Source organism: Salmo salar, chromosome ssa01 (assembly GCF_905237065.1).
Source record: "Salmo salar chromosome ssa01, Ssal_v3.1, whole genome shotgun sequence".
Classification (NCBI taxonomy): Eukaryota; Metazoa; Chordata; class Actinopteri; order Salmoniformes; family Salmonidae; genus Salmo; species Salmo salar.
The window spans coordinates 102,345,549-102,489,727 of record NC_059442.1 but is presented as its reverse complement, the minus strand read 5'-3'; the positions used below and the strand labels follow the sequence as shown (position 1 = coordinate 102,489,727).

The following is a 144,179-nucleotide window of genomic DNA, read 5'->3' as shown; positions in this document are numbered from 1 at the left end:
AGAGGAGACCATGTAACCCCACACTACAGAGGAGACCATGTAACCCCACACTACAGAGGAGAGGAGACCATGTAACCCCACACTAGAGAGGAGAGGAGACCATGTAACCCCACACTATAGAGGAGAGGAGACCATGTAACCCCACACTAAAGAGGAGAGACCATGTAACCCCACACTACAGAGGAGAGGAGACCATGTAACCCCACACTAGAGAGGAGAGGAGACCATGTAACCCCACACTATAGAGGAGAGGAGACCATGTAACCCCACACTAGAGAGGAGAGGAGACCATGTAACCCCACACTAGAGAGAAGAGGAGACCATGTAACCCCACACTATAGAGGAGAGGAGACCATGTAACCCCACACTAAAGAGGAGAGACCATGTAACCCCACACTACAGAGGAGAGGAGACCATGTAACCCCACACTAAAGAGGAGAGGAGACCATGTAACCCCACACTAAAGAGGAGAGACCATGTAACCCCACACTACAGAGGAGAGGAGACCATGTAACCCCACACTAAAGAGGAGAGGAGACCGTATAACCCCACACTACAGAGGAGAGGAGACCATGTAACCCCACACTAAAGAGGAGACCATGTAACCCCACACTAGAGAGGAGAGGAGACCATGTAACCCCACACTAAAGAGGAGACCATGTAACCCCACACTACAGAAGAGAGGAGACCATGTAACCCCACACTAGAGAGGAGAGGAGACCATGGAACCCCACACTAAAGAGGAGAGACCATGTAACCCCACACTATAGAGGAGAGGAGACCATGTAACCCCACACTATACAGGAGAGGAGACCATGTAACCCCACACTAGAGAGGAGAGGAGACCATGTAACCCCACACTATAGAGGAGAGGAGACCATGTAACCCCACACTATAGAGGAGAGGAGACCATGTAACCCCACACTAGAGAGAAGAGGAGACCATGTAACCCCACACTATAGAGGAGAGGAGACCATGTAACCCCACACTAAAGAGGAGAGACCATGTAACCCCACACTACAGAGGAGAGGAGACCATGTAACCCCACACTAAAGAGGAGAGGAGACCATGTAACCCCACACTAAAGAGGAGAGACCATGTAACCCCACACTACAGAGGAGAGGAGACCATGTAACCCCACACTAAAGAGGAGAGGAGACCATATAACCCCACACTAGAGAGGAGAGGAGACCATGTAACCCCACACTAAAGAGGAGACCATGTAACCCCACACTAGAGAGGAGAGGAGACCATGTAACCCCACACTAAAGAGGAGACCATGTAACCCCACACTACAGAAGAGAGGAGACCATGTAACCCCACACTAGAGAGGAGAGGAGACCATGTAACCCCACACTAAAGAGGAGAGACCATGTAACCCCACACTATAGAGGAGAGGAGACCATGTAACCCCACACTAGAGAGGAGAGGAGACCATGTAACCCCACACTATAGAGGAGAGGAGACCATGTAACCCCACACTAGAGAGGAGAGGAGACCATGTAACCCCACACTATAGAGGAGAGGAGACCATGTAACCCCACACTACAGAAGAGAGGAGACCATGTAACCCCACACTACAGAGGAGACCATGTAACCCCACACTAAAGAGGAGAGACCATGTAACCCCACACTAGAGAGGAGAGGAGACCATGTAACCCCACACTAGAGATGAGAGGAGACCATGTAACCCCACACTACAGAGGAGAGGAGACCATGTAACCCCACACTACAGAGGAGAGGAGACAATGTAACCCCACACTACAGAGGAGACCATGTAAGCCCACACTACAGAGGAGAGGAGACCATGTAACCCCACACTAAAGAGGAGAGGAGACCATGTAACCACACACTACGGAGGAGAGGAGACCATGTAACCCCACACTAGAGAGGAGAGGAGACCATGTAACCCCACACTATAGAGGAGAGGAGACCATGTAACCCCACACTACAGAGGAGAGACCATGTAACCCCACACTAGAGAGGAGAGGAGACCATGTAACCCCACACTATAGAAGAGAGGAGACCATGTAACCCCACACTAGAGAGGAGAGGAGACCATGTAACCCCACACTATAGAGGAGAGGAGACCATGTAACCCCACACTAGAGAGGAGAGGAGACCATGTAACCCCACACTACAGAGGAGACCATGTAACCCCACACTACAGAGGAGAGGAGACCATGTAACCCCACACTATAGAGGAGAGGAGACCATGTAACCCCACACTATAGAGGAGAGGAGACCATGTAACCCCACACTATAGAGTAGAGGAGACCATGTAACCCCACACTATAGAGGAGATGAGCCCATGTAACCCCACACTAGAGAGGAGAGGAGACCATGTAACCCCAAACTACAGAGGAGAGGAGACCATGTAACCCCACACTAGAGAGGAGAGGAGACCATGTAACCCCACACTAGAGAGGAGAGGAGACCATGTAACCCCACACTATAGAGGAGAGGAGACCATGTAACCCCACACTATAGAGGAGAGGAGACCATGTAACCCCACACTAGAGAGGAGAGGAGACCATGTAACCCCAAACTACAGAGGAGAGGAGACCATGTAACCCCACACTATAGAGGAGAGGAGACCATGTAACCCCACACTATAGAGGAGAGGAGACCATGTAACCCCACACTAGAGAGGAGAGGAGACCATGTAACCCCACACTAGAGAGGAGAGGAGACCATGTAACCCCAAACTATAGAGGAGAGGAGACCATGTAACCCCACACTATAGAGGAGAGGAGACCATGTAACCCCACACTAGAGAGGAGAGGAGACCATGTAACCCCACACTAGAGAGGAGAGGAGACCATGTAACCCCACACTACAGAGGAGAGGAGACCATGTAACCCCACACAACAGAGGAGAGACCATGTAACCCCACACTAAAGAGGAGAGACCATGTAACCCCACACTATAGAGGAGAGGAGACCATGTAACCCCACACTAGAGAGGAGAGGAGACCATGTAACCCCACACTAGAGAGGAGAGGAGACCATGTAACCCCACACTAGAGAGGAGAGGAGACCATGTAACCCCACACTATAGAGGAGATGAGACCATGTAACCCCACACTACAGAGGAGAGGAGACCATGTAACCCCACACTAAAGAGGAGAGAGACCATGTAACCCCACACTATAGAGGAGAGGAGACCATGTAACCCCACACTAAAGAGGAGAGACCATGTAACCCCACACTACAGAGGAAAGGAGACCATGTAACCCCACACTAAAGAGGAGAGGAGACCATATAACCCCACACTAGAGAGGAGAGGAGACCATGTAACCCCACACTAAAGAGGAGACCATGTAACCCCACACTAGAGAGGAGAGGAGACCATGTAACCCCAAACTACAGAGGAGAGGAGACCATGTAACCCCACACTATAGAGGAGAGGAGACCATGTAACCCCACACTATAGAGGAGAGGAGACCATGTAACCCCACACTAGAGAGGAGAGGAGACCATGTAACCCCACACTAGAGAGGAGAGGAGACCATGTAACCCCAAACTATAGAGGAGAGGAGACCATGTAACCCCACACTAGAGAGGAGAGGAGACCATGTAACCCCACACTAGAGAGGAGAGGAGACCATGTAACCCCACACTACAGAGGAGAGGAGACCATGTAACCCCACACTACAGAGGAGAGAGACCATGTAACCCCACACTAAAGAGGAGAGACCATGTAACCCCACACTATAGAGGAGAGGAGACCATGTAACCCCACACTAGAGAGGAGAGGAGACCATGTAACCCCACACTAGAGAGGAGAGGAGACCATGTAACCCCACACTAGAGAGGAGAGGAGACCATGTAACCCCACACTATAGAGGAGAGGAGACCATGTAACCCCACACTAAAGAGGAGAGACCATGTAACCCCACACTACAGAGGAGAGGAGACCATGTAACCCCACACTAGAGAGGAGAGGAGACCATGTAACCCCACACTAAAGAGGAGAACATGTAACCCCACACTAAAATTATTATAATAATTTTTTTATTCTACCTTTTTTTAACTAGGCAAGTCAGTTAAGAGCAAATTCTTATTTACAATGACAACCCACTGTTCCCCAGTAGGCTAACTGCCTTGTTCAGGGTCAGAACAAGATTTTTACCTTGTCAGCTCGGGTAATCGATTCAGCAACCTTTCGGGTTCCCAATGCTCTAACCACACTAGAGGAGATCATGTAACCCCACACTAAAGAGGAAAAGTCCATGTAACCCCACACTTAAGAAAAACATTGTGGTCTGTGGCTGGTCAGATGGCAAGGCATACACATGCCACACAACCAACTGGGAGCACTGGGTTTGATCCAAGCCTAGGCTGAATTTTCCCCTGGTTTAATGCTGCATATGTACATCACACTGTGGAAGCCAGGGAACTAAAGCCATCTCACACTGTAGAAAAAACAACACAGGTTGGCCCAGGAGAGGAGAGAGGAGAGGAAGGAGAGGATTGGGGGAGAAGAGGAGAGCATTGGGGGAGGATGGAGAGGAGAAACAGCAGAGGAGAATAGAGGAGAGCTGAGTGGAGGTCTGGCTGCTCCTCGGTGATTCACTAACACCAGGCTACAGCACAGAACCACCACCTCAGCACATTCATTAAATCACACCAGCACAGCTAAGCTACAATCTGAAACCAGTAGCAATGTACCCAAAGGACCCTGTCTCCACAGCAGATCTTCAACCCAAAATGATCACGAGCTTCTCTCCCTGTCTCCACTGCAGATCTTCAACCCAAAATGATCACGAGCTTCTCTCCCTGTCTCCACAGCAGATCTTCAACCGAAAATGATCACGAGCTTCTCTCCCTGTCTCCACAGCAGATCTTCAACCCAAAATGATCACGAGCTTCTCTCCCTGTCTCCACAGCAGATCTTCAAACCAAAATGATCACGAGCTTCTCTCCCTGTCTCCACAGCAGATCTTCAACCCAAAATGATCACTTCCAACATAAACTCAACAGTTGACTGTCGTGAAATTTTTCCCTTGCCTCAACAGAGGAAAATATTGTACTGTAGTTGGAAATAACGAACCACGATTGACTAGGCCTAGAAGCCTGTGATACAAGTTGTGTCTCTATAACTGCTGTGACCGTTACTTTCAAAAACTGATTTAAGGCCTGGTCCCAGATCTGGTTTTGCCATCTCCTATGGTCCTTGTCATGCCTTCATGAGCTAGCTGTACAGCTGCTTATGCATACAGACATGAGTTGGCTATAAAGCACAAACACATGTGGGACCAGACTTCTATTGTGGCACACTGCATAACTTTAAGGCCAACTCAAAGATTCCTTTTGATGGTCATATTCAAGTCAGAAACGTTCGCCCTGAGAATCCTGACCTTTCTATACTAATCAGTCAGTCATCCTGTGGCTTACAGTACGCTGCATGTGCACCCCTTGTGCCTGCCCCAGCTCAGCAGAGTGCCTATAGGACTTCACCATGGCAAAAGTTGCTGTTTGGACAGCCTGAGAAAGTTAACGCCACTTTAACTAGCCTTTAATAGGACGTTTTTTGCTATGGCCGTGGAAACACCACTCTAACACTCCTACAGAACAAAATGCACATGAGGGGGGTACTTCAGGAGTACTCCGGGGAGAGCAAAATTCAGTTGGTGGTACAGTAAGCAAAAAAGGTTTAGAACCACTGATATACAGTGCATTCGGAAAGTATTCAGGGCCCTTGACTTTTTCCACATTGTTACGTTACAGCCTTATTCTAAAATGTATTAAATCGATTTTTCCCTTATCAATCTACACACAATACTCCATAAAGACAAAGAAAAAAACGTCTTTTAGACATTTTGCAAATGTATTGAAAGTAAAAAACTGAAATAGCATATTTGCATAAGTATTCAGACCCGTTACTCAATTCTTTGTTGAAGCACCTTTGGTAGCAATTACAGCCTTGAGTCTCTTGGGTATGACGCTACAAGCTAAGCACACATGTATTTGGGGAGTTTCTCCCATTCCTCTCTGCCGATCCTCTCAAGCTCTGTCAGGTTGAAAGGGGAGCTTCCCTTCACAGCTATTTTCAGGTCTCTCCAAAGTATTTAGATCGGGTTCAAGTCCGGACTCTGGCTGGGCCACTCAAGGACATTCAGAGACTTGTCCTGAAGCCACTCCTGTGTTGTCTTGGCTGTGTGCTTAGCGTCATTGTCTTGTTGGAAGGTGAACCTTCACCCCAGTCTGAGGTCCTGAGTGCTCTGGAGCAGGTTTTTAATCAAGGATCTCTCTGTACTTTGCTTCATTCATCTTTCCCTCGATCCTGACTAGTCTCCCAGTCACTGCCGCTGAAAAGCATCCCCACTGCATGATGCTGCCACCACGCTTCACTATAGGGATGGTGCCAGGTTTCCTCCAGGCGTGACGATTGGCATTCAGGCCAAAGAGTTCAATCTTGGTTTCATCAGACCAGAGAATCTTTTTTCTCATGATCTGAGAGTCCTTTAGGTGCCTTTTGGCAAACTCCAAGCAGGCTGTCGTGCTTTTTACTGAGGAATGGCTTCCGTCTGGCCACTCTACCATGAAGGCCTGATTGGTGGAGTGCTGCAGAGATGGTTGTCCTTCTGGAAGGTTCTCCCATCTCCACAGAGGAACTCTGGAGCTCTGTCAGAGTGACCATCGGCTTCTTGGTCACCTCCCTGACCAAGCCCCTTCTCCCCCGATTGCTATGTTTGGCCGGGCAGCCAGCTCAAGGAAGAGTCTTGGTGGTTCCAAACTTCTTCCATTTAAGAATTATGGAGGCCACTGTATTCTTGGGAACCTTCAATGCTGCAGAAATGTTTTGGTATCCTTCCCCAGATCTGAGCCTCGACACAATCCTGTCTCCGAGCTCTACTAACAATTCCTTCCACCTCATGGCTTGGTTTTTGCTCAGACATGCACTGTCAACTGTGGGACCTTACATAAAAAGTGTGTGCCTTTCCAAATCATGTCCAATCAATTGAATTTACCACAGGTGGACTCCAATCAAGTTGTAAACTCAGCAAAAAAAAAAGAAACATCCCCTTTTCACCCTATCTTTCAAAGATAATTAGTAAAAATCTAAATAACTTCACAGATCTTCATTGTAAAGGGTTTAAACACTGTTTCCCATGCTTGTTCAATGAACCATGAACAATTAATGAACATGCACCTGTGGAACGGTCTTTAAGACACTAACAGCTTACAGACGGTAGTTAATTAAGGTCACAGTTATGGAAACTTAGAACACTAAAGAGGCCTTTCTACAGACTCTGAAAAACACCAAAAGAAAGATGCCCAGGGTCCCTGCTCATCTGCGTGAACATGCCTTAGGCATGCTGCAAGGAGGCATGAGGACTGCAGATGTGGCCAGGGCAATAAATTGCAATGTCCATACTGTGAGACGCCTAAGACTGCGCTACAGGGAGACAGGACGGACAGCTGATCGTCCTCGCAATGGCAGACCACGTGTAACAACACCTGCACAGGATCGGTACATCCGAACATCACACCTGCGGGACAGGTACAGGATGGCAACAACAACTGCCCGAGTTTCACCAGGAATGCACAATCCCTCCATCAGTGCTCAGACTGTCCGCAATAGGCTGAGAGAGAGATCTCAATCCCATTGAGCACGTCTGGGACCTGTTGGATCGGAAGGTGAGGGTTAGGGCCATTCCCCCCAGAAATGTCTGGGAACTTGCAGATGCCTTGGTGGAAGAGTAGGGTAACATCTCACAGCAAGAACTGGCAGTCCATGAGGAGGAGATGCAGCTGGTGGCCACACCAGATACTGACTGTTTATTTTGATTTTGACCCCCCCTCCACTTTGTTCAGGGACACATTATTCCATTTCTGTTAGTCACATGTCTGTGGAACTTGTTCAGTTTATGTCTCATTTGTTGAATCTTGTTATGTTCATACAAATATTTACATGTTAAGTTAGCTGAAAATAACCACAATTGATAGTGAGAGGACATTTCTTTATTTGCTGAGTTTAGAAACATCTCAAGGATGATCAATGGAAACAAGACACTCCTCAGCTCAATTTCGAATCTCATAGCAAAGGTTCTGAATACCTATGTAAATAAGGTATTTCTGTTTAATCTATTTGTAAAAATGTCTAAAAACCTGTTTTCACTTTGTCATTACAAGGTATTGTGTGTAGATGGTGAGGGATTTTTTTTATTTAATCCATTTTAGAATAAGGCTGTAACAACAAAATGTGGAAAAAGTCAAGGTGTCTAAATACTTTCCGAATGCACTGTAGACTACAAATGCATAAAACATCTACACAAGTAAAATAGACTGTAATAAGCAAACAATGGGTTAAACAAGTGATGTATCAAGGGATTAATAAGGAAATGTGTTGCATTAAGAACTTTTATCTATAGTACATGGGCCCTGCAAGGAAACCCCATTTGGAACCCCACTTTACCTCTGCTGCCAGGTAGCCTCCTGTGATGAGCATATATTCTGAGAACTGGCTTTGCTGTCTCTACTGGGTCTGGAGTGGTTCCTGGAACGAAACACAAGAGGGTGCATCGGGGCCTCCCAAGTGGCGCAGCGGTCTAACACACTGCGCCGCAGTGCTATAGGCGTCACTACAGACCCCGGTTCGATCCCGGACTGTGTCACAGCCAGCCGCGACCGGGAGATGCATGAGACGGCACATAATTGACCCAGTGTCGTCCGTGTTAGCGGAGGGTTTGGCCGGCAGGGATGTCCTTGTCTCATTGCGCTCTCCCAATTGGATATCACGAATTTGGGTAGAAAATAATTACATGTGCTTGGGATAAGGAATATGACATATGGCTATTGAGTAATTGGGTGCACAGTCAGACACAGCATATTACTATATAACCCAAACCTCCTACAGTCAGACACAGCATATTACTATATAACCCCAAACCTCCTACAGTCAGACAGAGCATATTACTATATACCCCCAAACCTCCTACAGTCAGACACAGCATATTACTATATACCCCCAAACCTCCTACAGTCAGACACAGCATATTACTATATACCCCCAAACCTCCTACAGTCAGACACAGCATATTACTATATACCCCCAAACCTCCTACAGTCAGACACAGCATATTACTATATACCCCAAAACCTCCTACAGTCAGACACAGCATATTACTATATAACCCCAAACCTCCTACAGTCAGACACAGCATATTACTATATACCCCCAAACCTCCTACAGTCAGACACAGCATATTACTATATACCCCCAAACCTCCTACAGAACATAATTCAAAGTGTTCTGATTCCATCTAGTGCTAAAATGTAAGGAAAAACACTTTCATATTTAAGCCTTTTGTCTGATACTCATGAAGGGAGAGAAAATATGGGAAATAAGTTCAAGTTCTAAACGTTATGTGAAAATGGAAATGTGTATTTGGCTTGCAGGCTAAAACACATCACAGGAAACCAACAAATCCCCTCCATAACTACTGTACTATCTTGCCTACCCTACTACACCACCAGTCTGTGGGGCCACTGTGTCCAAATGCCTTTGGTGTCGTTGATGCAGTCAAGGTCCAGTCTGGTCACCAAATGACATATGTGGTCCACAGGAAGAGAATGTGTGTGTGTGTGTCAAAGAAGGCTGGTGGGAGGAGCTACAGGAGGATGGGCTCATTGTATTGGCTGGAAGGGAATTGATGGAAGGGAGTCAAACATGTGGTTTCCATATATTTGACGTGTTTGATACCATTCCATTTATTCCATTGCAGCCATTACAATGAGCCCATCCTCCAATAGCTCATCCCACCAGCCTCCTCTGGTGTGTGTGTGTCCCACCAACCTGTCCATCAGCAGAACAAATGACCAGCTGCCTGCTCTTCTCCAAGAGGAACACACTGAGTAATGGAGAGGAACACACTGAGTAATGGAGATGAACACACTGAGTAATGGAGAGGAACACACTGAGTAATGGAGAGGAAGAGAGGAAGAGACATACAGTTAACATGCCACTAAGTATTATTTACTAAATATTCAACCAAATGTCCCTCAAACTGGTGTCTCCACATAGCCTACCTGACCATACAGCACACTGACAGAGAACTACCTGACCATACAGCACACTGACAGAGAACTACCTGACCATACAGCACACTGACAGAGAACTACCTGACCATACAGCACACTGATAGAGAACTACCTGACCATACAGCACACTGATAGAGAACTACCTGACCATACAGCACACTGATAGAGAACTACCTGACCATACAGCACACTGATAGCACACTGGTAGTCATATCATTTGTAGTAGACAGCTACAGCTGACTGACTGGTAGTCATATAATTTATAGTAGACAGCTACAGCTGACTGACTGGTTGTTATATCATTTGTAGTAGACAGCTACAGCTGACTGACTGGTTGTTCTATCATTTGTAGTAGACAGCTACAGCTGACTGATTGGTTGTCATATCATCTGTAGTAGACAGCTAGAGCTGACTGACTGGTAGTCCTATCATTTGTAGTAGAAAGCTACAGCTGACTGACTGGTAGTCCTATCATTTGTAGTAGAAAGCTACAGCTGACTGACTGGTAGTCCTATCATTTGTAGTAGAAAGCTACAGCTGACTGAAAGCTAGTCCTATCATTTGTAGTATTTGCATTTATTATGGATCCCCATTAGCTGCTGCCAAAGCAGAAAGCTACAGCTGACTGACTGGTAGTCCTATCATTTGTAGTAGACAGCTACAGCTGTCTGACTGGTAGTCCTATCATTTGTAGTAGACAGCTACAACTGACTGACTGGTAGTCCTATCATTTGTAGTAGAAAGCTACAGCTGACTGAAAGGTAGTCCTATCATTTGTAGTAGACAGCTACAGCTGTCTGACTGGTAGTCATATCATTTGTAGTATTTGCATTTATTATGGATCCCCATTAGCTGCTGCCAAAGCAGAAAACTACAGCTGACTGACTGGTAGTCCTATCATTTGTAGTAGACAGCTACAGCTGACTGAAAGGTAGTTCTATAATTTGTAGTTGACAGCTACAGCTGACTGACTGGTAGTCCTATCATTTGTAGTAGAAAGCTACAGCTGACTGAAAGGTAGTCCTATCATTTGTAGTAGACAGCTACAGCTGACTGACTGGTAGTCCTATCATTTGTAGTAGACAGCTACAGCTGTCTGACTGGTAGTCCTATCATTTGTAGTAGACAGCTACAGCTGTCTGACTGGTAGTCCTATCATTTGTAGTACCTATATTTGTAGTAGACAGCTACAGCTGTCTGACTGGTAGTCCTATCATTTGTAGTAGACAGCTACAGCTGACTGAATGGTAGTCCTATCATTTGTAGTAGACAGCTACAGCTGACTGACTGGTAGTCCTATCATTTGTAGTAGACAGCTACAGCTGACTGACTGGTAGTCCTATCATTTGTAGTAGACAGCTACAGCTGACTGACTGGTAGTCCTATCATTTGTAGTAGACAGCTACAGCTGACTGACTGGTAGTCCTATCATTTGTAGTAGAAAGCTACAGTGTAGCCTTCATAAGGGATGCAAAAAAAACGAGTTAAAACAACTGAAGCTGGGTTATTTTACTGGTGAGTGAATAACATGGCTGTACCTTAAATGTGCGGTACTCTGATATGCACACCAGGATGTCTTTATCCCATGGACAGAAGTCTGCTGCTGCCAACGGTCCCACGTGGCTAGCCAGCCAACACTTCCTCTATCTGGAGGTCAGAGTCAAACAGACAATGTATGAAAGAAGAGAAAGAAGATAACTTTATTGTCCATTCCTTTGTCATCATCTTACAAAAAGTTATAAAAACATCACACAAACACTAAGGGTTGAATTTGACTGGAAGAGTACACATTCAGCATCCTGTACCTAACTTGGAGTTGAGTATGTATACTTTGTCCCCTGAGCATGCAGCCACTCGTTCATCACAGGGACAAAATGACAGATAGACTACATTGCCCTGTAGTCCCAATAACTGTATCAAACGCAACAACATCTGAAAACAAACTAACTGAGCTGTATTTTTTAAATGTTATTATATTTTATTATACTGCATTTCCATACAGCTACGTAGCAGAGATCCTCACCCTCCCTGGTTCTCCTTTAGCAGCGCTGGATGTCTCAGACTATGACATAATCTGCAGAGGTAGAGCAGAGCAGGACTCTACCTGTCCCAAACTCCATGGCAGACATGTCTCCATGGTGACCTGTCAGTCAAAGGGCCTGCAGGCAGGAGGAAACGCATTGGAGTGTGGTGGAATCAGGTGATGCAATGATTGAAGAAGCCGACTTCTTTACACACAAAAGTGGGAAGCCACTGAGGAGCGCTTAAAGGGTATTTGCTGGTATCAAATCCTAGTGTGTGTCTGTGTAAGGGTGAGGCACAGTGACAGCAGGCATCCATGGGGATGGCTTTACATGTAGCTACTCTCTGAACAGAGCAACAAATAAGAAATCATCAGCCATTGAATTAACTGCATAGCTAGGGCTAATAACCCAATACAAACTGTATTGGTAACCCAAATAGGAACAGGTAATATATTATTGTTGCAGTAGCTGCACTTTGTGTAGTAAACCTAGCCTCTCTAGGGTAAGCTACTAGCTAGAGTTAGTTACCTTGCTAGCTCGTTGGGCAACCCTCCGCACAGACCACTTGCCCTGTAAACTAATAATTTGTGCTACAGTCGCATTCTACCCGAAGAAGTTATTCTGCAACATAGTCACCCACCTTAAAACAACTTCATGTTCATTTTATCTCTAGCAAGCTAGCTACCTAGCTATAGCTGATTGCTCAGAACACCTACTGGCAACCAGCCTACTACCAATCTGTGCTACTACGATGTGTCAAAAAAAATAGTATTGAGGAGGGTTGCCTGGACGCAAGGGAGAACATATTAGCGTCTGACCATATTAGAGACACATATTTCCCTCAGATTACACAGATCCACAAAGAATTCGAAAACGAACCCGATTTTGATAAACTCCCATATCTACTAGCTGAAATACCACAGCTGGCCATCACATCAGCAAGATTTGTGACCTGTTGCCACAAGGGCAACCAGTGAAGAACACCATTGTAAATACAACCCATATTTATGTTTATTTTCTCTTATATACTTTAACCATTTGCACATCGTTGCAACACTGTATATATACATAACATGATGTTTGCAATGTCTTTATTCTTTTGGAACTTCTGTGAGTGTAATGTTTACTGTTCATTTTTATTGTTTATTTCACTTTTGTATATTATCTACTTCACTTGCTTTGGCAATGTTAACATATGTTTCCCATGCCAATAAAGCCCCTTGAATTGAATTGTACAACAGCAGATGGTTGTCTTGACTTGTAAAAGAGTAGTTCTTGCATCTACCACCAGGTGGTAATGTTGTCACATGCATGGTTTTTAGTGCGCTTGCTTTCTTCTTCTTCTTCTTAGGTGCATAAACCGCCACCTACTGTATTGAAGTGTCACAGCCTACCTACATTCAATTCAGGTACTACAAAATTACCCTGCCAACTATTTGTCCTCACAACAACAAAACACCCCATTCCACTAATTTATCCTATCTAATCCTACTCCAGGCTAACAGTCTGGGAGGACAGAACACTACCACTCAACACCCCCCTCAACACTTCTGCAGTAAAACCTTGCAATCCCAAATACTTCTCTGCAGCTGCCACCACAACCTCAAATTTTAAGTGACTTACTGTACGTTCCATTTCTGCAGTACAGTTGACAACCATGGCTATGAATACTAAGAAACCCACCTTACTGAAGCACATATTCTTCCCATCACTCTCTATTAGTCTCTGCCTACTCACAGGAATCCTGTCAGGATCCCTCACCCTGTACACATCTTCCTCTACCACTCTCCTCACTGCTTCAGCATACAACACTTTCTGTACTAATCTGAGCCTCTTCAACATTTAATGCCACCAATGTTATCACTCCTTTGAATGGAACCCTGCTCCAGAGGTGCTCTTGCCTTGAATGGGTCAGGTATGCTTTATACCAGTGGTCACCAACCAGTCATCGTGATCTCCAAGGCATTCCTAGTCAATCACCAAACATTTCTGTAGAAAATCCATTGATTAAGGCTTGAGCTCCTTTTATTTTTGCTATGTTTGTGTGTTGCGCTGTTGACGGTAGGTGCTTCTGATTCAGAAGCCCTGCTGCACCTGGTAGGCAAAGTGTTCCCATTTTCAACCATTTAATTTGTCTGAAAAGACAAACTCCGTCTACCCGGCGGACCTGGAGATCTGTGGCTAAATCAAGTGTGCCTACTGCTCTGGCCAATCGAATAGCTCAAATGCCGACCTACAGCTTCCACGACCCCGGCTACAGCACTGTTTGATATTAGCCTACATGAGATTTAATAACCTTTAAAACTATGACCAGAGGGAGACTGTCAAAAAGCTGCTGTTTTTATGAGTGAGTTCATGTCAAACTTTTATTCAGCACTGTTAACACTATTACAAAACAAAAAACGCGCTTCTCTCTACTTCTACTCGCACTGCAGCTGCAATTAATTAGTAGCCAAGTGTATCGATAGCCCTGCGTTTTAATTATTATTAGCACCTCGTTTGGTCTATTTTAATGCCAAGGAATATTTGGATTTATTAGGGATCCCCATTAGTTCCTGCCAACACATTAAGGCACTTACATTAAACATAAAACAAAAGATAAAACAGTGCATCATATAACATTATTACACCACTACATATCTACAATACAAAATGTATAATACCACCATACAACGTTGTTTCAATGTACGTGTGGGTAGAGTGCTAGCGTTTGTGTGCGTATGTGTGTGCCTGTACCTGTGTGTCTCTTCAAAGTCCCCCCTGTTCCATAAGGTGTATTTTTATCAGGGGTTTTCAAATCTGATTCTACTGCTTGCATCAGTTACCTGATGTAGAATAGAGTTCCATATAGTCATGGCTCTATTTGTAGTACTGCCTCCCATTGTCTGTTCTGGACTTGGGGATTGTGAAGAGACCTCTGGTGACATGTCTTGTGGGGTATGTACAGTATTGGTGTCTGAGCTGTGTGCTAGTAGTTTAAACAGTTTGTACATTTAAGGGTCAGCCGTGCTGCCCTGTTCTATTTTACTTTCTCTGGTCATAGGAACAACATGCATTTGTGCATAAGGCAGATGCGTTTCAACTCGAGTTTCGCCATCAGATGGAAGACTGTCCCCTTGCTCTGGTCAGACCCTCTGCTGCTCTCTCTCTCCCCAAGCTGAGACGAATACAGTGTTCTGACTTCAGTGCGTTCAAGACAACTGGGACCTCGAAAAAAAAAACGAGATCCAACTGGGAAAAATTGTTTTGAACAGTCATCCAACTTGGAAACAACATTGTGATTTGACCTAGTTTTATCCGAATTCCGAGTTCCCAGTCTTGAAAGCACAATGACCATCAGTTGCAGGTACCATCAGTCCTGTAAAATAAAAAAGCTAACTATTTCAATTTATGCTCAGCTGTACCTTGCAAGTGCTACACCAACAGATCTCTTTTGTTATCAAAGCTTGAGTGTTGAAATATAATATGGCCTGAAAAGAACAATATTGGCAGGCCAGGCATATAGCCAATATGTTGTGATAATGTATAAGGCCTACTGCACAAACCTCATTCATACAGAACTGTTTTTATTAGGTTAATGTGTATAAGAAAATCAGTGGTGGAAAAAGTACCATACTTGAGTAAAAGTAAAAATACCTTAATAGAAAATGACTCAAGTAAAAGTGGAAGTCACCCAGTAAAATATTACTTGAGTAAAAGTCTAAAAGTATTTGGTTTTAAAAATATTTAAGTATCAAAAGTAAATGTAATTGCTAAAATATACTTAAGTATCAAAAGTAAAAGTATAAATCATTTCAAATTACTTATTAAGAAGACCAGACAGCACCATTTTCATTTTTTTTTACATTTACGGATAGCCAGGGGTACACTCCAACATTCAGACCTCATTTACAAATGAAGCATGTGTGTTTAGTGAGTCCGCCAGATCAGAGGCAGTAGGTAAGGTCAGGGTTGTTCTCTTGATAAGGGTGTGAATTTGACAATTTTCCTGTCCTGTTAAGTATTCAAAATGTGACATACTTTTGGGTTTCAGGGAAAAAGTATGGAGTAAAAAGTACATTATTTTCTTTACGAATGTAGTGAAGTAAAAGTTGTCAAAAATAAAAATAGTAAAGCATGGGTATAAAAAAAACTACTTAAGTAGTACTTTAAAGTATTTTTACGTAAGTACTTTTCACCAACGCATTTTTTAAGACATGTTTAAAAAGAATTCTGATCAGTAGATCTCGTCTTGCTTTCTGACTATGAAAGTGATCTTGACTCATAAAATATTGGTGACCACTGCTTTAAATTAATCTCGTTAACCCAGAACTAAAATCTTGCATAATTTGGTCAGCTGTGCGATTAAGTTCTGGGCAAAGATGGTGGATAAATGAAGATATTCCATGAAGGCCGTTTACCTGTTCTGACCTAGGAACATACTGCAGTGCATTAATATCTAACAATACACCACAATCCATGTATTCAATGTATTCCATTTCAACATCACATCACATACAGTGCCCTCGGAAAGTATAAAGACCACTTGACTTTTTCCACATTTTGTTACATTAACTTTTAAGGCATTATTCTAAAATTGATTAAATAATTGGTTTCCCTCATTAATCTACACACAATACCCCATAATGACAAAGTGAAAACAGGTTTTTCGTAGTTTTTTTTGCAAAATTATAAAAATACAATATACAAAAAAAATACAAAAATACAAAATACCTTATTATATAAATATTCAGACACTTTGCTATGAGACTCGAAATTGAGCTCAGGTGCATCTTGTTTCCATTGGTCATTCTTGAGATGTTTCTACAACTTGATTGGAGTACACCTGTGGTAAATTCTATTGATTGGACATGATTTGGAAAAGCACACACCTGTCTATATAAGGTCCCACAGTTGACAGTGCATGTCAGAGCAAAAACCAAGCCATGAGGTCGAAGGAATCGTTGGTAGAGCGCAAAAACAGAATTGTGTAGAGGGGGAAGGGTACCAAAAAATGTCTGCAGCATTGAAGGTTCCCAAGAAAACAGTGGCCTGCATCATTCTTAAATGGAAGAAGTATGTAACCACCAAGACTCTTCAGCAGGTAACCTAGTGGTTAGAGCGTTAGGTCAGTAACTGAAAGGTTGCTGGATCGAATCCCCGAGCTGACAAGGTAAAAATCACTTGTTCTGCTCCTGAACAAGGCAGTTCCCCGGTAGACTGTCATTGTAAATAAGAATTTGTTCTTAACTGACTTGCCCAGTTAAATAAAGGTTCAACTTATTTATTTATTTTTTCCTAGAGCTGGCCGCCCAGCCAAACTGAACAATCGGTGAAGAAGGGCCTTGGTCAGGGCGGTGACAAAGAACCCAATGGTCACTCTGACAGAGCTCCAGAGTTCCTCTGTGGAGATGGGAGAACCTTCCAGAAGGACAAACATCTCTGCAGCATTCCACCAATCAGGCCTTTATGGTAGAGTGGCCAGACGGAAGCCACTCCTCACTAAAAGACACATGACAGCCTGCTTGGACTTTGCCAAAAGACAGCTAAAGGACTCTCAGACCATGACAAACAAGAATCTCTGGTCTGATGAAACCAAGATTGAACTCTTGGGCCTGAATGCCAATCGTCACATTTGGAGGAAACCTGGCACCATTCCTACCCGTGAAGCATGGTGGTGGCAGCATCATGCTGTGGGGATGGGACTGGGAGACCAGTCAGGATTGAAGGAAAGATTAATGGAGCAAAGTACAGAGAGATCCTTGAAAAGGAGTCTCTTCTTCTTATTGGTGTCCTTTAGCAGTGGTATCTTTGCAGTAAATCGACCATGAAGGCCTGATCACGCAGTCTCCTCTGAACAGTTACTGTTGATGTCTGTTACTTTAACTCTGTGAAGCATATAGTTTGGCTGCAATCTGAGGTGCAGTTAACTCTAATGAACTTATTCTCTCCAGCAGAGAGAACTCTAGGTCTTCCTTTCCTGTGGCGGTCCTCATGAGAGCCAGTTTCATCATAGCACATGTTTTTTGCGACTGCACTTGAAGAAACTTTCAAAGTTCTTGAAATGTTCCATATTGACTGACCTTTATGTCTTAAACTAATGATGGACTATTTTCTCTTTACTTATTTGAGCTGTTCTTGCCATAATATGGACTTGGTATTTTTACCAAATGGGGCTATTGTCTGTATACCACCCCTACCTTGTCACAACACAACTTATTTGAAGGATAGAAATTCCACAAATGAACTTTTAACAAGACACACCCGTTAAATGAAATGCATTGCAGGTGACTACCTCATGAAGGTAGTTGACAGAATGCCAAGAGTGCAAAGCTGTCATCAAGGCAAAAGGTGGCTACTTTGAAGAATCTAAAATATATTTTGATTTGTTTAACACTTTTTTGGTTACTGTGTTATTTCATAGTTTTGATGTCTTCACTATTATACTACAATGTAAAAATAAAGAAAAACCCCTGAGTAGGTAGATGTGTCCAAACTTTAGACTGGTACTGTATATAATAAAACACCCTTACAACTTAACCGTACACTCATAAAAAAAACAGTAACAAATTCCGCTACTTTGACACTATCTGCTCCTGCACCATGCCAACAGCTTGGGAGGACGGGACACCAATGCTCAACATGCGCTGTAACTCAACATGCGCTGTAACCTAAATACTTCTCTGCAGCTGCCACTACAACATCAATTTTCTGTGATTTATGTTCCATTTCTGCGGTACAGTTGATAACCATTGCTATGAACGCTAAGAAGCCAACCTTACTGAAGCATGATGCACTATTGTAAAGTGGTTGTTCCACTGGATATCATAAGGTGAATGCACCATTTTGTAAGTCGCTCTGGATAAGAGTGTCTGCTAAATGACTTAAATGTAAATGTAAATGTAAAATGTAAGTTTGAGCAAAATTGAGTTTTCTAGAAACAATTGATCTGACAGTTTCCTGGGGACCAGACTGGTGAATTTGGAACCCAGGCAAGTCTAACGTGTCATCGGCCTCCCCTTTGCTTGCAGGAACAATAGAGGACATGGAGGACACACCCACCAGCCTAGTTGTGCCATGTAATAAGGATACCTGGACCACCTATTCAGATGTGCCTTTTGTTAAGTAAACCAGGTGATACATGATGCTAGGGAGGCTGGAGAGGGTTTTTATTAACCATTAATGGGGGAAGTACAAATCTGACCCAAGATCAACTCTCAGGGTAACATCAACCTACTCCAAATGGCTCTCTCTGGGTATTGCCTCTGTTCATCATACATGTTTCCAGAGGGACCATGTTATAGTATTATGTACTAGCTAGGTACTGTATGTTCATGAAAACATTAACAAATGAATGATTTTATAGCTACTGCGATTGTAAACGTATTTTTTCAAAACATCACAATCTAACATGACCATTTTGTACTTGTTAAAGGGGTGAGGCTCCACTCAGACAGTGGTGAGAACTGAGGTCAGTACGGGGGTCCCATGTGGCTCAGAGTGTTTTAGTTGTGATAATTGCATTGTTTGCTCTATAACCCGTTAGTTCATATGCCTTGCCACCGTGATATATAGGCCTAAGGCAGAGACAATAATTAGACACAGTGGCAGAATAAATTCAATCGACCTTTGTTTTATCGGATAGCAACCTCTGTCCAGTGAAGTCCACAAAGCATATTGCATGTACAGTAACAGACTTACATGACCTACAGCATGGTCAAGTAAGTTCATGTTTTTGTCATTTTCGGACCACTATACTAACTATTGATTTAGAACCACAGAGCGTTACCTGCCTCCACTATTCCAGCACTATTCCAATGTCAACATCATCTAATCACCTCTGCTCAGTCTAATACAACTAAAATATATATATTTTTAATTGTCCAATCAATGTAAGCAAAAAATGATGTCTGTCCATGGTTCTGATTTCTGTATGTGTGTGTGCGTGCATGCAAGTAGACTCACCCTACTTGTAGAAAATGCCAATGCCATCCTCTTCTCTTTCATGTTGACGAAATGGTCTATCACTCTGTCATACAGTACACACGTTACATTTTTGTTGTTCTAGGCTACCTGGCTAAAATGCTTGCTCGCTAGCCTAACTTCCATTCATGGGCAACGTTAGCTAGGTAACGTTATCTTCCTACATCTGGCTACACAACTTTCATCCTTTCAGGCCAGGGGCACAACAATGCATGAATTAGTGGTTGGATCCAAATTGCCATTATAATCATTGGCCAGTATGGAGAATTAAGTAAAACCACAAGTCCAAATCCCTATCTCCATCCATGGCTAATTCAGGAAAGGGACAATTTTAGTTAGCTGGCTAGCTAGACACCGGAGGACAATAACACAACGAGATGCAACAATTCAAGTTTTTCTGTCAATAATGTATGCTCTCAATGGGATTTGATTGGAGTGACGCCAATTTCAAACTGGCTCCCCTTCACACTTTCTTTTGGTGGACCATTCACAGTTGAGCTCGCTCAGTTTGGCTCAACGCTGATTGGCTAATTTGTTATATTTTTTTGTCAAGGGAGGCCAGATGCTCGCTGGCTTCCCTTGCCTTCAATGCTCCGGGCGGCAACAATGTCATACTCGTTTGGACCAGACAGCATCAGATAGATGACCTACACGTAGAGAGACAGAGGGGCTCTGTTTCACTCGCATGCTTTCTCCTGTGAGATACATTCAGCCTCTTGCGAATTGAAGGAAAATTATGAAACACAGAGACGAAAGATAAATTATTTTATATAGAGACAACGTTGCACACAGAATGGAACCATATTGTTGAAAATGTTTATTTTTTGTTACATTGTCTTCAGAAAGAGACAACATTGCACACAGAATGAGTTGGAGTTTCATTCTTCCACAGATACAACTGACGAAATGCAGAATTTACATTACTAATAATTGCAAAACACTCATTTAAAGTACATAACACATAATATGTGACACAAATAGAATACAGAACACTTGAAACATTATAGGACATATATCATGATGGAAATGTAAATATTAAAATGTGATATCCTTCACCAGGTGCACTGCAGCCTGCTCTGCAGTGGCGGGAGCTGTGGTTGGACTGCTCCACCTCTGGAGATGATCCTCAAGGCCCTCCTCTGCATCCAACTAACAGCACTCCACCATATTCCAGAGAAGGGCTGACCAGTGTAGTATAGACTTTGACCAGATCTTCAGTGGGTAGGCCATTTCTGGCAAGAATAGTCAAAGTGCAGGCGTTTTGAGGCCTTCCTCACTGACTGCTCCACATGGGACCATATTGCTGAAAACATTATTTTTTTTGTTACATTGTCTTCAGAAAGAGACAACACTGCACACAGAATGGGACCATATTGTTGAAAACGTTTATTTATTTTTACATTGTATTCAGAAAGAGACAAGGTCAAGGGTTGAAGGCAAGTGTGCCTATGGTGCAATGGACCTTACCATTGAAGAGGTAGTGAAGTCGAGGGATTTCTACATCGAGGGAAGGTCTTACAGCCTCCGTGAAGACCATTTTCATGCAGTGCAACACATCTCCTTCACATAGAGTTGATCAGGCTGTTGATTGTTGTCCCACTCCTTTTCAATGGCTGAACACGTTGTTGCACACGTCAACCCAGAGCATCCCAAACATGCTCAATGGCTGACGTGTTTTGTGAGTATGCAGGCCATGGAAGAACTGGGACATTTTCAGCATCCAGGAACTGTGTACAGATCCTTGCGACATGGGGCAGTGAATTATCATAGTGAAACATGAAGTGATGGGGCGGATGAATGGCACGACAATGGGCCTCAGGGTCTCGTCACAATCTCTGTCCATTCAAATTGCCATCAATAAAATGCGATTGTGTTTGTTGTCCGTAGCTCATGCCTGCCCATACCATAACTCCACCGCCACCAATGGGAACTCTGCTCACAACCACGCCATACAAGCTGTCTGCCATCTGCACGCTACAGTTGAAACCGGGATTCATCCTGGAAGAGCACACTTCTCCAGCGGGCCAGTGGCCATCGAATGTGAGCATTTGCCCACTGAAGTCTGTTACGACGCCTCATTGCAGTCAGTTCAAGATCCTGGTGAGGATGACGAGACGGTTTCTGAAAGTTTGTGCAGAAATATTTTGGTTGTGCAAACCCACAGTTTCATCAGCTGTTCAGCTGAATGGTAGAGAAATTATCATTCAATTATCTGGCAACAGCTCTGGTGGACATTCCTGCAGTCAGCATGCCAATTACACACTCCCTCAAAACTTGAGACATCTGAGACATTGTGTTGTGTGACAAAACTGCACATTTTAGAGTGGCCTTCTATTGTCCCCAGCACAAGGTGCACATGTGTAATGATCATGCTGTTTAATCAGCTTCTTGATATGCCACACCTGTCAGGTGGAAGGTTATCTTGGCAAAGGAGAAACGCTCACTAACAGGGACGTAAACAAATTTGTGCACAACATTTGAGAGAAATTAGCTTTTTGTGCATATGACATTTCTGGGATCTTTTATTTCAGGTCATGAAACATGGGAACAACACTTTGTTGCATTTATATTTTTGTTCAGTGTAGTAAACTTTATGAGGAATTGATATCTGTTGATTTATTCTGGGTACTAACTCCTAAACTTGGGATAGGGTTAATTATCAGATCTCCTATTGAAATATTGAGTGCTTAGGTTTAGAAGGTCTACACCAGAAGTTAATGGTTATCTGTTGGAGGAAGGTATATAGTGTGTGCAATTAAGCTTGGAATGTGTAGAGTGCAGGGAAAACGATCATGTGGCAGGCATTGATAAGGGGAGAGAGCCATGGATTAGTGATGAAGGGGGTCGAGGTCAGGTCACGTTAAGAGAGAAAGAAAAGTTTATGGCCGTATCACTTAGTTTCCTGCCTAGCAGTTAAGATACAATGTTTGTTCAGATGTGTAGGAGGAGACTCAGCCTATGAGAAAGGGTTAAATATCAGTGCTTGTTTATTTATTTTTATTTTACCTTTATTTAACTTGGCAAGTCAGTTAAGAACAAATTCTTATTTTCAATGATGGCCTAGGAACAGTGGGTTAACTGCCTTGTTCAGGGGCAGAACGACTGATTTTTAACTTGTCATCTCGGGGATTCGTGTGAACAATGTCTTTGTCTAATGCAGCTGTATTGATCCTCTTGGAAGAATAAACTTGGTTTGAGCTTTAATAGTGTCCGTAGAGTTTTTACTCTGAGAATTAGAACCTAACACTGGTGTTGAAATTATTTATTTCCCCGTGTTTTACTTGCTGAAGGCCCCAGTCATCCCTGCCTGTACCTGACATTGTTGAAAAACAAGTGCTTCATGTCTAAAACATGGGGAAAAGTGGACATAAAATCAAAATTTACAAATTCTATGTTTTACATAATATTGTAGCATATTTGATGAGTTTCTGACCTTTCAGCCCACAGGCTCGATGTGCTGTAGTCTCCAAAACTGGACGCTCGCGCTCGGATCACACTGGCACAGGATATCCATGCACCGGATGGTCTGAAGGATGCACTCCTGTTGGACTGGAAAACAAAGAGACATTTAGTCAGTGGTAGGTCTTTTCAATGCTGTATCAGCGTCTTTATCTGGACAGAAAATCCATTGTTTATCATAACACAAACCCACCTTGGACAATGGGACAAGTGTTCCCTCAACACCCAATCCTTATGTCTCATTGTTTGTTCTTCCCAATCAATAGTCTGGATTTTTGTCTTCTGTCATGGTGGATGAGCTACCTTTTTAGGTAAATACAGGGCCATTTCTCTTTCCCAACGGAAAATGGCAGCTGCAGACCCCAGTGTTGTCACTCGGTTTCCGGGCCGCCCGTCAGAAAGACAAGAAAAAAGTACATTTTACTAGCTAGCTAGATTACTAAAATGGTAACATTGATATGTAAATACCATAACCTACAGACTTGACTATAGTAACAATAAAATAGACTGTGCTTTGGTCTATCTGCACATCTAAAATCCTACTATGTGGATGGGACATTTCTGCTGGGATGGACTTTCCTCTTGAGAATTAGTCATAAGTATAGCCATATAGTTTATCGCAATACTTAATCTCTTCGGGCAAATAGTACCCTAGACTGTCCTAATCCTTTAGTTGAGCATTCCAGATTTAAAAAAAAACAGCCGTGAGGTCACTGAGGAGGACCAACAGTGGTAGGGGGGTCGTCTGAAAGAGACTGACATGCAGGGAGGGAACATAAGGATTTGGACACTGTCCAGCAGACCACGATTTCTACTAGCCCAGGTAGCATTCAGGTCCTAAATCTGTGGCATGTGATGTTTGTAAAGGCAAAATATCACTGCTGTGTCAGGCTAGTTTGGCACATTGTCTACTAGCAGTCTGAAAAGTACTAGCCTTGGGCTAGAGCCCACAAGTCATTTGTGAGCTAACTAGCCAACCAAGGTGCCTACCTAGCTAGCCCACCAGGTGATATTTAGCTAGGTAGCTAGTTAGCTCACCGTTCATGTAGTCAGACTTTTCGAAGTGGTGACATGTTAACTAACCAATTATCCTTGCCATGGTGCCGGCCTAACATTAGCTAACAAGTCTGACTACACGAACGGTGAGTTAACATTAACTAGCTAGCATACTATCCCTTCCCAGGTGGGCTAATGCTAGTTAGCATGATCCCATGTGAAAAAGTATGACTACACAAACCATGAGCTAATGTTAACTAGCTGGCTAGCTCACTAAAAACATTTCAATAAAAAGGTCAAAACAGTCATTATACTAGCCTATGCTGGTTTACTTTTTACTTGTAAGGAAGGTGATGTGTGTTGTGCACGTAACTACAGTCGGTGGTTATCTAGCTAATTTTCATAAGCACCTAGCTAACTACAGATCTTTGACCTAACCAAAATAGCTTGTTAGCAGCTAACAAACACTGCTTACCTTATCACACGGCTCCAGCATTGCCTCTCGATTAGTCAGAAAACGATAAAATGCATGTGTGCTGATCGTATAAATGGTTACAATCTGGTAAATAGCACAGAATTATTTACGGGGGATACAAATAAAAGTAATATGTGAGACCTCTCTAACCATTGAATTGTACACGTTATTTTTTTAGTTTGTGAGTGTGTAATGAGGGTATGGACAAGTTTATTTTGACATTAATTTTTGAAAACTTTTATAAACATCAGCATCTATGTTAACACTGCCATGTTGATCTGAGCCTTTCTGTTGGAAAACAACCAAATTGTATGTCTTTCGACTGACTTCACTCGCCAACTTTCGACTACAGTCGGCTTCGTTAGCCTTACTGCTTGAACACCCAACCGTACTGCCCTTGCTTGGGAAGCATGATGACAAGCACATGCGAAAGGAATGACCACCGGTGTTGTATTGAAGAGCTACTCAGTAGACTACTTTTTCTGGAAATCACTGCAAATGTACAACTATGGCATTCACATCAACAAATAAAAAATAAAAAAGTAAAACAAATGTACTCTAATCACTGATCCTAACACTCTCCCAACCAACTTTGGGCAGACAGTTTGAAAAACTCATGGGAGTTTGACATCAATTTTGGGGAAAAACTATTTTCATGGCACTTGGATACCGAAGTGACATTTTCATAGCTGGTTAGGAGATCTTACACAGCAGATTAGGATAATTCACGTAGCAGGTTAGGAAACTGATCTTAAGGTTAGGAAAAGGGTTAGGGTTAGCGAAAATGCTCTCTGAACCTGCTACAGAAATCACTTTGTATCAAATTGCCTTGAAACGAGTGTGTTGTCGGGCATGTTCCAGCAGATCACTTTGTTGGTCACCGCCAGGGGTAGACTGAAATGCCAGATGGGCTGGTTAATTTTTTGCCTAGTGGGCCTGTCTTACTTTTTTTTGTTGTTGCACAAAATTAGAATTTTCTGGCTAATAATTAGGGGGCCTCAAGGAAAACATGTGGTCTGGTGTGGGGGCCTCGAGGGGAAGAAAAATGGGACAGCGGAATAAAATGGGCCGGTATGTTAGAAATACCAGGGCCGATTTTTAGTCTCAGTCCGCCCCTGGTCACCGCCTTTCAAAGTGTGTTGCATTCAAAGAGATAGAGGACTAATCTTTGTATCTGTGCCATTATAGAGTCTGTGACAGCATGGGCAGCACCATTTGAGGAATTCTCTATTTTGAAGTAATCAATTTTCTTCTTCACGATTGGCTGATCCTTCCTGATGACCCGGTTGGACATGACTCTAACAGGGTCACCAGGAGGGATCAACCAATGAAGTTGGAAGTCCCACCCAGTTGACTACAACCCCCCCAAAGCGCGTGTCAAACTCATTCCACGGAGGGCTGAGTGTCTGCGGGGTTTCGCTCCTACCTTGTACTTGAGTGATGAATTAAGGTCACTAATTAGTAAAGAATCCCACTCACCTGGTTGTCTAGGTCTTAAACAAAAACCTGCAGATGCTAGGCCCTCCATGGAATGAGTTTGACACCCCTGCCTCACAGTGTAAGCATGGGATGTTCTACTAAGCTAACATATGGAATTGTTTTAAGATGGTCATACTAATGATCATTTACACATATTTAACCAATTTCTTGGGGCACTAAACTACTTCCATATACACTGAGTGTACCAAACTAACCAGGTGAATCCAGGTGAAAGCTATGATCCCTTATTGATGTCATCTGTTATATACACTTCAGTCAGCATAGATGAAGGGGAGGAGACAGGTTAAAGAAGGATGTTTAAGCCTTGAAAGTGGGCCCTTGCCTTTTGGTGGATTCAGTTGTGGTTTCAGGGTAACCTGTAGTGGACTTGTGATATTTGTTTGTCTCTTCTGATAAGAGGGAAGAGGTGTTCTGTGTCACGCAACTTGGGTCAAGATCTGTTTCTTGCTTTGCTCTTAGGCGCAGGGCACCATTGAAAGGAGTGATTTCCGTTGGTGCATCGCAGACCTGGTGGGAAGCGTCAGTCGTTTTGAGTCTGTCTCAACCTAAAGTCATGTTAGGCTATATCAGTTATACTGTTTAGTTTTTGTACTGAATACACTGCATTGTTTCAGGTGCAACATTGATGGTCATGCTGCAGCAGCTTGTAGGAGGGAGATTCCAAGATAATGGAAGTGTGCAGGAGGGCATTTGAAAGTGTCTGGTGCAAGAGAGGCAGCTTGAAGTGGTCAGAGTAGTGCAGAAGGTGTTGTATGCTGAGGCAGTTTAGAAATGGAGGATGGGTGAGGAATCCTGAGAGGATTCCAGTGAGTAGTAGATTTGTACCAGAACAGAGGGCCAATGAGAGATTTATGGTTCAGTAAGGTTGGCTTCTTAGCGTTCATATCAATGGTTATCAACTGTACTGAGCAATGCAATGTAAATCACAGAAAATGGATGTGGTAGCAGTTGCAGCGATGTATATGAGATTTGACTTCAGAAGAATTACAGGGTGTGTTGCGGGGTGGTGTCCTGTCCTCCCAGGCCATTGGCATGGTGCAGATAGGGTCAAAGTAGTGGTATTGGGTTTTTATACTGGAGTGTAGGTGGTGTCTAGGGCTATATTTAACTTTCTTAGAAGAACGGGTCTAATGAAGAGCATTTCATGTAGGTAGGCTGTGACTGGCCTCACGCTCCAGAAAGTAGTTGGCGGTGTATGCACCTAAAAGTTGGATGTGATCCGCCAACCTTAAAGACATGGGTTGTGTATGTATGCAATTCAGAGGGTGAATGAGCAAGACATTTTTCAGTGCCTTTGAATAGGGTATGGTATTAGGTGAAAGGCACACTGGTTTGAGATCTCATATGTTGTGGTGGTAGGTTGGGTGGAGAAGAGGTTGAGTTGGTGACAGTAACTAGGAGTGGACTAGTGGTGGTTTTGTTTCTTCAGCCCAGAGGAAGTGGGCGCTCCGGATCACGCGATTAGGTAGAAGAAATGTGACTTGCTTCGCTCTCTGGAGCAGGGCACTGTTGAAAGGAGTGATAACAGGCTTGGTATTAAATGCTGAAGATCAGTTGAAAATGAAGACTCCCCGTGTCTGATACTTGCCGTTTAGTTCAACGCAGATCCGGTGGCGAGCATGGGGAAATGGAGAAGACGTTGTCTGTTTTGATGTAGTCTTTGCCAGATAAGGTCATGGTAAGAAGTGTAAGTTACCCTGTGGGAGTGTTTGTTCCTAAATTTGGTGTCAAGTTTATGGGCAGCAGTATGTAGGAGGGTGAAGCCTAAATGTGGGAAGTGTGCAGGAGGGCTTGAAATGAAGGAATGTGTAGTTTCGGGGGAGGAAGTTAGTTGTGGGGCTAGAGAAAGGTGTTATGTGAAAGGCACCTTTGATCCCCTGCTGATTTTGTACGTTTGCCCACTGACAAAGAAATGATCAGCCTATAATTTTAATGGTAGGTTTTTTGAACAGTGAGAGACAGAATAACAACAACAAAAAAATCCAGAAAAACGCATGTCAAATGTTATAAATTGATTTGCATTTTAATGAGGGGAAATAAGTATTTGACCCCCTCTCAATCAGAAAGATTTCTTGCTCCCAGGTGTCTTTTATACAGGTAACGAGCTGAAATTAGGAGCACACTCTTAAAGGGAGTGCTCCTAATCTCAGTTTGTTACCTGTATAAAAGACACCTGTCCACAGAACATTATGCTTTGGGGGTGTTTTTCTGCTAAGGGGACAGGACAACTTCACCACATCAAAGGGACGATGGACGGAGCCATGTACCGTCAAATCTTGGGTGAGAACCTCTTTCCCTCAGCCAGGGCATTGAAAATGGGTCGTGGAGGGGCGTGGAGGGAGCTGAAGGTTCGAGTTGCCAAACGTCAGCCTCGAAACCTTAATGACTTGGAGAAGATCTGCAAAGAGGAGTGGGACAAAATCCCTCCTGAGATGTGTGCAACCTGGTGGCCAACTACAAGAAACATCTGACCTCTGATTGCCAACAAGGGTTTTGCCCCCCAAGTACTAAGTCATGTTTTGCAGAGGGGTCAAATACTTATTAAAATGCTAATCATTTTATAACATTTTTGACATGTGTTTTTCTGGATTTTTGTTGTTATTCTGTCTCTCACTGTTCAAATAAACCTACCATTAAAATTATAGACTGGTAATTTCTTTGTCAGTGGGCAAACGTACAAAATCAGCAGGGGGACCAAATATTTTTTTTCCCTGGCTGTATATCACAAATAATTTAATTTAGGTTTGCAGTGAATGGCCTCCATTACAGTAGGTGGCGGTGTACGCTCCTTAAATTGAATGCTATCCGCCGAAGAAGTAGTTTTTTGACTTGCGGAAATGACTGTAGGGGTCGGGGAGGAGCGGTTAGCGTGAAAAGTCAGATGAATTTAGCTTCGGTAGTTGGCTAAGAAGAAATACATTTCAAGTGCCAATGCACTTTCAAAAAACCATCTTCAACTGAATCGGATATAGTCATATCACTGCAAAATTGTGATATATAGCTAGCTAGGATGTTACAAAGGAAACATTAACTTGTTGTAGCTAGCTATAGAAGGATACAAACTAGCTACTTCGCGCTGACTTGACAAGCAAAGAAGATAACAAAGACATTTTGGGAAATTGTAATATGAAAAAAGACGTGTCTGGGACATTAGGATTTGTCTCTCAAAAAGACATCGTCTACAACAAACTTCTGCCATATGCGGATATATTAGACGACGAGTCCAATGACATTTTAGGTCAAATCAAAGGGAACTTGGGACGGGCTGTCCAGCTTCGAGAGATATGGCCGGGTGTCTTGTTTTGGACAAGGAAACTTTCCACGTAAGTGTGAATTTACCCAAGTGTCTGACTTTCTAGCTAGCTGGTTGCCATTCACCTGCCCTGAAAACTAGCTTCAGATAGTAACGTGGCTAACAAGTAACGAACTACATTTGCTTGGCCAAATAACTTTATTTACCGATGTAGTTAGAAGCTAGCCGACTCAACTCCATCGCAAATGGTGGAGTTTAGTCACAGACAGTAAGTTATACATATATTTGGTTTTGTCGGCTAGCCAGTGGATGCTAGGCTAGCTAAAGTTAGATTTCCGTTGGAAAGTGGGCTAACGGTACCGGTAGTAGCTTGCTAACAATCGCAATTTGACCGGTGTATTTTGAGATCAGTGAATGCATCACTGTCACTGACTCGGCCTTGTGGATTTTGCTCCCAGGATTAAGGTTAGCCAGGCAAGAAACCCCGAGGTAGTTGGCTAGCTAACTTCGTTAACTTTAGCCAACATTAGCCAGCCAGAACAGTAGCCAGCTACTCAACTTTAACATTTCAAGACAGATTGCAAGCGAAATGGCTGTCTTAAATCACGATATGAGTAACGTTAACCATGGACACGGATAGTAACGCCGCGCAAACTATCAATTGCTGTGTCATTAAGACAGACTAAGCACGCTAGTTGGTTAATGTTAGCTAACTCAGCTAGTGGCTAGGGAAACACTAGCTACATAACGGGCAAGCCCTTTAACCTTAGTTGCATCTTGTTTGTAAGCATGCTTAACTCTATAGGCCGAACGTTAGTTGGTTCTACTACCAACTATATCTTTCTAACATCCGTTTCCCTGCGAACCTATCTATCCAGCTTGCTAGCTGATTGAGACATGTTACTGACATGTAACCTATTGTCCCTTTTACCTAATCATACCTTTACTTAGCTAGCTAAGTTAGCCAGCCATTGCTTAGTCACTGTGACGGTGTGGTTGGTACCATCTCACGGGAATTGTTTGCCCTTAGGGAGGAATCAAGACTTGTGAAAGTCTGTTGTGTTCACTTTCAAAGACTTCTGTGTTGAGGGTTTTACATTAGTCCCATGATTTAGCTAGCTGAGTAGATAGACAACATTGTGAGAATCTTAAGGCAAACATTACTTCATATTCCCAAATAAATAACAACAATATTATTTTCCAGAAGGGAGTTAAGTTTTACTGTCACATGGCAATAAACTACACTGAACAAAAATATAAACACAACATGTAATGTGTTGGTCCCATGTTTCATGAGCTGAAATAAAAGATCCCAGACACACAAACACATATTTGTTTACATCCCTCTTAGTGAGCATTTCTCCTTTGCCAAGATAATCCATCCACCTGACAGATGTGGCATATCAAGAAGCTAATTAAACAGCATGATCATTACACATGTGCAGCATGTACTGAGGACAAAAGGCCACTCTAAAATGGGTAGTCTGGTCGCACAATGCCACAGATGTCTCAATATTTGAGGGAGTGTGCAATTGGCATGCTGACTGCAGGAATGCCCACCAGAGCTGTTGCCAGAGAAATGAATGTGAATTTCTATACCATAAGCTAATTCAACGTCATTTTTGAGAATTTGGCAGTATGTTCAAATGGCCTTACGACCACAGACTACGTATGGCATTGTGTGGGCAAGCGGTTTGCTGATGTGAACGGAGTGTCCCGTGGTGGTGGAGTTATGGTATGGGCAGGCGAAAGCTACGGACAATGAACACAATTGCATTTTATCGATGGCACTTTGAATACACAGCGATAGTGTGATGAGATCCTGAGGCCCACTGTTGTGCCATTAATCTGCCACCATCACGATGATAATGATAATGCACAGGCCCGTGTTGCAAGGAACTGTACACAATTCCTGGAAGCTGAAAATGTCCCATGTCTTCCATGGCCAGTGTACTCACCAGACATGCCACCCATTGAGCATGTTTGATGCTCTGGATCGACAGTGTGTTCCAGTTCCCGCCAATATCTAGCAACTCCACACAGCCATTGAAGAAGAGTGGGACAACGCGCCACAATCAAAAGCCTGATCAACTGTGTGCGAAGGAGATGTGTTGCGGTGCATGAGGAAAATGGTGGTTACACCAGATACTGACTGGTTTTCTGATCCATAACCCTACCTTTAAGGTATCTGTGATCAACAACTGCATATCTGTATTCCCAGTCATGTAAAGTCCATAGATGAGTGCCTAGTGAATTTATGTTAATTCACTGATTTCCTTCTGATCTGTAACTCAGTCAATTTTTTTAAATTGTTGCATATTGTGTTAATTTTTGTTTAGTAAAGCTACTGCTCATAACTACACAACACAAGTACTCCGTCTGCTTCAACATGCACTATTTACATTCTCATATGGCCTAATCACTGCCAGTGTTGCTTCATATGATGTGCTGTCCCAGGTAAATGCTTCCACAACGTGACGTGCCGTTTTCCAACGCTTTTGGTGTTGCTTGAGTGTGACCACGTGTGGGATTGGTGACACACCGGTGATCCCATTCTATAGCTGACTGTAATTAAGAATGTAAACATGATACAGCACCATAATAATTAAGGCCTTACAGAAGGTTGATACAATGATTGACTGTATATTAATTGTACCACATCCCTGTTGTACGCAGACCTTCAGGAAAGAGCAAACTATACTTTATAAACTGTCAGGCTACAGAAGATGGAAGCACAGTTATCTGTGAGCCTGTTTCAGAAGTTCTGAATTCAAGGCACTCTTCAGAGCTCCTCACAAAGTCAGAAGAGTTCTGTTCCAAACATATAGACTGTGTACCGCTTTATAGGAATAGTTACACGTAGACAGTGTTTTCACACCTTGCCAATGTTGTTATATCAGGTTACTCTCTGTCTGTTTGTTTGCCATGTTTTATTTGGTTGTACTAGCTACTAGGCTCATTAGGCTCTTTCACCTTAAGCTGTGTCGTAACTGTGTCCCAAATGGCACCCTATTCCCTATGGGCCCTCGTCCAAAGGAGTGACCTACTGAGGGAATAGGGTGCCTTTTGGGACTCAGAAAACATGCCAACAGAGCCTGGACGTAATCCTAATGCCATGACCGAGTCACTGCTCTCAACAGTTGATCTAGATTCTGGTGCTACACAAGTATTTTGGCTCCTTGGCAAGAACAAGAAGCATTCAATGCAGGCATAGCAGGCCTATTTATGTACTGTTGTTGCTTGGCCCTAAGCACTGGGCTTTGGTGGTATCCAGATTGTCATTCACTATATACAAGTATGTGGACAGCCATTCAAATTAGTGGTTTCGGCTATTTCAGCCACACCTGTTGCTGACAGGTGTATAAAACCACACAGCCATGCAATCTCCATAGACAAACATTGTCAGATGAATGGCCTTACTGAAGAGCTCAGTGACTTTTAACGTGGCACTGTTAGGGTTGCACATTTTGGGGAATATTCAGCGTTGGAAACTTTCCATGGGAATTAATGGCAATATATGCACATTAATATTAATACCATTTAAATGTAGATTTTTGCATTGGATATATTTACTATTTCATATAGAGACAGAAACAAACCTTTTTGCCTTATCATAAGTAGAGATAATTACAAATTAAATCCTTCCAATAAAAATAACAATTTAGTTACGAATTGAACTTTAAATGAGTTGACTCTTCACGTGGGATGATTTCACTGAACAACAAAAGAAAGGGATATTGAATGATTCCCAATGATCCATCGCATCTCCCAAAAAAACAGTTTTCAACATACATCTGTAAAATAATAGTCTGGAAACTAGAGTTTTGGTTGTCCTCTTCTCACGCTTCCATGTCTTCTCTCTGGACTTACTCAATGTCCACCTCTTTAACATCCGACTCTGAGGCCTCATCATATTCTCTGTCACTTTCAAATGTTGTTGAGGATGGCTCGTTGTCAGGCTCAAAAAGCTTCAAATTTGCCCAGATGGTCACCAATTTTTCAACCCTTGTATTGGTCAGCCTGTTGCGTGCTTTGGTGTGTGTGTTCCCAAACAAGGACCAGTTGCGCTCTGAGGCGGCTGATGTTGGTGGGATTTGGAGGATGATGGAGGCAATGGGGGAAAGAGCCTCAGATCCACAAAGTCCCTTCCACCAGGTGGCTGATGAGATATGTTGGCACGACTGCCATATTGCATCTCCATCCCAAAGCCCTTCCTTGGAGGTGTACTTTGCCAGACTGCCAAGAACCTGTCCCTCATCCATGCCAAGGTGGCGAGACATGGTAGTGATGACACCATAGGCTTTGTTGATCTCTGCACCAGACAGGATGCTCTTGCCAGCATACTTGGGGTCCAACACATACACTGCGGCGTGTATGGGCTTCAGGCAGAAGTTTTCACGCTTTTTGATGTATTTCAGAACTGGAGTTTACTCTGCTTGGAGCAACAGTGAAGTGGGCAGGGCAGTACAGATTTCTTCTCTTACATCTGCAAGCAGAGTCTGAACATCAGACAGGATGGCATTGTCTCCCTCAATCCATGCAATGGCTACTGCTACAGGTTTCATGCTGCTTACCACTCTCACAAAATACGTTATCCTCTTGATGGGGCTGTCCGTATCGGCAGACTGTGATATGGCCATTTCTTGGAGAGACACCTTCCCCTCCAGGAGACTGTCAAACATGATGATAACACCACCCCAACAGGAGTTGCTGGGCAGTTTCAATGTGGGGATCGTATATTGGAGACGTGTGTGTGTGTGTGTTGTCCCTTGTGTCTGTTCTCTTGTAGAATACTGGTTGAGTGGTGGAGGTGATGTAGTTAATGTTCGTGGGCAAGGAATAATTCAACCACCCATCAGGTATGATTGCAGTACAGTCTGCTTTCTCTATGATTTGCTTGACCTTCACTTGAACTCTGCATCCAGAAAATGAGTAGATAAAGCATGTCTGGTTGGAGGGTGTATGCTGGGTGATAGAACATTCAGAAATATCTTCCAATACACATTGCCAGTGAGCATCAGATGTGAACCAGTTGCATACACAGCTCGAGCAAGACATTCATCAGCATTTCTCTGACTACATTCCTCCATTGAGTCATCAAAACTTCTGATTCCAGGAGGACCATGAGCTGTTGCTATCAATTAAGGTGTCTGCTTCATCATTTTCACCTTGAATAGAAGTAGAGGGACTTTTGTCAGAGGCTGCTTGTTGTGAGCGCTGAGGGAACTTTATGCACTTGGCCAGATGATTCTGCATCTTTGTTGCATTCTTCACATGATTTGGCACAGTATTTGCAAATGTACACAGCTTTTCCTTCTACATTAGCTGCATTGAAATGTCTCCACACATCAGATAGTGCCCGTGGAATCTTCCTGGAAATATTTGAAAAAAAATGAGTAAAATAAAACAAGTCTGTTCAGCAAATTTCTGCCCTGCTGGAGCTGCCCCATAATAAAAAAAGTTTTAAAAAAGCATTTTTTTGGTCCTCCAATAATCGGTATCGGTGTTGAAAAATCATAATCGGTCGACCTCTAGCCTGTTTATTTATCATCAAATCACAGCCCACTTTGTCAAACGGGTGATTTAACAAAAGCACATTCGCGAAAAAAGCACAATTGTTGCACAAATGTACCTAACCATAAACAACAATGCCTTAATTAAAATCTGTATATCTTTTAAAACCTGCATATTTAATTAAAAGATTCATGTTTGCAGGCAATATTAACTAGGGAAATTGTCACTTCTTTTGCGTTCAGTGCAAGCAGAGTCGGGGTATATGTAGCAGTTTGGGCCGCGTGGCTCATTGCGAACTGTGTGAAGACCATTTCTTCCTAACAAAGACAGTAATTAATTTGCCAGAATTTTACATAATTATGACCTAACATTGAAGGTTGTGCAATATTTAGACTGAGGGTTGCCACCCGTTTGATAAAATACGGATTGGTTCCGTATTTCACTGAAAGAATAAACGTTTTGTTTTCGAAATGATAGTTTCTGGATTTGACCATATTAATGACCTGAGGCTTGTATTTCTGTGTGTTATTATATTATAATTAAGTCTATGATTTGATAGAGCAGTCTGACTGAGCGGTGGTAGGCAGCAGCAGGCTCGTAAGCATTCATTCAAACAGCACTTTTGTGCGTTTTGCCAGCAGCTCTTCGCTGTGCTTCAAGCATTGCGCTGTTTATGACTTAAAGCCTATCAACTCCCAAGATTAGGCTGGTGTAACCAATGTGAAATGGCTAGCTAGTTAGCCGGGTGTGCGCTAATAGCGTTTCAAACGTCACTCGCTCTGAGACTTGGAGAAGTTGTTCTCCTTGCTCTGCATGGGTAACACTGCTTCGAGGGTGGCTGTTGTCGATGTGTTCCTGGTTCGAGCCCAGGTAGGAGCGAGGAGAGGGACGGAAGCTATACTGTTACACTGGCAATACTAAAGTGCCTATAAGAACATCCAATAGTCAAAGGTATATGAAATACAAGTCGTATAGACAAATAGTCCTATAATTCCTATAATAACTACAACCTAAAACTTCGTACCTGGGAATATTGAACTCATGTTAAAAGGAACCACCAGCTTTCATATGTTCTGAGCAAGGAACTTAAGTTTGCTTTTTTACATGGCATATATTGCACTTTTACTTTCTTCACCAACACTTTTTTTGTTTTTGCATTATTTAAACCAAATTGAACACGTTTCATTATTTATTTGAGGCAAAATTGATTTTATTGATGTATTATATTAAGTTAAAATAAGTGTTCATTCAGTGTTGTAATTGGCATTATTACAAGTACATGCTAAAAAAAATTGGCCGATTTTAATCGGTGTTGGCCTTTTCTGGTCCTCCAATAATCTGTATCGGCGTTGAAAAATCATAATCGGTCTACCTCTACTTGGCACACATGTAGTTGGACTTTCTCCCATTCTTCTCTGCAAATCCTCTCAAGCTCTGTCAGGCTGGATGAGGAGCGTCGCTGTACTGCTATTTTCAGGTCTCTCCAGAGATGTTTGATCGGGTTCAAGTCTGGGGTCTGGCTGGGCCACTCAAGGACATTTTCAGAGATTTGTCCCGAAGCCACTCCTGTGTTGTCTTGGCTGTGTGCTTAGGGTCGTTGTCCTGTTGGAAGGTGAACATTTGCACCAGTCTGAGATCCTGAGCGCTCTGGGGCAGGTTTCTCTGTACTTTGCTCCGTTCATCTTTCCCTTGTTCCTTACTAGTCTCCCAGTACCTGCTGCTGGAAAAACTTCCCACAGCATGGTTATGCTTCCACCACCACACTTCACTGTAGCGGTGGTGCCAGGTTTCCTCCAGACGTGACGCTTGGCATTTAGGGCAAAGAATTCAATCTTGGTTTCATCAGATCAGATAATGTTGTTTCTCATTATCTGAGAGTCCTTTAGGTGCCTTTTGGCAAATTCCAAGCAGGCTGTAATGTTCCTTTCAGTAATGAGTGGCTTGTCTGGCCACTCTAGCAAAAAGCCTGATTAGTGGAGTTCCGCAGAAATGTTTGTCCTTCTGGAAGGTTCTCCCATCTCCACGGAGGAACTCTGGAGCTCTGTCAGAGTGACCATAGGGTTCTTGATCACCTCCCTGACCAGGGGCCTTCTCCCCTGATTGCTCAGTTTGGCCGTGCGGCCAGCTGTATGAAGAGTCTTGGTTGTTCTCAACTTCTTGGGAGACAGGATTGTGTTGAGTCCACTATGTTCTTGGGGACCTTCAATGCTGCAGAAATGTTTTGGTACCCTTCCCCAGGTCTCTGCCTCGACACAATCCTGTCTCCGAGCTCTGTGGACAATTCCTTCGACCTCATGGCTTGGTTTTTGCTCTGACATGCACTGTCAACTGTGGGACGTTATATAGACAGGTGTGTGCCTTTTACACATCATATCCAATCAATAGAATTTACCACAGGTGGACAAGAATGAAGTTCTTGAAACATCTCAATGATGATCAATGGAAACAGGATGCGCCTGAGCTCAATTTCGAGTCTCAAATCAAATGTTATTGGTCACATGCGCCGAATACTACAGGTGTAGACCTTACATTGAAATGCTTACTTATGAGACCCTAACCAATAACTCAGTTAAAAATATGGATAAGAATAAGAAATAACAAAGACAAGTAATTAAGGAGCAGCAGTGAAATAACAATAGCGACACTATATACAGGGGGTTAACGGTACAGAGTCAATGTGCGGGAGCACTAGTTATTTGAGGTAATATGTACATGTAGGTTGTTATTAAAGTGACTGCATAGATGATAACAACAGAGTAGCAGCAGTGTAAAGTGCGGAGGGGGGGGGCAGGCAATGCAAATAGTTTGGGTAGCCTTTTGATTAGATGTTCAGGAGTCTTATGGTTTGGGGGTAGAAGCTGTTTAGAAGCCTCTTGGACCTAGACTTGGTGCTCTGGTACCTCTTGGCGTGCGATAGCAGAGAGAACAGTCTGACTAGGGTGGTTGGAGTATTTGACAATTTTTAGGGCCTTCCTCTGACACCACCTGGTATAGAGGGCCTGGATGGCAGGAAGCTTGGCCCCAGTGGATGTACTGGGCTGTTTGCAATACCGTCTGTAATGCCTTGCGGTCGGAGGCCGAGCAGTTGCCATACCAGGCAGTGATGCTACCAGTCAGGTTGCGCTCGATGGTGCAGCTTTAGAACCTTTTGAGGACCCATGCCAAATCTTTTCAGTCTCCTGAGGAGGAATATGTTTTGTTGTGCCCTCTTCACGACTGTCTTGGTGTGCTTGGACCATGTTAGTTTGTTGGCGATGTGGACACCAAGGAACTTGAAACTCTCGACCTGCTCCACTACAGCCCCGTCGATGAGTGGGCCTGTCCTCTTTTTCCTGTAGTCCACAATCATCTCCTTTGTCTTGATCATTTTGAGGGAGAGGTTGTTATCCTTGCACCACACTGCCAGGTCTCTGACCTCCTTCCTATAGGCAATCTCGTTGTCGGTGATCAGGCCTAGCACTGTTGTCATCGGCAAAGTTAATGATGGTGTTGGAGTCGTGCCTGGCCGTGCAGTCATGAGTGAGCAGGGCGTACAGGAGGGGACTGAGCACGCACCTCAGAGGGGCCCCTGTGTTGAGGATCAGTGTGGCGGATGTGTTCTTACCTACCCTTACCACCTGGGGGCGGCCCGTCAGGAAGTCCAGGATCCAGTTGCAGAGGGAGGTGTTTAGTCCCAGGGTCCTTAGCTTATTGATGAGCATATGGTGTTGAACGCTGAGCTATAGTCAATGAATAGCATTCTCACGTAGGTGTTCGTTTTGTCCAGGTGGGAAAGGGCCGTGTGGAGTGCAATAGAGATTGCGTGATCTGTTGGGGTGGTATGTAAATTGGAGTGGGTCTAGGATTTCTGTGATAATGGTGTTGTGAGCCATGACCAGCCTTTCAAAGCATTTCATGGCTACAGACGTGAGTGCTACAGGGCGGTAGTCATTTAAGCAGGTTACCTTAGTCCCTGTGCCCAAGAACACTATGGTGGTCTTCTTAAAACATGTTTTTATTATACACTCAGACAGGGTGAGGTTGAAAATGTCAGTGAAGACACTTGCCAGTTGGTCAGCGCATACTCGGAGTACTTTTTATTTCACCTTTACCAGCAGATGTAGAAGTAGTTTTGCTCATCTGGTAGGCTCGTGTCACTGGGCAGCTCTCGGCTGTGCTTCCCATTGTTGTCTGTAATGGTTTGCAAGCCCTGCCACATCCGAGCGTCAGAGCCGGTGTAGTACGATTCGATCTTAGTCCTGTATTGATGCTTTGCCTGTTTGATGGTTCGTCTGAGGGCATAGCGGGATTTCTTATAAGCTTCTGGGTTAGAGTCCCGCTCCTTGAAAGCGGCAGCTCTAGTTTTTGCCTGTAATCCATGGCTTCTGGTTGGGGTATGCACGTACAGTCACTGTGGTGACAACGTCATCAATGTACTTATTGATGAAGCCAATGACAGATGTGGTGTACTCCTCAATGCCATCGGAGGAATCCCGGAACATATTCCAGTCTGTGCAAACAAAACAGTCCTGTAGCTTATCGTCTGCTTTATCTGACCACTTTTTTATTGATCTAGTCACTTTTGCTTCCTGCTTTAATTTTTGCTTGTAAGCAGGAATCAGGAGGATATAATTATGGTCAGATTTGCCAAATGGAGGGCGAGGGAGAGCTTTGTATGCATCTCTGTGTGTGGAGTGAAGGTGGTCCAGTTTTTTTCCCCCTCTGGTTGCACATTTAACATGCTGATAGAAATTTGGTAAAACGGATTTAAGTTTCCCTTCGTTAAAGTCCCCGGCTACTGGAAACGCCGCCTCTGGCTGAGCGTTTTCTTGTTTGCTTATGGCGGAATACAGCTCGATCAATGCTGTCTTAGTGCCTACAAATTCTCAGAAGGCAGCCTGTTCTTTGGCCCCTTTTTCTCTGCCTTCTCTTCACGCAAATCAGGGGGATCTGGGCCTGTTCCCTGTGAGGGCAGTATATCATTCATGTCGGGCTCGTCAGACTCGTTAAAGGAAAAAAAGGATTCTGCCAGTCCGTGGTGAATAATCGCAGTCCTGATGTCCAGAAGTTATTTTCGGTTGTAAGAGACAGTAGCGGCAACATTATGTACAAAATAAGTTGCAAAGAAACTAACAAAAAAACATCATTGGTTGGACACGTCAGCCTTCTCCGGTGCCATCTTGTAATCACCATCTTGTAGTGTCATAGCAAAGGGTCTGAATTCTTATGTAAATTAAACATTTATTTTTATGTGTGCAAAGAATTATAGCATGTTTTGTCGTAATGGAGATTGTTACGTTACAGAATAAGGCTGTAACGTAACAAAAATGTGTAAAAAGTCAAGGGGTCTGAATACTTTCCGAATGCACTGTACGTCTCGCGTCTGAGCTGTTGAATTGAGACTCTGTCTCTGTACTGACCTTTTGTCTGTTTTATTGCCTTTCTGAGGGCATAACTGGACTGTTTGTATTCAATCATATTCCCAGTCTCCTTGCTGTGGTTAAATCCATCTGTCCACTGTTTTTGGTTTGGATAGGTTTTAATCGTCACAGTGGGAACAACATCCCATATACACTTCCTGATGAACTCTGTCAGTGTATATTTCAATGTTATCCTCAAAGGCAGCCCGGAACATGCTGGCATCTGATCCTATTCTCATCTGAATAATTGTTTGATATTGTGTGCAACGGATGGCAAAACTCATGGTTTTGAGTCACGGATCAGATACTTTTTTCAGATCAGCAAAAAAACTTTGCGTTCCATTTATTTGTTAAAGAACACTTAAAGCAAGGAACTTTTTAATGTTTAAATAATATCTTAAATACTCAATTGTTAAATTAAAGTGCAATATGTGGCATGATACCTTCCTTTTGAAAATTAGTGAATGAAAAAGTAGCCTGTGTCCACATAAAAAAAAAAAAAAAAAAAGCAAAGCAGACCTGAGCTTATAACTTCAAATTCTTTTTCAAAAAAATGAGGATGTCTACATTGTCTGTGGAGAGGGTAGACCTCTTTGCAGTCACTATGTCCCCTGCCGTGGAGAACACCCTCTCGCTAGGAACTGAAGTGCCAGGCACAGCCAAGTACAGCCAGGTAGCATCTTGCCATCATGGCAATGTGAGGGTATTTACACTCATTGCTTTTCCACCATGCCAGTGGATCACCATCCACTGGAACGCCGCTTGCTGCCTTGTAGGATGCCACCTCCTCTTTGATGGTGTTGGCAAACGTCTTGCCTGTGTCCTTGCTCGTAAAGGTCTCCCCGACAAGCTCCTTCATGGCCAAATTATTTTGTGGAGGAGATGCGTCTGAATTTGCTCCTGTCGGCTCTGTGGCTTTACCCCTCAGGAAAAATGACTTAATCTATTAAACTAACTAATGATTTATTTTCATATTTCATAGAACTATAATTGTGGATGGATGATTCTAATAGCAATAGCTTAGACTAAGCTTTGTCTGCAGTATATTTATTATTGAAGTAATTCGCTCTTTTTTTTTCACCTCTTCAGTGGCCACAATCTCAGTGGTGAGATCACTGTATGTCCTCCGGTGTAGGACAGGGACTTGAACAGACAGGGACTTGAACAGACAGGGACTTGAACAGACAGGGACTTGAACAGACAGGGACTTGAACCTTAGATCTAGTGCAGTATATTTATGAAGGTAGTCCTGTACATTAGGGGGGCATCTGGGGTTCAGGTCCTCTCTAATGGCAGCCTTGACATCTCTAGTGATGGTGCTGTCTTCCTCACTTGGGGCCATGGATTGTAGAATCCTTGTTTTCAGAGGTAGGATCATGGACACAGACGGTACAGTTTCAGTGCTCAATAGGGTTGTAACTGTTTTGAGGGGTTTGAGCACCTGTAGGACCTCCTCTGCCACTTTCATGTCATCATCAGACAAGGTGACAATGTCTTTATTTTTTTTCCAGGGTCTTGTCTGTTAGTGCAGAGTATACAGCTGCCTGCTGCTCAAGATGGCGCTCCTGCATGTCATAAGTGGAGTTCCATCTTGTTGTGACATGGTGTATGAGCTTGTGGGTCGGTAGCTGTAACATTTCTTGCTTGGTCTTAAGCACATGAGCGGCTGTTGTGCTTCGGTGGAAGAAGAAACCACCTTCCTGATCCTACCAAGGAGGTGGTCCATCTGGTTCACTGAGATTCCCCTTTGGGATGCTAAATTGATCACATGTGCAAAGCAAGCTATCTGTGGCCCCAGTCCAGCCTCTATCACTGCATTTACTTGGTTCTTGACATTATCTGTGGTGGTTGGGATATTGCTATTGGGCCTCTAGCTTCCACTCTGCTGCTGCTCCGAGCTGTACCTGTGCCAGATTTGTGCCTGTGTGACTCTCATAGAGGGGGAGTGTCTGTAGCACTACGCCTCTGTGGTGTGCACACAGTCACGTAGCTTTCTGTTGCCCTGGAGGTCCACTCCTCTGGTGTAGTGAGCAGTCACAGTCACGTAGCTTTCTGTTACCCTGAAGGTCCACTCCTCTGGTGTAGTGAGCAGTCACAGTCACGTAGCTTTCTGTTACTCTGGAGGTCCACTCCTCTGTGGTGTAGTGAGCAGTCACAGTCACGTAGCTTTCTGTTGCCCTGGAGGTCCACTCCTCTGGTGTAGTGAGCAGTCACAGTCACGTAGCTTTCTGTTGCCCTGGAGGTCCACTCCTCTGGTGTAGTGAGCAGTCACAGTCACGTAGCTTTCTGTTGCCCTGGAGGTCCACTCCTCTGGTGTAGTGAGCAGTCACAGTCACGTAGCTTTCCGTTGCCCTGGAGGTCCACCCGTCTGTGGTGAGGGCAACAGAGGATGCCTTGGATAATTCGTTGACAATTTTGATCATTTCCTGTTCATAAAGATCTGGCACGATCTTCATAGTGAAGTGTGTGCGGCAGGGGATTTCGTAGCGTGGCTCAAGCACTTTCACCATATTTTAAACCCTTTGTTTTCCACAACAGAGTATGGCCTCATGTCTGCAGCGATAAACATCCCAATAGATTTGGTGATGGCTTCAGCCCGGTCTGATTCTGAAGCAAAGGGCTTAAATACCGCGGTGAGAAGTTGTCTCTTGGCTGAGTTGGCTCCTGTCACTGACACACCAGAGTGATGACACTTTAAATGTGTGTCCATGCTCCATGTATTTCCATGATCATATGGCTTCCTTGTGGCACAATGCCTACACACCGTAATGGTGTTGTCCACCACCCTTCTTCCATCATCATATTTGACAGGGAAGCCAACATGCTCCCATACATGAGACTTAAATGAAGCTGGAGGCTTTTCCAGTTGTTCAGCTCCTCCACTAGCCATGGCTGTCACTGCTCTTTTTTTCTTTGCTTTTTGCAACATTTTTCAGCTGTGCTAACATCATTGCAAAAGGGTTTTCTAATGATCAATTAGCCTTTTTAAAATGATAAACTTGGATTAGCTATCACAACGTGCCATTGGAACACAGGAGTGATGGTTGCTGATAACGGGCCTCTGTACGCCTATGTAGGTATTCCATTAAAAGCCGTTTCCAGCTACAATAGTCATTTACAACATTAACAATGTCTACACTGTTTCTGATCAATTTTATGTTATTTTAATTGACAAAAAATGTGCTTTTCTTTAAAAAACAAGGACATTTCTAAGTGACCCTTAGACGGTAGCATCTTTAAATTTCAATATTTTTTTACATTTCCATTCGGGCAGCTTAACTTTATTCTTGTGATACTTAAAAAAAAAAAAATGTTTTACTTGTCCTGGACAAGAGGACAATCGTTAATGTTGAGGCCTGTCTGATTTGTGTTCATCCATTTCTGTGGCTGTACCCTAAAGATTATTTTCTTGTAGGTACATACGGCTGTACGGCAGGAAGTTCAGCAAGGAGGACCATGTGCTGTTCATCAAGCTGCTGTACGAGCTGATCACCATCGACAAGCTGGAAATCAGTATGATGCAAGGCCTAGCCCGGCTACTCATCAACCTCCTCAAGTAAGACCACACATATGGTCCGTATGTATACACTCACACAGTCACGCATGCAAACACACTCACATTGACAAGCTGGAGATCAGCATGATAACTGGCCCTTCTACTCATCAACCTCGAAATGTAAGCAACACACACACCTCCATTAACAATCTTGAGACCAGTATGATGCAACGCTTCATCCACCTCATCAATCAATGTCACATAATGTCACTCTAAGCCTTTGATCATGTACTTCTTGCGGGTGTATTGTTTTCCTCCGAATTGTGTGAGAAGCTCGAGTGTCACTCATGTTTCAGAGTTGAAATACCCTCCATAAATTGAACCCTCTGACCACATAATTGTGTGAGAAGCTTTTTGAGGCAAGGGTGACATGATGGTTTCAATTAAGTCTTTAACATATTTTAACCCCACCTAATCTATTTCTAACAGGAAAACAGAGTTGCTGTCGCGTGAGGACCTGGAGTTGCCTTGGAGACCACTGTACGAGCTGCATGACAGGATCCTCTACTCAAAGACAGAACACCTGGGCCTCAACTGGTTCCCCAAGTACGCCCCTCTTCTCTTTTACCAGAACGGTTAAAAACATGCAGCCTTTTTTATTTTATTTTTATTTTATTTTTTGAAATCCACATATTCACACATTGAAACCAACCCAACCAATATAGGTTCTTCCCATTTTGAGCCCTCCCTCTATAAGCAGGAAGGTGGTGGGTGCCCCGTTTCTACCTTTGTTTGTTACGGAGCTCACTTCTGAATCTCTAGTGGTGGTATAAATGAATTTATTGTGAAATGTAGCTGGCTTTGTGTCAGTTAATCCGTTGGAGATTTGTTGGTACTGCCACGGTTCTGACTATTACAGTTCAACACACAGTTCATTCAGTTTCCCTTTGCCTCCCTCCTTGATGCATCCTTTCATAAGGCGTCAGCATGCTTCAGTTTGGCTGGCTGCTAGCCGAAGCTGGCCGGGCGACCCAAACGAGTAGCTCGCGGACTCCCTTAAGACATTCGCTTGAAAAAACAACTTATCGAAGTCCAAAACTAACAAAAATGTCACAATGTTATGATAATATATGCACACACTCTTCCAGACTGTTTTGGCTGGGAAGCATGCTGATGCATTTACATGCGAAGATTGTTATCCCTGCCCATTTTTGTAGGTTAGGGTCATTTCATGTAAGTTGTCAAATCTGTACCAACACACCCCCTGGTTGCATATAGCCGAGGACCCCCCCTCCCACCCCTTTTCTCCCAGCAAGCAGTGCGAGGTGCTCTTGTATAGTGCTATGGAAACATTGTGTTACAACAAAGCCTTGCTAGCACATAACAATGGGCTCCCACAAAGGGAAGCAAGTTACCCCGGTTTATTGATACTTGCTCCCTTTTGTAAAAATAAATAAATGAAGGAGCAGTGAAAAAAAAAAAAGAGAAAATGTGCAATGACACTGCGGTACAAAAAAAGGTGTTAGAATTTGATATTGAAATGGATTGGCTTTTCATAGTGTGAATCTGAATCTGTTTTTATGCCTTTGTTTCCTCTCACATTCAGTTCTCTACGGCCTCGTGCTTCCTCTAAACACATAATGATAAAATTGTTTCAGAGGTGGTAAGGACAACGCTTCTCTTTTGTGATAAAAAATAAAATGTATTTCATCCTTTTATTCAGGCACTCTTTGGTTTTTATTTGTATATGTTGCATGTTGAAAACCAAAAAGCACACTGGACACCCCCACGCAGCTGGTTTGACATAAAATCAACTACAAATCAACCTAAAACCAAAAAGCAATGTTAACATTTCACTCATATTGGAGACTGTCGCACTGCATCTAACTGGACTCTATATCCCCCATACCCATTCTTTGTCAAGTCCCATATGATTTGGTGGTTTGACCTGCTTTGTCAGCACTGGAGGTTTTGCAGCAGTACCCACTAGAGTAGCCTAGCACATTCTGAAGTCAACTGTTTCTAAACGGCCATGATGGACAACTTTTTCGTGGTGCTAAAGAGCACAGATTTGTGCAACAACAAAGAAAATGCTTCCTTATAATGTACATTGTTAAAGAAAAGTTTCAAATTTGGCCTAAATCACGCCACCAGATAATAAAGTTTGCCGTGTTTCTTTGCACTTATCTGTGCTCTTTTGTGCCACAACTGTTGTCCCATATCTGTGAGTGAGAGTCATTGTAAGGGTAGTTTGAAGCTCTTGTATCATGTTCACCCTGGTATACTGGTATAAGATGGGGGTGATTATCACATGTTTCACCCAAGTATTCTAAAGGTCATTGGGTTTGGGGTTACCCAGGGTTGAGTGTTGGAGCCGTTGGTGTTCTGGTCATGCTACTTTGGATTTGTAATTCAGAGCATGAGTTTGGGGATTGTCAGTGTGGTCGGTCTGTGGGAAGTAGACCTATAAGAGAACTAATAGTTGGGTCCCAAAAATCTCTCCTTCCTCCTGAAGTGTGCACTCTTTCACTACTGTGAACAAGTGCACATTTCTGGAGAAAAGAAGAGATTAGGCTATTGGGACGCACCCCAACTCACTCAAGCCCTGAGATGCAAAGCCAGGAGCCCTTGGCAGAAGTCGCTCATCTGTGTAGTTCCCATTAGTCTATTAAATTAAAGCAATGCAGTGCGGTTGATTTGAAAGAGACTTGAATAAGTTTGCGTTTAGCGCGTGGTTGAATGGGATAGACGAGGCAGTTACAACGCATGACTTGAGCTCGGTGTGTGAGTGGTGGGAAGGCAGGGTGTTTGAGCTCACGGTGTGAGTGATGGTTTGCGGGTGTTTGAGCTCAGTGTGTGTGAGTGACGGCAGGAGGTTTCGAGGGTGTTTGAGCTCAGGGTGTGTGTGACGGCAGGAGGTTTGAGGGTGTTTGAGCTCAGGGTGTGGGAGTGGCGGAAAGGCAGGGGGATTGAGGGTGTTTGAGCTCAGGGGGTGTGAGTGACGGCAGGAGGTTTTGAGGGTGTTTGAGCTCAGGGGGTGTGAGTGACGGCAGGAGGTTTTGAGGGTGTTTGAGCTCAGGGGGTGTGAGTGACGGCAGGAGGTTTTGAGGGTGTTTGAGCTCAGGGTGTGAGTGGCGGGAAGGCAGGAGGTTTGAGCTCAGGGTGTGGGAGTGGCGGGAAGGCAGGGGGATTGAGGGTGTTTGAGCTCAACGGCTGAGGTTATATTGTTCTCAGATAAATCTTTTGACACTTATGACACTGAGTTGAGTGACCAAGCTGTTCATAATGATGGTAACATTCAGAAATGGGCCCAACCGTAACCAAACCAAAGCCTGTAACAGCAGTCAGCAATACTACAGTGTAGCCTGGTGTTGGCTGTATTATTTAGGCAGCAAACGGAAGAAAATGGACTGAATGGGAGGGACTACTTGAAGTTGTCCAATAAGAAACATTAATTTCAGTTTTTTTCTTTGTGTGCCCTGAGCACAACTGAGATATGTTTACTGTTTAGTCAGGCTAGGTGATTTTAAAAAGCCTAAAACAATAGGCACCCTCCATTTAAGGTACACTCTCTCCACTGTTAAGATCAGCGTTCATTACAAGTATTAACGGCTAGACCTACTATTTACATAAAGCCTCAGTCCCAGTCATTTTCTCTCCAAGACAATTCCCTAAGCCCAATAAAAAGCCCCATTCTGATGATTCTGAATGAACAGAGTACATCTGTTAAATTATTTACCATTCATGTTCTGCTGTTACACTGCTGGCCCAGGGCCATCCAGGACAAAAGTTGAACGGCCCTGGGATAGTCACATTGTTGTAGTCAATGACTTTAGTTCAGTTTGTTTCTGTAGTCCTTTTGTCACGCTATGCCAGTTTGTGTGTCCCTAATTTCCTTGCTGTTTCTATGTACACACATGGTCCTCACATCCCTTACTTTTGATCAGTGCTTGAGTTGAGCCGGTCCAGACATTTGTCTCTCTACTGCTTGATTACAGACCTCTCAGAGTACTCGCTCTAAAATATGAACAATGCTGTAACTTAAAATGAGCACCACAGCTCAAGTGAGTACCCAAGCCAGCACCTTTCTCATTACATTTCAAGCACCGCTTTTGATGAGCATGTACTAAACGTGGAATTTCAATGTGAGTGATTTGGCTGTACCAGCATGCAGTCAGTCAGCCTCATCATAATTGCATTGGTGTGTTCAGTGTGCTCGTTGTTTCATTAACAGCCACCTCTGTCTGTTCTGATGTCTCAACATCTCTCTCTCTTTCCTCTCTCTTTCCTCTTCTCTCTCTCTTTCCTCTCTCTTTCCTCTTCTCTCTCTCTCTCTTTCCTCTCCTCTCTCTCTCTCTCTTTCCTCTCTTCTCTCTCTCTCTCTCTCTCTCTCTCTCTCTCTCTCGTTCCTCTTCTCTCTTGTCTTTTCTCTTTCCCCCCCAGCTCGGTGGAAAACGTTCTGAAAACACTTGTGAAAAGCTGCAGACCGTAAGTATATATTTTTAAACCCCTATATGAAATATACTGTATGTCTTTTTAAAGACTTCAGTTGCTGAGCTCGTGGTTGCATTTACTCTTGGGACACTTTTGGTGAACACTAACACAGGCATATCATCTGAAGAGTTAATGTATTATTACAATATGGCCTGTTATCCATCTGTTCTTGTCAAGGTCATGCTACCTAGAACTCCTGTGTGGTCTGAGGCACTGCATCGCAGTGCTAGCTGTGCCACTAGAGATTCTGGGTTCGAGTCCAGGCTCTGTCGCAGCTGACCGCGACCGGGAGACCCATTGGGCGGTGCACAATTGGCCCAGCGTCGTCCAGATTAGTGGAGGGTTTGGCCGAGAGGGATGTCCTTGTCCCATCGCACACTAGTGACTCCTGTGGCGGTCCAGGCGCAGTGCACACTGACACGGTCGCCAGGTGTACGGTGTTTCCTCCGACACATTGGTGCGGCTGGCTTCCAGATTAAGTGGGCATTGTGTCAAGAAGCAGTGCGGTTGGGTTGTGTTTCGGAGGACGCATGTCTCTCGACCTTCGCCTCTCCCGGGTTCGTACAGGAGTTGCAGCGATGAGACAAGACTGTAACTACCAATTGGATACCACGAAATTGGGGAGAAAAAGGGGTGCTAGCTAGTTCCATCCCTGGATGCCTGGCAAGGATATATTTTGCATTTTGGTGTATACAACTCCATCACACACTCCTTGCACATCAAATCAAACTTTATTTGTCACATGCGTCGAATTTGTATTTTTTAATTTGACCTTTATTTAACCAGGTAAGCTAGTTGAGAACAAGTTCACGACTGTCTTGGTGTGTTTGGACCATAATAGTTTGTTGGTGATGTGGACACCAAGGAACTTAACTCTCGACCTGCTCCACTACAGCCCCATCGATGTTAATGGGGGCCTGTTCGGCCCCCCTTTTCCTGTAGTCCACGATCAGCTCCTTTGTCTTGCTCACATTGAGGAAGTGGTTGTTGTCCTGGCACCACACTGCCAGGTCTCTGACCTCCTCCCGATAGGCTGTCTCATCATTGTTGGTGATCAGGCATACCACTGTTGTGTCGTCAGGAAACTTAATGATGGTGTTGGAGTCGCAGTCGTGGGTGAACAGGGAGTACAGGAGGGGACTAAGCACGCACCCCTTAAGGGCCCCAGTGTTGAGGATCAGCGTGGCAGATGTGTTGTTGCTTACTCTTACCACTTGGGGCGGCCCGTCAGGAAGTCCAGGATCCAGTTGCAGAGGGAGATGTTTAGTCCTAGAGTCATTAGCTTAGTGATGAGCTTTGTGGGCACTATGGTGTTGAACGCTGAGCTGTAGTCGAACAGCATTCTCACATTGGTGTTCCTTTTGTCCAGGTGGGAAAGGGCAGTGTGGAGTGCAATTGAGACTGCGTCATCTGTGGATCTGTTGGGGCGGTATGCGATTTGGAGTCGGTCTAGGGTATCTAGGATGATGCTGTTTATGTGAGCCATGACCAGCCTTTCATAACACTTCATGTCTACCGACGTGAGCGCTACCGGGTGTTAGTCATTTAGGCAGGTTACCTTTGCTTCCTTGTGCACAGGGACTATTTTAACCGCTCACAGGCAGGGTGGCAGAGGTTTGTGTGTGTGTGTGCAAGTGTCAAGAAGCTTAGTCACTCAGTTGAGTCCCTGAGTTACTTGCTTCTGCAGCGACTGAGACTTAATCCTATTATCCGATCTAATTCTGGCCTGGTAGAGTTTCCTGTTACTGTGAGCAGAGAAGTAGGGATTGAGAGAGCCCTTTGGGGCCAGGGGTCCTCAACATCAGTGAAGTAGGGACTGAGAGAGAAGAGAGAGTGAGCCCTTTGGGGCCAGGAGCACTCAGCAGCAGAGTAGCCTAATGCAAGGCATGTTAAGGAGTTTAATGAAGATCAATTGCAACTGCAAAGCGATGGGAAGGACATGAGAAGGGAATTGGATAGTAGTACATATTGTTATTTTGGATTTTCCGGCCATTCAATTGAATTGGAATGTGTAGGTAGAAAGAACTGCAGTTGTTGGCCATGCAAAACTGCTCTTCTGCGGTCCAAGTGCTGATGCTGTTGTGTTCACACAAACCTGCTCACTATTTGATTACATTAGCTATACTGATGCTGTTTTATATCAGCAAACGCCAGCTTAACTGCCATTGTTTCATATACACATTTTATTTGATTCCATTGCCATAGCTGCGAAAATAGAAATTCTAATAATATGAATCTATTTCTGTCTGCCAACCAATGGTTTGTGGCCATGGTCAAGGCCTACGTGCAGCATTGCTCTTTGCATGTCTAGGAGTAGGATGCTTTGGCGTCAATTATTTATAAAATAGTACATAAATGATTTGTATGATGATTGCCATATACACATCACACATTGTTTGTCCTTGGCGAGGGGTTAAACAACTTTATTATGCTCATTTTAGATGCTTGTAGTGTTATGGCTGATATACACCACACCAAACTACAGGCCTTTATGATGGCACTGTAAATACAGGCCTTTATGATGGCACTGTAAATACAGGCCTTTATGATGGCACTTTAAATACAGGCCTTTATGATGGCACTGTAAATACAGGCCTTTGTGATATCTTATTTTATTCTTCAGGTATTTTCCGGAGTCGGCCACCCAGGAGATGTTGGAGGAGTGGCGTCCACTGCTCTGTCCATTTGACGTGACCATGCAGAGAGCAATAGGATACTTAGAGCTCTTCCTTCCCACCACCCTACCCCCAGAGCTGCACCACAAGGGCTTCAAGTGAGAACACACACCTCTGCCACCTCCCCAAAGGGTTGCATAATTACAGAAACTCCCAAAGTGCACAGGTTTTTCAGAAATCCCAGTTGAGGGATTCCCTTCCAGCTTATTGCCTTCTGATTACAGGAACGTTTCTGGAATATTTCAACCTTACGTCATCCCAAAACTTGGATTTAAATGACCATTTCAATTTTATTCTCCAATAAAAAAACAAATATGAACACTGTGTAAATGCCACCGTTGAGATGTGTTGTGTGTGTGCAGTATGCTTCAGCTATGAGATGTTGTGTGTGTGTGTGTGTGTGTGTGTGTGTGTGTGTGTGTGCAGTATGCTTCAGCTATGAGATGTGTGTGTGTGTGCAGTATGCTTCAGCTATGAGGTGTGTGTGTGCAGTATGCTTCAGCTATGAGGTGTGTGTGCGCAGTATGCTTCAGCTTTGAGGTGTGTGTGGGTGCAGTATGCTTCAGCTATGAGGTGTGTGTGGGGGTGCAGTATGCTTCAGCTATGAGGTGTGTGTGTGTGTGTGTGTGTGTGCGCAGTATGCTTCAGCTATGAGGTGTGTGTGGGTGCAGTATGCTTCAGCTATGAGGTGTGTGTGGGGGTGCAGTATGCTTCAGCTATGAGGTGTGTGTGCGTGCGCAGTATGCTTCAGCTATGAGGTATGTGTGTGTGTGTGTGTGTGCGCAGTATGCTTCAGCTATGAGATGTGGTGTGTGTGCAGTATGCTTCAGCTATGAGATGTGTTGTGTGTGCAGTATGCTTCAGCTATGAGATGTGTTGTGTGTGCAGTATGCTTCAGCTATGAGATGTGTTGTTTGTGCAGTATGCTTCAGCTTTGAGGTGTGTGGGTGCAGTATGCTTCAGCTATGAGGTGTGTGTGGGGGTGCAGTATGCTTCAGCTATGAGGTGTGTGTGTGTGTGTGTGTGTGTGTGTGTGTGTGTGTGTGTGTGTGTGTGTGTGCGCGCGCGCAGTATGTTTCAGCTATGAGGTGTGTGTGTGCGCGCAGTATGTTTCAGCTATGAGGTGTGCGTGCGCGCGCAGTATGCTTCAGCTATGAGGTGTGCGTGCGCGCGCAGTATGCTTCAGCTATGAGGTGTGTGTGCGCGCAGTATGCTTCAGCTATGAGGTGTGTGTGCGCAGTATGCTTCAGCTATGAGGTGTGTGTGCGCAGTATGCTTCAGCTATGAGGTGTGTGTGCGCAGTATGCTTCAGCTATGAGGTGTGTGCGCAGTATGCTTCAGCTATGAGGTGTGTGTGTGTGCGCGCACAGTATTCTTCAGCTATGAGGTGTGTGTGTGTGCGCGCAGTATGCTTCAGCTATGAGGTGTGTGTGCGCAGTATGCTTCAGCTATGAGGTGTGTGTGTGTGTGCACAGTATGTTTCAGCTATGAGGTGTGTGTGTGTGCGCGCGCAGTATGCTTCAGCTATGAGGTGTGTGCGTGGTATGCTTCAGCTATGAGGTGTGTGTGTGTGCGCGGTATGCTTCAGCTATGAGGTGTGTGTGTGTGCGCGGTATGCTTCAGCTATGAGGTGTGTGTATGCGCGGTATGCTTCAGCTTTGAGATGTGTGTGTGCAGTATGCTTCGAGATATATGTGGGTGCAGTATGCTTCAGCTATGAGGTGTGTGTGTGCGCAGTATGCTTCAGCTATGAGGTGTGTGTGCGCAGTATGCTTCAGCTATGAGGTTTGTGTGTATGCGCGGTATGCTTCAGCTTTGAGATATGTGCGTGCAGTATGCTTCAGCTATGAGGTGTGTGCGGGTGCAGTATGCTTCAGCTATGAGGTGTGTGCGGGCGCAGTATGCTTCAGCTATGAGGTGTGTGGCTCAGTTGGTAGAGCATGGTGTTTGCAATGCCAGGGTTGTGAGTTCGATTCCCACGGGGGGCCAGTACAAAAAAAATGCATGAAATGTATGCATTCACTACTGTAATTCGCTCTGGATAAGAGCGTCTGCTAAATGACTAAAATGTAAATGTAATTGCTGAAGCATACTGCGCACACACACCTCATAGCTGAACCATACTGCGCGCGCACACACCTCATAGCTGAAGCATACTGCGCGCACATATCTCAAAGCGCAGTATGGTTCAGCTATGAGGTGTGTGCGCGCGCAGTATGGTTCAGCTATGAGGTGTGTGTGTGTGTGCGCGCGCAGTATGCTTCAGCTATGAGGTGTGTGTGTGTGTGTGCGCAGTATGCTTCAGCAATTACATTTACATTTTAGTCATTTAGCAGACGCTCTTATCCAGAGCGACTTACAGTAGTGAATGCATACATTTCATGCATTTTTTTTGTACTGGCCCCCCGTGGGAATCGAACCCACAACCCTGGCATTGAAAACACCATGCTCTACCAACTGAGCCACAGGGAAGTAAATGTAAAATGTGTGTGTGCAGTATGCTTCAGCTATGAGGAGTGTGTGGGCGCAGTGTGCTTCAGCTATGAGGCGTGTGTGGGCGCAGTGTGCTTCAGCTATGATGCGTGTGTGGGCGCAGTGTGCTTCAGCTATGAGGCGTGTGTGTGTGTGCGGGCGCAGTGTGCTTCAGCTGTGAGGCGTGTGTGTGTGTGCGGGCGTAGTGTGCTTCAGCTGTGAGGCGTGTGTGTGTGTGTGTGCGGGCGGGCGCAGTATGCTTCAGCTGTGAGGCGTGTGTGTGTGTGCGTGCGGGCGCAGTATGCTTCAGCTGTGAGGCGTGTGTGTGTGTGTGCGTGCGGGCGCAGTATGCTTCAGCTGTGAGGCGTGTGTGTGTGCGTGCGGGCGCAGTATGCTTCAGCTGTGAGGCGTGTGTGTGTGTGTGCGTGCGGGCGCAGTATGCTTCAGCTGTGAGGCGTGTGTGTGTGGGCGCAGTATGCTTCAGCTGTGAGGCGTGTGTGTGTGCGGGCGCAGTATGCTGCAGCTGTGAGGCGTGGGTGTGTGTGCAGTGTGCTTCAGCTGTGAGGTGTGTGTGCAGTGTGCTTCAGCTATGAGGTGTGTGTGTGGGCAGTATGCTTCAGTATGTATGAGAGTTTGTTTTCTGATCACCAGGTTGTGGTTTGATGAGCTCATCAGCTTGTGGGTGGCAGTACAGAACCTTCCAGGTTGGGAGGTGGTAAGTTGGACAACATTCACTTAATTGACATACTGGTGTGTGGTAGTATTAGCCGAATGCCAGATCTGTTTGTGCTGTCTTGACAAGTTGGCACAAACGGATCTGGAACCAGGCTATTGTAGTACAGTTTCCAACATTCTGTTTGATAGACAAAACTTTTAACTGTTCGCTAGATATTCCTCAATTAAAGTTTTCCTTATTCATTTGTTTTTTCCCCCACAGCATCTTGTCAACCTGTTTGCCCGCTTGGCCAACGACAACATTGGCTACATTGACTGGGACCCATATATACCCAAGGTATGGACACTCCTCCATCAATAACCTTTGTCTAGCTGTGCCTATAGAACTACCCCATTACTCCACCCCCAATGGTCTCTTCTAGCAGGTCCCAATTCACTCCCTGCCCCTATTCCCTTTGTCTTAACACTTTGATGTTTACTGAACTATAAGGTGTAAGCAGTACAGATATGCATAACGTTGAAGGGTTAGGGCCAAGTGTGCCAGTTGGAGTGTCAAGTGTTTTTGCAACATGCTGAAATCTTACCCTCTTCATTTGACCTGTGACCTTAGTTATTGGTGTGCATGTCATAGCAGACCAGACAGCCACTGAAAGTGCTGCCTGTTAGTGGCTCGATCTACAGTATCACATTTCCCTGTTGGTCTTCCTGGCTTGCAACATGTCTTTCGCCATGTTTTTATATGTTATTGCCCAACATGCCCTGATCTCAAATGTGATGTAATGAAATGGATGAACATTATTTAAAAGAAATCCTGTGATCAGAAAAAGTAATTGGACAATGCATTCAATGACTGAACAATAAAGTATTCCATCTTCACATGGATTGCTCCTTTTTGATTCCAGATCTTCACCAGAGTGCTGCGTAGTCTGAACCTCCCGGTGGGGACCAGTCAGATGCTGGTTCCCAGATACCTGACAAACGCCTACGATGTCGCACACGTGGTCCTCTGGGTCTCAGCTTTACTGGTCAGTCACTATTCACAATCAGTGTTGCCCAATCAATGCTTTTTATAGCTCTTCAAGTTTATTTCAATGTTTTCATGTGTAATTGATTGATTGGAAATTTAGTCAATCATTTTTAGAGGGGTAAAAATACAGTAATCCTACAATACAATGCCAGATCACAACACAATAATACTTTGGAATAAGCATAGTGCTGTTCTGTTGGATACTGCTGTTGCCGGTAGACTTCCAGTCATTGGGCTAACGTTAGTTAGCATTGGCTCACGATGGAATGATAGTTGTGTTAATGGAATAATCCGTTATGTTTTTCATGTTGTTAAGCATCTGTTGTTTGTGTGATGGCAGGGAGGCCCCAGTAAACAAGCCCAGGCACAGCTCAGTGGCCTTTTCAACAGCATCACGTCTTTCTTCCACCCATCCAACCATGGACGCTGGCTGGTGAGTCACTGCAACGTTCACTTCTACAATGTTTACCCAGACGGGCACCTCATTCTCCTAACAAACCTTCGTTGCACTGGCATACCTGCATACTCAAATCACAGTCAAAGTGACTAGCTCTCTGAACGTGCCCCACATTCCCCTTCTCCTTGCTCCAGAAGCTTCCCTAGGCCTCCTGGCAGTTGCCTCTCCAGCCCTCCAAGCACGGGTTTGTGTACATACCGTTCGTTCAGAAAAAATGTCCTGATGACACACGAGAGTGGCAGCTGCCAGCAGTGCTATAAAAGGTCAGCGAGATATCCGGGGCTCATGCCAGTCTTTTCTAGAAACATCCAACCTCCGTCATCAGACCAGAGCCTCAGGCTGCAAGCTGTGTCTTCAGTCATACACAATCCTTTATTTATGGCAGAGGGACTCAGACCTTGGTTCAATTACCATTACCAATACTTAACCTGGGATTCATTGAGCTTGCCTGACGCAATGGAACCAATAGAATGGTCACAAAAATGCACACCCTGCACTCCAGGCAGGCTAAAGCAAACTCTAAAAGTTTTTGACCCCAGGTCTGGAGGTAGAGTTGTGACCCCGTTATGTTTCTGGTAAACCCCATCAACTCGTGAGATGTTCTCCTGATTTGTTTTCAGGAGTTAGTCCTATTGCAGTGTAGGGGAATGGAAACAGACAATCTCACGCTCTTGTGATCTGTGTCCAATATAAAAGTACCATGCATCCTGAGTCGGCTAAAGTAGGATAGTAATGTAGTCCTCATCGCTATAGTGACAGTAATGTACCTGTTAGAGGTAGACCGATTAATCGGAATGGCCGATTTAATTAGGGCCGATTTTTCAAATTTTCATAACAATCGGAAATCGGTATTTTTGGCCACCGATTATTTTTTTTACACCTTTATTTAACTAGGCAAGTCAGTTAAGAACACATTCTTATTTTCAATGATGGCCAAGGAACGTTGTGTTAACTGCCTTGTTCAGGGGCAGAATGACAGATTTTTACCTTGTCAGCTCAGGGATTCAATCTTGCAACCTTACGGTTAACTAGTCTAACGCTCTAACCACCTGCTTTACATTGCACTCAGCGAGGTTACGCGAATGCATAAGAATCCAAGGTAAGTTGCTAGCTAGCATTAAACTTATCTTATAAAAAACAATCAATCAATCATAATCACTCGTTAACTACACATGGTTGATGATATTACTAGTTTATCTAGCCTGTCCTGCGTTGCATATAATCACTTAGGTACACGTTGCTCCAACCATAAACATCAATGCCTTTCTTAAAATCAATACACAGAAGCATATATTTTTAAACCTGCATATTTAGCTAAAAGAAATCCAGGTTAGCAGGCAATATTAACCAGGTGAAATTGTGTCATTTTGCGTTCATTGCACGCAGTCAGGGTATATGCAACAATTTGGGCCGCCTGGCTCGTTGCGAACTAATTTGCCAGAATTTTACGTAATTATGACATAACATTGAGGGTTGTGCAATGTAACAGGAATAAAGTTTTGTTTTCGATATGATAGTTTCCGGATTCGACCATATTAATGACCTAAGGCTCGTGTTTCTGTGTGTTATTATGTTATAATTAAGTCTATGATTTGATAGAGCAGTCTGACTGAGCGGTGGTAGGCACCAGCAGGCTCGTAAGCATTCATTCAAAATAGCACTTTCGTGCGTTTTGCCAGCAGCCCTTCGCAATGCATTGCGCTGTTTATGACTTCAAGCCTGTCAACTCCCAAGACGAGGCTTGTGTAACCCATGTGAAATGGCTAGCTAGTTAGCCGGGTGCGCGCTAATAGCGTTTCAAACGTCACTCGCTATGAGACTTGGAGTAGTTGTTTCCCCTTCCTCTACATGGGTAACGCTGCTTCGAGGGTGGCTGTTGTCGATGTGTTCCTGGTTCGAGCCCAGGTAGGAGCGAGGAGAGGGACGGAAGCTATACTGTTACACTGGCAATTCTAAAGTGCCTATAAGATCATCCAATAGTCAAAGGTATATGAAATACAAATCGTATAGAGAGAAATAGTCCTATAATTCCTATAATAACTACAACCTAAAACATCTTACCTGAGGATATTGAAGACTCATGTTAAAAGGAACCACCAGCTTTCATATGTTCTCATGTTCTGAGCAAGGAACTTAAACGTTAGCTTTTTTACATGGCACATATTGCACTTATACTTCTCCAACACTTTGTTTTTGCATTATTTAAAACAAATTGAACATTTTTCATTATTTATGAGGCTAAATTGATTTTATTGATATATTATATTAAGTTAAAATAAGTGTCAATTCAGTATTGTTGTAATTGTCATTATTACAAATAAATAAATTAAAAAAATTAATCCGCCGATTAAATCGGTATCGGCGGTTTTGGGCCTTCAATAATCGGCACCGGCAAATCATAATCGGTCGACCTCTAGTACCTGTAATGTAGTCCTCATCGCTATAGTGACAGTAATGTACCTGTAGCGTAGTCCTTATCGCTATAATGACTGTACCTGTAATGTAGTCCTCATCGCTATAGTTACAGTAATGTGCCTGTAGTGTAGACCTCATCGCTATAGTGACAGTAATGCAGTCCTCGTCGCTATAGTGACAGTAATGCAGTGCTCGTCGCTATAGTGACAGTAATGCAGTGCTCGTCGCTATAGTGACAGTAATGTACCTGTAATGTAGTCATCATCGCTTTAGTGACGTAGAAAGACACGTCTTTTTTTAGAATTCATCAAATGCCTTTGGCCAGCCCCCGACATTCCCAAGATATGTCATTCTGTCACCCAATAAGGGAACTGGATCTGGGACAGAGATATTTCAGTCTTTATTGAGAATGTATGGGTTCAACAGTTAGAAAAGCCAAGGCAAGCTTTTTCAAGCACCCTGCCTTTCTAATGTCTTCGAAAGCCAAGTCAACAAACAGATTACCGATCATTTCGAATCCCACCGCACCTTCTCCGCTATGCAATCTGGTTTCAGAGCTGGTCATGGGTGCACCTCAGCCACGCTCAAGGTCCTAAACGATATCGTAACCGCCATCGATAAGAAACAATACTGTGCTGCCGTATTCATTGACCTGGCCAAGGCTTTCGACTCGGTCAATCACCACATCCTCATCAGCAGACTCAATAGCCTTGGTTTCTGAAATGATTGCCTCGCCTGGTTCACCAACTACTTCTCTGATAGAGTTCAATGTGTCAAATCGGATGGCCTGTTGTCCGGGCCTCTGGTAGTCTCTATGGGGTTGCCACAGGGTTCAATTCTTGGGCCAACTCTTTTCTCTGTATACATCAATGATGTCGCTCTTGCTGCTGGTGAGTCTCTGATTCACCTCTACGCAGACGACACCATTCTGTATACTTCTGGCCCTTCTTTGGATGCTGTGTTAACAACCCTCCAGACGAGCTTCAATGCCATACAACTCTCCTTCCGTGGCCTCCAACTGCTCTTAAATACAAGTAAAACTAAATGCATGCTCTTCAACTGATCGCTGCCTGCACCTGCCCGCCTGTCCAGCATCACTACTCCGGACGGTTCTGACTTAGAATATGTGGACAACTACAAATACCTAGGTGTCTTGTTAGACTGTAAGCGCTCCTTCCAGACTCACATCAAATATCTCCAATCCAAAGTTAAATCTAGAATTGGCTTCCTATTTTGCAACAAAGCATCCTTCACTCATGCTGCCAAACATACCCTCGTAAAACTGACCATCCTACCGATCCTTGACTTCGGCGATGTCATTTACAAAATGGCCTCCAATACCCTACTCAACAAACTGGATGCAGTCTATCACAGTGCCATCCGTTTTGTCACCAAAGTCCCATATACTACCCACCACTGCGACCTGTACGCTCTCGTTGGCTGGCCCTCGCTTCATACTCGTCGCCAAACCCACTGACTCCAGGTCATCTACAAGACCCTGCTAGGTAAAGTCCCCCCTTATCTCCGCTCACTGGTCACCATAGCAGCACCCACCTGTAGCACGGGCTCCAGCAGGTATATCTCTCTGGTCACCCCTAAAGCCAATTCCTCCTTTGGCCGTCTCTGCTGCCAATGACTGGAACGAACTACAAAAATCTCTGAAACTGGAAACACTTATCTCCCTCACTAGCTTTAAGCACTGGCTGTCAGAGCAGCTCACAGATCATTGCACCGGTACATAGCCCATCTATAATTTAGCCCAAACAACTACCCCTTCCCCTACTGTATTTATTTATTTATTTAGCTCTTTTGCACACCGTTATTTCTATTTCTACTTTGCACTTTCTTCCACTACAAATCTACCATTCCAGTGTTTTACTTGCTATATTGTATTTACTTTGCCACCATGGCCTTTTTGCCTTTACCTCCTGTATCTCACCTCATTTGCTCACATTGTGTATATACTTGTTTTTCTACTGTATTATTGACTGTATGCTTGTTTTACTCCATGTGTAACTCTGTGTTGTATGTGTCGAACTGCTTTGCTTTATCTTGGCCAGGTCACAATTGTAAATGAGAACTTGTTCTCAACTTGCCTACCTGGTGAAATAAAAAAAAATAAACAACTCACCTGAGATAAGCCTGTGCAAAATCAATAATTGACCTGAATCTATACTTAGAAAAGTTTCTGTGCAAGTCACTCTCTTCTTGCCCCTTAGTAGCTGTTGGTTTAGTGGCGTGGGGAGACGGACACAAGGTCCTGCTGTCCTGACAGGGTATTGGTTCTAAAGCCATGCTGTCCTGACAGGGTATTGGTTCTAAAGCCATGCTGTCCTGACAGGGTATTGGTTCTAAAGCCATGCTGTCCTGACAGGGTATTGGTTCTAAAGCCATGCTGTCCTGACAGGGTATTGGTTCTAAAGCCATGCTGTCCTGACAGGGTATTGGTTCTAAAGCCATGCTGTCCTGACAGGGTATTGGTTCTAAAGTCATGCTGTCCTGACAGGGTATTGGTTCTAAGGCCATGCTGTGCTCAATTTCACTGTACTTACTGAGTTGAAATGTAATTTACCTCAACCCTGGAAGGCACGCTATCACCACACTGTCGCACGCCCCTGTTTCACGTACCTGTCTGTCTTTGTCCTCATATCTGCCTCCCGGGCCAGCTTCTCTCTAACCCTGTATCTGTCTCACACCAGTCTCTCTGTCTCTCACACCTGTCTCTCTGTCTCTCACACCTCTCTCTCACACCTGTCTCTCGGTCTCTCACACCTGTCTCTCGGTCTCTCACACCTGTCTCTCGGTCTCTCACACCTGTCTCTCGGTCTCTCACACCTGTCTCTCGGTCTCTCACACCTGTCTCTCGGTCTCTCACACCTGCCTCTCGGTCTCTCACACCTGCCTCTCGGTCTCTCACACCTGCCTCTCGGTCTCTCACACCTGCCTCTCGGTCTCTCACACCTGCCTCACACCTGCCTCTCGGTGTCTCACACCTGCCTCTCGGTGTCTCACACCTGCCTCTCGGTGTCTCACACCTGCCTCTCGGTGTCTCACACCTGCCTCTCGGTGTCTCATGAGCTTAGATGGCTCTCAAATTAATCAGGTCTCTGCATATAAATACTTAGGGATATGGTTGGATGATAAACTGTATTTTAAAATGCATGTTTTAAAGGCTTCCTCTATAGAAACAGGACATGTTTGTCCTCTACAAATAGAAGACAAATTGTGCAAGCTACTTTTATGTCTGTTATAGATTATGGGGATATTATCTACATGCATGCTACGGCATCAACACTTAAATCGCTGGATGCTACTTATCATTGCGTACTTAGGTTTATTACGGGTGCTAGCTACAGAACTCACCACTGTGTTTTATATCAAAATGTGGGTTGGACTTCACTGTCCATGAGACGAGAACAACATGCTCTCGTGTTTGTCTATAAAGCACTTCTGAATAAACTACATTCTTATTTATCATCACTCATCAACATTAGAATTCCTAAAACCAGGTCTCAAGCATAGATTACACTTGAGGCCCATGCGGTTTCCACAGAGTTGGGTATGGCTGCCTTTTCCTGCTATGCTCTTTGCCTATGGAATAGCCTGCAGACTAAACTTAAACTTCAGACTCTTGTCCCCCTTGCCCATTTTAAACATTTATTGGAGGATTTTTATATTGATTGTAACTGCTTCGGGTAATGCAAGTTCTTGTGCTGTTAGGGGAATAACCTATGTTACATTTACACAATCTGCTGCTGCATTTTTTGTTATCTGTGATCGTTTTGTTTGTCTGTTGTAGTTTCTTAGTCATTGTACCTAAACTGTTTGTGTGAACATGTATACGCAGGGCCCAGCTGTAAAAGAGACCTGGTCTCAGTCTGTATTCCTTGTTGAAATAAGGTAAAATAATGTCATCACACCTGTCTCTCGAGTCCTCACCTATCTCATGTCCTGATACCGGTCTCTCTAGTCCTCACACCTGTCTCTGTCCCCAGATGAAGTTGATGAAGCTGCTGCAGCGCCTCCCGGCCAGCGTGGTAAAACGGCTCCACCGGGAGCGCTACCGGAAGCCCACGTGGCTCACTCTGGTACCGGACAGCCACAAGTTGACGGAGGCAGACATCACGGCGTTCGTGGAGAGTATGATGCAGCCGGTGCTGCTGGCCATGTTCAGTAAGACGGGCAGTCTGGATGCTGCTCAGGCCCTACAGAACCTGGCCCTCATGAGACCTGAACTTGTCATACCACCAGTGCTGGAGAAGTGAGTGAAATCAAGCAGTCAGTCAGAAGTGAATGGGTAGTCTTTCCTCTGTCGTTGTTTAGGTGGGGCGGTCCCCAGTAGATCTGTTGTCTTAGGGTTGGGCGACATAGGCAAAATATCATATCACTATTTTTTTGACAGTATGGTGGTATTTTACAGTGGTGTAAAGTACTTTAGTAAAAATAATTTGAAGTAGTACTTAAGTCATTTTTGGGGGTATCTGTACTTTACTGTTTATATTTTTGACAACTTTTACTTCACTACATGATGTACTTTTTCCCTGACAACCAAAAGTCCTCGTTACATTTTGAATGCTAAGCAGGACAGGGAAATTATCCAATTCACACACCTATCAAGATAACATTATTGGTCATCACTACTGCCTCTGATCTGGCAGAGTCACTAAACACAAATGCTTCGTTTGTAAATTATTTCTGACTGATGGAGTGTGCCCCTAAATTTTAAAGACAAGAAAATGGTGCCGTCTGGTTTGCTTAATATAGGGAATTAGAAATGATTTCTATTTTTACTTTTGATACTTAAGTATATTTAAACCAAATACTTTTAGACTTTCACTCAAGTAGTATTTTAGTGGGTGACTTTTTTACTTGAGTAATTTTCTATTAAGGTATCTTTACTTTTACTCAAGTATGACAATTGGGTACTTTTTCCACCACTGGTATTTTATGTTTATGAAAAATAGAAGTTAATAATTTTCAAAGTAGTGAATGACCCTAGGATGGCATGTGAATCCTAAGTGGCTTTAGCAGGCTTTCTCCATGCTGATGGATTTCTACTCAACCAAGCTAGGACAAACCTGACAGTAAAGTAGTCACATAAGTTGAACTTTTCATGAATTATATTGTTATAGACTATTAAAAAGATCCATACCGTTATGTGGATCCATACCAGTGTATACCTTAAGATATGCTATATGGCCCAGCACTCATTTATCTGGTCTTCCTCTGTAGAACCTACCCTGCTATGGAGACCCTGACAGAGCCCCACCAGCTGACTGCCACCCTGAGCTGTATGATTGGTGTGGCTCGCAGCCTGGTGTCTGGGGGGCAGCGCTACCCTGAGGGCCCCACACACATGCTGCCCCTCCTCATGAGGGCTTTGCCCGGTGTTGACCCCAATGACTTCAGCAAGTGCATGGTGGGTAATAGAGTTCATAAAAATAAGCTCTTGTAGGCCTCCTACACTGGGGTTGCTTGGGTACAGATATTGTCATCAATTTGGAAGTTGTCTCTGTGTGTGTGTGTTGCAAGTCTAAGTGTGCTCTCCCTCCTTTCTGCAGATAACATTCCAATTCATTGCTACGTTCGTTACTCTTGTGCCTTTGGTGGACTGTTCCTCTGCTGTTCTTGAAAGGAGCGACCTGACAGCGGTGGAGAGAGAGATGTGCTCAGCCTCTGCAGAGTTTGAGGACTTTGTTCTTCAGTTCATGGACAGGTATGAGTATGGAGGAAGTCAATATAGGACTCTAAACTTTACAGTAAATTTCCAGAATTTTTCCATGGGAAGTTAAGCCCTGGAATTTGGGGAATTTTGATTAGATTCGTCAAAGTTAGCTTATTACAGTGAACCTTTTTTTTTGTGGGATACGCATAAGGCAATTCTAGGTCTTGTTGCATATTTATGTTAAGCTATCACCAATTCAATGGAATTGCAACCCTCTGCACTGTACAGTGCATTCTTCCATCACATGTGCAGCTGATTCTCAAGATCTTGCACACTAATGAGATGCTATTGAGTCCACACTACTACACTGTCTGAGCCAAGGACTACATGCTTTCTGGTAAGTTTTGATTACAGTACTGGGTGGGGTGAATATATTTTATGACATATTATTTTTTTTGTTAACTAGTAAATAGTAGCCTACATCAAAGTGTGTTTAAATCATTTCTAACTTGTTAACAATTTCTGCTAGTTAGTTTTTCCTACCATGTGGGTTTTAGCTTGCTTGAGCTTGCGAACTGAGGAGCGTTAATTCACCTGTTTCCATACGTGTTTCATTATATAACATTTATCTTCCAAAGGAGTTGTTTAATTTAACTGGTTAACTATCGATCTGTACATGGAATTGTGTATATATATTTTTTTCTTGTCTTTACAGAAAAATGCCACGGGCACTATCTGATGTGTGGAGATATTTCACTGCAGCTAATCTAAAAGAAAAAGCTGTGTACATTTGCAAATACTGTGCCAAATCATATGTGAAGAATGCAACAGAGATGCAGAATCATCTGGCCAATTTGATTAAGTTCCCTCAGCGCTCACAACAAGCAACCTCTGACAAAAGTCCCTCTACTTCTATTCAAGGTGAAAATGATGAAGCAGACACCTTAATCAATAGCAACAGCTCATGGTCCTCCTGGAATCAGAAGTTTTGATGACTCAGCGGAGGAATGTAGTCAGAGAAATGCTGATGAATGTCTTGCTCGAGCTGTGTATGCAACTGGTTCACCTCTGATGCTCACAGGCAATGTGTATTGGAAGAGATTTTGCCCAGCATACACCCCTCCAACCAGACATGCTTTATCTACTCATTTTCTGGGTGCAGAGTTCAAGTGAAGGTCAAGCAAATCATAGAGAAAGTAGACTGTATTGCAATAATATGATGGGTGGTTGAATGTTCGTGGGCAAGGAATAATTAACTACATCACCTCCACCAATCAACCAGTATTCTACAAGAGCACAGACACAAGGGACAACAGACACACCGGTCTCTACATTGCAGATGAGCTGAAGGCAGTCATCAATGACCTTGGACTACTGAAGGTATTTGCACTGGTGACAGACAATGCTGTGAACATGAAGACTGCTTGGTCTAAAGTCGAGGAGTCCTACCCTGACATCACACCCATTGGCTGTGCTGCTCATGCTTTGAATCTGCTCCACAAGGACAACATTGCACTGAAAACACTCTACAAGAGAGCCAAGGAAATGGTTAGGTATGTGAAGGGTCATCAAGTTATAGCAGCAATCTACCTCAACAAGCAGTGAGAAGTATAAGAGCACCACATTGAAGCTGCCCAGCAACACCTGTTGGGGTGGTGTTGTCATCATGTTTGACAGTCTCCTGAAGGAGAAGGAGTCTCCAAGAAATTGCCATATCACACTCTGCTGATATGGACAGCCCCATCAAGAGCATCCTCCTGGATGATGTATTTTGTGAGAGTGGTAAGCAGCCTGAAACTCCTGAAACCTGTAGCAGTAGCTATTGCATGGATTGAGGGAGACAATGCCATCCTGTCTGATGTTCAGACTCTACTTGCAGATGTAAGAGAAGAAATCTGTACTGCCCTGCCCACTTCACTGTTTCTCAAAGCAGAGGAAACTGCACTTCTGAAGTACATCAAAAAGCGTGAAGACTTCTGCCTGAAGCCCATACACGCCACAGCGTACATGTTGGACCCCAAGTATGCTGGCAAGAGCATCCTGTCTGGTGCAGAGATCAACAAGGCCTATGGTGTCATCACTACCATGTCTCGCCACCTTGGCCTGGATGAGGGAAAGGTTCTTGGCATTCTTTCGAAGTAACTGGTCCTTGTTTGGGAACACAATCACCAAAGCACGCAAACAGGCTGACCAATACAAGGGTTGAAAAATTGGTGGCGATCAGGGCAAATTTAGGCTTTTTGAGCCTGACAACAAGCCATCCTCAACAAGCTTGGAAAGTTACAGTGAAGATGAGGCCTCAGTCTGATGTTCAAGAGGTGGACATTGAGGAGGTCCAGGGAGAAGACATGGAAGCCTGAGAGGAAGACAACCAAAGCTCTAGTTTCTAGACTATCATTTTACAGATGCATGTTGAAAACGTTTTTGGGAGATGCGATGGATCATTCAATATTCCCTTTTGTTGTTCAGTGAAATCATCCCATGTGAAGAGTCAACTCATTTAATTAAAGTTCAAATTGTAAGAATTGTTTTTTAAATTTCTATTGGAAGGATTTAGTCATTTGCAATTATGTCTACTTATGATAAGGTGAAATGTTTGTTTCTGTCTCCATATGATATGGTAAATATCCAAAGCAAAAAACATCTACATTTAAATTGTATTAATATTAATTTGCTTATATTTCTGTTAATTCCCATATAAACTCAGCAAAAAAGGAAACGTCCTCTCACCGTCAACTGTGTTTATTTTCAGCAAACTTAACATGTGTAGATATTTGTATGAACATAAGATTCAACAACTGAGACATAAACTGAACAAGTTCCACAGACATGTGACTAACAGAAATAGAATAATGTGTCCCTGAACAAAGGGGGGGGGGTCAAATCAAAAGTAACAGTCAGTATCTGGTGTGGCCACCATCTGCATTAAGTACAGCAGTGCATCTCTTCCTCATGGACTGCACCAGATTTGCCAGTTCTTGCTGTGAGATGTTACCCCACTTTTCCACCAAGGCACCTGCAAGTTCCCGGACATTTCTGGTGGGATTGGCCCTAGCCTTCACCCTCCGATCCAACAGGTCCCAGACGTCCTCCGCTGTGGCTCAGTTGGTAGAGCATGATGTTTGCAACGCCAGCATGGTGTGTGCAACGCCAGGGTTGTGGGTTCGATTCCCACGGGGGGCCAGTACAAAAAAAAATACATGGAACGCTCTGGATAAGAGCTTCTGCTAAATGCTGCTAAATGACTAAAATGTAATTATAAATGTGCTCAATGGGATTGAGTTTCGGGCTCTTCGCTGGCCATGGCAGAACACTGACATTCCTGTCTTGCAGGAAGTCACGCACAGAACGAGCAGTATGGCTTGTGGCATTGGCATGCTGTAGGGTCATGTCAGGATGAGCCTGCAGGAAGGGTACCACATGAGGGAGGAAGATGTCTTCCCTGTAACACACAGCATTGAGATTGCCTGCAATGACGACAAGCTCAGTCCGATGATGCTGTGACACACGGCCCCAGACCATGACGGACCCTCCACCTCCAAATCTATCCGGCTCCAGAGTACAGTACTTGGTGTAACGCTCATTCCTTCGACGATAAACGCGAATCCGACCATCACCCCTGGTGAGACAAAACCACGACTCGTCAGTGAAGAGCACTTTTTTGCCAGTCCTGTCTGGTCCAGCGACAGTAGGTTTATGCCCATAGGTGACGTTGTTGCCGGTGAGGACCTGCCTTACAACAGGCCTACAAGCCCTCAGTCCAGCCTTTCTCAGCCTATTGCGGACAGTGAGCACCTATGGAGGGATTGTGCATTCCTGGTGTAACTCGGGCAGTTCTTGTTGCCATCCTGTACCTGGGGTTTGCTCTGTGTTAAGAAATGTAATTCTTGAAAATAATGTTTTAGGATTTATTTTTGTATTCAGCTACCGAACATTTAAGTACAGCAAGAAAACTAATTAAACCCGCATTATCTAGCTAGCTAGTTAACCATATATTACAATATTCCAGAAGTGTTAAATAACTAGTGTTAGCCAAGTTCTACTTTGAAAATTGATGAGCTAATGTTAACATCGTTAGCTATGTTGGCTATAATATTGTAACACGTTAGCTAGCTAACGTAGCTACCCAACTTACCGGTTGCGCAGTCCCTCTACCACCGCCTCTCCTAATATGGACGACACCTTCTCCAGCTGGTCCATATGAATGGTCTCTCAGCGCCCTTCTTTTTAGCAGCCGTCTTGATGTCAGACCACTATTTTTTACGGCGGCGACACTGTCCCTTGCCATACCCCCGTCGGCAGACACTGTCCCTTGCCTCGGCCACTCTCGCCCATCCTCTCTTTTTGGTCTCTGCCGTGACCCCGCAGTTTAAGTCTCCCCAACTGCGACCTTTTCCTGGCTGCTATTCTCTCCACCATCACTTGAAGCTCTTGTTTGCTGAAGTTTTATTGTGCTTTCCTTGGTTGTCCATTTTAGTTTTTGATATAGCTAGTCTGATGGCTATAATGTGTGAACAAATAACATTTGTTTTTGTTTATGAAGGGTTCGCAAGCCAACTACAAAAACATTTTTTATTGAGACATGGTGCAGATAAATGTAATAAAATTGAAATATCGCTTTATTATAGTGGGCCAAATCCTATCATCCCTGTCACATCTGCATATTTATTGGTTTCAAACACGTCACTAATGTCAATGCAACATAAGATATTTACAAACTTCCTAGGAATTCAACGTTTCTTAAGAACATTTTGACTAATTGAACTTATTTTTCTTCCTTAAACTTCTTACGTTTTTTTTGTAAGTAAAGATTTGTGAATCTGCCCCCAGGTGTTTTGCCCTGATAGACAGCAGTACTCTGGAGCAGACCAGAGAGGAGACAGAGACAGAGAAGATGACCCATCTGGAGAGCCTGGTGGAGCTGGGACTATCTTCTACCTTCAGCACCATCCTCACACAGTGCTCTATAGACATCTTCAAGGTAGGCCACATAACTCACTGTACACCTACGCCTTTCTCACTGTGTGTGTCCTTTAAAGTAACAAAATCTGGAAAAAGTCAAGAGGTCTGAATACTTTCCCGAAGCCGCTGTACATGCATATGATTATGTGAATGTATCCTTTGGTTTGAATGTATCCTTTGTGTTGTTCAGGTGGCTCTGGAGAAGGTCTTTAACTTTGCCACCACCAATATCTTTGAGACTCGTGTGGCTGGCAGGATGGTGGCTGACATGTGCAGAGCAGCCTCCAAGGTTCACCCTGCACAGTCTCTGAAGCTTTTGGTACCACACTGCTGCAATGCCATAAACCAGCTCGCTGTCAGTAAGTGCTCACTAAGCCGGACATTTGTTCTGGATGTGTTCTGTTGGAGTGGAGGGCTATAAAGCCAATCTGGATTTGGTCTTAATTTGAGACTGTTGTTGATTTTAATATGGTGGGGTTAGAGTTGGGGAGAAGTGGGAATCAATGGATCGTTGTTCTGACTTGGTCTCGGAGTATCTCACTCTGTTTCTTGGTTATTGATTTCCAGATGAGGAGGTGTTGAGTGAGGAGGAACTGGATAAGGAGTTACTATGGAACCTTCAGCTACTGTCAGAGGTGAGGTCATCATCCTGCATCCATACCGACTGAGACATTCGCTACTTCCCTTCACCTCTCAGTAGACTAGACACCAAACAGGAAAACACTTTTGAAACGGGAGTTACTTACCTAAAGTTGTCCAATAAGAAAGCTAATTTTTATTTTCCGTTGCAAACGTTTTCCGTTGTGTACCTTAATGAACAGAACACAGGGTGGGCCTGTATGTTCTCTCCTAACCCTCCTTCCCTCCTGTTGTCTCCTTGTCCTCCCCAGGTGACTCGTGTGGACGGGGACAAGATCCTCCCCTATAGCACCCAGCTGGTTCAGATCCTGCAGCTGACCCTCCATCTGAAGTGTAAACAGGGCTACACGCTGGCCTGTAACCTGCTGCATCATATCCTGAGGTCTACAGCCCTCATCTACCCCACAGAGTACTGCAGTGTACCAGGAAGCTTTCAGCAGCCCACACAGGACTACCTGCCCATCAAGGTACGTACAGGGTTAGATGTACTAAGGTTGGTGTTAGGGGTATGTAGAGGTTGGTGTTAGGGGCTCTATAGCCCTCACCTTCCCCACAGAGAACTGCACTGTACCAGGTGGCTTTCAACAGCCCATACAGGACTACCTACCTACCCACAAGGTATCAAGTTCAGAACTTTACTTTTAGTTGTATATTCTCTAAATTCCTGCCTACCAAATTTCTACAACATTCTCTTTAGGGCGAATAACTTTTTATAACCCAGACAGACCCCAAACAATGGTGCTTCTGTCCATTTCTATCACAAATTGTGGTACTTTTATTACTTTTTACGTGATCTCATCCTGATTGGTCTGATCACTCAACAGCCACTCTGGACCTTGTGATACAAAGTGTGTAGGATGTTCACTCATGGCTCTACAATGTAGATGAAAAACAGGTCAATTCAAGAGGGTGCTAAAACATTTGTCATAACATTAGTTTTCTTTGCCCTATGTCATTATAAATCACATTGAATTAATCTTTTCAATTTTTTTCTACAATATTATAACCTTAATATACACTGCTCAAAAAAATAAAGGGAACACTTAAACAACACAATGTAACTGTCCCGTGTGGCTCAGTTGGTAGAGCATGGTGTTTGCAACGCCAGGGTTGTGGGTTCGATTCCCACGGGGGACCAGTACCGAGAAGAAATGTATGCATTCACTACTGTAAGTCGCTCTGGATAAGACCGTCTGCTAAATGACTAAAATGTAACTCCAAGTCAATCACACTTCTGTGAAATCAAACTGTCCACTTAGGAAGCAACACTGATTGACAATACATTTCACATGCTGTTGTGTAAATGGAATAGACAACAGGTGGAAATTATAGGCAATTAGCAAGACACCCCCAATAAAGGAGTGGTTCTGCAGGTGGGGACCACAGACCACTTCTCAGTTCCTATGCTTCCTGGCTGATGTTTTAGTCACTTGAATGCTGGCGGTGCTTTCACTCTAGTGGTAGCATGAGACGGAGTCTACAACCCACACAAGTGGCTCAGGTAGTGCAGCTCATCCAGGATGGCACATCAATGCGAGCTGTGGCAAGAAGGTTTGCTGTGTCTGTCAGCGTAGTGTCCAGAGCATGGAGGCGCTACCAGGAGACAGGCCAGTACATCAGGAGACGTGGAGGAGGCCGTAGGAGGGTAACAACCCAGCAGCAGGACCGCTACCTCCGCCTTTGTGCAAGGAGGAGCAGGAGAAGCACTGCCAGAGCCCTGCAAAATGACCTCCAGCAGGCCACAAATGTGCATGTGTCTGCTCAAACGGTCAGAAACAGACTCCATGAGGGTGGTATGAGGGCCCGACGTCCACAGGTGGGGGTTGTGCTTACAGCCCAACACCGTGCAGGACGTTTGGCATTTGCCAGAGAACACCAAGATTGGCAAATTCGCCACTGGCGCCCTGTGCTCTTCACAGATGAAAGCAGGTTCACACTGAGCACACGTGACAGACGTGACAGAGTCTGGAGACGCCGTGGAGAACGTTCTGCTGCCTGCAACATCCTCCAGGCTGACCGGTTTGGCGGTGGGTCAGTCATGGTGTGGGGTGGCATTTCTTTGGGGGGCCGCACAGCTCTCCATGTGCTCACCAGAGGTAGCCTAACTGCCATTAGGTACCGAGATGAGATCCTCAGACCCCTTGTGAGACCATATGCTGGTGCGGTTGGCCCTGGGTTCCTCCTAATGCAAGACAATGCTAGACCTCATGTGGCTGGAGTGTGTCAGCAGTTCCTGCAAGAGGAAGGCATTGATGCTATCGACTGGCCCGCCCATTCCCCAGACCTGAATCCAATTGAGCACATCTGGGACATCATGTCTCGCTCCATCTACCAACGCCACGTTGCACCACAGACTGTCCAGGAGTTGGCGGATGCTTTAGTCTAGGTCTGGGAGGAGATCCCTCAGGAGACCATCCGCCACCTCATCAGGGAGCATGCCCAGGCGTTGTAGGGAGGTCATACAGGCACGTGGATGCCACACACACTACTGAGCCTCATTTTGACTCGTTTTAAGGACATTACATCAAAGTTGGATCAGCCTGTAGTGTGGTTTTCCACTTTAATTTTGAGTGTGACTCCAAATCCAGACCTCCATGGGTTGATAAATTGGATTTCCATTGATTATTTTTGTGTGATTTTGTTGTCAGCACATTCAACTATGTAAAGAAAAAAGTATTTAATAACATTATTTATTTCATTCAGATCTAGGATGTGTTGTTTAAGTGTTCCCTTTATTTTTTTGAGCAGTATACTTGTACTTGACATTGTTGATGAAATAAAAACGTTAATTTGCTGTGACCAGAGCTAGTTTAGACTGTGCTGCTCTTGGTTGTATCTCTTCCATATTTTGCGTTGGGAGGTGGTACCATTTGGAAGTGTTTCCGTGGGTTGGACCAATCAAAATAAGCTTGATCCTCTCGTCATTTAATCTCCATATCCTTGACTTTCTTTGGCTATATTGATGATAAATCTACTTTGAGAGGGGCTGTTTCTATTGCGATTAGAGGGAAAGACCCATACACCATGAAAACAGGATCTGATTGTCTTAGTGGAGGGTGAATATTGGAATTCGGTCTGTTAATTTTTTTAAATATATATATTTAGTCCCTGTTTTGTATTCTGCGGATGTCATTTAGAAAAATACCATGTTTTCACTCACGAACCTTCAGCCACTAATTAGCTTGTCAGTTGATGTTTGAAGTTAGCGCTGTTCTGCCACGAAGCAACGCCACAGAGTTCTATGGAGCAGTGACAGCATTCCATTCCATCTATACATGCTAAATTCTCAGAGTAAATGGTCTAACTTTTGAACCATATATGGTAGAGACATGGGGTTTGGACTATTGTTTTTCGGACGGAGTTCTCTGTTGAATGGATATTTTGTATAAACCTTGAAATAATTAATTAATAATTGTGTAGGTGAACACCCTATTGTGTGTCAAAGGAACCATGCCAGACTAGTTGAGAGGTCCAGGGCATAACATGCCTCTACCCACCAGACAGTTACACAACTCCTCTGTTTCTCCCTCCTGCCTCTCAGGCTTCCCGCAGCCCTCCTCCTGTCCACATAGTCAATGAGAAGGGCCCATGGAGATAGATTGAGGGTACACCTCCCATCTTTGCCCATAGGAAGTCCCTTTACATGTTGAAATCCCTCCATGGTGCCACTCATGCCATGACAGGATTTTGTGGCAAGTGCGCCTTCTATCCCTCTCTATGGAAGGTCCTTGAGTGTGATCCTATTATGTCATCTCAGGAGAGGCATAATCTCTCCTTTCTCCCGAAGTGTGCACTTGTTCACTTCCCTTCATCGATTTGAAAGGAAATAACTGATATATATGGATACTGCCTACATCAATCCAATGATTTTAAATGTGTGGGGAGTAGTGAACAAGTGCACACTTCAGGAGGAAGGAGAGATTATTGGGACACACCCCAGGGCAGCTTGTTGGCTAGCTCAATGGATTAAAGTCTCTGGCACTAGATGATAAGATGTCTTGTCTGTTGTTCTTTGGGTAGGTCTCCGTACTACAAGACAAGCAGGGCTTTTTGTGAGAGTGTCATCTGTCTGTCTGTCTGTCTGTCTGTCTGTCTGTCTGTCTGTCTGTCTGTCTGTCTGTCTGTCTGTCTGTCTGTCTGTCTGTCTGTCTGTCTGTCTGTCTGTCTGTCTGTCTGTCTGTCTGTCTGTCTGTCTGTCTGTCTGTCTGTCTGTCTGTCTGTCTGTCTGTCTGTCTGTCTGTCTGTCTGTCTGTCTGTCTGTCTGTCTGTCTGTCTGTCTGTCTGTCTGTCTGTCTGTCTGTCTGTCTGTCTGTCTGTCTGTCTGTCTGTCTGTCTGTCTGTCTGTCTGTCTGTCTGTCTGTCTGTCTGTCTGTCTGTCTGTCTGTCTGTCTGTCTGTCTGTCTGTCTGTCTGTCTGTCTGTCTGTCTGTCTGTCTCGTCTGTCTGTCTGTCTGTCTGTCTGTCTGTCTGTCTGTCTGTCTGTCTGTCTGTCTGTCTGTCTGTCTGTCTGTCTGTCTGTCTGTCTGTCTGTCTCGTCTGTCTGTCTGTCTGTCTGTCTGTCTGTCTGTCTGTCTGTCTGTCTGTCTGTCTGTCTGTCTGTCTGTCTGTCTGTCTGTCTGTCTGTCTGTCTGTCTGTCTGTCTGTCTGTCTGTCTGTCTGTCTGTCTGTCTGTCTGTCTGTCTGTCTGTCTAAAACAATATTATATGCTTAACTTTTAATTTGGACGGACGGACGGACGGACGGACGGACGGACGGACGTCCGTCCGTCCGTCCGTCCGTCCGTCCAAATTAAAAGTTAAGCATATAATATTGTTTTACAGATCAGTATTACCAACATAACACCTTTTACTTGGATTACCCCCCCATTTTTTTATGGAATAAACCAACCAATCGTCATGCCACTGTTTAATGTTTCCACGCCCTCTTCGCGAAGATGGTAGAGTCCATGAGAGTAGGTGGCGTCCATGAGAGTCCGTCCGTCCGTCAGACCAGACCAGACAATTCAGTACAATGTGCTTCCATCTTTTGGATTTGCCCCAAGGCCGAGCGTCGATGATGCATAGATTAGAGGTCGACCGATTATGATTTTTCAATACCGATTATTGGAGGACCAAAAAAGCCGATGCCGATTAATTGGACAATTTTTTTATTTTATTTGTAATAATGACAATTACAACAATACTGAATGAACACTTATTTTAACTTAATATAATACATCAATAACACTTCCCATTTACCGTGGGACAGTAACAGAAGGAGCAGTAGTAGAAGCGTAACATGAGTTTGATGACCATCACTCACCTCTCCTCCATCAAACACATTCCAAAGCCTTCTTCTTTCTTCTGAGAACCATTAACTTTTAACATGACCCAGTCTCTTTAATTTCCTATTATTCATTTAATATCTCAATGTTCAAAGTTTAGCACATCCCAACAGGGGCCTAGTTACAGTTTTGACTTAAATCGTCTTGAAAATCTTAAAATGGCTGGCTAGCAATGATCAACAACAAACTTATCAAAGCTTTAGTCATTTTTAAAAGAATGTGCAAATATTGTACAACCCAGGTGTGCAAAGCTCGTAGACTTACCCAAGAAGACTCACAGCTGTAATCGCTGGCAAAGGTGATTCTAGCATGTGTCGATCCACTTTCCAAGTGCCTTTTGATGGTGTAGGAAACTGTGCTCACTGACACCTTGGCTTTCTTTGCAATTTCTCTAAAGGAAAGACCTACACTTTGAAGGGTTATAATGGTCTGTCTGTCTTCCTTTGTTAATTGCCTTTTTCTCACCATCTTAATAGCAATATACTACTTCCTGCAGTACAATACTGTCCAAATAATGCTTTAAGAGGGTGTAGTAACAGTCTTTTCCAACACTGCTTTTATACAGACAGAGGGTTTCTAAGTAATCAACCAAAGCTTTGAGGCTTAATTTACTTCCATTGCTGCAGAACAGCTGTAAGTTGTTAACCCATTACTTGTTCCCTGAAAAGGCCTTTTTTTGTAACTCTGAAGAATACATTCTTTTTCAGTTTTTGGTGACCTACATTATTATTTGGTGACCTACAGTTTACTGCTTACCTTTACCATTTTCAGGTTATTCACTGGACTTGAACTGCTTAAATTTCAATAATAACTGGAAAAATGGGGGTGTTCAAAAACTTTTGACCAGTAGTGTATACATTATTATATATTGATCTCAACCTTCTCTCCCTCTGTCCAGGACTGGGGTCGTCCGGGGGACCTGTGGAACCTGAATATCCAGTGGCACGTCCCCGGTGTGGAGGAGACCAGATTTGTGTTCTATGTTCTGGACCTGATCTTACAGCCAGAGCTGCTGCGACTGCAGAGATACGCCCAGGGGGAACGGGACATGACCAGGTGAGGGGGGACAAACAGACTGCGTGAAGGCTGTAAGAGGGTCCTATTCATCAGTTATCAAACAAAAGAAAACGGACTGAAAGACTACCTAAACTTGTCCAATAAGAAACACACATTTTTGTTTTCATTTGCGAAATGTTTTGCTACGATATGCCCTAATGAATAGTAAGGACCCAGGGGATTGCCAGGTGAAGGCACATTAAACAGACCATGACAAGTCTGGAGCAGACTGGTGCAGGTGTAAGGATAGGACACTGTACATCAGTGGTCATCAACCGATCGATCGCGATCTCCAAGGCATTCCTAGTCAATCACCAAACATTTATGTAGAAAATCCAATGATAAAGGCATTAAGGCTTGAGCTCCTTTTTATTTTTGCTATGTTTGTGTGTTGCGCTGTTGACGGTAGGTGCTTCTGATTCAGAAGCCCTGCTGCACCTGGTAGGCAAAGTGTTCCCATTTTTAACCATTTAATTTGTCTGAAAAGACAAACTCCGTCTACCCGGCGGACCTGGAGATCTGTGGCTAAATCAAGTGTGCCTACTGCTCTGGCCAATCGAATAGCTCAAATGCCGACCTACAGCTTCCACGACCCGGCTACAGCACTGTTTGATATTAGCCTACATGAGATTTAATAACCTTTAAAACTATGACCAGAGGGAGACTGTCAAAAAGCTGCTGTTTTTATGAGTGACTTTATTCGGCACTGTCAACACTGTATTTAGTCAACACTATTACAAAACATAAAATGTGCTTCTCTCTACATCCACTCGTGCTGCATCTGCAATGAATTAGTAGTCAAGTGTATCTATAGCCCTGCGTTTTAATTATTAACAGCAGCTCGTTGTCTATTTTAATGCCGAGGAATATTTAACTTTCTCTGGTCATAGGTGAGAGGCTGCTGCTCTCTCAATTCCTTCAATGACACTAATGCCGTGTTCAAACCAATGGGGAATTTGGAAATCTACGACTTCCGAGCGTTCCAGACAACTGGGGCTGGGGAATCTTTTGAACGGCCATCCAAGTCAGAAACTCTGGCATCTTTCTAAGGCTCCGACTTTCTGACCTGAAGATCACTGACGTCATTATTTGATCTAGTTCCCTGTTGTCTTGAAACCACCATGACCATCAGATGCAGGTACCATCAGTCCTGTAAAATAAAAAAGCGAATTATTTCAATTTATGCTCAGCTGTGCCTCGCTAAAGGTACACCAACTGATCTATTTTGTTATCACAGCTCAAATTTTGAAATAGGCTATGGTCTGTGAAGAACAATATTGGCGGGCCAGGCATATGGCCATTATGCTGTGATAATGTATTAGGCCTACTGCACAAACCTCATTCCTACAGAACTGTTTTTGTTAAGTTAATGTTTTTTAAAAAAAATGGTCATGTTTAAAAACAATTCTGAGCGCTATATCTTGGCTTGCTTTGTGACTGCGAAGGTGCTCTACACTAATCTAAGAACAAACTAGTGTACTGTTGTCCGACGTGTGCCATTTTCTTCCTGACAAGTTTAGGTGGTTTCACTCTATTTCAAACGTGTTCTCCCCACTTAACCCAACCCCGTTCTGCTTTATAATGTGTAGTCAGTATTGGGGACCCTGCATGTAAATAATCCCATTTCTCAGGGATGACGTCCTGCAGAGTTTGTCTATCGTACAGCACTGCCTTCTGGGAGCAGGAAGTCTGTTTCCACCACTGCGAGGAGAGCCCATCCCAGAACTGTGAGTAGTACACAGTCAAGCTTAATTAATCAAATGTATTTATGAAGGCCTTTTTTACATCAATTGTTGTCAGTGTTTTAATACAGTGTGTTTTAACTATGAAATCTCTCTTTCTCTGTCAGGGTGACTAGCATGGTGAATCTGGGTGAGACCAACCTCTTCACAGGAGTGTCCTATGGTGAGTTGCATGCTTTAGCTCATAGTCATTATTCTGAGGCCTTGGTAACAGACAAAATAGTCCTTGAGCCTTCATAGTTTGCGGTATCACTCACTTGTTGTGGTGACAGCAGTAACTATACGTTGATTTTTATTGTTCCAGAGACATGTTTGCGTGCATGTTATGTAAAACCTCAACTCTCTCTCCTCCAGATGTGTCCAGAGAGAACTACAGAGATGCTATCTGTAGAGTGATGAGGCAGTTGCTACGTGAGTAGTGTTCTCCCTCCCTCCTGTCTGTAACCACAACTCAACCCCCATAGTGTCTCCTCCCTCCCTCCCTCCCTCCTGTCTGTAACCACAACTCAACCCCCATAGTGTCTCCTCCCTCCCTCCCTCCTGTCTGTAACCACAACTCAACCCCCATAGTGTCTCCTCCCTCCCTCCCTCCTGTCTGTAACCACAACTCAACCCCCATAGTGTCTCCTCCCTCCCTCCCTCCTGTCTGTAACCACAACTCAACCCCCATAGTGTCTCCTCCTCCCTCCCTCCGCTCTCACCCCATATTCTCCTCCCTCCCTCCCTCCCTCCCTCCCTCCCTCCCTCCCTCCCTCCCTCCCTCCCTCCCTCCTGTCTGTAACCACAACTCAACCCCCATAGTGTCTCCTCCCTCCCTCCCTCCCTCCCTCCCTCCCTCCCTCCCTCCTGTCTGTAACCACAACTCAACCCCTATAGTGTCTCCTCCCTCCCTCCCTCCTGTCTGTAACCACAACTCAACCCCCATAGTGTCTCCTCCCTCCCTCCCTCCTGTCTGTAACCACAACTCAACCCCCTATAGTGTCTCCTCCCTCCCTCCCTCCTGTCTGTAACCACAACTCAACCCCCATAGTGTCTCCTCCCTCCCTCCCTCCTGTCTGTAACCACAACTCAATCCCCATAGTGTCTCCTCCCTCCCTCCCTCCTGTCTGTAACCACAACTCAACCCCCATAGTGTCTCCTCCCTCCCTCCCTCCTGTCTGTAACCACAACTCAACCCCCATAGTGTCTCCTCCCTCCCTCCCTCCTGTCTGTAACCACAACTCAACCCCCATAGTGTCTCCTCCCTCCCTCCCTCCTGTCTGTAACCACAACTCAACCCCTATAGTGTCTCCTCCCTCCCTCCCTCCTGTCTGTAACCACAACTCAACCCCAATAGTGTCTCCTCCCTCCCTCCCTCCTGTCTGTAACCACAACTCAACCCCCATAGTGTCTCCTCCCTCCCTCCCTCCTGTCTGTAACCACAACTCAACCCCCATAGTGTCTCCTCCCTCCTGTCTGTAACCACAACTCAACCCCCATAGTGTCTCCTCCCTCCCTCCCTCCTGTCTGTAACCACAACTCAACCCCCCATAGTGTCTCCTCCCTCCCTCCCTCCCTCCCTCCCTCCCTCCCTCCCTCCCTCCCTCCCTCCCTCCCTCCCTCCCTCCTCCCTCCCTCCCTCCCTCCCTCCCTCCCTCCCTCCCTCCCTCCCTCCCTCCCTCCCTCCCTCCTGTCTGTAACCACAACTCAACCCCCCATAGTGTCTCCTCCCTCCTTCCCTCCCTCCCTCCCTCCTGTCTGTAACCACAACTCAACCCCCCATAGTGTCCCCTCCCTCCCTCCCTCCCTCCCTCCCTCCCTCCCTCCCTCCCTCCCTCCCTCCTGTCTGTAACCACAACTCAACCCCCCCATAGTGTCTCCTCCCTCCCTCCCTCCTGTCTGTAACCACAACTCAACCCCCATAGTGTCTCCTCCCTCCCTCCCTCCTGTCTGTAACCACAACTCAACCCCAATAGTGTCTCCTCCCTCCCTCCTGTCTGTAACCACAACTCAACCCCCATAGTGTCTCCTCCCTCCCTCCTGTCTGTAACCACAACTCAACCCCCATAGTGTCTCCTCCCTCCCTCCCTCCTGTCTGTAACCACAACTCAACCCCCATAGTGTCTCCTCCCTCCCCCCTCCTGTCTGTAACCACAACTCAACCCCTATAGTGTCTCCTCCCTCCCTCCCTCCTGTCTGTAACCACAACTCAACCCCCATAGTGTCTCCTCCCTCCCTCCCTCCTGTCTGTAACCACAACTCAACCCCAATAGTGTCTCCTCCCTCCCTCCTGTCTCTGTTACCACAACTCAACCCCAACCAACAGTGTAAAGCTGTCCAGATGCAACTAGCAGTGTAAAGCTGTCCAGATGCAACTAGCAGTGTAAAGCTGTCCAGATGCAACTAGCAGTGTAAAGCTGTCCAGATGCAACTAGCAGTGTAAAGCTGTCCAGATGCAACCAGCAGTGTAAAGCTGTCCAGATGCAACCAGCAGTGTAAAGCTGTCCAGATGCAACTAGCAGTGTAAAGCTGTCCAGATGCAACTCGCAGTGTAAAGCTGTCCAGATGCAACCAGCAGTGTAAAGCTGTCCAGATGCAACCAGCAGTGTAAAGCTGTCCAGATGCAACTAGCAGTGTAAAGCTGTCCAGATGCAACTAGCAGTGTAAAGCTGTCCAGATGCAACTAGCAGTGTAAAGCTGTCCAGATGCAACTAGCAGTGTAAAGCTGTCCAGATGTAATGTTTTTTTTAAATGTCTTTGTGTCTTATCACTGTCTTCACATGAAGAGCTAATATGTGAAATGGGATGCAACCAGCAAAGTTACATCTAATATTTAGATGATACAGTTATATATTCATGTGCTCCTTCTCTGGTTCAGGCTGTTGAAGAGCTCTAGACTGCTTTTGTCACTGCAGGCCTCCCTTTATGGTCTCAAACTGGTCTTGAATGTACAAAAAACTAAATTCATGACCTTTACCAGAGCTAGAACTCTGCCAGAGAAGGTTAGCATTGTCACATCTGGTGGCTTATCTGTTGAAAAAGTGTCATCCTACAAATACCTAGGTATTTGGTTGGATGACAAGTTGTCCTTTGAAGTTCATGTGGATAATCTTGTGACAAAGCTTAAATTAAAATTGGGTTTTTATTTTGGTAATAAGGCTTGCTTCCGGCTTATGGCTAGAAAGAAGCTTGTTCAGGCCACTTTTCTCTCTGTAGTTGATTATGGTGACTTGTTGTAAATGTGTTCATCTACAAAGCCGTTTTGGGTAAACTCCCTCTTTACCTCTGTAGTCTGGTCTCCTTCACCACCTGCAGTTACCATACCCGGTCTGCTAGGTTGTTGCTACCTAAAGTCCCCAGGACATTCACAGTATTAGGCAAGACTGCCTTCTCTTCTTGTGCACCAGAGGCATGGAATAGTCTACAATCCATGCTTCATCTAGATATGTTAGTGCCAATGAATGAATTTAAAATATTGATGGGAGACTCTGTTACAGGGGGTGTAAATGCTTTTTTTTTTAGGCTAGATCATGTTGTGTTGTATGTTTTAATTATGTGATGTATTGATTGTTGCTGCCTTCTTGGCCAGGTCTCCCTTGAAAAAGAGACTCTGGGTCTCAATGGGCTTTTCCTAGTTAATATTTTTTTTTTAAATTAAACAAAGACATCTAAAACCGCCCCCTAAAACCTGCCCCTAAAACCGATCTAGATCATTTCACTTCATGTCAGTGTAACGGTTTGTTCTGTTTTATGTCCCCAGATCACATTCTGGAACACTCCGAGGATGACACCAAGTCTCTATTCTCCATCATCAAGATCATCAGTGACCTGCTACACTTCAAAGGCTCCCAAAAACACGAGTTTGACTCTCGCTGGAAGAGCTTCAACCTGGTCAAGAAGTCCATGGAGAACAGGGTGAGAGATGTAGCTAGGACGCCATACTGGAGCCGTGGTGGAGTTTGAGTGATAGAATGGAGTATTTCTCTTCAGTGAATGAATGCTGGTCATGTAAGGCACCCACAGACTTATCTAACACATATTTGTAAGAGTTTAGTTTTTCATTTTGAATTGATTCTAGTGTTAACTTCTGATCAGTGCAAGGCCCTTGGCAAAAGTAGTGCATTACATGGGGAATAGGCCCCAGCCTTGGTCTAAACAATAGTTCATTACATAGGGAATAGGCCCCAGCCTTGGTCTAGACAGTAGTTCATTACATAGGGAATAGGCCCCAGCCTTGGTCTAGACAGTAGTTCATTACATAGGGAATAGGCCCCAGCCTTGGTCTAGACAGTAGTTCATTACATAGGGAATAGGCCCCAGCCTTGGTCTAGACAGTAGTTCATTACATAGGGAATAGGCCCCAGCCTTGGTCTAAACAATAGTTCATTACATAGGGAATAGGCCCCAGCCTTGGTCTAGACAGTAGTTCATTACATAGGGAATAGGCCCCAGCCTTGGTCTAGACAGTAGTTCATTACATAGGGAATAGGCCCCAGCCTTGGTCTAGACAGTAGTTCATTACATAGGGAATAGGCCCCGGCCTTGGTCTAGACAGTAGTTCATTACATAGGGAATAGGGTCCGGCCTTGGTCTAGACAGTAGTTCATTACATAGGGAATAGGGTCCGGCCTTGGTCTAGACAGTAGTTCATTACATAGGGAATAGGGTCCAGCCTTGGTCTAGACAGTAGTTCATTACATAGAGAATAAGGCCCAGCGTTGGTCTAGACAGTAGTTCATTACATAGGGAATAGGGTCCGGCCTTGGTCTAGACAGTAGTTCATTACATAGGGAATAGGGTCCGGCCTTGGTCTAGACAGTAGTTCATTACATAGGGAATAGGGTCCAGCCTTGGTCTAGACAGTAGTTCATTACATAGAGAATAAGGCCCAGCGTTGGTCTAGACAGTAGTAACACATTTCTCTCTTCCTGTTCCACCTAAAGCTTCGTGGCAGGAAGCAGCACATCAGAGCCCTACTGATCGACAGAGTTATGCTACAGCATGAGGTAGGACCTGTCTGGCTCTCTCTTTGTCTGGCTCTCTCTTTGTCTGGCTCTCTCTTTGTCTGGCTCTCTCTTTGTCTGGCTCTCTCTTTGTCTGGCTCTCTGTCTGTCTGGCTCGCTCTCTCTGTCTGTCTGTCTGGCTCGCTCTCTCTGTCTGTCTGTCTGGCTCGCTCTGTCTGTCTGTCTGGCTCGCTCTCTCTGTCTGTCTCTCTGTCTGGCTCGCTCTCTCTGTCTGTCTGTCTGGCTCGCTCTGTCTGTCTGTCTGTCTGGCTCGCTCTCTCTGTCTGGCTCGCTCTCTCTGTCTGTCTGTCTGGCTCGCTCTCTCTGTCTGTCTGTCTGGCTCGCTCTCTCTGTCTGTCTGTCTGGCTCGCTCTCTCTGTCTGTCTGTCTGGCTCGCTCTCTCTGTCTGTCTGTCTGGCTCGCTCTGTCTGTCTGGCTCGCTCTCTCTGTCTGTCTGTCTGTCTGTCTGGCTCGCTCTCTCTGTCTGTCTGTCTGTCTGTCTGTCTGGCTCGCTCTCTCTGTCTGTCTGTCTGTCTGTCTGGCTCGCTCTCTCTCTCTGTCTGGCTCGCTCTCTCTCTCTCTGTCTGGCTCGCTCTCTCTCTCTCTCTCTCTGTCTGGCTCGCTCTCTCTCTCTCTCTGTCTGGCTCGCTCTCTCTCTCTCTCTCTCTCTGGCTCGCTCTCTCTCTCTCTCTCTCTCTCTGTCTGGCTCGCTCTCTCTCTCTCTCTCTGTCTGGCTCGCTCTCTCTCTCTCTCTGTCTGGCTCTCTCTCTCTCTGTCTGGCTCTCTCTCTCTCTCTGTCTGGCTCCTCTCTCTCTCTCTGTCTGGCTCGCTCTCTCTCTCTGTCTGGCTCGCTCTCTCTCTCTCTCTGTCTGGCTCGCTCTCTCTCTCTCTGTCTGGCTCGCTCTCTCTCTCTCTCTGTCTGGCTCTCTCTCTCTCTGTCTGGCTCGCTCTCTCTCTCTGTCTGGCTCGCTCTCTCTCTCTCTGTCTGGCTCGCCTCTCTCTCTCTGTCTGGCTCGCTCGCTCTCTCTCTCTGTCTGGCTCGCTCTCTCTCTCTCTGTCTGGCTCGCTCTCTCTCTCTCTGTCTGGCTCGCTCTCTCTCTCTCTGTCTGGCTCGCTCTCTCTCTCTCTCTGTCTGGCTCGCTCGCTCTCTCTCTCTGTCTGGCTCGCTCGCTCTCTCTCTCTGGCTCGCTCGCTCTCTCTCTCTGGCTCGCTCGCTCTCTCTCTCTGGCTCGCTCTCTCTCTGGCTCGCGCTCTCTGGCTCGCGCTCTCTGTCGCTCTCGCTCGCTGTATGTCTCGCTCTCTGTTTGTCTCGCTCTCTGTTTGTCTCGCTCTGTGTCTCTCGCTCTGTGTCTCTCGCTCTGTGTCTCTCGCTCTGTGTCTCTCGCTCTGTGTCTCTCGCTCTGTGTCTCTCGCTCTGTGTCTCTCGCTCTGTGTCTCTCGCTCTGTGTCTCTCGCTCTGTGTCTCTCGCTCTGTATCTCTCGCTCTGTGTGTGTGCTGTCCATTCTCAAGTGCTGCAAGTTCTCAAGTGGTGCTGTCATGGAATAATCTGTCTGTTTCTGTTTTCCCTGGTAGTAACCCAGCTGCTGTTTAACTGTCATGTGTTTCTATTACCCCTGGTAGTAACCCAGCTGCTGTTTAACTGTCATGTGTTTCTATTACCCCTGGTAGTAACCCAGCTGCTGTTTAACTGTCATGTGTTTCTATTACCCCTGGTAGTAACCCAGCTGCTGTTTAACTTGTTCTATTACCCCTGGTAGTAACCCAGCTGCTGTTTAACTGTCATGTGTTTCTATTACCCCTGGTAGTAACTCAGCTGCTGTTTAACTGTCATGTGTTTCTATTACCCCTGGTAGTAACTCAGCTGCTGTTTAACTGTCATGTGTTTCTATTACCCCTGGTAGTAACCCAGCTGCTGTTTAACTGTCATGTGTTTCTATTACCCCTGGTAGTAACTCAGCTGCTGTTTAACTGTCATGTGTTTCTATTACCCCTGGTAGTAACCCAGCTGCTGTTTAACTGTCATGTGTTTCTATTACCCCTGGTAGTAACTCAGCTGCTGTTTAACTGTCATGTGTTTCTATTACCCCTGGTAGTAACCCAGCTGCTGTTTAACTGTCATGTGTTTCTATTACCCCTGGTAGTAACTCAGCTGCTGTTTAACTGTCATGTGTTTCTATTACCCCTGGTAGTAACTCAGCTGCTGTTTAACTGTCATGTGTTTTGTGTTGTCCAGCTTCGTAAGCTAACAGTGGAGGGGTGTGAGTACAGGAGTATCCACCAGGAACTGATGAGGGATCTGCTGAGGCTGTCCACCAGCACCTACAGTCAGGTTAGCCCAGTTAACTGCCACACACGTTTGTTTTAGTAGCTCCAGTAGGTAAATAAACCATTACTATGGTGAGAGAGACGTTTGATCAATCTGGGTTCTTCAGCTCTCTCCTCGCCACCTGGTCCTCTGTAGCTCAGTTGGTAGAGCATGGCTCTTCCCTGGATTAAAGTGTCTGCTAAATGCAGACCTGCCAACATGCATTTTGCATACCAACTACGCAATTCTCTGTCCATGTACGCAGGTACGAGATCCGAGTTAAAAGTACGCAGAAATGAATAGGTCCTGATTTGTATATATTTTTTTAATACATTTTAATAAAAAATAAATCCACTGAGTAAATCTAACATCCTGATTCTCGAGCTGCAACACACAGACATGTACGGAGTTTGTGTCAACGGACATGGAGATTAATACATCATTATTGGACGTAGCTGCCCCGTGTCTGCCCCTCCCCGTTTGTTGTGATGCTGAGTTTGCCGACTCAGGTGTAGGTAAACACAACGCCAAATCCCTTTTGGACTCCGTGTGTTGTGGAAAGGTAAACACTAATTGTTTCAAGCTAACGTTAGCGAACATATGGACATTCAGTGGGCTCTAAAGTGCCAGCAGTTCATTTGCTAGTGAAAGAAATGAAATGCAAATACGAAAAATAACTGGTTGCATTTGTGCGAGTGTGATATACATTTAATTCTTTGTCCCATTTGTTGTATTTTCCACGTAACATTACGAGGATCACGCAACCTGATAGACTGTAACTGTAATTATTATCCACGTTACAAAAAGCATTACGGAAGTATAATAAAAAATACATCTAAACATCTTGGCATTAAATGGAGTTGGGAGTTTAGAAGACTGTCGATGAAGAATTAATGAGTGTCCGGTATTGGCTATGAGGCAATGCTTCTAAAATGCCTTGGCACTAGATTTGAGATTTTATCAGTTTCGAAAAATCTGAAATGATGTATGTGCTGCAAAGAAATACAATAGGCAGCTTTACATAGGCTGAAACACCAGACTCTTCTAGCGAACAGCGGTCAGATTCCCTTTGCGGTAGACTACTGAACAGAGGGTCAGATTCCCTTTGCGGTAGTCTACTGAACAGAGGTCAGATTCCCAGTTTGCGGTAGTCTACTGAACAGAGGTCAGATTCCCAGTTTGCGGTAGTCTACTGAACAGAGGGTCAGATTCCCTTTGCGGTAGTCTACTGAACAGAGGGTCAGATTCCCAGTTTGCGGTAGTCTACTGAACAGAGGTCAGATTCCCAGTTTGCGGTAGTCTACTGAACAGAGGTCAGATTCCCAGTTTGCGGTAGTCTACTGAACAGAGGTCAGATTCCCAGTTTGCGGTAGTCTACTGGACAGAGGTCAGATTCCCAGTTTGCGGTAGTCTACTGAACAGAGGGTCAGATTCCCTTTGCGGTAGTCTACTGAACAGAGGGTCAGATTCCCAGTTTGCGGTAGTCTACTGAACAGAGGTCAGATTCCCAGTTTGCGGTAGTCTACTGAACAGAGGTCAGATTCCCAGTTTGCGGTAGTCTACTGAACAGAGGTCAGATTCCCAGTTTGCGGTAGCCTACTGAACAGAGGTCAGATTCCCAGTTTGCGGTAGCCTACTGAACAGAGGTCAGATTCCCAGTTTGCGGTAGTCTACTGAACAGAGGTCAGATTCCCAGTTTGCGGTAGTCTACTGAACAGAGGTCAGATTCCCAGTTTGCGGTAGTCTACTGGACAGAGGTCAGATTCCCAGTTTGCGGTAGTCTACTGGACAGAGGTCAGATTCCCAGTTTGCGGTAGCCTACTGAACAGAGGTCAGATTCCCAGTTTGCGGTAGCCTACTGAACAGAGGTCAGATTCCCAGTTTGCGGTAGCCTACTGAACAGAGGTCAGATTCCCAGTTTGCGGTAGTCTACTGAACAGAGGTCAGATTCCCAGTTTGCGGTAGTCTACTGAACAGAGGTCAGATTCCCAGTTTGCGGTAGTCTACTGAACAGAGGTCAGATTCCCAGTTTGCGGTAGCCTACTGAACAGAGGTCAGATTCCCAGTTTGCGGTAGCCTACTGAACAGAGGTCAGATTCCCAGTTTGCGGTAGTCTACTGGACAGAGGTCAGATTCCCAGTTTGCGGTCTGTGTCGATGCCATCATTTGTTTTTGTTTTTATGTTTTCAAAATGATTTTGCTTTTAGTGTTGATTAGGAACCGTGTCTAAAAGGCCAATACTTGTGAGCTGGCCCTAGTGATTGGCCCTGTTTGAGAGGTGACAAGCGTTCCTCTACTATGGAGACTAAACTTGGGGGCGTGTGCTAAGAAAAACGTTATAGATAATTATCTCCATTCTATACTGTACATGTAATGGAATAAACATAGACATTCTGTGCTAATTCCACAAACAATATATTAATTTTATATGTTCTGTACTCGGTGTGAATCTTTTATTTATATTTTCTAAATACCTTTTCAGAGGACTCAACTGAACCAGGTGTGATCCATAATGTTTGTCTAAGCACGTGCTCATGAAATAAATTAAGCATAGGTTCCATACAATTAACAAAATGAGCAGCTAATTTAGCAAATCACTGTTATTGCAGCCAGTTAGTGCAGCTATGTGAGGAGACTGAGAGAAACAGACAGAGCAGCAGCAGTAGCCCCGAAACCCAACAATAAGCAGAGTACACGTGCCTCAGAAGTTCCCTCCTAGATACCAGGAGAAGTGGTCATGCTTGACGCAATCCAAACTACCATATCATGCATTTTGTACTTTGTGCAAGTATGATGTTGGCATCAGTCATCAAGGAAGCTCAGGTAAGTGCTGACATTTAAAGATGCTAAATGATTTGATCCTATCATGAAATAATCTTGTCTGTAAACAATAGTTGGAAAAATTACTTGTCATGCACAAAGTAGATGTCCTAACTGACTTGCCAAAACTATAGTTTGTTAACAAGAAATTTGTGGAGTGGTTGAAAAACGAGTTTTAATGACTCCAACCTAAGTGTTTGTAAACTTCCAACTTCAACTGTACCAGGCAAATCTGTCTAGGAAAAAGATTTCCTGAACATTTGAAGGTCTCCAGGAGATTTGTTCTCACCCACTGTTTCCTATCATAGCTTTTTGGTTTTTATTATGGGGAACATGTTTATTTCATACTGATGCTGTTCTTCAAACATTTGTTCTTATATCAGAGTTAAAAAATAAATAATAGTGTATAAGACGTTTGTACATTTTGTACCTAAACAAATCATTTATTATTTGTTTAATAAAATAAAGCTCCAGAATAAAGTCCCTTTGGTTTCTTTCTAATTATATCTTGTTAGTGACTTTTACCATATGTGTAAATGGAATGCTGTCAAGAAAGTTTTCCATCATTTTTATAGGCCTGATTTGGTACAATTCTATAATTGCGATCAGACTCACAAGCAGCGCATGCCATGCTCTTCTGGTACTCTAAAAAGTGGGACAGGGTTGGCAGGTCTGTAAATGGCATATATCATATATTGTACCTCAAAACATATTGGAGGAGAATTTTAACTCTGAACAATGGGTCTTCTCTGGTGTTTATTGAGGAAGTGGTGAGGAGAGAAGACGCAAGGAATCAAGGAAAATGTATTAAGAAAGAAACACCATTTGAGTGTCTCTCCCCCCATGTGTGCTCCTCCAGGTGCGTAGCCGGGCTCAGAGTGTGCTCTTCACGGCTCTGGGAACCTACAACTTCTGCTGCAGGGACGTGATCCCTCGCGTGCTGGAGTTCCTGGAGCCAGACCGCTCCGATGTCACACAGCAGCAGTTCAAAGTAGGACTGTCTCTGTCCTGTCTCGCTCTCTGTCCTGTCTCGCTCTCTGTCCTGTCTCGCTCTCTGTCCTGTCTCGCACTCTGTCCTGTCTCTCCAATACTCTTATCTTGTCCACACACACACATGGTCTAGGCTGGTTATTGCAAATTGATTGATCAATTAATTGATTAATTGTTGATTAATCGATTGAGTCATTTATTGATCAATCAGCTGACTAAATTATTGTTTGACTGACTGACTGACTGAATGTTGTACAATGAACAAAAAATATAAACGCAACATGTGAAGTGTTGGTTTCATGAGCTGCAATAAAAGATCCCAGAAATGTTCCATACGCACAAAAAGCTTATTTCTCTCAGATGTTGTGCAGAAATTTGTTTACATCCCTGTTAGTGAGCATTTTCCTTTTGTCAAGATAACACATCCACCTGACAGGTGTGGCATATCAAGAAGCTGATTAAACAGCATGATAATTACACAGCTGCACTTTGTGCTGGGATCAATAAAAGGCCACTGTAAAATGTGCAGTTCTCTCACACAGCACAATGCCACAGATGTCTCAAGTTTTGAGGGAGCGCACAGTTGGCATGCTGACTGCAGAAATGTCCACCAGAGCTGTTGCCAGAGAATTGAATGTCCATTTCTTTACCATAAGCCCCTCTAACGTTGTTTTTGAGAATTTGTGAGTATGTGCAACCGGCTTCACAACCGCGGACCACGTGTATGGCGTCGTGTGGGCAAGCGGTTTGTTGACGTCAACGTTGTGAACAGAGTGCCCCCAGGCATAAGCTACGGACAACGAACACAATTTCATTTTATCAATGGCAATTTTAATGCACAGAAATAACCTGACAAGATCATGATGCCCATTGTGAGGCCAATTTTCTTTTTTTTAAGACGTCTGACCAACAGATGCGTATCTGTATTCCCAGTCATGTGAAATCCATAGATTAGGGCCTAATTAATTTATCTCAAATGACTGATTTCCTTATAAATCTTTTAAATTGTTGCATGTTGCGTTTATATTTTTGTTGTTGAAAATAACTGAGCCCTCTTCCTTATATTTCCCCATCCTTCATTGTCTTCTTCATCCTTCCTCATCGCTCTCTCCGCTCTCCCTCTCTCTCTCTCTCTCTCTCTCCCTCTCTCTCCCTCTCTCTCCCTCTCTCTCTCTCTCCTCTCTCTCTCCTCTCGCGCTCTCTCTCTCTCCTCTCGCTCTCTCTCCTCTCTCTCTCCTCTCCCTCTCTCCGCTCGCTCGCTCTCTCTCCTCTCCCTCGCTCTCTCTCCTCTCGCTCTCTCTCCTCTCGCTCGCTTTCTCCTTCGCTCGCTTTCTCCGCTCGCTGCTTTCTCCTCTTCGCTCGCTTTCTCTCTTCCGCTCGCTTTTCTCCTTCCGCTTTCTTCGCTTCGCTTTCTTCTCCGCCGCTTTCTCTCTTCCTCGCTGCTTTCTCCTCTTCGCTGCTTCTTTCTCTCTTCGCTGCTTTCTCTCTCGCTTTCGCTTTCTCTTCGTCTGCTTTCGCTTTCTTCTCTCTCGCTTTCGCTTTCTCCTTCGCCGCTTTTCTCTCTCGCCGCTTTCCTCTCGCTGTCTTTCTTCTCGCTCGCTTTCTTCTTCTCGCTCGCTTTCCGCTGCTTCTGTCTTCTTCTCCGCCGCCGCTTTCTCTCTTGCTGCTTTCTCTTCTTCGCGCTGCTTTCTTCTTCTCTCGCTGCTTCTCGCTCGCTTTCTCCGCCGCTTTCTTCTCTCCTGCTTTTCTTCGCCGCTTCTCGCTTTCCTTTTCTCGCCGCTTTCTCTTCGCCGCTTTCCCTTTCTTCGCTCCTTTTCTCTCTTCGCCCTTCTCTCCGCTGCTTTTCTCCTTCGCTCGCTTTCTTCTCTCGTCGCTGCTTTCTTCCGCTGCTTCTCCTTCTCGCTGCTTTCTTCTCTCCGCTCGCTTTCTTCTCCCCGCCGCTTTCTCTCTCTCGCCGCTTTCTCTCTTCTCGCTCGCTTTCTCTCTCTTCGCCGCTTTTCCTTCTTGCTTTCCTTCTCGCTTTCTCTCTTCGCGCTGCTTTCTCTCGCTCGCTTTCTTCTCTCTCTCGCCGCTCGCTTTCTTCTTCTCTCGCTGCTCGCTTTCTCCGCTGCCGCTTTCTTCTCTCTCCGCTGCTTTCTCGCTGCTGCTGCTTTCGCTTTCTCCGTCGCTTTCTCTTCGCTCGCTTTCTTCTCCTTTTCTCTCTGCTGCTGCTTTCTCCGCTGCTTTCTCTTCGCTTCTCGCTTTCTCTTCGCTTTCTCCGCTGTCGCTTTCTTCGCCGCTTTTCCGCTTTCTCGCCGCTCGCTTTCTCTTCGCTGCTTTTCTCCGCTCGCCGCTCCCTTTCTCCACTCGCTTTCTCCGCCTCGCTCGCTTTCTCTCTCCTCGCTCGCTCGCTCGCTCTCTCTCCCCTCGCTTCTCTCTCTCTCTCTCTCTCTCCCCTCGCTCTCTCTCTCTCTCTCTCTCCCCTCGCTCTCTCCCTCTCTAGGGTGCCTTATACTGTCTCTTGGGGAACCACAGTGGGGTGTGCCTTGCTAACCTGCACGACTGGGACTGCATCACCCTGACCTGGCCTGCCATCGTCCGCTCAGGACTCAGCTCAGCTATGTCCCTGGAGAAGCCCTCCATCGTCCGCTTGTTCGACGACCTCGCTGACAAGATTCACCGCCAGTATGAGACCATCGGCATAGACTTCGCTGTAAGAGTCTCTTCCTGCCTTTCCATTGGTCAAAATTATCGTTACAACCATCTGGTTTTTAATGACACCATGTCAACTTGATCTGATTGTAAACTGAAAGTAATGACGTCGTGTCAACTTGATCTGAAAGTAATGACATCATTACTGCTCTCCAGACCTCGTCCTATATAACATGTATAATCATATATGATTAAACCTCTGAACTGTAATGTAGATCCCATCAGAATGCCGTGCGGTGGCGGTGCAGCTCCAGACCTCTGGTGTTCCTCTGCCCCCGGAACCTGTCCCCTCAGACCATGAAGAAGCAGAGGGCCTCAGGAAGCAGGTGGAGAAGAACTTAGACTCTGAACAGTGAGTACATATCTATTTTATATCAGACAGCAAGAAGAGTGCTGGACACTGCTAATGAATAAACACTACAATACTGTTGTTGGACTGTGCACAAAATCTTCAACTTGCATTTGTATTGGTGTATTATTATACTAGCAAAGGTCTACCAGTTCCCATTGTTAAACTAATCCTTCAGTTATGTCTACAGTATAATGTCCACACACTTTCCAAACTACCACTGTGCTGTCTCCCTCAGGAAATATGACAAGCTGGTTGGTGAACTTCTGGACCGCCTCAATGACAGAAACATGTAGGTTCACCTCGTTTCAATGACTGAAACATGTAGGTTCACCTCGTTTCAATGACTGAAACATGTAGGTTCACCTCATCCCAATTACATAAACATGTAGGTTCACCTCGTTTCAATGACTGAAACATGTAGGTTCACCTCGTTTCAATGACAGAAACATGTAGGTTCACCTTGTTTCAATGACAGAAACATGTAGGTTCACCTCGTTTCAATGATAGAAACATGTAGGTTCACCTTGTTTCAATGATAGAAACATGTAGGTTCACCTTGTTTCAATGACAGAAACATGTAGGTTCACCTCGTTTCAATGATAGAAACATGTAGGTTCACCTTGTTTCAATGATAGAAACATGTAGGTTCACCTTGTTTCAATGACAGAAACATGTAGCTTCACCTCGTTTCAATGACTGAAACATGTAGGTTCACCTCATCCCAATGACTGAAACATGTAGGTTCACCTCATCCCGATGACTGAAACGTGTAGCTTCGCCTCATCCCGATGACTGAAGCGTGTAGCTTTGCCTCATCCCGATGACTGAAGCGTGTAGCTTTGCCTCGTCTCGATGACTGAAGCGTGTAGCTTCGCCTCGTCCCGATGACTGAAGCGTGTAGCTTCGCCTCGTCTCGATGACTGAAGCGTGTAGCTTCGCCTCGTCCCGATGACTGAAGCGTGTAGCTTCGCCTCGTCTCGATGACTGAAGCGTGTAGCTTCGCCTCGTCTCGATGACTGAAGCGTGTAGCTTCGCCTCGTCTCGATGACTGACGTTATAATATGTGAATCCTGTCGGCTGTATTTCTTAAATTTCCATCTGCAACATTTAACATTCCACTAAATACCAAAATGTCTGTTCTTATTGGACGACTTCAGGCAGTACCTCTGTTTTCAAAAAGTTTTACACCTGAACACACCTGCTTTATGTTGCAGGCCCTGGAAGTTTGAGCACATTGCCATTGGCTTCATGTCTCTGTTACTGAGGGACGACCACCCCCTCCCCTCCCCCGCTGTCCTTTTCTTCGTCAAGAGCCTCAACCATGACTCCCTCCTGGTCCGCAAGGTGGGCACTGCCACATCAACCACTCTGTCCATACACTCTGTCCATACACTCTGTCCATACACTCTGTCCATACACTCTGTCCATACACTCTGTCCATACACGCGTAGAATCACTCAGACACCCAGTCATGCGTTCAGTTTCATTCAATAGATTGAGATAAAGTAAAAGAGATTTCTTCAAGATGGCAGCAGTCAACAAAGTTTCACACAATTGTATTTATCTTCATACATGCATTCATATTCTCATCTCATCATTATGGTATTTCACTAAGAGAAACATCTTTATACATTTATTTATTTCCCCACTAGGTGGCGATATCAGCCGTGGCAGGGATCATGAAGCAACTCAAGAGGCCACACAAAAAAGTACCAGTCAGCCCCAACACGCTCTGTAAGTAACCTGCACATTGTCTCCTCACCAGTCCTTTTACCTGGGTTTAATTAATATTTGTTTCAAGCTGTGTTGATTCTGTTTGCTCTGGCACTGTGGAACCAAAGGAATAGTCACAAAATTGCAAACCTTGTCCACCTGGCACTCCAGGCAGGCTCAATCAAAGCATTTGAAAGAAAAATACTATTTGACCCCAGGTCTGATTTAAAACAGCAGGGTTCGCACAAGGTGCTTAAAGTACTTGAATTTTGTTGGTACTTGAAAAGTACTTGAATTAAAATGAGGTGAGAACAGATCATTTTAAAATATATTTATGAAAAATATTAGAAAAATGTATTGGTCTTGCAAATTCATTTCCAGGCAGACTACCGAGTTTTTTATTTCCCCACGTGTTTGGCGCTGTGTTTGCCAGGCGGGCTCGCTCATCCCACCCACAATGCCACTCAGCCAGGCAGGTACAGAACTGACTGATTAGGCGCCGACAAACGTCACATTGACAGCTAAAATGGCAAATGTAGATTCAATCCTGCCTTTTGTGCGTATGAAACAATGCTGGGATCTTTTATTTCAGCTCATGAAACATTGGACCAACACTTTATATGTTGTGTTGGTATTTCTGTTCAGTGTAGTTTACTCACCTTTTTTTACCACTACATCACTGGACCCCACCAACCCACTCCTTGTAAGGTGCAAAAAAATTGTCAAACTTTGACATTGGGTGAATCGGCCCTGAAGAGCCACATGAAGGGGGATGACAACGCGTCATTCTGCGCTGGTGCCTGTTCAACATTGTGACCTTTTCCACTGCAACAACCTCAAGAGCTTCACAGGTCCCTTCTGCTTTATCAAGTGGCAGCCGTGCTCCTGCCATTCTGGTTCTCATTCATGTGCCGTTTTCTTCACACAGCCCACCTGCTCTACTCCTGACCGGGGACACTAAAGCTGCTAGTCTAAAGCGAGAAGCTTTTTTGTAGCTATTAAATAATAGATTCCCAAATGCCGAATAAAAGCACAGTCATTAAGCTGGAATTGTGTAGTATTGTAAATAGGAAATGTGTGTTCACCAGTAGGCATATCCCAAAACTATGCTCATCACTACTCAAATTAAATCATCATTAGTGCTGACTTACCACTCATGTATGTAGTAAGTGAAACAACGTATTATTGCGTGAACTTGTTAGGTAGTTTTGAGGTTGTTGCAATATACTGCCATCTGGTGGTGACTAGAAACAATCACATAATATGAACTACTACAAATTGATGATCCTAAAGATACATATTAGTGCTTTAAAAAGTACTTAAGTCCTTGAATTTGACTTGCCACTGCTTGTGAGAACCCTGTAACAGATACATACAGTTTATCTCACCACCTCTCCCTCTCTACCAAGTGGTCTGATTGCAGGGGACAGGCCTGGTAACCAGTGGCTCCAGTATAACAGTAACCTTATGGTCATCTCTTCCCTGTCTCATTCCTCCTCCTCTTCCCTCTCTACCAGGTGGTATGAAAGAGCTGGCTGGTCTGATAGCAGGAGACAGGCCTGATAACCAGTGGCTCCAGTATAACAGTAGCAGTCTGCCTCGTACCCAGCAGGACTGGGAAGGCTGTACGTTTGTAGAGAAGACCCACTGGGGATACTTCAGCTGGCCACAGAAACTCATGATGTACGCTCCTTCTGAGGAGCAGCCCAAACAAGGACTGACCAGGGAGGAGATGACAGAGGTGAGGAGATGACACGCGCACACACACAATGGCCACAGTCCGATGCTCTACCCTTGTCCCGAAGTGTGCACTCCTACACTCCCCCTCATGGATGTAAGATGAATTTATTAGTGTAAGGAATATGGTGGTAACTCCCTCCAGCCATGCACGCTTCCAATGCTTTTGAAATGCATGAGCGGGAGTGATAACTGCACACTTCTGGCTGAAGGGTAGAGAATCAGAATGCGTTCTCTCACTCTTGGAAAATGTATTTAACATCCTCTGCTGTAAAAGGTGATATCTCAGGTCCACTGTTATAACTGTTTTGTTTCTTCCCTCTCCAGCGAGAGCAGATAATCTACGACCACTTCTCAGACCCAGGGTTCATCAACCAGCTGATTGAGTTCCTCTCTCTGGAGGACCGCAAGGGCAAGGACAAGTTCAGTCCCCGCAGGTTCTGCCTTTTCAAGGTGAGGGAGACACAGATCAGGATTTAAGACTCACCCAATCTCAAAGGTCTTTCCTGATCCCTCACTAATACCTTGTTCTCTCTTCAAATGGTCTCCTTGCTTCCCTCTGACTTTTTCAAAAGTAGACTGGGTGAGCATGAAAGATAGAAGCTACGTAAACGAGGGAAGACTTCTGAGGATTAACCTAGACAGTTTTTGGAGGCTAAGAATATGGTTGGAATGGTGCTGCAATAGACAGCTGTCGCTTTACAGGCTCCTGACCAAGTCTGCTATTTTGGGTGTTTTTCTTTTTTTCACTGATCTTAACTTTATTTATACATAATGTTTCTGACGAAAAATAACTTCTGGACATCAGAACAGCGATTTAGATCAAGATTTCTACTTCAACGAGTCGGTGGCGCAGGACCACCGACACTCGGAACAGAAAGAGACGGCGTAAGAGAGGCCGATCTGTGGGCACCCTGACGAAACTACGTCGGCGACTAGATAAACCGCCTATACACTCCGTTCTATTGGCGAATGTACAATCACAGGAGAACAAACTGGACAAGCTCCATTCGAGACTATCCTATCAACGGGACCTGAAGAACTGTAATGTCCTTTGTTTCACAGAGTCGTGGCTGAACAAGGACAGGGATAATATACATCTAGCAGCTTTTTTTAAATGTATCTGACATAACGGTGGGTGGTGTGTGTCTCTTTGTTAACATTAGCTGGTGCGCGATCTCTAATATTAAGGAAGTCTCGAGGTTCTGCTTGCTAGAATACCTTAATACCTTAGATGTAGACCATAGTTTTTACCAAAATAATTAAAAAAAATGTTTTGTAGCTGTCTATTTACCACAACAAACCAAGACTACACACCATGAGCTGTATAAGGCCATAAGCAAACAAGAAAATGCTCATCTAGAGGCGGCGCTCTGATTGGCCTGTGATTTTAATGTGGGGAAATTGAACTCCGTCTTACTACCAGCATGTCACTTGTGCAACTAGATGAAAATAAACTCTAGATCACCTTTACTCCACACACAGAAATTCATACAAAGCTCTCCCTCGCCCTCCATTTGGTAAATCCGACCATAACTCTATCCTCCTGATTACTGCTTACAAGCAAAAACTCAAACAGGATGTACCAGTGACGCGACCAATACGGAAGTGGTCCGATGAAGCGGATACTAAGCTACAGGACTGTTTCACTAGAACAGACTAGAATATGTTCCGGGATTCATCCGATGGCATTGAGGAGTTTACCACATCAGTCACCAGCTTTATTAATAAGTGCATCTATGACATCGTCCCCACAGTGAACGTACGTCCATATCCCAACCAGAAGCCATGGATTACAGGCAACATCCGCACTGAGGTAAAGGCTAGAGCCGCCGCTTTCAAGAAGTGGGACACTAATCCGGAGATGCCGTAGCAGTGGTTCATATGTTTGTCTTATCCCATGAAAATAGCAGTTGTTTTTTAAAATCTTTTCTCGTCTACATTTTAATCTCACTTTCTATCTACAAACTAAATATACTTTCCTGCAACCCGCCTCACCCAATGTGGTACGGATCTGCTATTTTTATTCCTTTTAACTGGAACCTGCGCCAGGAGATAGCCAGCTAACTAGCTACTAGTCTTTGTTAGCCACGGCTAGCGGTCTTCACCTTTTAGCTCGGACACCGCCAGCTTTAGCTCAGACAATACATGCCAGTCTGCACAGCGCGATATCAACCCAGAGAATATCAGACGGCTTCCCCCTACCACATCACCGGATTCCTGCCGCTCTGGATCAAAGGGTCCAGGATCATTGCAGCTAGCTAACTGCTACCAAGTGGCTACTGTTAGCTAATGCCTCTGTCCCGAAGCAAGCACCAGTTAGCCTTGAGCTAGGCCCATATACCAGCTAATTCTAGGGCTACGATACCTCATTTGCCAATTGGCCTGGACCCTTTGTTGTCGACGCGGAGACCCACCGCTCTATCACGACTGGTCTGCCAAAGTGGTCGCACCGGGCTTTTCCGTTGCGATGTCGCCGAAGACCCATCTTCCCCCGGCCCGCTAGCTTTCTAAGCGCTGTGTCTCCCACTCGCCTAGCGTAGTACTGACTACTGAACGGCTTCTTGACTCACCTATTGCTGTTCTTTAGACCCTATGATTACTCGGCTACACAGCTGATGCCCCCTGGATTGTTTCAATAACACGGTACTTAATTTCGTTTATCTGTTGGCCCCAGCCTCAAACTCAGGTCCTGTATGTACCTAACTGACCCGCTCTGCCCATTCATCACCATTTACCCATTGTTGTCTTAGCTCTCCCGATCAACACCTGTGACTGCTTTACGCCTCTCTCTGTCAATATGCCTTGTCTACTGCTGTCTTGGCTAATCCTTATTGTTTTATTTCACTGTAGAGCCTTCAGTCCCGCTCACCTTGCCTTAGTTAGCTTTTTCTCCCACCCCCCCACACGTGCGGAGACGAAACCTCTCTCATCGTCACTCAACGCTTAGGTTTACTACCTCCACTGTACATTATGCCTTGAATCTATTCTACCACGGCCAGAAATCTGCTCCGTTTATTCTCTGTTCCCAACGCACTAGACGACCAGTTCTTATAGCCTTTTGCCATACACTTAGCCTACCCCTCCTCTGTTCCTCTGGTGATGTAGAGGTTAACCCAGGCACTGTAGACCCCAGTACCACACCTATTCCCCAGGCGCTATCATTTGTTGACTTCTGTAACCGTAAAAGCCTTGTTTTCATGCATGTTAACATCAGAAGCCTCCTCCCTAAGTTTGTTTTATTCACTGCTTTAGCACACTCTGCCAACCCTGATGTCCTAGCCATGTCTGAATCGTGGCTTAAGGCCACCAAAAATTCTGAAATTGTCATCCCCAACTACAATATTTTCCGCCAAGATATAACTGCCAAAGGGGGCGGGGTCGCAATTTACTGCAGAGACAGTCTGCAGAGTTCTGTCATGCTATCCAGGTCTGTGCCCAAACAGTTCGAGCTTCTACTTCTAAAAAGCCACCTTTCCAGAAATAAGTCTCTCACTGTTGCCACTTGCTGTAGACCCCCCTCATCCCCCAGTTGTGCCCTGGACTCCATATGCGAATTGATTGACCCTCATTTATCTTCAGAGTTCTTACTGTTAGGTGACCTAAACTGGGATATGCTTAACACCTCGGCCGTCCTACAATCTAAGCTAGATGCCCTCAATCTCACACAAATTATCAAGGAACCTACCAGGTACAACCTTAAATCCGTAAACACGAGGCACCCTCATATATCATCCTGACCAACCTGCCCTCTAAATACACCTCTGCTGTCTTCAACCAGGATATCAGCGATCGCTGCCTCATTGCCTGCGTCCGTAATGGGTCCGTGGTCAAACGACCACCCCTCATCACTGTCAAATGCTCCCTAAAACACTTTGGGTAGCAGGCCTTTCTAATCGACCTGGCCTGGGTATCCTGGAAGGATACTGACCTCATCCCGTCAGTAGAGGATGCCTGGTTATTCTTTAAATGTGATTTCCTCACCATCTTAAATAAGCATGCCCCATTCAAAAAATGTAGAACTAAGAACAGATACAGCCCTTGGTTCACTCCAGACTTGACTGCCCATGACCAGAAGAAAAACATCCTGTGGCATACTGCATTAACATCGAATAGCTCCCGTGATATGCAACTTTTCAGGGAAGTTAGGAACCAATATACATAGTCAGTTAGGAAAGCTAAGGCAAGCTATTGCACATTTTTCAAAGAAATTTGCATCCTGTAGCACAAATTCCAAAAAGTTTTGGGACACTGTAAAGTCCATGGAGAATAAGAGCACCACCTCCCAGCTGCCTACTGCACTGAGGCTAGGAAACACTGTCACCGCCGATAAATCCACGATAATCAAGAATTTCAAAAAGCATTTTTCTACGGCTGGCCTTGCTTTCCACCTAGCTACCCCAACCCCGGCCAACAGCTCTGCACCCCCCGCAGCAACTTGCCCAAGCCCCCCTCCCCCGCTTCTCCTTCACTCAAATCCAGATAGCTGATGTTCTGAAAGAGCTGCAACATCTGGACCCCTACAAATCAGCTGGGCTAGACAATCTGGACCCTCTCTTTCTAAAATTATCCGCTGCAATTGTTGCAACCCCTATTACTAACATGTTCAACCTCTTTCTTATCGTCTGCGTTCCCTAAAGATTGGAAAGCTGCCGCGGTCATCCCCCTCTTCAAATGGGGAGACACTAGAGAGACACTAAGTTTTTCCTAGGTAAAGCCCCGCCTTATCTCAGCTGACTGGTCACCATAGCAACACCCACCCGTAGCACGCGCGCCAGCAGGTATATTTCACTGGTCAACCCCAAAGCCAACTCCTCCTTTGGCCGCCTTTCCTTCCAATTCTCTGCTGCCAATGACTGGAACGAATTGCAAAAATCACTGAAGCTGGAGACTTATCTCCCTCACTAACTTTAAGCACCAGCTGTCAGAGCAGCTCACCGATCACTGCACCTGTACACTGCCCATCTGTAAATAGCACACCCAACTACCTCATTCCCCAAATTATTTATTTTTGCTCTTTTTGCACCCCAGTATCTCTACTTGCACATCATCATCTGTACATCTATCATTCCAGTGTTAATGCAAATTGTAATAATTTCGCCACTCTGGCCTATTTATTGCCTTACCGCCCTAATCTTACTACATTTGCACACACTGTATATAGATTTTTCTATTGTGTTTTCTTTCAATTGTGTTATTGACTGTACGTTTGTTTATCCCATGTGTTAATATTAATAATAAATTGCTGTGTTTTTACCTCGTACATGTGCACATCGACTTAGTGCTGGTACTCCCTGTATATAGACAAGTTATTACCTCGTACACCTGCACATTGACTCTGTACTGGTAACTCAAAATCCCCAGTTTTCTAGAAAACACGTCTGGAAGTTTCCCGGAATAAGCAGGAAATCCAGAATCCTCCAACCAGGATTTCTGATATGGCAACCCTAGTTAAGAATCAGGCTTCCCTAACTCTGTTTTACTCCTCTCCTCTATCCCTCAGGGTCTGTTCCGGAACTTCAACGATGCCTTCCTGCCCCTGTTGAAACCACACATGGAGCGTCTGGTGGCCGATACACACGAGAGCAAACAGCGTTGTGTAGCTGAGATCACCTCTGGACTGATCAGAGGCAGCAAGCACTGGAGCTATGGCAAGGTAGGGGAGAGGAAGGAACACACTCTGGAGCTATGGCAAGGTAGGGGAGAGGAAGGAACACACTCTGGAGCTATGGAAAGGTAGGGGAGAGGAAGGAACACACTCTGGAGCTATGGAAAGGTAGGGGAGAGGAAGGAACACACTGGAGCTATGGCAAGGTAGGGGAGAGAAAGGTAGGGGAGAGGAAGGAACACACTGGAGCTATGGCAAGGTAGGGGAGAGGAAGGAACACACTGGAGCTATGGAAAGGTAGGGGAGAGGAAGGAACACACTGGAGCTATGGAAAGGTAGAGGAGAGGAAGGAACACACTGGAGCTATGGAAAGGTAGAGGAAGGAACACACTGGAGCTATGGAAAGGTAGGGGAGAGGAAGGAACACACTGGAGCTATGGAAAGGTAGGGGAGAGGAAGGAACACACTGGAGCTATGGAAAGGTAGGGGAGAGGAAGGAACACACTGGAGCTATGGAAAGGTAGGGGAGAGGAAGGAACACACTCTGGAGCTATGGAAAGGTAGGGGAGAGGAAGGAACACACTGGAGCTATGGAAAGGTAGAGGAGAGGAAGGAACACACACTGGAGCTATGGAAAGGTAGTGGAGAGGAAGGAACACACTGGAGCTATGGAAAGGTAGAGGAGAGGAAGGAACACACTCTGGAGCTATGGAAAGGTAGTGGAGAGGAAGGAACACACTGGTGCTATGGAAAAGTAGAGGAGAGGAAGGAACACACTGGAGCTATGGAAAGGTAGAGGAAGGAACACATTGGAGCTATGGAAAGGTAGTGGAGAGAGACATACGCTGTGGTCACACACCATGCTTATAATCAGTGCTTTACATATTTGCACTTGCCATTTGCAAGGTCGTCGTTGGATAAATAAAAGTTGAATATTTGTTAAGTCCTTGACCTTTGACCTATGTTCCCCTCCCAGGTGGAGAGTCTGTGGGAGCTGCTGTGTCCTCTGATCCGTACAGCTCTGAACAACATCACTGTAGAAACCTACGCTGACTGGGGCACCTGCATCGCCACAGCCTGTGTAAGCTGCTAGCCCTCCCATCCCTCTCATTCAGCAGTCCATTTCTTTCAGGTTCTTTCTCAATTGGTACTTCTTCTATTCCCAATTGCATCCTCTCCCCTTGTTTCCTTCTCGAAACGCAGTAGAGGAGAAGGCCTGAATGGGAGGGGAACTTGGATCTTCTCTTCCAATACATTTTGAGAAGAAGGCGAAGAGTGAAGAATTGAGGACAGATATTGAGAAATAGCCTCCTGTATCTTCTGTCTAGTACTTGCCTGGCCTGTTAATTTCCTGCTTCCATGCTGTTGACATTTGACCTTGTTATTGTTCAGGAGAGCAGACCTTGACTTTAGGTTGGTTGTGTTGTACAGGAGAGCAGAGACCCCAGGAAGCTCCACTGGTTGTTTGAAATGCTGATGGAATCTCCAGTCAACGGGGAGGGGGGATCCTTCGTAGATGCCTGGTAAGGAAAAACTTTGCCTCCTTTAATTCTCATCCTAGACAGTGTCTTGGTGTTTTTGTGAAAGGGTGTATTTATTCTGCTCCATATATGCTCAGATGACTAGTCCTGCATGGAAGAGATGTGCTGTGTTTGAATACTCATACTAACTGTACTTTTTGTGATGTAAATTGAGTATGTAGTGTGCTTATTGGTCATAGTATGGATATAGTTAGTGTGCCAAAAGTTCCCGGATGTCATACTAAATTTGCCAAAATATGAGGTATACAAGCAGTGGACACTATTTCCGTGCTTTTAGAGCCCATAATACAATTCTTCAGAGAATGGGCGTGGCTTCACAACGGTTTCAGATTTCAAGAAAATGACGGCGAATATGCAGCCGATTTGCGCCGAAGTCCGACGAGAGCGGATACAATTTCATTGCTTTAACTAATTATGACAAATGTTAAGATATTTTTAGCAATGTAATGAAGTAATGACTTTTCAAATAAGTTACGTTGGCTGACAATTTGTTAGCTATGCTTTCCCTACGAACCGCAACATATCATTACAGCACTATGTACCGGTATGTTAGCTAGCTACCTAACGTTAGTAGGCTAGTACTAATACGTCGAACTTGCCAGTATATTCGAACGCTTGGCTCAACCCTACTCCTCGGCCAGAGGGTCCAGTGTGCGCTCTGAATGCTCCGAGAGCGAAACACTCTGAATTTACTAGCGGACAATCTGACAACGCTCTGAATTTACGTACGCCCAGAACGCACTCCAGATTGAATTTACGAACACACCTGAAGTCGTAAAAGGTCTGGCTAGTAATTTGTTATGCTAACAAGCCAGCACGAGGTTGCATAGCCACAGCATCAACTTCCGGTAGACAGGCAAAGTACGCTCAACTGAAAGGATACTGGTTGTTTACAGTATACTAAAATGAACTAATATTATGTAGTGTATATACCCATTAAGTATGTAGTATACAGTATGTTAGTATGGGTATTCGAACACCGCTATGGAGTCTGGGTCGGTGATGGTTTCTTGGTTTGTTTGTCTGTGTAAAATGTTTGTGAGTGAAGAATATTCTCCTTGTTAGACAATAAAAAAAAAGATTATTTTATTGTTCTCTCCTGTCCAGTCTTCTGTGTACTCTGCAGGGAGGCCTGACTTAGCAGGAGGGTTAGGTGTGTGTGTAACTCTCCTCTCTCCTGTCCAGTCGTCTGTATGTGCTGCAGGGAGGCCTGGCTCAGCAGGAGTGGAGGGTCCCTGAGCTGCTCCACAGACTGCTGCAGTACCTAGAGCCCAAACTCACACAGGTCTACAAGAACGTCCGTGAGCGCATCGGAAGGTAGGACCTCGCCTACACATTGCACAAACATTTTCATTGCTGATGCTGTTGTCCATAGCAGCTTACTGCCACTTGCCACATTGGTCATAGTTCATTCAGCTAGGTATCTAACCACACGTCAGTCATAGTTCATTCAGCTAGGTATCTAACCACACGTCAGTCATAGTTCATTCAGCTAGGTATCTAACCACACGTCAGTCATAGTTCATTCAGCTAGGTATCTAACCACACGTCGGTCATAGTTCATTCAGCTAGGTATCTAACCACACGTCAGTCATAGTTCATTCAGCTAGGTATCTAACCACACGTCAGTCATAGTTCATTCAGCTAGGTATCTAACCACACGTCAGTCATAGTTCATTCAGCTAGGTATCTAACCACACGTCGGTCATAGTTCATTCAGCTAGGTATCTAACCACACGTCAGTCATAGCAGGTAAACATTTGTCCGTAACTTTTCAAACAGGTTGGCCAAGAGATCACCTTATGCTTTTTATGTAAAACCAGGTAGAATTGTTGAATTTATCATTCATGAGAGTGCTGAAAGAGGTAGAGACAAGCAAACTGTCGAAAAAGAGGAATACATCAAAAATGTAGACCTAAATACAAAACTCTAGATTCATGAATTAACTAAAGGTGTTAATCTCCCTCTGCCTCCTCTTTCGCGCTCTTTCCTCTCTCCAGCGTCCTCACCTACATCTTCATGATAGACGTCAACCTGCCATACACCCAGCCCACGGCCTCGCCCCGCATCAAGGAGTTCACAGAGCGAGTACTGCTGCGCCTCAAACCCCTGACGGAGGGGGATGAGGAGATCCAGAACCACGTGGTAGAGGAGAACGATGTGGGGGAGCAGGACGAGAGGACACAGGCCATCAAACTACTGAAGACAGGTACGACCCCTAACCCATCAAACTACTGAAGACAAGTACGACCCCTAACCCATCAAACTACTGAAGACAAGTACGACCCCTAACCCATCAAACTACTGAAGACAGGTACGACCCCTAACCCATCAAACTACAAAAGACAGGTACAACCCCTAACCCATCAAACTACTAAACGCCAGTACGACCCCTAACCCAGTTCGTCAAACTACTGAAGACAGGTCAGGGATATAGTTGATGGAGCTAATAAACCCATGTGTAAAGCCAAGAGAAAAGAGTCCCGGCTCACTGGATCACTGCACGATGCAGATTTCAGTAATTGAATATGCCAAACGTTTAGTTATGAAGACCTTCGTCAGAGCATACGATGTAAAAGGTTATGTATGTGTTTCCAGTACTCAAGTGGCTGATGGCCAGTGCTGGACGCTCCTTCTCCACGGCCGTTCCAGAGCAGCTCCAGTTGCTACCACTGCTGTTCAAGGTGGGTGGGTCAAGAAAGGAAGAAACCTTGAGAGGAACCATACTGCTGGGAGGTCTATCATCCTCTGGCTGAATGCTAACAACCCTCATCTGTCTCCTCTTGTAGATCGCTCCGGTGGAGAATGATGACAGTTATGATGAGCTGAAGAGGGATGCTAAGACCTGTCTGTCTCTGATGTCCCAGGGACTACTCTACACAGAGCAGATACCACTGGTCCTGCTGGCCCTGCAAGAGGTGTGTGCACACACAAAAAAACAGGCCAGACTCATCTATAACCACTTTCTCCATTCACTGCAAGCTCCAAAGAGAAAAATGTTAAAAAACATGTCAAATCCCCCATTGTCAAGACTCTGGTTCTAACTACTCTCTGAGCCTCTGCAAAATGTTTGTTTGAAGTTGCTCTGAGTTTTGTGGTACGTACACACTGGATGCTGTTCTCTCTGAATTACGTTACAGCAGTTTGTGGTACACGCTGGATGGTGTTCTCTCTGGATTACGTTACAGTAGTTTGTGGTACACGCTGGATGGTGTTCTCTCTGGATTATGTTACAGTAGTTTGTGGTACACGCTGGATGCTGTTCTCTCTGGATTATGTTACAGTAGTTTGTGGTACACGCTGGATGCTGTTCTCTCTGGATTACGTTACAGTAGTTTGTGGTACACGCTGGATGCTGTTCTCTCTGGATTATGTTACAGTAGTTTGTGGTACACGCTGGATGGTGTTCTCTCTGGATTATGTTACAGTAGTTTGTGGTACACGCTGGATGCTGTTCTCTCTGGATTACGTTACAGTAGTTTGTGGTACACGCTGGATGCTGTTCTCTCTGGATTACGTTACAGTAGTTTGTGGTACATGCTGGATGGTGTTCTCTCTGGATTACGTTACAGTAGTTTGTGGTACACGCTGGATGCTGTTCTCTCTGGATTACGTTACAGTAGTTTGTGGCATGCATTCTATACAGTGCTGACGTCCCTACAGATCATTACCGTCATGTTGAAATTAACATGGTTCCGTTATGTTCCAGATAGCAGGCAGCAGTTCGTGGCATGCACGCTACACGGTGCTGACGTACCTACAGATCATGGTCTTCTACAACCTGTTCACCTTTATGAGCGACCAGGGAGCCGTCAACGACGTCAGAGCACTGGTCATACGCCTACTGGAGGACGAGCAGCTGGAGGTAATACACACACACACACACACACAAATCCTGGACATGCTGTTTTCGACCCTTTCTCTCTCGCTCCCCCCGCTGTCTCGACCTCTGAATGCTCAGCTATGAAAAGCCAACTGATATTTTACTCCTGAGGTGATGAACTGTTGCACCCTCTACAATCACTGATTATTATTTGACCCTGCTGGTCATCTATGAACGTTTTGAACATCTTGAGGAACAATCTGGCCTTCATCGCCATGTACTCTTATCTCCACCGGCACAGCCAGAAGAGGACTGGCCACCCCTCAGAGCCTGGTTCCTCTCTAGGTTTCTACCTAGGTTCTTGCCTTTCTAGGTAGTTGTTCCTTCTGTTTAAGCACTTTGTGACATCTGCTGATGTAAAAAGGGTTTTATAAATACATTTGATTGAATGTAGAAAATGAGTTCAACAGAGAGGATGATCATAGTACACAACAGACTGAATGACAGATGGTGTCATGACTGAAGAAGACAGAATGGTAGATGGGTAGGTCTGGAGGTTACAGATCACATTGAAGAAGACAGAATGGTAGATGGGTAGGTCTGGAGGTTACAGATCACATTGAAGAAGACAGAATGGTAGATAGGTAGGTCTGGAGGTTACAGATCACATTGAAGAAGACAGAATGGTAGATGGGTAGGTCTGGAGGTTACAGATCACATTGAAGAAGACAGAATGGTATGTCTGGAGGTTACAAGGTGTGTGTGTGTGTGTGTGTGTGTGTGTGTGTGTGTGTGTGTGTGTGTGTGTGTGTGTGTGTGTGTGTGTGTGTGTGTGTGTGTGTGTGTGTGTGTGTGTGTGTGTGTGTGTGTAGATCACAGGCCCTCTCCTCCCTGTCTTACAGCACTCTTCATCCTTATTCTCCCCCTCCGGTCCCCCTCTCACTTGTTGCTATGGAAACCACAGACTGCAGGAGTATTCTGTTGCTATGGGGAGGGGATAAGGGGGAGGGTGATGTAGGCTTTTCTGTATTTCTATTCAGAAAAAATACCCCAGATGACCTGTCCTCTAGTCTAATGACCTGTCCTCTAGTCTAATGACCTGTCCTCTAGTCTAATGACCTGCCCTCTAGTCTAATGACCTGCCCTCTAGTCTAATGACCTGCCCTCTAGTCTAATGACCTGCCCTCCTATATATATAGTCTGAGCTGCCCTCTATGTGTGTATATATATGTCTGACCTGCCCTCCTCTATGTATATATATATATATATCTGACCTGCCCTCCTCTATGTGTATGTATATATGTCTGACCTGCCCTCCTCTATGTGTATGTATATATGTCTGACCTGCCCTCCTCTATGTGTATGTATATATGTCTGACCTGCCCTCCTCTATATACAGTGGGGAGAACAAGTATTTGATACACTGCCGATTTTGCAGGTTTTCCTACTTACAAAGCATGTAGAGGTCTGTCATTTTTATCATAGGTACACTTCAACTGTGAGAGACGGAATCTAAAACAAAAATCCAGAAAATCACATTGTATGATTTTTAAGTAATTAATTTGCATTTTATTGCATGACATAAGTATTTGATCACCTACCAACCAGTAAGAATTCCGGCTCTCACAGACCTGTTAGTTTTTCTTTAAGAAGCCCTCCTGTTCTCCACTCATTACCTGTATTAACTGCACCTGTTTGAACTCGTTACCTGTATAAAAGACACCTGTCCACACACTCAATCAAACAGACTCCAACCTCCCCACAATGGCCAAGACCAGAGAGTTGTGTAAGGACATCGGAGATAAAATTGTAGACCTGCACAAGGCTGGGATGGGCTACAAGACAATAGGCAAGCAGCTTGTTGAGAAGGCAACAACTGTTGGCGCAATTATTAGAAAATGGAAGAAGTTCAAGATAACGGTCAATCACCCTTGGTCTGGGGCTCCATGCAAGATCTTACCTCATGGGGCATCAATGATCATGAAGAAGGTGAGGGGTCAGCCCAGAACTACACGGCAGGACCTAGTCAATTACCTGAAGAGAGCTGGGACCACAGTCTCAAAGAAAACCATTAGTAACACACTACGCCGTCATGGATTAAAATCCTGCAGCGCACGCAAGGTCCCCCTGCTCAAGCCAGCGCATGTCCAGGCCCGTCTGAAGTTTGCCAATGACCTTCTGGATGATCCAGAGGAGGAATGGGAGAAGGTCATGTGGTCTGATGAAACAAAAATAGAGCTTTTTGGTCTAAACTCCACTCGCCGTGTTTGGAGGAAGAAGAAGGATGAGTACAACCCCAAGAACACCATCCCAACCGTGAAGCATGGCGGTGGAAACATCATTCTTTGGGGATGCTTTTCTGCAAAGGGGACAGGACGACTGCACCGTATTGAGGGGAGGATGGATGGGGCCATGTATCGCGAGATCTTGGCCAACAACCTCCTTCCTTCAGTAAGAGCATTGAAGATGGGTCGTGGCTGGGTCTTCCAGCATGACAACGACCCGAAACACACAGCCAGGGCAACTAAGGAATGGTTTCGTAAGAAGCATCTCAAGGTCCTGGAGTGGCCTAGCCAGTCTCCAGACCTGAACCCAATAGAAAATCTTTGGAGGGAGCTGAAAGTCCGTATTGCCCAGCGACAGCCCCGAAACCTGAAGGATCTGGAGAAGGTCTGTATGGAGGAGTGGGCCAAAATCCCTGCTGCAGTGTGTGCAAACCTGGTCAAGAACTACAGGAAATGTATGATCTCTGTAATTGCAAACAAAGGTTTCTGTACCAAATATTAAGTTCTGCTTTTCTGATGTATCAAATACTTATGTCATGCAATAAAATGCAAATTAATTACTTAAAAATCATACAATGTGATTTTATGGATTTTTGTTTTAGATTCCGTCTCTCACAGTTGAAGTGTACCTATGATAAAAATTACAGACCTCTACATGCTTTGTAAGTAGGAAAACCTGCAAAATCGGCAGTGTATCAAATACTTGTTCTCCCCGCTGTATATAGCCTGACCTGCCCTTCTGTATACAGTCTGACCTGCCCTCCTGTATATAGTCTGACCTGCCCTCCTGTATATAGTCTGACCTGCCCTCCTGTATATAGTCTGACCTGCCCTCCAAAATATATATATATAGTCTGAACTGCCCTCCTCTCTCTCTCTCTATATATATATATATATACTGCTCGAAAAAATAAAGGGAACACTAAAATAACACATCCTAGATCTGAATGAATGAAATAATCTTATTAAATACTTTTTTCTTTACATAGTTGAATGTGCTGACAACAAAATCACACAAAAATAATCAATGGAAATCCAATTTATCAACCCATGGAGGTCTGGATTTGGAGTCACACTCAAAATTAAAGTGGAAAACCACACTACAGGCTGATCCAACTTTGATGTAATGTCCTTAAAACAAGTCAAAATGAGGCTCAGTAGTGTGTGTGGCCTCGACGTGCCTGTATGACCTCCCTACAACGCCTGGGCATGCTCCTGATGAGGTGGCAGATGGTCTCCTGAGGGATCTCCTCCCAGACCTGGAATAAAGCATCCGCCAACTCCTGGACAGTCTGTGGTGCAACGTGGCGTTGGTGGATGGAGCGAGACATGTTGTCCCAGATGTGCTCAATTGGATTCAGGTCTGGGGAACGGCCGGCCAGTCCATAGCATCAATGCCTTCCTCTTGCAGGAACTGCTGACACACTCCAGCCACATGAGGTCTAGCATTGTCTTGCATTAGGAGGAACCCAGGGCCAACCGCACCAGCATAAGGTCTCACAAGGGGTCTGAGGATCTCATCTCGGTACCTAATGGCAGTCAGGCTACCTCTGGCGAGCACATGGAGGGCTGTGCGGCCCCCCAAAGAAATGTCACCCCACACCATGACTGACCCACCGCCAAACCGGTCATGCTGGGGGATGTTGCAGGCAGCAGAACGTTCTCCACGGCGTCTCCAGACTCTGTCACGTCTGTCACGTGCTCAGTGTGAACTTGCTTTCATCTGTGAAGAGCACAGGGCGCCAGTGGCGAATTTGCCAATCTTGGTGTTCTCTGGCAAATGCCAAACGTCCTGCACGGTGTTGGGCTGTAAGCACAACCCCCACCTGTGGACGTCGAGCCCTCATACCACCCTCATGGAGTCTGTTTCTGACCGTTTGAGCAGACACATGCACATTTGTGGCCTGCTGGAGGTCATTTTGCAGGGCTCTGGCAGTGCTTCTCCTGCTCCTCCTTGCACAAAGGCGGAGGTAGCGGTCCTGCTGCTGGGTTGTTGCCCTCCTACGGCCTCCTCCATGTCTCCTGATGTACTGGCCTGTCTCCTGGTAGCGCCTCCATGCTCTGGACACTACGCTGACAGACACAGCAAACCTTCTTGCCACAGCTCGCATTGATGTGTCATCCTGGATGAGCTGCACTACCTGAGCCACTTGTGTGGGTTGTAGACTCCGTCTCATGCTACCACTAGAGTGAAAGCACCGCCAGCATTCAAAAGTGACCAAAACATCAGCCAGGAGGCATAGGAACTGAGAAGTGGTCTGTGGTCCCCATCTGCAGAACCACTTCTTTCTTGGGGGTGTCTTGCTAATTGCCTATAATTTCCACCTGTTGTCTATTCCATTTGCACAACAGCATGTGAAATTTATTGTCAATCAGTGTTGCTTCTTAAGTGGACAGTTTGATTTCACAGAAGTGTGATTGACTTGGAGTTACATTGTGTTTAAGTGTTCCCTTTATTTTTTTGAGCAGTGTATATATAGTCTGACCTGCCCTCCTCTATTTATGTATGTATGTATGTATGTATGTATGTATGTATGTATGTATGTATTTTTTTGAGCAGTGTATATATAGTCTGACCTGCCCTCCTCTGTGTGTGTGTGTGTGTGTGTGTGTGTGTGTGTGTGTGTGTGTGTGTGTGTGTGTGTGTGTGTGTGTGTGTGTGTGTGTGTGTGTGTGTGTGTGTGTGTGTGTGTGTGTGTGTGTGTGTGTGTGTTTTTTTTAGCAGTGTTATATAGTCTGACCTGCCCTCCTCTATTTGTGTGTGTGTGTGTCTGACCTCGCTACCACTCCACGCTCGCTCTGTCGCTCTCCCTGCTCTCTTTCCCTGCTCTCTCTGGCTCCATCTCAAGAGTGTTGGAGGATAAGGTCCATCTATGGTCCCTCCCCTCAGCCCTTCACTGCATTTTGAGGAGGAGACGAGTTTAGATGGAGCTTCTGTCTGTTGAGCAGATCTGGTCAGTACAGACTGGACCAGCCAGCTCCACATATGTATGTAGAAATAATGAACCCTCTTTCCTTCTCTCCCCCAGGTGAGGGAGATGGCTGCCACCACTCTGAGCGGTTTCCTTCAGTGTAACTTCCTGTCCATAGAGGGCCCCATGCAGAGCCACTTTGAGGCCCTCTGCAAGACCCGCCTGCCCAAGAAGAGGAAGAGGGAGCTGGGCTCCGTGGTGGACACCATCCCTTCTGGAGGTAGCTACTAACTGTCCAATCCATTACTTAGAGCACACACTTTCCCTGACTGTGTTACTATGGGGCAGCAGGTAGCCTAGCGGTTAAGGTTGCTGGTTCGAATCCCCGAGCCGACTTGGTGAAAAATCTGTCTGTGCCCATGAACAAAGCACTTAACCCTAATTGTACCCATAAGTCACTCTTGATAACAGTGTCTGCTAAGTGACAAACATGTTAATTAGAGGTCGACCGATTAATCGGAATGGCCGATTTAATTAGGGCCGATTTTCAAGTAATCGGTAATCTGCGTTTTTTGACACCGATTATGGCCGATTACATTGCACTCCACGATGAGACTGCGTGGCAGGCTGACTACCTGTTATGCAAGTGCAGCAAGGAGCCAAGGTAAGTTGCTAGCTAGCATTAAACTTATCTTATAAAAAACAATCAATCTTAAAATAATCACTAGTTAACTACACATGGTTGATGATATTACTAGTTTATCTAGCTTGTCCTGCGTTGCATATAATCGATGCGGTGCCTGTTAGTTTATCATCGAATCACAGCCTACTTCGCCAAACGGGTGATTTAACAAGCGCATTTGCGAAAAAAGCACTGTCGTTGCACCAATGTACCTAACCATAAACATCAATGCCTTTCTTTAAAATCAATACACAAGTATATATTTTTAAACCTGCATATTTAGTTAATATTGCCTGCTAACATGCATTTCTTTTAACTAGGGAATGTGTCACTTCTCTTGCATTCTGTGCAAGCAGAGTCAGGGTATATGCAGCAGTTTGGGCCGCCTGGCTCGTTGCGAACTGTGTGAGGACCATTTCTTCCTAACAAAGACCGTAATTAATTTGCCAGAATTGTACATAATTATGACATAACATTGAAGGTTTTACAATGTAACAGCAATATTTAGACTTAGGGTTGCCACCCTTTAAGTAAAATACGAAACGGTTCTGTATTTCACTGAAAGAATAAACGTTTTGTTTTCTGAATTATAGTTTCCGGATTTGACCATATTAATGACCTGAGGCTTGTATTTCTGTGTGTTATTATATTATAATTAAGTCTATGATTTGATAGAGCAGTCTGACTGAGCGGTAGTAGGCAGCAGCAGGTTCGTAAGCATTCATTCAAACAGCACTTTCCTGCGTTTGCCAGCAGCTCTTCTCTGTGCTTCAAGCATTGCGCTGTTTATGACTTCAAGCCTATCAACTCCCGAGATTAGGCTGGCAATACGATAGTGCCTATAAGAACATCCAATAGTCAAAGGTATATGAAATACAAATGGTATAGAGCGAAATAGTCCTATCATTCCTATAATAACTACAACCTAAAACTTCTTACCTGGGAATATTGAAGACTCATGTTAAAATGAACCACCAGCTTTCATATGTTCTGAGCAAGGAACTTAAACGTTAGCTTTTTTAACATGGCAAATATTGCACTTTTACTTTCTTCTCCAACACTGTGTTTTTGCATTATTTAAACCAAATTGAACATGTTTCATTAACTTCTTACATCTAGGCATTCCGCTAGCGGAACCCCGTTCCGCCAGCGGAACCCCTAGCCAATGGGATCGCATGGCGTGAAATACAAAAACAACTAAAATACCACAATTCAATTTTCTCAAACATACGACTATTTTTACACCATTTTAAAGATATACGTCTTCTGAATCCAACCACTTAGTCTGATTTCAAAAAGGCTTTACAGCGAAAGCAAAACTTTAGATTATGTTAGGATACCACCACAGCAAAAAAACAACAACACAGCCATTTTCCTAGCAAGGACAGCCATTTTCCAAGCAAGGGTAGCCATTCAAAAGCACAAAACCAGCTAAAATTATGCACTAACCTTTGACCATCTTCATCAGATGACACTCCTAGGACATTGTTAGACAATACATGCATTTTTTTGTTCCATCAAGTTCATATTTATATTTTAAAAAAAAAACATTTTACATTGGCGCGTGATGTTCAGAAAATGTATTCACCCCAAAATTTCCGGTGAATGTGCACCATAATTTACAGAAATACTCATCATAAACGCTGACACAATATATAACAATTAATTAAAGATGTATAGATTAAATATTCCTTTATGCAAACGCTTTGTCAGATTTCAAAATAACTTTACGGAGAAAGCACATTGTTCAATATTCTGAGTACTGGGCCCCAAGCTATTCAGTTAGCCGTCCAGCCACGGCATCCACAAAACGCTGAAATATGTTAAAAATATTATCTTACCTTTGCTGATCTTCGGCTGAATGCACTCGGAAGGTCTCCCACTTCCACAAGAAATGTTCATTTGTTCGATAAAGTCCATAATTTATGTCGAAATAAATTCGTTTTGATGGCGCATCCAGATCACCATTCCAAAATGCATCTATCCACCATCGACGAAAAGTTATAAAGTTCCCTCAGCGTTTGTAGAAACATGTCAAACCATGTTCACAATCAATCTTTAGGGTGTTTTAAACGTAGAATTTCGATAATATTCCAACCGGACAATAGCAGATTCATTACAGAAGAAAAATAAAAATGGCTAGCCCTGCGTGAGCGCACGAGGTAAGTCAATGACACCAGGTCGACCACTTACTGTTCCGGGTATTATTCAATCAAATTGCATTGTAGAAGCCTCAAACAAGGTTCTAATGACTGACATCTAGTGGAAGCCTTAGGAAGTGCAATATGACATCACAGACACTGTAGTTTAGATAGAACATCATTTGAAATGACTACAACCATGTGAGGTCAAACTTCCTGGTTGGATTTTTCTCAGGTTTTTACCTGCCATATGAGTTCTGTTATATTCACAGACATCATTCAAACAGTTTTAGAAACTTCAGTGTTTTCTATCCAAATCTACTAATAATATGCATATTCTACCTTCTGAGTCTGAGTAGGAGGCAGTTTAATTTGGGTACGTTTTTCATCCGGCCGTGAAAATACTGCCCCCTATACTCAACAGGTTAAGGGCCTACCCCAAACTGTTGCCACAAAGTTAGAGGCACATATTTGTCTAGAATGTCATTGTATACTGTAGCGTTAAGATTTCCCTTCCCTGGAACTAAGGAAAACATGAAACCATGAAAAACAGCCCCAGACCATTATTCCTCCTCCACCAAACTTTACAGTTGGCACTATGCATTGGGGCAGGTAGTGTTCTCCTGGCATCCGCGCATGGTGATAGGCTTGTGTGTGGCTGCTTGGCCATGGAAACCCATTTCATGAAGCCCCCGACGAACAGTTCTTGTGCTGACGTTGCTTCCAGGCAGTTTGGAACTTTGCAACCAGTGACAGACTATTTTTATGCCCTCCTGCACTCGGCGGTCCCGTTCTGTGTCCTACCATGTCGCGGCTGAGACGTTGTTGCTCCTAGACGTTTCCGCTTCACAATAACAGCACTTACAGTTGACCAGGGCAGCTCTAGCAGGGCAGAGATTTGACGAACTGACTTGTTGGAAAGGTGGCATCACGTTGAAAGTCACTGAGCTCTTCAGTAAGGCCATTCTACTGCAATGTTTGGAGATTGCATGGCTGTGTGCTCAATTTTATATACCTTTCAGCAACGGGTGGGGCTGAAATAGTCAAATCCACTAATTTGAAGGGGTGTCCACATACTTTTGTACATTTACTGTATCTTCATTTTAAGTGGCACACTAGTGTGGGTATTAGAACATAGCTGTCTACAGCCAACGGTCAATTGTTTACTTGGAACACAGTTGCCATGGTTGTGTTAGATAAACTTCAAAAAAGCATTTGTCTTGACCTTGCTGAACATGTTCTAGCTCAGTTTTTCAATGCCCACCCCCCGTGTGTGTGTAGATCTAGTGAGGCGACATGCTGGAGTGTTAGGTCTGAGTGCCTGTATCCTGTCCAGCCCCTACGACGTTCCCAGCTGGATGCCCCAGCTACTGATGAACCTGAGCGTCCACCTCAACGACACACAGCCCATTGAGGTGAGGAGGACTAACACACACAGCTCAACGACATGCTCTCTGTCACTCTCCCTCTCGCTCTCTCTCGCCCCTGAATCTCGCGCTCTCTCGCGCCCCTGAATCTCGCTCTCTCTCTCGCGCCCCTGAATCTCGCGCTCTCTCTCGCGCCCCTGAATCTCGCGCTCTCTCTCTCTCTCTCGCCCCTGAATCTCGCGCTCTCTCTCTCTCTCTCGCCCCTGAATCTCGCGCTCTCTCTCTCTCTCGCCCCTGAATCTCGCGCTCTCTCTCTCTCTCGCCCCTGAATCTCGCGCTCTCTCTCTCTCTCGCCCCTGAATCTCGCTCTCTCTCTCTCTCGCCCCTGAATCTCGCGCTCTCTCTCTCTCGCCCCTGAATCTCGCGCTCTCTCTCTCGCCCCTGACTCTCGCGCTCTCTCTCTCGCCCCTGAATCTCGCACGCTCGCTCTCTCTCGCCCCTGAATCTCGCACGCTCGCTCTCTCTCGCCCCTGAATCTCGCACACGCTCGCTCTCGCTCCTGAATCTCTCTCTCTCTCTCCCCTGAAGATGACTGTGAAGAAGACCCTGTCTAACTTCCGGCGGACTCATCATGACAACTGGCAGGAACACAAACAGCAGTTCACTGACGACCAGCTGCTGGTTCTGACCGACCTGCTGGTCTCTCCCTGCTACTATGCCTAGATACCTGGTAGGACACACACTCCCATCCTAAAATGCTCACTCATTGTAGATCAATTCAAACGTATGCTTGGGTGGAAACCTCACCAACACAAGTTACAGTACATTATAAACTACAAGGCACCAATCATTAATCCAGCCGTCCATTTGGTCTCTCTTTAGGGCCCTGGTACAACTTTCAGATGGAGATTGTTATGTTTTCTTAACGGAGGAACGACACCCTGAATGCCCTCTCTGAGCCACTCAACAGTTCCTCACTCTGTTATTAGTCTGGGAAAGCCTCAGACTGAACAGAACAGGGCCTTATTCACAAAGCGTCTGAGTACAATTGCTGATTTAGGATCAGTTTTGCCTTTCAGATCGTATTGAATACCATTATATGGACATGGTGACCTGATCCTCGATCAGCAGCGCTACTCTGAGACGCTGTGTGAATACCAGAACAGACGAGCCTGCATGAGGGGAGACGGGCCTCACGTCCAGGTCCCTGCCCTCTGACCAGACCAACGGACGACACCTGGGTCGTTTTCACTAGGCACCAAACGTAATGAAACGAGGAGGAACTACCTGGATGTTTCCTTAGAAAAAGGTTTTTGCTACGTTGTGCCATAACGAATACAACCCTGTACCCTGAGGACCTTGAGAAGGGGGAGGGGGGAATATGCATACGTAATGGATGGATGGAATAAAATAGAGTTGTGTATTTGTTTTAGTGCTCATTTACATTTCTACTATACTTAATATTTAAGGATAAACCATAGCATGGATGATTGATCTGCAGTTTGTAATATTACTGTAATATTACTGTAATGTTACTGTACAGTTGATTTCTCTTGTTCTTTTCCTTTGTGTGTCTGTGGGGAAGTGGAATGCTTGACGAAGATGCCTGCAGGTTTCCCCCCTATCTCTGGTCCAACATGTAGTGCGTGTTCCCCCATTAGTGCACCACTACGCCGTAGGACCAGAGCTAGTTTCCCCCGTACTATTGCTCTCAGTACAACATCCCCTCAATGTTATCAACTCTGCACCAACTAACTATATTATCCCACTAGAGCAAGGCTCTCCAGTCCTGTTCCTGGGGAGCTGCCGTCCTGTACGTTTTCACTATGACCCTAATCTAGCACACCTGATTCTAATAACTACGTGGTTGATCAGCTGAATTAAGATAGTTACAACTGGGGTTGGAGTGAAAACCTAGCTCCCCAGGAACAGGTAGCTCTCCAGGAACAGGGTTGGAGTTAAAACCTACAGGAGGCTAGCTCTCCAGAAACAGGGTTGGAGAGACCTGCTCTAGAGGATAGGAACCATATTGTCCCAGGTCTCCAGTGAAGTGTTCTTAGCCACAGTCTATGTGTTCAGATGATCGTTCATTATCATTTAGATTAGGAGTGTTTCACAAATGGACTCTTTTCCTTTTAGTGCACTACTTTTGACCAGGGCCCATAAGGCTCTGATCAAAAGTAGTGCACTATATAGGGAATAGGGTGTCATTTGGGACATTTTAACCTGGCACACACATTTACATACTTGGATGTTTGTGTACTTTGTTTATCTCTGCTATATGCATATTTTATTATGTGTATATAACATGTGTATGTAACATAAATGCACAAACATGTTTATTTATTTGTTTGAAGTGCTGATTTTATTATTCTTAGAGTTGCTGGTAATGAAAGCTTTTGGTTTGTGAGTAGATTGTTCAGCTTGTTAGTGACGGAGCATTTGATGTAATCTGCTCTCGCTTGGGCAATGATGACTATATAGCAGAGTGAGTGTGTGAGTGTGTGTTCATTCCTCAAGGCTATGTGCACGGTTTTCAGCTGATGAGTACAGTTTAATCATCATGGCATGTCTAAACCCCTCTCAAAATCCCAAGGGACTCGTTTCCCGGACACAGGTCAAGCCTGGTCCTGGACTAAAAAAACATGATAATTGGAGAGTCTCCATTGAAACAAAGCTTTTTAGTCCAGGACTAGGCTTGATCTGTGTCTGGGAAATGGGGCCCAAGGAATAGCCAAACATCCTGTCCACCACCTTAGCATCGCACCCCTTCCCCTCTACTCCTCAATATAACATTGTTCTCCATTCTTTTTTAAAACCCCTAGTGAGAGATTTATTTTGGATTCAATATTTACTTTTCCATGAAGACTTGAAAATCTAGTCGCATTGGTTCAGTGTAGTACTTCACACCTGTTCAGTGTAGTACTTCACACCTGTTTAGTGTAGTGCCAAAACTGCAGTGATTCTTTTTAGATGTACTGTTTTCTGAAGAAAATAAAGAAATTCATGGAGTTTGTAACAAACTTTTTTGTGTGTCTTTGTGCTGGTTGGTTCTGGGATGGCTCCTATTCAGTGGTGTAAAGTATTTAAGTAAAAATACTAAAGTAGTTTTTGGGGGTATCTGTATTTTACTTTACTATTTATATTTTTGACAACTTTTACTTCACTACATTCCTAATGAAAATAATGTACATTTTACTCCATACATTTTCCCTGACACCCAATAGTACTGGTTACATTATGAATGCTTAACAGGACAGGAACATGGCCCAATTCATGCACTTATCAAGAGAACATCCCTACTGCCTCTGATCTGGTGGACTCACTAAACACAAATGCTTCAATTGTAAATTTTGTCTGCACTCAAATATGCAATTTTGGCTCCCAAGTGGCGCAGTGGTCTAAAGCACTGCGTCTCAGTGCTAGAGGCGACACTACAGGTTCGAATGCAGGCAGGACCACAACCTGCCGTGATTGGGAGTCCCATAGGGTGGCGCTCAATTGGGCCAGCGTCGTCCGGTTTTGGCTGATGTAGGCCGTACATTGTAAATAAGAATTTGTTCTTAACTGATATGCTTAGTTAAAGGTTAAATAAAAAAGATAATTGGGTACTTTTTCCACCACTGCTCCTATTGAAGTTAGTCACAGCGACATGTATCCTCTATAGTGCAGCAGTAATACAGTTCCTATACCTTCATATCAAGTACATCTTTGATGTGCAGTGCTAATTGTGCAATATTAGATGGCACTTTGACTGGTTTTACCGTAGCCTACCAGGTTGAGAGGGTACCTTAATCCATCGAGGGCTAGGAGTTGGGTCTCAATGTACAAAGATACTGTACCCTACAAAGAGAGGGAATTCTAGAACGAGTTGGAACCCAATATTACCTAAATGTATTTCTAGACTAAATGTTGCAGCATATCGCCCATGAGAATGGATTCGTATCCTTCTGATTCCGTTAGAATGAGATGTTCAAGCTAGAGGTTGACAGCCCAAGGCAGTAACTGATACCCGCAAGCGCTGATGTTAAAGATGTACAAACATTAAATAGAAATAGTGACACGAATATATGCACAGTTAATAACATACATGGAGTACCAGTATCGAGTCGAATATGTGGTTAGCTGACATGTAAAATACCTATCCAGGCCTGGTAAGATCTGGCATGCGTCAGCAATACCTAGGCAGGGGAACGCGCCCAGTACTGTATGTCGTATCCCACCTCTTACCGATGAACTGCGCCCGGTCTTCGTCTTCTCCCGGATAAAAACAAAAATGGATACTTCACATCGACAATAAAATACACGCTCTTTTTGAATGTTATACTGTGAATAAAAGTGCGTGTGGTTATAATGCATGCGGACGGTGAGTTGCCAATTCCGAATTTGAAAATGTAACCTATGGGTTGTATAACAATTAGGCCTATGTCTATTTTCGCGTATTTTTTTTCTCTATTAGCGTTCACATCAATATGACAATGCCTTTATCATTTTCAAGTAAGCCGCAATATTAGGTTGCATACAGAATATAAATATCGTATATTATTGCTTCTGATTATCTGTGAAGGAATACTTCGCTGTTTTTTTTTTTCGTTTTCTAATGCCTGTAGCTGTGGTGGTGGCTGGATGGAGAGCAACACCTTGAGTATTGTATTGGTTTTCATAACCATAATCAAATGACCATGATGACTCGACTATCATATTGAAATCGTTTTGGATCGGAGCATTCACACGCACAGACAGATAAATGCAGATGCGGTAAGCCTGTATGTTTCACTAAATAAATGTGATAATTTTAGAATTCCATGTACATTTTCATTATCGATAGTCCTACACAAAAGCTGCACCTCCTATTGTCGTCGTAAGTTCAGCCACATTCTATCATTCTATCCAAATCTATTGTGTAAACATATATGAAAAACCCTCGACAATAATGATAGAAGGATTAGATTACTGTGTAGTCTACACATTTTATTTGCTTGCTCTTGCTTCAGCCTAGGCCAATTTAGACTTCAGTGTTTGTCTGGCAGTAAGGGGAGGGCTTTTTCCATTGAAAGAGCAGAATTATTATCATTCACAATGGTCCTCATAGATGTATTTCATTGTAATAATATGGTGTTGTACTAAACTCAGATTCCTCTGTTTCTATGTAGAAATCTGGGGTCTTTCTCATGACCAAGGGGACCATGTCAATGGAGGAGACAGCAGATACCTTCGCCATCCTGTTCAGTGAAATGATGTGAACACCTGTGAGGCTGTTCTCCAGTCTTTACTAACCCAATGGAGAATCTCCATTCAAACAGCTTTTTAGTCCAGGACTAGGCTTAATCTGTGTCCGGCAAACCAGCCCTATGTGTATGATGAATGTGACCAGTCTGCCGTCAGTCTGCCACCACCACACCTACAACAGCAGCCTGGGCCCGAGGTGCGTGGGTTGAAAAGAAAAAGACACATTTCTGTGAAATGTAAGAAATATGTATCAGCCATCTTCTCCTCCTCCCTCTAGGTCCTCCTCCTCTTCCTCCCCTGGCTGGGCCCTGATCCACACGGCTACCCTCACTTCCTGCTCCCTCCTCCTCATCTTCATCTTCTTTCTGGGCTCTTACGGCAACCTGGTGGTGTTCCTCTCCTTCTTCCACCCGGCCTTCCGCAAGTTCCGCACCAACTTCGACTTCATGATCCTGAACTTATCATTCTGTGATATGATTATATGTTGCGTGACTGCGCCAATGTTCGCATTGGTGCTTTTCCTGGACTCAGGTCAGTAGACTGTATTTACCATAGAATTTGGAATAACAATACCATTCTGGAACTTTGAGGATTTATAACATAGCCTCTATAGTCATTTCATAGGATCTCTATGATATTTACTTCCTTTTGTTCTTGTCTCTTGCTTCAGCTAAGACACTAGGCCCTGTCTGTCTGTTTTGGGTGGCAGGTAGCCTAGTGGTTAGAGCGTTAGAGCATGTTCGAATCCCAGAGCCGACAAGGTGAAAAATCTGTTGATGTACCCTTGAGCAAGGCACTTAGCCCTTATTGCTTGTAAAAATGCTTCAGGATTGCAGTTGATAATGGCTGACCCTGGCCGTGACCTCACTCTCCGAGGCTATCTCGGGGAGTTGGTATATGCCAAAAAAAAACTTTTCTAATTCACATGCATATAATACACACTTGTGTGAAATAGGATGAATGTAATCACCCACCTAATTATTATTATTATTCTGTTGTGTGCCTATTTGAGTTTGCTTGGCTTAATAAACCAATAGAAAAGTCCCAAAACTGCAAACTGTTCCCATCTAGCACTCCATGCTGACTCAACCAAATGATCCAAGTATTTTAAAGTATTTTTCCAAGTATTTGAACCCTGGTCTGATTCTTGAAGGTTTGCAAAAGTCTAAAGAGTAAACTATTTTTTGTTCCAGGAGGAGGGGGTGGCGTGTCAAAGACTTTTTGCTTCACCTTCCACCTGACCAGCTCTGCCTTCATCATCATGTCTCTGGAGACGGTAGCTGTAATCGCCCTCCATCGGCTCCGTATGGTCCTGGGCCAGCAGCCCAACCGCATGGCCTCGCTCCCCTGTACTCTGGCTCTCACCGCCCTCCTCTGGACCTCTAGCTTTACTATGGCTGCCCTGCTCACCCTGCGAGCCTACCCCATGAAGGAGGGACCATGCCTGCCTCACTTCGGCCTAACGGGTGGGCCAGCAAGGGTGGTTCTATATGTCTACCTGGCAGACTTTGCCTTCTGTGTGGCGGTGGTGTCTGTCTGCTACCTGATGATCGCTCAGACGCTGAGGAAGAACGCACAGGTGAGGGAGGGAGGGATGACATTTGATTTTCGTGTCAGGTAAATCACCTTAGCGACCCACCCCTTGCGGGATTATTTGACACGTTTTTAAGAAACTTTAGTCACACTTAATTTCTTAGAACTTGCTATAAGCATGTATAAAGCGAAATAATGTGTTATGACTTATATCATGTTATGTCTCTCTATGCTAAGTGGTTGTTCCCATCCTGTCCCCAGGTGAGGAAGTGCCGCGTCATCACTGTAGACGCCACGCGCCCGCCGCTACCACAAACCCCTCCCCCGCTCATGGCGGCCGGCTTAGAGAGCATGCAGTGTGCCGTCCAGGTTCCTTCACTCTACCGCAACCAGACCTATAACAAGCTCCAACACATTCAGACTCACTCCTACACTAACAGACCCACCAGCCAGGGTCTAGTACCTGGGGCTGCCCAGGGAGCTACCTGCTGCCAGCTTGTCTCTACAGTCAACCTGGCCACAGTTAAAGACTCCAAGGCTGTAGTAACCTGTGTGGTGATTGTATTCTCCGTCCTTCTCTGTTGCCTCCCCATGGGCGTCTCCTTAGCCCAGGACGTCCTCTCTCCAGAGAGCAGCTTCGCTCACTACCAGTTCGAACTGTGCGGTTTCGCGCTCATCTTCCTCAAGTCGTGCATCAACCCATTCGTGTACTCTCGCAACAGTGCCGGGCTTCGCCGGCGTGTCCTCTGCTGCCTTCAATGGGTGGCGCTGGTGTTCCTCTGCTGCAAGCACAAGACGCGGCTCCATGCCATGGGTAAAGGCAGTCTCGAGGTCAACCGTAACAAGTCCTCGCACCACGAGACCAACTCTGCCTATGTCCTCTCACCCAAGCCACAAAGGAGACTGGTGGATCAAGCCTGTGGACCCAGTCACTCCCGGGACTGTGCCCCCAGTCCGAGAGCTACGGGCGGGCATGGTGGGCGTAAGCCCCGGCCCCCTAGCACCTCCACCCCCATCAACACCCGTATCGAGCCCTACTACAGTATCTACAACAGCAGCCCCTCTGCAGGACCCGGCTCCCCTACCAACAGTCTGCAGCCTGCTGCCAACTCCTCCTCCTCCCAGGCCTTTGGGTTCAATAAGTCCTACGTTGCCATGCACTATCACATCCACCAGGAGGTGCTGCAGGACGTTGAGAGCACCTCAGCCCATAAGATACCCATACCTTCAGTCTGACTAACCACCATGATTGATTGGATCCCTTCAGTCTAAACTGATGAATAACCTTGGCTTAGACCTGAAGATTTGTGTTGGCTCGCCAATCTAATGCCAATAGGCTTTAGTTCAGTGGGCTAACATAGTCTTGTGGTTCTGCTGGACTTTGAGAGCACCTCAGTGCATCAGATCTCCATACCTTCAGTCTAACTTACCACAATGATTTATACATGAATTGATTTGTTTATTGATCAGATACTGTACTTTGAGTGTAACCTAGCCACCATGCTGAAACTGGAGAGGGATTGGGAATATAGATCAGGGATGCTAACAGTTACTATAATATTATACGACTATTACCACAAGACACCAGAGAGTAAAGGGATACCAATTGTCTGAATATCATGTGGTATTGAACTGTTAGAGGTAAAGAATAACCCCCATTGACTTTAGAATATAAAATGGAAGATCTCTTAGTGTAGAGGGAGAGAAACAGTACTGATCCCATTTTGTTATTGATGTTACTGAAATAAGTGGAATCCATTTTTACACTGACATGACATTTTTCATATTGTACAATTTAATGGTCTTTCTCGTCATAATAATACTGTATTTGTGAGTCTCATACATGTTCTATGATATCAGTAAATGTTTTGCAAGTGCAATGTGTCCAGTGAGCTCCTGGCAAAGAAAATATCTAAATTGAATTTGTATTGTAGATCCACAAAGGTAAACACCTCTTATGGAGTAAGAGACCTCTGGTGGTCAACTAATCAACCTGCAACTCACTGTCCAAGCTTTTGTCATGTCACACATTGATGTCCAGTACAGTGGTTCTCAACCCCCAGACGTTTCACCATGTTGTTGAACTAACTCACCTAGTCAAGGGTTTGATGATTAGTTGACAAGTTCAATCAGGTGAGCAAGCTGTGGAATAGTTAAAATACATGGAATGTACGGGGTTACCGAGAACCCCTGATCTATTGTATCACATTATCTACCAGTGATCAGACAGAAGTCACTTTTTCTTTAGAGAAAAGCATCAGTTGGCCTTTTACTAAATCTATAATGGTTGAGAGCTGAGGGCCATTCAGGTTATCACATTGTGGCTAGCTATCCAAGACAATGGGGTATGACTAGAATTCATTTTAACCTAACTTTGTTCAGATAGTTTTATTTATTTTTTCAGTGTATCCCTCATTTAAACCACAGAACACACCAGATTTAGAAATCCACAGAAATGACATCCGATTCAGTGCATATCCAATGTTAATCATCAGCGCTCGTCAATAACATCCAGGGATTGAATTCACAAGATACTCTCACTCACCCTGTAACGTAACAACAACCAGGGTTGGGGTCAATTCCTTTTCATCCCAGTCAATTCCAGAAGTAAACTGAAATTCAAATCCTAATTTTCCTTACTGCTTTCGAATGAGGAAATTGGAATTTCAGTTTACTTCCTCAATTGACACCAAAGCCCCAGTCTTAATATGCCCAGATATTGTTTGTCCACATATTTTTTAATTAAAACTGACTTTGTCAGAAGATACTGTATCTACAAAAAAAAAAATGCGTATAATTGTCAAGGACAAGCATGTAATCATACTGAAATTAAACCCAAATAAATACAGTTGAAATGTTGACGATAAAACCAACTACGTATAAAAAACACGAGCAGAGAAAATTATTTTATGTAGAGGTGCTGACTACCGGAGAATAAACTATCAGCTCTAAAAATAAAGAGTCGCACACTCTAAACTCCCAGTAATTTACTGGGTAAATCACCAACGTTTCAGCATCACTGTGCCTTCTTCAGGGTAATGTCATGAATGTTAAAACCAGGTTATATAGACAAACAGTGCGATTAGCGCAACCAATGACAATAGTGAAGAGTGTGTCATAATTAGGTTCATTAGAATGAATTGAGTGAAACTATTAAAAAATAAAAATGATAGGCTATTGTTATCATATGGAAACGTATATATTAGCACCAACATACATTGTTCAATTCCACATATTTGTTTCCTATTTCATTAAAAAAAAAATGGTTACATGTAATCTTTTGGTTCAACCATAATGCATAATCAGAATCATCAACAGGTGTATGCTGATAAGCTGTACAAAGAATATATCCATTTATAAGACTTGTTCATAAAATGGGCCTGAGATCAAAGTCAATATTCAGACCACTAGGGGTCAATGTTTTTAGATAGGATATCCAGTAAGCCTCCCTTTGTAGTAGTAGAATCTCCATGTTACCTCCTCTCCTTGGTAGAGCAACATGCTCAATGCCTGTGTATTTGAGGGAGGAGATAGGTTGATTATCTTCAACAAAGTGAGCTGCTACTGGATAGTCAATGTTCTTTAACAGTTTCACTCAATTAAGTTAATTAGAATGAGTTGAGACACACCCCTCACTATTGTCATTGATTGCGCTAATCGCACTGTTTGTCTGAAGAAGGCACAGTGATGCCGAAACGTTGGCGATTTACCCAGTAAATTACTGGGAGTTATATATATGTGTTCAACTCTATTTTTATAGCTGATAAAACCAACTACAACATGGAAGCTGGTTCTCCTGATGATGCTGTTTGAATGATTGGTTGTTCCATCCTGGCATCTTGGCCAGAGAACACTAGGGCTAACCTGCCTTAAGAGGAAGATCTGAAGTCCAGTCCATAGAGCCTTGTGGAGTGAACAGGGTCCCATTTCCAACTCAGATCAAATGTAAGGTTTATCATAAGGTTTTTGATGCAACATGGAGTTGGTTCAGTACATAGGAGGTTTAAGCCAGGGTGGAAGAGGGGGGGCTGTGGTCCTGGGTTCCAAGGGCCGTTCCAGGATCAACACGCTCCTCTCCAAGTCCATGTCAGTCTGGACCTCCTGAGTAGTGCCATGGGCCTTGGTTCATCCAGTCTTCCATTTCAGGACGTCTTTGCCTAAATCCCTGTCCTTTATTTTCTAGAACAAAGAATATGTTTTACTAGATGTGCACATCAATTTCTCAATTTAAATGTAGTAAAACATCTTCATTTTTACTTCTGCTCATCCCTCCTTTTTGCCTCTGTCCGTGCTGTTAGCTGGAGATGGATAGAAGGCCTTTCTCATCAGCTGTGTCCAGGATCTGGCATATAACTGGAGACTCAACCTGATGGAGAAAAAAAATGACCTGATCATGTTTATTTGCCAGGTGTAGTGAATACATTGGAAATCTGACTCGCCCAACCGCTTGCGGTAAAAACACAAAAACAGCAAGAATGGGTTCAAGTGTTTAACCATAACATGGTGAGAGTGATGTGTGTGTGTGCATTCTTACCCCAAGGACGTACTGGCAGGTCTGAGGCTCCAGCATGTACACAGTGACGGCATGGGGAGACTCAGACTCCTTACACCTGAGACACAGGATGGGCTTCAATCAGAGACCGGCTGTGTATTCAGAGACATGAAACGTTCTGAACGAGAATGCCAAGTTTGCAAAGCTGTCTTCTAGGCAGAGGGTGGCTACTTTGAAGAATCTCAAAATAATTTGGTTTTGTTTAATATTTTTTTGGTTACTACATGATTCCATATGTGTTATTTCATAATTGATGTCTTCACTATTATTCTACAATGTAAAAAATTAAGAAAAATCCTTGAATGAGTAGGTATGGGCAAACTTTTCACTGGTACTGTATATTATATTAAGAGACCCTACTAGACCACACCGATGATGACTCACAATATACAGTACCAGTCAAAAGTTTGGACACACCTACTAATTCAAGGGTTTTAATTCATGTTTTACTATTTTCTACATTTTACAATAATAGTGAAGACATCAAAACTATGGAATCATGTAAACTTGGCAAAAAAAGAAAACAGCCCTTTTTCACCCCGTCTTTCAAAAATAATTAGTAAAAATCCAAATAACTATACAGATCTTCATTGTAAAGGGTTTAAACACTGTTTCCCATGCTTGTTCAATGAACATGCACCTGTGGAACGGTCGTTAAGACACTAACAGCTTACAGACGGTAGGCAATTAAGGTCACAGTTATGAAAACAGGACACTAAAGAGGCCTTTCTACGGACTCTAATAAATTGCAATGTCCGTACAGTGAGACACCTAAGACAGGGAGACAGGACAGACAACTGATCGTCCTCGCAGTGGCAGACCACGTGTAATAACACCTGTACAGGATCGGTACACCACACCTGCGGAACAGGTACAGGATGGCAACAACAACTGCCCGAGTTGCAGCAGGAACGCACAATCCCTCCATCAGTGCTCAGACTGTCGGCAATAGGCTTATAGGCCTGTTGTAAGGCAGGTCCTCACCAGACATCACCGTTTCGGGTAGCCTTCCACAAACTTCCCACAATAAGTTGGGTGAATCTTGGCCCATTCCTCCTGACAGAGCTGGTGTAACTGAGTCAGGTTTGTAGGCCTTCTTGCTCGCACACACTTTTATAGTTCTGCCCTCAAATCTTCTAAATGATTGAGGTCAGGGCTTTGTGATGGCCACTCCAATCCCTTGGCATTGTTGTCCTTAAGCCATTTTGCCACAACTTTGGAAGTATGCTTGGGGTCATTGTCCATTTGGAAGACCCATTTGCGACCAAGGTTTAACTTCCTGACTGATGTCTTGAGATGTTGCTTCAATATATCCACATACTTTTCCTACCTCATGTTGCCATCTATTTTGTGAAGTGCACCAGTCCCTCCTGCAGCAAAGCACCCCCACAACATGATGCTGCCACCCCCGTGCTTCACGGTTGGGATGGTGTTCTTCGGCTTGCAAGCGTCCCACTTTTTCCTCCAGACATAACAATGGTCATTATGGCCAAACAGTTCTATTTTTGTTTCATCAGACCAGAGGACATTTCTCCAAAAAGTACAATATTTGTCCCCATGTGCAGTTGCAAACCGTAGTCTGGCTTTTTTATGCCGGTTTTGGAGAAGTGCCTTGTTCCTTGCTGAGCGGGCCTTTCAGGTTATGTGGATATAGATACTTTTGTACCTGTTCCCTCCAGCATCTTCACAAGGTCCATTGCTGTTGTTCTGGGATTGATTTGCACTTTTCGCACCAAAGTACATTCATCTCTAGGAGACAGAACGCGTCTCCTTCCTGAGCGGTATGACTGCTGCGTGGTACCATGGTGTTTATACTTGCCTACTATTGTTTGTACAGATGAACATGGTACCTTCCAGGCGTTTGGAAATTGTTCCCAAGGATGAAGCAGACTTGTGGAGGTCTACAATTGTTTTCTGAGGTCTTGGCTGATTTCTTTTGATGTTCCCATTAGGTCAAGCAAAGAGGCACTGAGTTTGAAGGTAGGCCTTGAAATATACTGCTCAAAAAAATAAAGGGAACACTAAAATAACACATCCTAGATCTGAATGAAAGAAATCATCTTATTAAATACTTTTTTCTTTACATAGTTGAATGTGCTGACAACAAAATCACACAAAAATAATCAATGGAAATCCAATTTATCAACCCATGGAGGTCTGGATTTGGAGTCACACTCAAAATTAAAGTGGAAAACCACACTACAGGCTGATCCAGCTTTGATGTAATGTCCTTAAAACAAGTCAAAATGAGGCTCAGTAGTGTGTGTGGCCTCCACGTGCCTGTATGACATCCCTACAATGCCTGGGCATGCTCCTGATGAGGTGGCGGATGGTCTCCTGAAGGATCTCCTTCCAGACCTGGACTAAAGCATCCGCCAACTCCTGGACAGTCTGTGGTGCAACGTGGCATTGGTGGATGGAGCGAGACATGATGTCCCAGATGTGCTCAATTGGATTCAGGTCTGGGGAACGGGCGGACCAGTCCATAGCATCAATGCCTTCCTCTTGCAGGAACTGCTGACACACTCCAGCCACATGAGGTCTAGCATTGTCTTGCATTAGGAGGAACCCAGGACCAACCGTACCAGTATATGGTCTCACAAGGGGTCTGAGGATCTCATCTCGGTACCTAATGGCAGTCAGGCTACCTCTGGCGAGCACATGGAGGGCTGTGCGGCCCCCCAAAGAAATGCCACCCCACACCATGACTGACCCACCGCCAAACCGGTCATGCTGGAGGATGTTGCAGGCAGCAGAACGTTCTCCACAGCGTCTCCAGACTCTGTCACGTGCTCAGTGTGAACCTGCTTTCATCTGTGAAGAGCACAGGGCGCCAGTGGCGAATTTGCCAATCTTGGTGTTCTCTGGCAAATGCCAAACGTCCTGCACGGTGTTGGGCTGTAAGCACAACCCCCACCTGTGGACGTCGGGCCCTCATACCACCCTCATGGAGTCTGTTTCTGACCATTTGAGCAGACACATGCACATTTGTGGCCTGCTGGAGGTCATTTTGCATTCTGCTGGGTTGTTGCCCTCCTACGGCCTCCTCCACGTCTCCTGATGTACTGGCCTGTGTCCTGGTAGCGCCTCCATGCTCTGGACACTACGCTGACAGACACAGCAAACCTTCTTGCAACAGCTCGCATTGATGTGCCATCCTGGATGAGCTGCACTACCTGAGCCACTTGTGTGGGTTGTAGACTCCATCTCATGCTACCACTAGAGTGAAAGCACCGCCAGCATTCAAAAGTGACCAAAACATCAGCCAGGAAGCATAGGAACTGAGAAGTGGTCTGTGGTCCCCACCTGCAGAACCACTCCTTTATTGGGGGTGTCTTGCTAATTGCCTATAATTTCCACCTGTTGTCTATTCCATTTGCACAACAGCATGTGAAATTTATTGTCAATCAGTGTTGCTTCCTAAGTGGACAGTTTGATTTCACAGAAGTGTGATTGACTTGGAGTTACATTGTGTTGTTTAAGTGTTCCCTTTATTTTTTTGAGCAGTGTACATCCACAGGTACACCTCCAATTGAATCAAATTATGTCAATCAGCCTTCTAAAGCCATGACATCATTTTCTGGAATTTTCCAAGCTGTTTAAAGGCACAGTCAATTTTGTGTATGTAAACTTCTGACCCACTGAAATTGTGATACAGTGAATAATGAGTGAAATAATCTGTCTGTAAACAATTGTTGGAAAAATTACTTGTGTCATGCACAAAGTAGATGTCCTAACCGACTTGCCAAAACTATAGTTTGTTAAGAAGAAATTTGTGGAGTGGTTGAAAAACAAGTTTTAATGACTCCAACCTAAGTGTATGTTAACTTCAGACTTCAACTGTATATAAGAATATTAAGAGACCCTACTTGAGCTTGACGATGACCTGTCTGGGTTTCCCCGTCAGGTCACACACGTCCCCATGGCCGTAGAAGAGGGACACCAGTCTGGGGAGGAAGTACAACAACCATAAAGTCCTTATCCTCACTATCAATCAGGTTTCCTGGACACTGATGAATCCTATTCCTGGACTAAAATGCCCTTTCAATTGATATTCTCCATTGAGCTTAATCTTTGTCCAGGACACCAGCCCCTAATGCCCCAATATTCAGTAACATAGTGCTGATCAGTGAAATACATTTTTTTTTTAAACGTATTGTATAGCTGACGGACGTACTTGACTTTCTGGACCCCGTCGTCTTTGAACTGGTAGGATCGGGCCACGTTCTTCTGAGCCCACTGCAGATGTTCCTCAGCGTTCCAACTGCCCACTACCACAATGTTCTTCCCCTGCTCCTTATCCTGGGAGAGAATCGATTCATCATCCTGTATTAGATACTTTAACATAGCAAAAAATACATGAGGCACCCAGCCAGCCAATACTGTAACATCTTTCGGTCTACAGGAAATATTGTGCTTTAAGCATTTCAACATTACTGAGCTACTAAGTAAATAACCCTTACCTCATGGTACTGATGTACATGCTTCCCATAGCAGAACTCATACTTCCACCATCCCACTCCCTGCAACACACGTTCCAGACATCAGACAGAGGCTACAGTATGAAGAGTTGTGGGAGTTGAATTTACCACAGGTGGGCTCCAATCAAGATGTAGGAACATCTCAAGGATGATCAATGGAAACAGGATGCAGCTGAGCTCAATTTCGAGTCTTATAGCAAAGGGCTGAATACTTATGTAAATAAGCTACGTGTTTTATGTTTTATAAATTTGCAAACATTTCTAAGAAACAGTTTTCGCTTTGTCATTATAGGGTATTGTGTGTAGATTGCTGAGGGTTTTTACTTATTTAATACATTTTTGAATAAGGCTGTAACGTAACAAAATGTGGAAAAAGTCAAGGGGTCTGAATACTTTGAAGGTACTGCATATTACATTGAATTAACAGAAGCCAATGAGCAGTAGCCAATATGTGGCTGTAGACAATGAGCAGGTGTCTCTTTCAACAGCCAGCCTATCAGCAGGCCTCATACTAACCCCATGGAGACAGTAGGAGCCACTCAGGAACTCTTTGATCAGCTGCTCGTCTGTCAGACGGGAGATGTGGGTGGTTCCCACGGTAACCTGGGTCTGCCCGCCCACCACCAGGGGCTTATGGGTAGAGGAGAAGGCCTCCTCTCTCACGGGGGACGTACTCTCCTCCTGGAGGACAAGAGAGGGGAGGAGGTGTTTAGTTAGAAGACATTACACAGACAGCTTCTAAACCTGGGTTGTGTTCAGTACAGACAAAACAGTTTTCAAACAGCGGGAATAGCTACCTACCCAAACTTGTCCAAGACGAACACACATTTTCATTCTTCTGATCATGACCCTGTATTGCCCCATCAGTGGTGTAAAGTATTTAAGTAAAAATACTTTAATGTACTACTTAAGTAGTTTTTTGGGGGTATCTGTATATTTTTGACAACTTTTACATCACTACATCTAAAGAAAATTATGTACTTTACTCCATACATTTTCCCTGACACCCAAAAGTGCTCGTTACATTTTGAATGCTTAAGAGGACAGAAAAGGTCCAATTCACACACTTATCAAGACAACATCCCTGGTCATCCCTACTGCCTATGATCTGACAACTCACTAAACTCAAATGCTTTGTTTCTGAATGATGTCTGAGTGTTGGAGTGTGCCTCTGGCTATCTGTAAAAAAAAATTAAAACATGAAAGATTGTGCCATCTGGTTTGCTTAATATAATGAATTTGAAACAATTTATACTTTTTAGTTTTGATACTAAAGTATATTTCAAACCAAATACTTTTAGACTTTTACTCAAGTAGTATTTTACTGGGTGACTTTTACTTGAGTCATTTCTATTAAGGTATCTTTACTTTTACTCACGTATGACAATTGGGTACTTTTTCCACCACTGTGCCCCACTACCATCGCCTCTTATCTTCAACATTCCCTTCTCGCCTGTCTTCTTTCTCCTCCACTAGTCTCTCTGCTTCCCCTCCCCTAGTCTCTCTCCTTCCCCCCTTCCCTCTCTCCCTCCTCCTCCTTTCTCACTTCTTTTTCCGGGGCAGCGGCAGTGAAGGTAGGTTTCAGCAGCTCCTGCTCCCGGTCCATCTGAGAGAGCCTGTGAGGCCGCAGGGGAGAACCAGACATGGCCTGGCAGAAGATGGCATTCACTGGGGACGACTTGAACCTAACAGACCACGGGATAAAGATATAAGCCTCCATAACATTTCAAACAAGGTAGTCCCCTTTACTTCTAGTTGCATTAGCTAAATCAGCTATGGTAGTTGTGAAATACATCATGAGGGGAATTGGTTCGGGATGCAGTTTACAGTAGACCTGCTGCTACCTATATTTGTAATTAACCCTTACTTTACCAGGTAAGTTGACTGGGAACACATTCTAATTTACAGCAACAACCTGGGGAATAGTTACAGGGGAGAGGAGGGGGATGAATGAGCCAATTGTAAGCTGGGGATGATTAGGTGAATGTGATGGTATGAGGGCCAGATTGGGAATTAAGCCAGCACACCGGGGTTAACACCCCTACTCTTACGATAAGTGCCATGGGATCTTAAGTGACCACAGAGAGTCAGGACACCCATTTAACGTCCCACCCGAAAGATGGCACCCTACACAAGGCAATGTCCCCAATCACTGCCCTGGGGCATTGGGATATTTTTTTAGACAAGAGGAAAGAGTGCCTCCTACTGGCCCTCCAACACTACTTCCAGCAGCATCTGGTCTCCCATCCAGGGACTGACCCTGCTTAGCTTCAGTGGCAAGCCAGCAGTGGGGTGAAGGGTGGTATGCTGCTGTATTTTGGGTGTGTACCTCATTCTCTCTCTACCCACCTGTATTTGGGGTGTGCACAGATCAGAGGGGTCAGCACCACTACTTCGTACTCGCAGGTAGTGACCTCAGCGATAGAGAGGATCTCGTTCTTGGCTTCGGGGTGGCAGACATACAGCACGTTGGTGGAGCGAGGCGTGTTCTGTTTCAGGACGCACGCTGTCCCGTGGGCCATCAACACCGGGTAGTATGGAGTCAGCTGGCCTTCCACGTTCTTAGTGGGAACCTAGAAACATTTATATTTTTGTCGCTTAGCAGAGACATCGGCGCATTCAACTTAGGTAGATAAACTAATCACTGCAAGTAAAACCTTCAAAATAGCGACCCATGATTAGAGAGAGAAATAAAACAAGAAAAGACAAAGTTCAAAGAAGTCTTAAGAAGTGTTTTTTAATTTTCTTTTATGTGTATGAGCCAAAATGTTGAACAACCAACCTCTTTCTCAGCTTCTGGTGTAGGATCCATCTCCTCGACTTTCTCTACCTCTGCAATCTCTGTTCCTGAAGTGGCTGAAGACTCTGTCGACTTGGTCATGCTTCCCAAGACGTACTCCTGAACTTTGATCTGCCAGATCAACACGAAAATCATTTTTTCTTATTTATTGCAACATACTTGATGGTAGACATTATAATGATGCCAATTTTGAAGTAACATAATTTCCCACTGACCTGTCCCGTCTCCTTCTCCTCATGGTATTGTCTCACATGTTTCCCATGACACACCTCATACGTCCAGTATGACTCGATCTATTAATTAACACCACAACAAATGCCATTAGAGACCGTGGTTAGCCTATCCATAGAAAGTGACAGCACAGTACATGACATACACTACCGTTCAAAAGTTTGGGGTCACTTACAAATGTCCTTGTTTTTGAAAGAAAAGCATTTTTTTTTGTCCATTAAAATAACATAAAATTGATCAGTAATACAGTGTAGACATTGTTAATGTTGTAAATGACTATTGTAGCTGGAAACGGCAGATTTTTTACGGATTATCTACAGGGGTGATGGTTGCTGATAATGAGCCACTGTACGCCTATGTAGATATTCCATACAAAAAAATCTGCCGTCTACACTGTATTTCTGATCAATTTGATGTTATTTTAATGGACCAAAAAAAATTGCTTTTCTTTCAAAAATAAGGAAAGTTTTAAATGACCCCAAACTTTTGAACGGTAGTATTTATTTGTATTTATTATGGATCCCCATTAGCTGCTGCCAAAGCAGCAACTACTCTTCCTGGGGTCCAGCAAAATTAAGGTGATTTATACCATTTTAAAACATTGCAATACATTCACAGATTTCACAACACACTGTGTCCTCAGGTCCCTACTCCATATCTACATTACTAAATCCATGTGTATGTTATCGTGTGTGTGTGTGTGTGTGTGTGTGTGTGTGTGTATGCATGCGTCTGTGCCAATGCTTGTGTTGTTTCACAGTCCTCACTGTTCCATAAGGTGTTTATCTGTTTTTTTTAAATCAAATTTTACGCTTGCGTCAGTTACTTGATGTCGACTAGAGTACCATGTAGTCATGGCTCTATGTAGTATTGTGTGCCTCCATAGTCTGTTCTGGACTTGGGGACTGTGAAGAGGCCTCTTGTGGCATGACTTGTGGGGTATGCATGGGAGTCCGAGCTGTGTGCCAGTAGTTTAGACAGTGTACATCTTTAGCATGTGATCCCTAGGGGGGAACCCATGACATTAGTGTTGCAGTGGTACTCAATATAGCCTATATTTAGACAGAAGTAGAAGTGAAACGGTTCAGTTCTCACTCTGTAGGAGCAGCTGTTCTGTTTGAACAGTGGGTCCAGCAGATCACCTGGAGTGGGACCAGCGTACACCTTGTCATCATCCTGAGAGAGAAGGGTGAGGAGAGACAGAGAGAAAAAAAGAGAGGGAGGAGAGAGAGAGAGAGAGAGAAAAGAGAGGGAGGAGAGAGAGAGAAAAAAGAGAGGGAGGAGAGACAGAGAGAAAGACCAACAGACACAGAGGGAGACAGGAGGATCAGCGAGACAAGCAATGTTGTTGAAAAGAGTGAAACTGAAAATGATTAATCTAACTCACGCCATCTCCATTTGACAGGGAAGGCAGGAGACATTTGTATTTCTCCTTCTCTGTTGTTGTCATGATGACAAAGTCATCTTCTTTGTAGAGGGCACCTGAGGTTGGCTATGGAAGGACAGATTTAGGGTCAGATGTGTAAGTGCACTACTTTACAGCAGTCATAACAGGCAAACTATGCATGGTCAGGTTTTGCGTTGGCAGTCATATGACAGCCATAACAAGGAATATCAGCTAGCTAGGCTTAAGCTTAACAGACTTAAAAAACCAATTTAAAACTAGTTAGCTAACGTTCGCTTTTCAATTAAATCATAAATAACCAGCCATGATTTAACGTTAACTATGACAAAAAACTATATTTATTCTCTATCACACAACCACACAACACTCACCAGGGTGAATTCGGCCCCAGGCCAGTTAATTTTGAATGGGATTTCATCAGTAAACGAAGGAGATCCCCCTCTGTTAGCCGACACACCACAATACACCTCCAACAAACCCCCAAACAACACGAACAACAGCCTAGTCCCGTCCATTACCTCTGCAAGGCTCGTTCGCTAACTACCTTCTACGGTGTGTGCCAAGGCATGTGATAGCTAACCTGAGTTAAAACCGGGTTAGCTTCGGAGTTATCGTAAAATTATGAATCCATCTGGCTGTCTCTCTTTCATTTGTCAACACAGCGAACAGGAAGTATCTAGTCGCTTGCCACGTCTATTTCCGGTAGAGCCGGTTTAGCCAGCTTTGGGACACAACATCGACAGTCTGTATTGGTTGGACTCCCTGAGTTGTGAATTGTTCTTGTGGGTGGCGTCGGAAAACAACCCTACAACAATATAGCCGGCTTCACCCCAAAAAATAAGTTTCCTGTCAACAAAAGCATATGTATAATCTTTAGGAACTCTACTTACCAGAAACCAACCTTACTAAAGCACAAACTGTCCGGGTCATTCTATGCTGGCCTACTCACAGGGATCCTAAATTGCTCCCTCGCCCAATGCCCAATGCCCACCCTTCCCTACTTTCCTCAGGGTCTCAGGCGGTAGTTGTAATACTGTTGTACCCTGTATATAGCCTCGGTATTATTATTTTCTTCTTACTTTTTATTAAAATTTTTACTTCAGTTTATTTAGTAAATATTTTCTTAACTCTATTTTTTTAACTGCATTGTTGGTTAAAAAGGATCTGAACCTTTTTTGATACCATTTGAAAGGAAACACTTTGAAGTTTGAGGAAATGTTAATTTAATGTAGGAGAATATAACACATTAGATCTGGTAAAAGATAATACAAAGAACAAACCAAGCGCTTTCTTGTATTTTTTTTGTACCATCATCTTTGAAGTGCAAGAGAAAGGCCAAAAAATTACTTAGGAATCTAAGCGCAATTTAGATTTTGGACACTAGATGGTATCAGTGTATGTGCAAAGTTTTGGACTGATTCAATGAACCATTGCATTTCTGTTCAAAATGTTGTAGCAAGACTGCCCAAATGTGCCTAATTGGTTTATTAATACATGTTCAAGTTCGTAACTGTGCACTCTCATCAAACAATAGCATGGTATTCTTAAACTATACTAGCTACTGTAAATTGGACAGTGCAGTTAGATTAACAAGACTTTAAGCTTTCAGCCAATATCAGATATGTCTATGTCCTGGGAAATGTTCTTGTTACTTACAACCTCATGCTAATCATATTAGCCTACTTTTGTTCAACTGTCCCGCGGGGGACCCACCGATCCGGTACAGGTTTTAAGGGCTTGTAAGTGAGCATTTCAAGGTAAGGTTGTTGTATTCGGCACATGTGACAAATACAATTTAATTTAATTTAATTTTAATAGAATAAATGGAACAGTATCAAACATATGGAAACTAGAGGTCGACCGATTAATCGGAATGGGCGATTAATTAGGACCGATTTCAAGTTTTCATAACAATCGGTAATCGGTATTTTTGGACACCGATTTGCCGATTTCTTTTTTTCAATTATATATATTTTTTTTTACACCTTTATTTAACTAGGCAAGTCAGTTAAGAACACATTCTTATTTTCAATGACGGCCTAGGAACGGTGGGTTAACTGCCTTGTTCAGGGGCAGAACGACAGATTTTTACCTTGTCAGCTCGGGGATTCAATCTTGCAACCTTACGGTTAACTAGTCCAACGCTCTAACCACTTGCTTTACATTGCACTCCACGAGGAGCCTGCCTGTTACGCGAATGCAGTAAGAAGCCAAGGTAAGTTGCTAGCTAGCATTAAACTTATCTTATAAAAAACAATCAATCAATCAATCATAATCACTAGTTAACTATACATGGTTGATGATATTACTAGTTTATCTAGCCTGTCCTGCGTTGCATATAATCGATGCGGTGCGCATTCGCGAAAAAGGACTGTCATTGCTCCAATATGTACCTAACCTTACACATCAATGTCTTTCTTAAAATCAATACACAAGTATATATTTTAAACCTGCATATTTAGTTAATATTGCCTGCTAACATGAATTTCTTTTAACTAGGGAAAATGTGTCACCTCTTGCAACAGAGTCAGGGTATATGCAGCAGTTTGGGCCGCCTGGCTCGTTGCGAACTGTGTGAAGACTATTTCTTCCAAACAAAGACAGCCTGCTTCGCCAAACGGGGGAAGATTTTACAAAAGCGCATTTGCGAAAAAAGCACAATCGTTGCACGACTGTACCTAACCATAAACATCAATGCCTTTATTAAAATCAATACACAGAAGTATATATTTTTCAACCTGCATATTTAGCTAAAAGAAATCCAGGTTAGCAGGCAATATTAACCAGGTGAAATTGTGTCACTTCTCTTGCGTTCATTGCACGCAGAGTCAGGGTATATGCAACAGTTTGGGCCGCCTGGCTCGTTGCGAACTAATTCACCAGAATTTTACGTAATTATGACATAACATTGAAGGTTGTGCAATGTAACAGGAATATTTAGACGTAGGGATGCCACCCGTTACATAAAATACAGAACGGTTCCGTATTTCACTGAAAGGAAAAACGTTTTGTTTTCGAGATGATAATTTCCGGATTCGACCATATTAATGACCTAAGGCTCGTATTTCTGTGTGTTTATTATATTATAATTAAGTCTATGATTTGATAGAGCAGTCTGACTGAGCCGTGGTAGGCACCAGCAGGCTCGTAAGCATTCATTCAAACAGCACTTTCATGCATTTTGCCAGCAGCTCTTCGGAATTGCGCTGTTTATGACTTCAAACATTGCGCTGTTTATGACTTCAAGCCTATCAACTCCCAAGATTAGGCTGGTGTAACCGATGTGAAATGGCTAGCTAGTTAGCGGGTGCGCGCTAATAGCGTTTCAAACGTCACTCGCTCTGAGACTTGGAGTAGTTGTTCCCCTTGCTCTGCATGGGTAACGCTGCTTCGAGGGTGGCTGTTGTCGATGTGTTCCTGGTTCGAGCCCAGGTAGGAGCGAGGAGAGGGACGGAAGCAATATTGTTACACTGGCAATACTAAAGTGCCTGTAAGAACATCCAATAGTCAAAGGTATATGAAATACAAATTGTACAGAGAGAAATATTCCTATAATAACTACAACCTAAAACTTCTTACCTGGGAATATTGAAGACTCATGTTGAAAGGAACCACCAGCTTTCATATGTTCTCATGTTCTGAGCAAGGAACTTAAACGTTAGCTTTCTTACATGGCACATATTGCACTTTTACTTTCTTCTCCAACACTTTGTTTTTGCATTATTTAAACCAAATGGAACATGTTTCATTATTTATTTGAGGCTAAATTGATTTTATTGATGTATTATATTAAGTTAAAATAAGTGTTCATTCAGTATTGTTGTAATTGTCATTATTACAAATACATGTAAAAAAAAATTGGCCGATTAATCGGTATCGGCTTTTTCGGGCCCTCCAATAATCGGTATCGGTATCGGCTTTGAAAAATCATAATCGGTTGACCTCTAATTTAAACGTGTTAACCCTCGCAGGGCTGCTGGCCCGGACGGCATCCCTAGCCGCGTCCTCAGAGCATCCGCAGACCAGCTGGCTGGTGTGTTTACGGACATATTCAATCAATCCTTATCACAGTCTGCTGTTCCCACATGCTTCAAGAGGGCCACCATTGTTCCTGTTCCCAAGAAAGCTAAGGTAACTGAGCTAAAGGACTATCGCCCTGTAGCACTCACTTCCATCATCATGAAGTGCTTTGAGAGACGAGTCAAGGATCATATCACCTCCACCCTACCTGACACCCTAGACTCACTCCAATTTGCTTACCGCCACAATAGGTCCACAGACGACACAATCTAAATCACACTGCACACTGCCCTAACCCATATGGACAAGAGGAATAGCTATGTAAGAATGCTGTTCATCAACTACAGCTCAGCATTTAACACCATAGTACCCTCCAAACTCATCATTAAGCTCGAGACCCTGGGTCTCAACCCCGCCCTGTGCAACTGGGTCCTGGACTTTCTGATGGGCCACCCCCAGGTGGGGCGGGTAGGAAACAACATCTCCACCCCGCTGATCGTCAACACTAGGGCCCCACAATGGTGCGTTCTCAGCCCTCTCCTGTACTCCCTGTTCACCCATGGCTGCGTGGCCATGCACGCCTCCATCTCAATCATCAAGTTTGCAGACGACACTGCAGTGGTAGGCTTGATTACCAACAACAACGAGACGGCCTACAGGGAGGAGGAGAGAGCCCTCGGAGTGTGGTGTCAGGAAAATAACCTCACACTCAACGTCAACAAAACAAAGGAGATGATCGTGGACTTCAGGAAACAGCAGAGGGAGCAGCCCCCATTCACATCGACGGGACAGTACTGGAGAAGGTGGAAAGTTTTAAGTTCCTCGGTGTACACATCACTGACAAACTGAAATGGTCCACCCACACAGACGACGTGGTGATGAAGATGCAGCAGCTGAAGGAGGCTGAAGAAATTTGGCTTGTCACCAAAAACACTCCAAAACATTTACAGATGCACAATCGAGAGCATCCTGTTGGGCTGTATCACTGCCTGGTACGGCAACTGCTCCGCCCACAACCGTAAGGCTCTCCAGAGGGTAGTAAGGTCTGCACAACGCATCACCGGGGGCAAACCACCTGCCCTCCAGGACACCTACACCACCCGATGTCACAGGAAGGCCAAAAAGATCATCAAGGACAACAACCACCTGAGCCACTGCCTGTTCACCCCGCGATCATCCAGAAGGCGAGGTCAGTACAGGTGCATCAAAGCAGGGATCGAGAGACTGAAAAACAGCTTCTATTTCAAGGCCATCAGACTGTTAAACAGCCATCACTAACATTGAGTGGCTGCTGCCAACATACTGACTCAAATCTCTAGCCACTTTAATAATAATTAAAAATCGGATGTAATAAATGTATCACTAGACACTTTAAACAATGCCACTTTATATAATGTTTACATACCCTACATTACTCATCTCATATGTATATACTGTACTCTATACCATCTACTGCATCTTGCCTATGCCGTTCAGCCATCTCTAATCCATATATTTTTATGTATATATTCTTATTCATTCCTTTACACTTTTGTGTATATGGTAGTTGTTGTGACATTTTTAGATTACTTGTTAGATATTACTGCATGGCCGGAACTAGGGCTCCGGGCAGCCGAGCGGAAATGGAGGAAAACTCGCCTCCCTGCGGACCTGGCATCCTTTCACTCCCTCCTCTCTACATTCTCCTCTTCTGTCTCGGCTGCTAAAGCCACTTTCTACCACTCTAAATTCCAAGCATCTGCCTCTAACCCTAGGAAGCTCTTTGCTACCTTCTCCTCCCTCCTGAATCCTCCTCCCCCTCCCCCCCTCCGCGGATGACTTCGTCAACCATTTTGAAAAGAAGGTTGACGATATCTGATCCTCGTTTGCTAAGTCAAACGACACCGCTGGTCCTGCTCACACTGCCCTACCCTGTGCTTTGACCTCTTTCTCCCCTCTCTCTCCAGATGAAATCTCGCGTCTTGTGACGGCCGGCCGCCCAACAACCTGCCCACTTGACCCTATCCCCTCCTCTCTTCTCCAGACCATTTCCGGAGACCTTCTCCCCTACCTCACCTCGCTCATCAACTCATCCTTGACCGCTGGCTACGTCCCTTCCGTCTTCAAGAGAGCGAGAGTTGCACCCCTTCTGAAAACACCTACACTCGATCCCTCCGATGTCAACAACTACAGACCAGTATCCCTTCTTTCTTTTCTCTCCAAAACTCTTGAACGTGCCGTCCTTGGCCAGCTCTCCTGCTATCTCTCTCAGAATGACCTTCTTGATCCTAATCAGTCAGGTTTCAAGACTGGGCATTCAACTGAGACTGCTCTTCTCTGTGTTACGGAGGCTCTCCGCACTGCTAAAGCTAACTCTCTCTCCTCTGCTCTCATCCTTCTAGACCTATCTGCTGCCTTTGATACTGTGAACCATCAGATCCTCCTCTCCACCCTCTCCGAGTTGGGCATCTCCGGCGCGGCCCACGCTTGGATTGCGTCCTACCTGACAGGTCGCTCCTACCAGGTGGCGTGGCGAGAATCTGTCTCCGCACCATGCGCTCTCACCACTGGTGTCCCCCAGGGCTCTGTTCTAGGCCCTCTCCTATTCTCGCTATACACCAAGTCACTTGGCTCTGTCATATCCTCACATGGTCTCTCCTATCATTGCTATGCAGACGACACACAATTAATCTTCTCCTTTCCCCCTTCTGATAACCAGGCGGCGAATCGCATCTCTGCATGTCTGTCAGACATATCAGTGTGGATGACGGATCACCACCTCAAGCTGAACCTCGGCAAGACGGAGCTGCTCTTCCTCCCGGGGAAGGACTGCCCGTTCCATGATCTCGCCATCACGGTTGACAACTCCCTTGTGTCCTCCTCCCAGAGTGCTAAGAACCTTGGCGTGATCCTGGACAACACCCTGTCGTTCTCCACTAACATCAAGGCGGTGACCCGATCCTGTAGGTTCATGCTCTACAACATTCGCAGAGTACGACCCTGCCTCAAACAGGAAGCGGCGCAGGTCCTAATCCAAGCACTTGTCATCTCCCGTCTGGATTACTGCAACTCGCTGTTGGCTGGGCTCCCTGCCTGTGCCATTAAACCCCTACAACTCATCCAGAACGCCGCAGCCCGTCTGGTGTTCAACCTTCCCAAGTTCTCTCACGTCACCCCGCTCCTCCGCTCTCTCCACTGGCTTCCAGTTGAAGCTCGCATCCGCTACAAGACCATGGTGATTGCCTACGGAGCTGTGAAGGGAACGGCACCTCCATACCTTCAGGCTCTGATCAGGCCCTACACCCAAACAAGGGCACTGCGTTCATCCACCTCTGGCCTGCTGGCCCCCCTACCTCTGAGGAAGCACAGTTCCCGCTCAGCCCAGTCAAAACTTTTCGCTGCTCTGGCACCTCAATGGTGGAACAAGCTCCCTCACAACGCCAGGACAGCGGAGTCAATCACCACCTTCCGGAGACATCTGAAACCCCACCTCTTTAAGGAATACCTAGGATAGGATAAAGTAATCCTTCTAACCCCCCCCTTAAAAGATTTAGATGCACTATTGTAAAGTGGTTGTTCCACTGGATATCATAAGGTGAATGCACCAATTTGTAAGTCGCTCTGGATAAGAGCGTCTGCTAAATGACTTAAATGTAAATGTAAATGTAAACTAGAAGCACAAGTATTTCGCTACACTCGCATTAACATCTGATCCTAACTGTTAAGGGCCTATTTCTACACTGCTCAAAAAAATAAAGGGAACACTTAAACAACACAATGTAACTCCAAGTCAATCACACTTCTGTGAAATCAAACTGTCCACTTAGGAAGCAACACTGATTGACAATAAATTCCACATGCTGTTGTGCAAATGGAATAGACAACAGGTGGAAATTATAGGCAATTAGCAAGACACCCACAATAAAGGAGTGGTTGGAGAATATCAATTGAAAGGGGATTTTAGTCCAGGAATAGGATTCATCAGTGTCCAGGAAACCTGATTGATAGTGAGGATAAGGACTTTATGGTTGTTGTACTTCCTCCCCAGACTGGTGTCCCTCTTCTACGGCCATGGGGACGTGTGTGACCTGACGGGGAAACCCAGACAGGTCATCGTCAAGCTCAAGTAGGGTCTCTTAATATTCTTATATACAGTTGAAGTCTGAAGTTGACATACACTTAGGTTGGAGTCATTAAAACTTGTTTTTCAACCACTCCACAAATTTCTTCTTAACAAACTATAGTTTTGGCAAGTCGGTTAGGACATCTAC

General features: G+C 44.6%; 3 protein-coding genes and 1 non-coding gene across 6 annotated transcripts; 2 read left to right on the top strand and 2 right to left on the bottom strand.

The window, feature by feature from the left end:
- The first annotated feature begins 29,293 nt into the window (after window positions 1-29,293).
- On the top strand, window positions 29,294-118,701 carry LOC106611227 (proteasome activator complex subunit 4B). Of its 2 annotated transcripts, XM_045724975.1 has the most exons (44): window positions 29,294-29,788; window positions 44,047-44,187; window positions 44,617-44,733; window positions 45,734-45,790; window positions 48,571-48,615; window positions 51,245-51,394; window positions 54,420-54,483; window positions 54,706-54,780; window positions 55,346-55,468; window positions 55,811-55,903; window positions 62,338-62,603; window positions 63,575-63,761; window positions 63,904-64,058; window positions 68,838-68,988; window positions 69,160-69,328; window positions 69,537-69,604; window positions 69,860-70,075; window positions 75,829-75,986; window positions 77,618-77,713; window positions 77,836-77,891; window positions 78,083-78,139; window positions 81,468-81,622; window positions 82,651-82,713; window positions 84,945-85,040; window positions 88,696-88,827; window positions 91,309-91,518; window positions 91,733-91,869; window positions 92,105-92,158; window positions 93,084-93,213; window positions 93,522-93,603; window positions 95,100-95,323; window positions 95,647-95,772; window positions 100,823-100,975; window positions 101,904-102,008; window positions 102,359-102,450; window positions 103,654-103,785; window positions 104,469-104,677; window positions 105,067-105,152; window positions 105,258-105,386; window positions 106,178-106,333; window positions 111,606-111,768; window positions 115,593-115,726; window positions 116,267-116,408; window positions 116,561-118,701. In XM_045724975.1, exons 1-43 carry the CDS (start codon window positions 29,592-29,594, stop codon window positions 116,399-116,401), a joined length of 5,544 nt encoding a protein of 1,847 aa, XP_045580931.1. In that variant the 5' UTR covers window positions 29,294-29,591; the 3' UTR covers window positions 116,402-116,408; window positions 116,561-118,701. The 2 variants fall into 2 exon arrangements, with proteins under 2 accessions (XP_045580931.1, XP_014066696.2); XM_014211221.2 differs by lacking the exon at window positions 45,734-45,790.
- trnae-uuc (transfer RNA glutamic acid (anticodon UUC)) lies at window positions 53,696-53,770 on the bottom strand. Its single transcript has one exon. It is a non-coding gene; the product is annotated as a tRNA-Glu (tRNA).
- A 658-nt stretch (window positions 118,702-119,359) lies between the features above and the next one.
- Window positions 119,360-124,344, top strand: LOC106611202 (probable G-protein coupled receptor 75). The gene is made up of 5 exons (XM_045724983.1): window positions 119,360-120,436; window positions 120,832-121,103; window positions 121,185-121,438; window positions 122,101-122,486; window positions 122,702-124,344. The coding sequence occupies exons 2-5, from the start codon at window positions 121,030-121,032 to the stop codon at window positions 123,674-123,676; spliced, it is 1,689 nt and encodes a 562-aa protein (XP_045580939.1). The 5' UTR covers window positions 119,360-120,436; window positions 120,832-121,029; the 3' UTR covers window positions 123,677-124,344.
- A 2,353-nt stretch (window positions 124,345-126,697) lies between these two features.
- On the bottom strand, window positions 126,698-136,600 carry LOC106611219 (endoplasmic reticulum lectin 1). Of its 2 annotated transcripts, none has more exons than XM_045724987.1 (13): window positions 136,281-136,600; window positions 135,892-135,996; window positions 135,600-135,680; window positions 134,489-134,566; window positions 134,256-134,384; window positions 133,823-134,046; window positions 133,020-133,158; window positions 131,990-132,154; window positions 131,456-131,515; window positions 131,170-131,330; window positions 130,862-130,939; window positions 126,975-127,050; window positions 126,698-126,806 (listed from the first exon to the last, which is right to left on the bottom strand). In XM_045724987.1, the coding sequence occupies exons 1-13, from the start codon at window positions 136,422-136,424 to the stop codon at window positions 126,735-126,737; spliced, it is 1,512 nt and encodes a 503-aa protein (XP_045580943.1). In that variant the 5' UTR covers window positions 136,425-136,600; the 3' UTR covers window positions 126,698-126,734. The 2 variants fall into 2 exon arrangements, with proteins under 2 accessions (XP_045580943.1, XP_045580949.1); XM_045724993.1 differs by having other exon boundaries at window positions 131,170-131,294; window positions 136,281-136,599.
- Window positions 136,601-144,179: the final 7,579 nt, after the last annotated feature.

Excerpts from the sequence above, each read along its gene's own strand:
- LOC106611227 (XM_045724975.1), top strand. The coding sequence starts at position 29,592 with ATGAAAAAAGACGTGTCTGGGACATTAGGATTTGTCTCTCAAAAAGAC. Across the intron at positions 91,870-92,104 it reads AAGAACTTAGACTCTGAACA|GAAATATGACAAGCTGGTTG; the intron begins GTGAGTACATAT and ends TGTCTCCCTCAG. Across the intron at positions 95,773-100,822 it reads GCAGGTTCTGCCTTTTCAAG|GGTCTGTTCCGGAACTTCAA; the intron begins GTGAGGGAGACA and ends TCTATCCCTCAG.
- LOC106611202 (XM_045724983.1), top strand. The coding sequence starts at position 121,030 with ATGTGTATGATGAATGTGACCAGTCTGCCGTCAGTCTGCCACCACCAC. Across the intron at positions 121,104-121,184 it reads AACAGCAGCCTGGGCCCGAG|GTCCTCCTCCTCTTCCTCCC; the intron begins GTGCGTGGGTTG and ends TCCTCCCTCTAG. Across the intron at positions 121,439-122,100 it reads GGTGCTTTTCCTGGACTCAG|GAGGAGGGGGTGGCGTGTCA; the intron begins GTCAGTAGACTG and ends TTTTTGTTCCAG.
- LOC106611219 (XM_045724987.1), bottom strand. The coding sequence starts at position 136,424 with ATGGACGGGACTAGGCTGTTGTTCGTGTTGTTTGGGGGTTTGTTGGAG. Across the intron at positions 134,047-134,255 it reads CACCAGAAGCTGAGAAAGAG|GTTCCCACTAAGAACGTGGA; the intron begins GTTGGTTGTTCA and ends AAATGTTTCTAG. Across the intron at positions 127,051-130,861 it reads CAGGTCATCGTCAAGCTCAA|GTGTAAGGAGTCTGAGTCTC; the intron begins GTAGGGTCTCTT and ends CCTGTGTCTCAG.